The sequence below is a fragment of the Monodon monoceros genome, unplaced genomic scaffold, assembly GCF_005190385.1.
Source record: "Monodon monoceros isolate NGI ecotype Baffin Bay Population unplaced genomic scaffold, NGI_Narwhal_1 Super_Scaffold_7, whole genome shotgun sequence".
In the NCBI taxonomy this organism is placed as follows: Eukaryota; Metazoa; Chordata; class Mammalia; order Artiodactyla; family Monodontidae; genus Monodon; species Monodon monoceros.
The window spans coordinates 14,226,054-14,347,097 of record NW_021703784.1 but is presented as its reverse complement, the minus strand read 5'-3'; the positions used below and the strand labels follow the sequence as shown (position 1 = coordinate 14,347,097).

At 47.9% G+C, this 121,044-nt stretch overlaps 2 protein-coding genes and 1 pseudogene across 4 annotated transcripts; 1 reads left to right on the top strand and 2 right to left on the bottom strand.

Annotated features, from left to right (window-relative positions):
• Window positions 1–23,672: 23,672 nt before the first annotated feature.
• On the bottom strand, window positions 23,673–100,981 carry TMPRSS13 (transmembrane serine protease 13). 2 transcript variants are annotated; one of them, XM_029209465.1, is made up of 13 exons: window positions 100,722–100,981; window positions 45,000–45,234; window positions 43,846–43,950; window positions 40,567–40,689; window positions 39,454–39,583; window positions 37,216–37,308; window positions 33,633–33,676; window positions 32,203–32,365; window positions 31,172–31,347; window positions 27,640–27,738; window positions 26,276–26,418; window positions 25,969–26,121; window positions 23,673–25,270 (listed from the first exon to the last, which is right to left on the bottom strand). In XM_029209465.1, the coding sequence occupies exons 2-13, from the start codon at window positions 45,127–45,129 to the stop codon at window positions 25,253–25,255; spliced, it is 1,377 nt and encodes a 458-aa protein (XP_029065298.1). In that variant the 5' UTR covers window positions 45,130–45,234; window positions 100,722–100,981; the 3' UTR covers window positions 23,673–25,252. The 2 variants fall into 2 exon arrangements, with proteins under 2 accessions (XP_029065298.1, XP_029065297.1); XM_029209464.1 differs by lacking the exon at window positions 100,722–100,981 and adding an exon at window positions 54,215–54,451.
• Window positions 41,755–42,696, bottom strand: LOC114887674 (annotated as a pseudogene).
• Window positions 100,982–101,982: 1,001 nt separating the features above from the next.
• Window positions 101,983–118,478, top strand: IL10RA (interleukin 10 receptor subunit alpha). Of its 2 annotated transcripts, XM_029208100.1 has the most exons (7): window positions 101,983–102,111; window positions 104,196–104,310; window positions 104,915–105,105; window positions 106,182–106,351; window positions 108,106–108,253; window positions 110,267–110,388; window positions 113,451–118,478. In XM_029208100.1, exons 1-7 carry the CDS (start codon window positions 102,045–102,047, stop codon window positions 114,375–114,377), a joined length of 1,740 nt encoding a protein of 579 aa, XP_029063933.1. In that variant the 5' UTR covers window positions 101,983–102,044; the 3' UTR covers window positions 114,378–118,478. The 2 variants fall into 2 exon arrangements, with proteins under 2 accessions (XP_029063933.1, XP_029063932.1); XM_029208099.1 differs by lacking the exon at window positions 101,983–102,111 and having other exon boundaries at window positions 103,695–104,310.
• The last annotated feature ends 2,566 nt before the right edge of the window (window positions 118,479–121,044 follow it).

Genomic DNA, 121,044 nt, shown 5'->3' with positions numbered 1-121,044 from the left:
CCTAAAGCATGAATGGCTGTGTCGTGGGAGCGCGAGCCGGTTCTGGCCGGAGTTGTCATTTTCAGCAAGAGCCAGGGGGGCTGCTGAGGGGCTCGCTGGAACCACAGATTTGCTGCCCAGATCCCCCTCATCAGGGCCCCTCGTCCCGCTCCTGCCGGGTCACAGTACCGCCCCCTCCCCAGTCCACTCCTCAGGTCCAAATTCGAGACGACAAACTTAATGAGAAGATTTAAATCCTAGCTCCGCACCCGCACCTGTGATGTGACCTTGAGCACAGCACTGAAGGGAACACTTGAGCCTCAGTTTCCTTCCATGTGAAACGGCGGTGAGAACCCTGACCCCCGGGAGCTGAGCCCAGCGCTCAGAGCGAGTGCTCCGTAAGCCGGCAGTCGCTGCGAGGGGCAGGGCCTGTAGCAAGGGCCCGAGGCCAGGCACTGGCAGAAACCACGGACACGGCAAGGGCTGGCCACTCGGTTGGTAGCCAGGAAGCCATGCTGCCGGCCATAAGGCTGCCCAGCCTGAGCCAGGAGGGGGATCGACAGGACTGGGGGTGGGGGAGAGGGGGCCGGTTCCTGAGAGAGGCTGTAACTGTCCAAGCCCGAGAGGAGCCTCAGGGACTTCCTTACAGACCCGGAACCCTAGTACGCTGGGTACTGCCAGGAAGAGACCCAGCCCTACCTCAACACCCCAAGCCCTGGCCCTCAGTTTTCTCACTTGTGAAATGAAGGACATGGGCTAGATAATCCAGAGGCCCCTTTCAGCTTGAACCCTAGATTGAATTATTTTAATAAATGGTCCAGTCTCAAAACCCCAAAGCAGGAAGTACACATGGATTCCAGAAGGCTTCGCACGGATGTGGAAGCCATAAATGGCCACTGAGAAAGAGTGGGGAACCCTCGAGAGGACAGGTTGGACTCCATGAGCACAGAACCTTGGACAGAGTGGACGTCTCTCTGGCCCAGTCCCGAAGTTCCTTGGGTGCCTTTGAAAATCACTCGCTAGGCCCATGTCCTTGGGCAAGTAGATTAGTCCCTCGCAGACGCCCTTGAGGGCTGCCTGCCAGCATCTCACTGTGTTGCCTCTTGGAGTTCCTCCCGGTGAGGACACTTCAAACCCAGGTCTGAAAGTCTGTTTGAGAAAGACAGGCCAGGGGTCAGAACTCCAAAGCCGAGTCACCTGTTAATACCAGCCCTTGTCTTACCAGAGAATTCCAAGGTGTTTGGCCAAATCACTCAGATGCCCCTTAGCAGTGAAAGGCCGCAGAGGGGCAGCTGGGGCTACATTCACGTGTGGAAGGACCTTGGCTTGCCCCTCAAATGTCCATCCAGAGGCACAGCTGAGGGAGTTTGGGGTGACACAGCTATGAAGTCACACACAAGTTTGTTCTAGCGGGAGTCCTGGCTCCCTCCTAGGGGAGGAATAAACACATCTAGCCCCTATGAAACATGTGGGCGTCAGTAAAAAAGGTCACCAGCTGCCTCATTCTTGCAACACATTTATTGGCATGAGGAGCTACTGGGCAGTGAGCCCTGGGCCAAGCTCCAGGCTCCACAGTGAAAGGATAGTCACGGTCCCTTACAGCTAATTGGCAAGGCAGAGATTGACCAAATAATCCCATGGAGAAGTGTGTCATTAAAACAGCGTTCAGGGCCCTGAGGATGTAGCGTTTGAGAAGCGAGCCGAAGGGTCAGGAGGTGTTAAGGAGATGAGGTGAAGGAGCCAGGAACGGGAGTGACAGGCAGGGTTGGGAAATGATTCTGACACGGGAACAGAAGCCACATGCGCAAAGGCCCTGAGGCAGAAGGAGCATGGCGTGAAAGGAGCCACAGTGGCTCTGGAGCAGAGGAGACAGGCTGGAGAAGGAAGCAGATGCCAGACCGGGCAGACCTGGTGGTTCCTGGGTGAGTCCAGCTTTTATTCTCCCGACAATGGAAAGCCACTGAAGGGCATTAAGAAAACTACTGCAAGCAAGAATTGGGGAGTTGCTGGCTCCATAGTGTGGGGGACCCTACAGTCAAGAATCAGGAGCTGTCAGGAGAGCAGTGCTCATCTGAAGCTGAGAAATCGGCTTGGATCCCAACTGAAGGGAACCCTGCTTCTCTAGAGGCCAAGGAGCAAAGAGAGAGAGCTGGGGCAGGTGTGCCCAGCCACGGTGGGCATAGGGCGCGAAAGCACAGAAGCCATTTCTAAAACCCTCCCCACTCTCACCCCGCCTCCATGCCCAGAATAAGATCCATGCCAGGACGTAGGGTTTGGAAGGATAGTGTAAGTGTTGGGAGCTTAAGGGGCTTGTGCTGAGCTAAGTATCTTGCAATTGTTCAGCTAAAACTCCATCTGGATAACACTTGCCCCAGTTCCCTTGTACTGTGGCAAAAACAGACCTGCAATAAGTCAGTACCCAGGTCACACAGCTACGGACAGGAAGCAGAGGGCCTGCAGGGAAAATTAAAGGGGCAAGACCAGGAGTCACCCGAGGAGACCCTCGTCCCTCCTAGCAGTTCCTAGTAGAAACAGCAAGCTTTGGGTGCTGTTTCATCCTAGGGTGCAGACTGCAGAAGCAGAGCAGACCTTGCCCACCAATTGCTACCTTGGGTCCATTCGTACTCATTTTACTTTGTAGGGTTTTGAAAGCGTGTTCTCTCCCACCCTCGGCCAAGTGCTAAGCCCCTCGCTGAAAGAGCTCTTCTCACTTCAAAAGCACTCCTTGGTCCTGATCCCTTCCCAACTCAGTTATTCATCCAGAAAAGTGTGTGCCATCCTCATGCCTCTCCCCGCACTGCTTCTGTTCTAGGTACCAGCCTCCCGCTGGTGCCTCTGCCTCAGTCTCCCCACCCCACACTAACTCTTGTTTGGTAATAATTTTCCACAACACAGATGTGATTCAAACCTTCCAAGGCTCCCTATTTGCTACAAGTTAAAATCCAACTTCTTAAAATCCAACATTCAGTCTTTACCACCTGACACCCACCTACCTTTTCTGCTTCTTCTCCGACCCATTCTCTGCCCTGCCTTCCCCATCTCATCACTCTGGTCACCCCAGTCCTTGCAAACGCTGTCCCCCAGCTCAAGAGGGCCACTCACAATTATCCAAATACATTGCTTGCTTTCCCACCCCAAAACTTTTGCTCATATAATCCTCTCTGCTTGAGATATCCTCTCCCTCCCTTCTCTACTTACATGAGTCATACCTACCATGCAAAGTGAAATTCAAATATCACCTTCTTGAAATTAAAGCTGTCTTGTCCACACTGTCATGAACTGCACTGTGTCTCTTCATCTGTGCTTGTACATATCATAGTCTGAATTTTACTGTGTTTAATTGCATGTGTGTGTGGCCCAAGTAGAATGGGAACTCCTTGGGATCAGCCAGGCATCTTACTCCATTTATACGCCCTAGTGTCTTGCATGGTGACTCTCTTATAACTGGTTGAATTTAAGTGGATTGCAGCTCACAAGACTCTGCATGATCCTGCCTCAGCCCACCTCTCCAGGTGCATTTCGAACACTTTCTTCCATGCTCTCTCTCCAGCCAGCAACCTCTCAGCTTAACCAGAGGGTCTTCAGAACTGGTTCCCTGGGCACGGGTGCCCTGGGCCCAGACCACGCCGGCGAGCTGCAGCTGCTTTGTTCTCTCTTCCCAAGATGAAGGGATGAGGAAACCGGTGCTATTGAGGCCCAAGGCAGAGGAGAGAATGGTTCCCAGGCAAGACTGCCTGGAGAGGAGGAGCAGGGAACCCTGACACTGACATTGGGGGTTGAAAAGCAGGACTTCTCTGGCTGTGGGTGGAGCAGTGGGGACTGGCTAGGATGGCAGACGCCACTGGTTCCCTAGACCAGGTCCGTTCTCTTCCTTTGCCCTTCTTCTTTTTCCCCTTAGAATGTAATTTATTATTTGATTTTAGTTAATTCACTTAATTCTTCATTTCCTCATCAATGAACTCTTTTTTTTTTAAATTGGAGGATAGTTGATTTACAATGTTGTGTTAGTTTCAGGGGTATACAAAGTGAATCAGTTATACATATACCTATATCCACTCTTTTTTAGATTCTTTTCCCATACAGGTCATTAGAGAGTATTGAGTAGAGTCCCCTGTGCTATACAGTAGGTCCTTATTAGTTATCTGTTTTATATATAGCAGTGTGTATATGTCAGTCCCAAATTCCTAATTTCTCCCTTCCCCCCCTTCCTTTTCCCTTCTGTCAGAACATTTTTCTAATTCAGCTGCAACGTGTTCAGTTTAAACTACTGATTTTCCAGCAACTAGCGGTGTCCATATGATCCATTTCTGGCCAAGGAGATGGGAACAGAATTATACTCAGGAAGAATTCTAAGAAAGACACAGTAATATGTCCCTTTTGCCCTTTGCCCTTTGCCCTTTTCTTTTTCTCCCTTCTTCTGTTCCTTTTCTTCTTCCTCCTGTCCTTTCTCCCCCTCCCCCTTCTCCTTTTTTTTTTTTTATTGAAGTATAGTTGACTTATAACTAATTTATAACAGCTATGCTGTGTTAGATTCAGGTGTACAGCAAAGTGATTCAGTTATACATATATATATCTGTGCTCTTTTTCAGATTCTTTTCCATTATAGGTTATTACAAAATGTTGAATAAGCTTCCCTGTGCTGTACAGCAGGTCCCTGTTGTTTATGTATTTTATGTACAGTAGTGTGTATCTGTTAAGCCCAAACTCCTAATTTATCTCTCCTCTCCCCTTTCCCCTTTGGCAACTGTAAGTTTGTTTTCTATGTCCTGTCCTTTTTTTTTTTTTTTGTCAGAAACATGGATGGGATGCCTGAAGATGAAACAGCCATGTTGCAACCATGAAGAAAGAAGTCTGCAGCTAAGGATGACAGGGCAGCAAGCTCGAAAGAGCCATCAACAACATCTGAATTACCTCATTTCAGAGTTCTTGTTACATGAGAAAACTCAGCTCCTAGTACATAATTCTTTTTTCCAGGCTGAGAATTTTTTTTTTTAAAGATGAGAACACGGGGATGGGGGGGCAGAAGTTTGTACAGGCCAGGTCACGCCTCCCTCTGTAAGCTCCTGGGCCCGAGCCCCCAAGGAGTGGGGCCGCCGGAGGCTGACAGTGGCTCTTCTTGCTGAGTCTATCGGAGGTGGCACCGGCTGTACCCCCCAGTACATAAATTGACTGTAGTTGGTTTTCTGTCCCAGGCAGCCAACACACCCCTAAGGGATACAAGTGGGGAGAGCAGCCTTTCATCATGAGAAAGCAAAAATTCAGCACAAGCTTTCCTCCCCTAGAAAACCTACACCTGCCACTTACAGCCCCACTGGCACACACTTGACACACACCAGCACATCAGAAACACAAATCCCAGCATCACTCTTTGGGGAGTGCGTCCTGCATCGTCCCTTTCCTTAGCTCTCTTTATCTGGGCCTTGATTTTTGGAAAAGGAAGAAAGCAAAGGCAGTCAGGGCGGGGGAAGTCTGAAATAAAATCTCTCCCTATCTTCCCACAGGAAAACTATGACGTATGTCAGGAAGCAAGGCATGCCAAAGCATGGATGAGATTTGTTTCTAAGTGAAAAATTCACCCCAATCCCAGTAGTCTGGAAAACCAGTTGCTGCCTGATTAACTTAAACTTGTAAGCGTGTAACGTCACCTCAAGGTGCTGATCTCTAATTATAAGCACACTTCTTCCAGAGCCGCTGGTTATCCAAGTTAGAGCACATGACCACTCCGCCCCCCACCCAGCCTTTCCACTCTGCAAATATGCACCCATTTGTCTTTTCCCAGTGAATGCAAATGGGAGAAAACTGAGTGGTGTCGCCCTTTGGAGATAATAACGTTGGAAATTCAATACATAATGGCTCCCAAACAAGACCAGAATAGCTTCGTGTTTCTGTTATCCCTATGCACAGAGAAGCTGACAGCCTGTTAGCATAAGCAGGCATCCGAACTCCCCGCCCCTCCCTGAGTGCCTGGAGCCAGCGTTCATGGAGAGAGACACCTGTTTATCATCATACACTTTCTTCCAACCCACTGGATCCAGGCTCAGAACAGAGGCTGTAGCTGAGTTTGGGGGCCAGGAAGAACTATAGTGACCCAGAAGGCACCTCCATTCAGCCTCTAAACCAGCTTTGCAACTAGACAATAACCCATTAGTCTAGGCACATGTGCTGGGCAAGTAAGGCTGACCTGAATCCACTTATTATTTCTCACATCCCCAACTTCCCCCACCACCACCCCAAAGCCCAAGCTGGAGTTCAGGAAAGAAATAAAAATGGTTTGGGGCTGGCAGACTGTTGAACTTCTGTAGAGAGAAGTCACATGAAGCCTGCAGATTAACTACCATGAGGGGAGGAGCTTCCCTACAGAGCAAAATCGGGTGCCTAGAGACAAACCTGCATTTTTCCCGAGGCGGGCAGGGCAGTAGCCAGAAGCCTGGCATCCTGGGCAGGTCAGCAGACCCCTTGTGGTCATGGAGGCTCTGCCTCTCTCTCTGTTTATGTTGGACTCCTGGGACCATTGACTGTTCTGTCCCTCTCAACCCTCCTGTAATTCATTTGTCTCTTTGATGATGCTGTTCAAGTAATTGCCTCTCAGACCAGAGGCGTATTTGATGTCCACCATTTCAAGCATTATCTCTATTGATTTTCATTTTTCAGGCCTTGTATGGAACCTTAGATGTAACTGGTGGGAGGTGACAGGTATAAAACACTCACCATTCTAGCCACTCACTCTAATTGTAAACATTTCCATAGCCCTTGGCACACAACTCCTTCCCGAGACCTTGTTGAAAAGAGAATCTGCAATCATCTTCCTAAATTTAACTCAGGACTTTCTTTTTCAGAATCAGGAGAAGGGATGCAATGATTTCACCCAGGGAATAGACTAAGTTGTTTACTTTTACATGGTGAGTAATTTGAAGACGGGAGGGGTGTCTGGTTTATGTTTCTAACCCTCTCCCCACTCACCAATATAATTAGTGTACGGTCAGTATTCCCTGAATGCAAATGATAGGAATGATATTGACAGAGAAAACCACTACGCGTCAATAATTAGCCCCTATATCGGCGCTGTGAGGCAGTCTGAAGCTGTGCCTTGTCTGACGGGAAGGAGAAAGGGAGAGATGGGAAGCAGGCTCCCTGAGACGCGGTTTGCCGACACTGGGTGCAGCAGACTCATCTGGAGACTTTTTTTTCCTTTTTGGCTGTGCCTGGCTTCATGCAGGATCTTAGTTCCCTGACCAGGTATCGAACCCGTGCCCCCAGCATTGGGAGCATGGAGTCTTAACCACTGGACCACCAGGGAAGTCCCAGGAGACTATTTTTTAAATTATGGTAAATTGTGTTTCCAAAGATGGCCTCTCCCATCCCACAGGCTCTTCTACAGTGAAACTTCACCACTCTTCCCACTGAGAGGTGGGGTCTATTTTCTCCCCCTTTCAGTCTGGGCTGGCTCTATGTCGTGTTTTGAGCAACACTGTGTAACTTTCTAGACTGGGCCTTAAGAGACCTGCAACTTCTGCCTTAGACATTTGGAATGCCACTTCTTGGAGGCCACCTGCTTTGGAAGAAGTCAGACTCCCCCTGGAGAGAGAGGGAGAGAGAGACAGACAGACCACGTGGACATTCCCAGCCCAGCCGAGCTGAAGGCAGCCCCTTGAGTGATGCTGACCACAAACCACTGAGTGGCGCCTGAATTCCTGCTCCTCGGGTCATGAGTAAATGAAACGGTTGTTGTTTTAAACAGAAAATTTGGTGCATAGACTGTCATGTTGTTTTCAGAAGACCTGAAATGCCAATGATAGTTTAAAAACTGTACGCCTGATGAAGGAAGACAAGTTAATGTTTCATTCGGATCCAGAGGTGCATCAAATTGAAGGACAGCTCCAATCGGCAAACAGGTGTTTCATGATGGTATCCAAGAAGAAATGGTTGGTGATGGACAATTCAGAAATGCTTCCCCAAAATGTGGATGGTTCTTTAAAAAGTTTCAGGTCACACTGAGGCCCAACACGCTGATTCTCAGTCCAGGAAACGTGGGTCTTCCAGGTATTAAAAATAATAAATCTATAAATAAGTATAATAAACAAACAGAAAATTTGGGACCATTTTGTTCCGCAGCCATAGCTGACTGGGCCCCCCGCAGGCCCATGGATCAGACTCTCCAGGGATCGACCTGGGCATCTGTATTTTTACAGGCCCTCCCTGGCACCGAGAAGGAGAATTTGGTCTCCCCCTTATTCCTCCCATGGCCGCTTCATCCATGACCCCAGACTCAGCGGGTCAAAGCTGCAGGAACCCAGGCCAGGGACACAGAGTAAGAGAGATCAAACAGACTCAGAAAGGCAGAGGCTTGAAGAAACAGGGCACAAGAGATTTCTGTTTGTGGAGCTCTGAACTAGACACAGGAGGAGAGTCAAAGGAAACAGAGCTATGGAATATTTGAGCCAGATGAGACCTTAGAGAACATTTTGCAAATTGGGACCCCAAGGTCCAGAGAGGGGAACTGACTGGCTCAAAGTCACAGAGCTTATTAGTGGCCCAGTGGGGACCAGAGCGAGGTCTCCTGAGGACTGGCCTATCCTTCTTCCCTTGCCCCACCCATCTCTCGGGGTTTCTGTGTCCTAACTGAGCAGTTGAGAAAACTCACGCTTTCCTAAATGCATGGAAAATATTTTAAAATATTAACCAAGCTGTGTACTTGAGTGCCTATTATTAATGTCCCAATCCAAGAGAAGGATCAGAATAAGAGGTGGGACTAATCAGGGGCATCTTCCTGGAAGAGTTGGGCTTTGAAGGAGGAGGGTTGGGGGTTGGGATGGGAGAGCAGGCTGAGGCTCAGAGGTTGGAATAAGATGTGAGGGAGGTGCAGGCCATCTACTTGGCAGATTTAGAAGCCCTGCCAGGAAGGCACCGGGGTTTCTAAGTTTCCATCTAGGGCCTGTTTTTCTTGTCTGGTTCCTCCACCAGTGGAGGAGAGATAGGACTGCCTGGCGTGTGCCCAAGTGGGAGGACCTGGACACAGACTTCCTGAGCCCCTACCTAACCCCCCGCTGTGCTGATAAGAAAGCTAACTAGGTCCTGGGAGAGGGAGGGCGAGCCCCAGGAGCTAATTCAGTGAGGCCGTGGGCTTCTGAATTTGCTGTCAGAATTCCATTCTCTGCCCTCCTCTCCCCTGAAAGTCCAGCCCCCCCTTCATCATTAGGGGAGACCTCAGAGACACCACCCAACTGAGTTTCTTTACGGTTTCCCATTCTTTCCTAAGAACTGCTAGGCACGGAGCACACAATTTATATGTTCCCAACTGCCCTTGGCCCAAGATTTTACAAGAGAGAAGGGATTTTGCTTGTAGTAGGAGAGGTCAAGGCCCGAAGAGGGAAGAACTCCCCTGTGATCAGAGTGGGCAAAATGAGCGAGGCTGGTAAATTTACTTCCTTGGTAAATAATTCCTGCTCATTGGAGAGATTCACAACGCCATGCCAAAGAATAGGTTCTTCTGGAAGGCGGTGAGCCGGTCGTAGAATAGACATGGATAATCAGTGATTGGAATCGAGTGCTGTTGGTCTTAAGCTACTTAACTTCTCTGGGCACCAATTTCCTCACCTGTGAAGGCATATTATTGATAGTCTCTATTCCATGGGATTATTATGAGGATTGGTATAGAAAACACGTGTAAAATACCTACCACAGTGCCTGGCAATGACAATTGCTCAACAGACTTTCCTGTACTATCCAAGCCCACTTTGACCAGCCCCAACAGAGAACTGTAACTGACACCTATCACGGACCTACCGTGTGCCAGGCAGGGAACTAGGCACATCCCACTCCTTCTCACGCAACAACCTTGAGTGCCAGGTGTTCCCGATTCCCAGTTTCCTGTGAACTCCACCCTGTAGCAGACCATTGTGACAAAAAGTCCTAGCAGGTGCAGAGATGCAAGACAGCAGCGACTGCAGGGTCAGAGGGACACGCCCCCTGCTCTGACCTGTGGACCTTTGCACGTCGCCAGGAAACTGGGTGCTCCGCGAAGGATGAAAGTGCCAAGTTCTGCTAACCCTGTCCATATCTGGGGGACGCTGATTGATCCAATTTAACTCATCAGGCTGGCTCGGGGAGTGACCAAGAGAACTGAATACCATTCTCTGGTGGGGAGAGGCTTCTGCAGGAGATACAAATGCCAGCAGCCACCTCTGAGCATTTACCACGGGCCTGGCACAGCACTGATGAGTTCATGTACATCCCCTTCTTTTCGGGTGCACGCAGTCGGGAGCGGCAGCTTGCAGTAAGCAGCAGCTGGAAGAGACCTTAGTTCCCTGACCGGGAATTAAACCCTGGTCGCCTGGGTGGAAACCAGGAATCCTAACCGCTAGACCATGGGGGCCAGCGTCTAGGGTCTGAATCCCCAGTCCTTGTCTGCCTTGAGAGGAAAAATCTGACAAGGAGGCGGAAGGTATAGATGAAAGTAAAGTGTTTATTAGAAAAGCAGATTACGTGGGGAAAGACGCATGGGCGAACTCAACGAGACAGTAGCTAGAGTCATGCCTTTGGGAAGTTTAGATCCTTTGTAAGGGGGCAGTCTTCTGGGTCTTTGTTCTTCTCTTGGCCAATCGTCTTGCTTTGACCCCATGGCTAATCTGTCTCAGGGCCCTCCCCTAGGTGCGCAAGAACCCCTCAGCCAAGATGGATTTCAGCGCAAGGGTGTCTGCGGGGGATGGCAAGACTAATTATGGTCTGGCGTCCCCTGTCTTTTTGACCCCACGGAGCCTTTCTGCACATGTGTCGTGTCTCCCTTGCCCCAAGGATGGGAAATAAGTGACCTCTTGATCTTTTAAACAGGGTTTAGTCCGTCTCTGTTCCTGCTATAAAATTGTTCTATGTCTGGCTAGTTACCCTATTCCTGTTGTTTTTATATCAAAGTGCAGATCTCAAAGTGAGGACAGGAGGCTGGTCATAAATATGTTGCCCGGAGCCCACTTGTCTCTTGCCTCAGGAAATATAAACAGGAGGCTGGTAATAAGTGTCCGGCCTGGAGTCCATCTTTTTCCAGCCCCAAGAAGTGTGAACAGGTGGCCAGTTGTAAATGTCTAGCCTGGAGCCCATCTATCTCCTGCCTCACCCTCATTTAATCCACACAACAGCCCTGCGATGCAGATCCTATTTTTGTCTCCATTTCTCAGACAAGGAAACTGAGCCTAAAAGAATAATGCAATTTCCCAAAGTTGCTCAGTTGATCAGTGGCAGAGCCAGGACCCAAATCCAGGTGCAAAGCAAGTACTTGTTTGGGGTTTGTTTGGTGAAGATGCAACCTCGGCTCACAGCTTCCAGGGGTTCTGCACTCCTGGCCCCTTCTTCCCACGAGAAGACCCCGATCCCCAGGGCTCCCATAATGCATGATCCTGTGACACAAGGACACCCTCTCATAGCCACCAGCCACCCCTGACCACTGCCCTGTGTTGGGCTGAGGCCCTGGCACCCACCCCTGCCCTCTCTGCATTCCAGAAGCCATTAGCCAGGGATAGGCAGGAAATTGCTTTCTTTGTCCCAGCAACCTGTTTAGGGGAAGTGCTGGGAAGTTTCTTCCCCGCTGAATAGGCCATCTCCCTCGGTCTCCCATCGTAAACTTCCTGCTTTCTCTGTTGTTGAGATTAGATTTCTGTCTGTGATCAAAGAAGGGTGCCTTGTGGATGCTCTAGCCAGAGACTGGTAAGAAATAGATGTTTGGCTGGAGACACATCTGGCTACTGTCATTATTGTCATCATTTGGTATCTGCTAAGTGCCCCAGAGCACCTGCCCTAGACTCGGGAGTGCTCTGAGAGGACATAGTCAAGAAAGATGGAGTGAGCTTCCTGCTGTCAGGAGGCCTACCTGCAAATCTCCACCTGCAAGTCAAATATCCCAAGCCTGGCGCACACAGGTGTGTTCAGACAAACAGGTCCTCTAGGAGGGGTTCACGGATGTAAGCGAGACTCGAGCCTCACAACCACCAGAAGGGCTTGTTAAAACAGAGTGCTGGGGCTTCCCTGGTGGCGCAGTGGTTGAGAGTCCGCCTGCCGATGCAGGGGACCCGGGTTCTTGCCCCGGTCTGGGAAGATCCCACATGCCGCGGAGCGGCTGGGCCCGTGAGCCGTGGCCGCTGAGCCTGCGCGTCCGGAGCCTGTGCTCCGCAACGGGAGAGGCCACAACAGTGAGCGGCCCGCGTACCGCGAAAAAAAAAAAAAAAAAAAAAGAGTGCTGGGCTCCGCCCCCAGGGGACGGCGCTTTGAGAACCAGCCCACTAATAATGCCTCTACCAATAGCACTGAGATACTCACACGTGTGCTCCAATGCATGTACACGCACAGACATACGTGTTCAGACACAGGTCCTGCCACCTCTTAAGCATCCTCTGGTCCCACTCTCCCCCTCAGTCTTTGGGCTTCAGTATCTCCAGTCTTCTCTGCATTCTTCAAGCCATGGTCCTCCTGCCTCAGGAGGAAAGAGAGGTAGGAGAGCAATAAATTGAGGCAGAAAAGCATAAACGCTCATGTGTGGACCAAGAACGCTGCCTGCTGAATCAGCAAACAGAGGATGTTGCAGTCATCAAGCCATCAGCCACTGCAGCTACCTTGACGGTGCGCCCTGAGGGAACTCAGGATGGAGACAAACAGGCTGCCTGCCACCACACCACCAGCTACTGTAGGGCCCCCAACGGTGTACACTGGAGGGGATTCAGGATGGAAAAGAACAGGATAGCGGCCCTAGATAGTGGAGGTGCATATCAACGGAATGATTTCATTAAGCCAGACTTTGCATCTTCCTATACATAGAAAAGTGCTAAATTCATTAACTTTAGTTATTTGTTTTTTCTTTAATTAACAATAATCTTTTGGTGTTCCAGCTGCCTGGGTTTTTTTTTTTTTTTTTCAAAAACTCCTATATATCCTGGCTCCTTGCTGTCTTCCGGGCTTAAGTCCCCAGCAAGTCTGCGGAATAAAACATAATTCTCAACTTTTAGGTTGTGCTTTTTTTTTTTTTTTTTTTTCAGTCGACAGTGGGAAGTGGCAGTAGATTCTCCTGGCAAGATGGTTCTCACTGAGGCTGGAACAAGAGACAAAAACTTTCTCTGCCTGGAACACACTTTCTCCTACTGAAACTGAGCAAAGGCTTGTGTGTCTGTGGTGCAGAAAGCCGAAATCTGACAGTGGGAGTTTGCATCAAAGTAAGGATTTACTGCACGGCACTGAGCAAGGGAGTGGGAGACAAGCCTCACATCCACTTCCACTTGACCTTTGAGCTAGCGGTTTTTAAAAAGGAGAACAAAAAGACTGAGATTAATCATCGTCTTGTGATATTTCATAATCTTAGTTTCAGGAGTCAGAATGCCTCTGGTTTACAATTCTCTGGCCAGGTGGTCCATGGCTTGGGGGTCTGTTAGCTCAGCTTGCCCTGGAGAAGCAACCTGAGTTTGTTAATGATGATGTCTATAATAGCAATCTTAGTATATTCACATTATGGGCAATGAAACCAAGCAGGATGCTGCGGGGCCCTCCTCAAAAGTCCCTCCGTGTTTCCTGTTTCTTGTTTGTAGAAAAAGGCTTTAGTCTCCTAGGCCTTCCCTGAATTCCAAAGAACAGACTGAAGTATGTCCTAATTAGGGAAGTGAGGGAATGCAGAAACAAAGGAAAAGGAGTCTAGCAAGAAAAGTAATGATGGCTTAAACAACAGTTCATCAATAGAGCAGAGTCCCAGTTCCTCCTCAAGGGATATAGAGAGCAATCTGACACATGTCTTTGAGTTGTTCTGCAGAAACTAAGCCCCCACATGGGTGGAGGATGGTGACTACATGCTGACCACAAGCATGTAGACCCCAGACTGGTTGGAACCAGAGGGTTGATGATTAAGATTCCTTGAATACCACCCTATTACCTCACCTCACCAGCAGCAATCAGAAGAAAGTCCACGAGCTGAAAACCCTCACCCCAAATGTTGCCTTTAAAAACTCTTCCCTGAAAACCATTAGGGAGTTCAGGTCTTTGGAGCATAAGCTGTCATCCTCCTTGCTCGGTGCCCTGCAATAAACACTGTACTCTCCTTCACCACAACCCGGTGTCAGTAGATTGGCTTTGCTGTGCAGTGGGCGAGCAGACCCAGGTTTTGGTTCAGTAACACCAACGGCAATTTTAGTATACTAACTGTGTTATTGACAACAGTAATTTTAGGCTGACTCTGATTACTGTTCAGTTAGCATAGAACTGAGGTCAGAGGGGACAAAAAAAGAATAAAATTTTGGATAGAGAGATGAATCATAAACTCGATATGAAAACTCGGTTTTAGGGGGACTTGGTTTCACTACTCTTTGTCTAGTTAATGTCTACCCACTCCTCAGATCTAGGTTCTAACGGCTCTTTCTCCAGGAAGCCTTCCCTGATTCCCCTACCGCTCCCACCACCATCACTAGACCAGGGCAGAGTCTAATTATAGGTGGTGATAAAATGAAATTATTTTAAGTCAGGAAAGGAAAAAAATTTAACATAAAATTGTCTCTGCTATTTGAGCCACTACCGCCCCCTCTTTAGTATGCATTGTGCATCTGCATTATACATTAACTAGATCCCCTTAGATGACACAGCAATGCCTATTAGCCACAAAAAGAAAAAAAGAAAAGAAATTTCCTCCTCGTGCCAGCGAGGTAACTCCTTAGGAGATAACATTCCTTCCTTAATCCTGTAAGGGGTCACAATGACCAACTGCTCACCTTGCTGGACTGTGTAAACTGTCAGTATATTACTTTGATGTATAATCCTTTGACATATAACCCTTTGTCTAATAGCAATATTGGGGGGTGGGGGGAACAGTTCTCGGAGCTTTTTGAAAGACTGTCTCCCAGGTTATAATCCCCAGATTGGTGCAAATAAAATTTTCCATTTCTTTCTTAGATTGAGTATTGATTAATTTTTCATCAACATTGGTCATATCTTTGTATAATGTTTCTTCACATATTTAAAAAATGTATGTTTGAGTCCGTGAGAGCTGTGATCACGTTGAGTTTCTGAAAGTTCCACCCCTAGCTGTGTGCCTGCTTCACGGCAGATGCTCAGCAATGTTTGTTAAATGAATAAATGAACCCCTCATGCATGTGCACAGCTCACATAGACACACAGGTATTCATGTAAGAACACGTTCATGTGTACTTTTATGTCTGCCTTTAGCATTCTTTGAAGCATGGGGTAACAGACTTAGACACTGTGGAGGTGTAGAAGTTAATTAAACTCTTCTGAAAAACAGTTTAGCATTTTGGATAAATATGTAGACAACCCTACTTACAGGAATTTACCCTTAGGAGATCATTGCTTCAGAATGAAGCATGCACAGAGAAATCTATGGCGTTAACGTTCATAATATCAAAATCTGGAAACTAACTACTCTACTTAAACGTCCACTGACAGATTAAGTAAATCGATACATCTACACAATGGAGTATTCTACAACCATTAAAGATGATAATATCCATCCCCCCGGCGAAGGTGTTTATCTCTTATTGTTGAGGGAAAAGAAATCAAGGTACAAAGTAATCTGTATAATATGATCCCATTCATATAAAATTGTAGACCTCTCTCTATGGATACATAGAGAGAGATCTAGAAAGAGTTTACCCAAGGGCTAATAATATTTACCTCTGGGTGGTGGGATTTAAAGTGATTTTTACTTTCTTCTTTGCAATAGTACCTACTATTGTAATAGTTGTTGAGAGATTAAATGAGATAGTAAAATATGTGATGATGTGGAGAGTTTATGCCTGGCAAATAAATGGTACCCTTTATATTATTTTTATAGTTTTCAGGATTGTTTGGACTTTTTTCAGATGCTTCTGTAGTGAGAGTTAATTGCAAAATTACAGAAACAATCAAGCTTTAAAAAAAAAGACCAGAGTAGAAAGGGGCAGGGAAGGAACACCATGATATAGGTGTGTGTCCTCCACTCCAGCCGCAAGTCCTGCTCCCAGCACTTAATGCAGTCCTTGCACTAGTGAGTGCTTGTCATAATCTGTTGAATTCAACAGAATTTGGGACATCTATTAGTCCAATCAGAAGGATTATCAGAGAAGAGCCTGATGGAGTTCTAATCTCCAGTCCCAACCACAAAGCAGACCCCACACAGACTTCATCTGCAATATTGAAGCTATTGGCCATGCTTCCCCAATCCTGGGCAGAATGATCGAAGTGTTTCTAGCACACACACCTGGGATGCGTCAAGCCGAGGAAGTTAAGAAAATGCAAATTCCCAATCACTCTTCTTTCTCCCACCCACTGAGCTCTTCATTAAACTGCAGTTAAATTAACATCCCTCTTCTTCAACAAGACCCAACATCACCACATAAACCTGACTAGCCTCAGCCCCCTTCACGGGAGAGGTTGTTCACTTTTTCCTCAGAGTGAGCAGTGAAGGCAAGTTCAAGATATGGTTCCAGTAGAATTTCCAGAAAGTGCCTATCCAAAATCAATACCTGTGGATTTCCCTGTTTTTGTCTTGCTGTGTGGTCTAATACAGCAGTCCTCAACGTGTGGTCTGAGGACCCCTTAAGGTGTCTGAGACATTTTTCAGGGGATCAGCAGGGTCAAAACTATTTTCATAATAATGCTATGATGTCATTCGCATTTTTCACTGTGTTGACATTTACCAATGGCACAAAAGCAGTGGTGCGCAAAACTACAGGCTCCTTACCATGAATCAAGGCCACGGCACCAAACTGTGTGTGTAGTCACTGTGTTCTTTGCCAGCACACTCTTGCCAGTTACACTTAAGAACATCTTTGATGAAGTGGTAGAAATGATTAATTATTGAAAAGTATTCATTTTATTTAATCTCAATCCTAAATACATGTCTTTTTAACATTCAGTGTGAAAAAATGGGAAGTATGCACGAACCACTTCTGCTGCATCCCCAAGTACTAAGGTTTTCTTGAGGAAAAGCCTTGTATTGTGTTGGCCAAGAAGTTTGTTTGGGTTTTTCTGTAACAGCTTTTACAGAAAAACCCAAACGAAATTTTTGGCCAACCCAATATTTTTGAGCTGCAAGCTGAACTAGCCACTTTTTTTGTGTGAAATACCATTTTTCCTTGAATGAAGATTAACATACAAATGACTATTCAGACTTGATAGTTGGCAATCATTTTCTCAAAAATGAGCAGAATGAGCTTGTCACAGCAAGGAAAACAACAGACAATATTTGTTGCTAGGGATAGAATTTAAACTCTCAATTGAACATTAGAATTTTGGAAAATTTGCATCCTTCCCATGAGCTTGACTGATTTCCAATCCTTAAATACTTTTCTAAGAGATCAGCGGTAATATTTTTATTTATTTATTTATTTTTGGCTGCGTTGGGTCTTCATTGCTGCACACGGGCTTTCTCTAGTTGTGGCGAGCAGGGGCTGCTCTTCCTTGAGGTGCTCAGGCTTCTCATTGCAGTGGCTTCTCTTGTTGCAGTGCACGGGCTCTAGGCGTGCGGGCTTCAGTAGTTGTGGCACGCGGGCTCGGTAGTTGTGGTTAGCGGGATTGGTTGCTCCGCGGCATGTGGGATCTTCACCGACCAGGGCTTGAACCCGTGTCCCCTGCGTTGGCAGGCAGATTCTTAACCACTGTGCCACCCGGGAAGTCCCGAGATCAGTGGTAATATTAACACATATTATTTTTGATATTGTATAATGAAGTGTGTCAGCATGTGGAAGATGTTCATAACTCAGAATCAATATTTTCCAAATGATGAATGCATGATGTTACAATATTAGGCGTGGGTAAAAAGACCCATTTGGAGTGCAACACAGACCAAGAGATTTTAATGTAACTGAGTGAAAAAGTTCATTGACAGGTTTTAGATTCCACATTGCATCTGACCTTTACGAAACTGCCACTTGTCAAGTTTGAGTATAGTAAGTATCAAAAAACAGTATCCACAATTACCTGAAAAGGCTAATAAACTATGTTTCCACTTTCCAACTCTATATCTGTGTGATATTGAATTTTCTTCATATATTTCAACCAAAACAACATATCACAACAGATCGAACACTGAAACAAAAATGAGAATCCAGCTATTTCATTCAGCCAGACGTTAAAGACAGTTGCAAAAATGTAAAACAATGCCACTCTTCTCCCTTTTTTGTTTAAAAAGTATTATTTCAATAAAAACATTATTTTTGTTAACATTCAGTACTCAGCTACAAATATAATGAAATAGGAACAGGATCTGTATGCTAAAAACTACAAAACCTAGATGAAGGAAATCAAGGAAAATCTAAATAAATGGAGAGACATATCGTGTTCATGGTTTGGAAGACTCAGTAGTTAACATGTTAATTCTCTCCAAATTGATTATAGATTTAATGCAATCCCAATCAAAATTCCAACAGGCTTCTTTATAAATATAAGCAAGCCGGTTCTAAAACCTATATGGAAATGTAAAGAGCTAGAATAACCAAATTAATGTTGAAAAAGAACAAAATTGGAGGATTCACCCTACCCAACTTTAAGACATACTATAAAGCTACAGTAATTTAGACAGGGTGGCATTGGTGAAGGATAGACACGTAGATCAATGGAACAGAATAAAAAGTCTAGAAATATACCTGTACAAATACGCTCAATTGATTTTTGACAAAATGCAAAGGCATTTGGATGGGAAAAGTACAGTCTTTTCAACAAATGGTGCTAGAACAACTGGCCATACATTTGCAAACAAAGAAACAAACAAAAAATGAACCTCAATCTATAACTCAGTGGTATCCAAAAAGTAACTCCAAATGGATCTTAGGTTCAAGTGTAAAACATAAAACAATAAAATTCTTAAGAGAAAATATCAGAAAAATTCTTCTAGAGCTTGGATTTGGCAAAGAGTTCTTAGAACAATCCAAAAAGAAAAAAAAATCGATAAACTGGAATTCACCAATATAAAAACTTTTGCTCTGTAAGGACACAATTAAGAGAACGAAAAGACGAGCCTCATGGGGAGAATATATTTACAAATCACATATTCAACAAAGACTGGTATCCGGAATATATAAAGAACTCTCAAAACTCAACAATAAGAAACAACCCAACAAACAGGCAAAAAATATGAATAGACATTTCACTCAAGAGGCTAGATAGATGGCAAATAACACATAAAAAGATGCTCAACAGCATCAGCCATTAGAGACATGCAAGTTAAAACCACAATGAGACACCACTACACATCTATTAGAGGGGCTACAATAAAAAATCTGACAATACCAAGAACTGGTGAGGATACGGAGCGACTGGAACTCTCATACTGCAGGTGGGAATGCAAAATGGTACAGCCCCTCTGAAAACAGCCTGGTAGTTTCTTATAGAGTTAAACATATGGTAACCATAATCTCACCTACAGTAATTTGTCCTAGAGGAGTGAAAACTGAGGTTCACATGAAAATCTGTACACGATCATTGAACTCTTTGCTTATCTTGATTTCTGCCATGATCTCATCAGGAAAGAATGGCTTTAATCCTAGAGAGAATTTACTGGCCTTTGTACAGTGTTCATAAGAGACAGGCCTGAGTTGCCTGCAAGCAGAAGGGCTTTGGGGGTTGAAGAGAGGGGAGCAGCCTGGGCCTGACCCAGGGAGAGTGGGGTTCCTGAGACTACGGGTACAGAGAGCAGAGAGTGTGCGAGCTACTTCCTTTACCTGTAAAACCCCCTGAGGGTGCCTGTGACGGCTGCAGACTGAGCACCCCGCCTGGAGAGCAGTGGACAGGCTCTCCTGGGGCTGAGCTTCCTGGGGAAGAACATGATGAGAGATGTTTTCCAGCCAGGCTGCAGCAGTTCAAAGTCAGATTTTAATCTACTTTTAAAGAGAAAGATGGCATTTCTTATACTTTAATGACATGGAACAAATTCCTACTGGCTCTACCGATGTTAGCTGGAAAACCCAGGGATAGATGAGATGACCCAGGGTGAACATTTACCCTGAGAAGAGGGTGAGGCTGGTGTCCTGGGGACACCATTTACAGAGCTTGTGGAAGACAGAAGGAACAGCCAGAGGGTCAGGAGGGGAACTGGGAGAGCTTGGTGCCACAGAAGCCGTGGCAACTTCACAAAGTGGGAAGTACTCAATGGTTAAATGCTGCAGTTCCAGTAAGATGAGGACTAAAAATGTTCCATCAGATTTGGCAACATGGCAGTTCACTGACATGATGGGGCAGGAGCCAGATGGCCGTGGATGGAGGAGTCCATGGGGAACAAGGATGTGTGTCCCCTCACAGCCCTGAACTGTCAGCTCCTTTGTCTGAGCAGTCAGATGCCAGTGACAGGAATCCATCCTGGTCCCATCAGTGATGAGAGAGCAGAGTGAGCTCAATTCAGTGCATCTCCATGACTTAGAGAAGCCACCCGTAGGGGACAGCCATCTACCCCAGATGGTAGTGTCATCTCCATGGAAGATCAGCCCATTGCTATGAGACTGAGAGGAAAGTTTATGGAGAGAAATGGCAAATTTCCTAAGCCCTGGAGATGTTTCCAAATTTCCCTCTCCTATCTCACTCATTGGGTGAAGTGATACGGAGGTGAAGGATCTGGCCCTTTTGTTGCCAACTCAACATTTGTTGAGAGGTCCTAATATGCCAGTCACTTTGCCCTGTGTGTATACATGCATCCTCCCACTTAATCCTGCAACAACGTGTGCCCTAGATACACCCATCTCACGTATGAGGGAACAGATTGGCTTGCCACAGAGCCAAACAAGCGGCGGAGCTGGAATTTGTACCTCCAGGTTGCTTTGATTCCAGCTCCAGGACTCTCTCCACTACAACATAGTGTAATTAGGAGGAATTATTCAAAGAAGGCTCCCAGCTCCCTCCTTGTATGAAAAGTGAAGAAATTCTGGGACCTGGGACTTGGACAGAGGAGACAGCTTGTTATATCCACAGGTTTCGCTGGCAAGAACTGAGCTTGAAGGACCAAAGAGCAAGCCATGCTCCTCCCTTCTCAAAGGACTCATCCAATAAAGGCTCCTGCCTGGAGCATCCCAGCTGCTTATCGCCCGAGCACAGCACTCTGTGTTCCCTGGGTAGGCCCATTATAAGACCAGCATGGGGCTTTCTCCCTGGGCTGGGTGGCAGTTTCCAAGGAACAGGAAGCCTGGGCCAGTGCAGAGGAGGTAGGGAATGAGTGGCACGTACCTCTCAGAGTCACCCACCCACATGGAGGAGACATGGAGGTGTCCTGGGGCCATAGTGGGTCATGGCATGGGAGGGTCTCCCAGAAACCATCCACTTGGGGGTGGTGGGGAAGGTGCCAGGGGGCCTCGTCCCATCCACGATGCATTTGTCCCAGGTTCTAAAAGCTGCATGGTCTAAGGCTCTGGTCATGTGACACTCTACGGGATATGCCCATCCTCCTCTGGGGGGTTGTGCCACCTTGCCCCTCCTACAGCACAGGCCTGGTGGAGAACAGAAAGATCCACAGAGCCAGATGGCAGACCCCACGAGGCGGCAGCTAGGAAGCCTCCACCTGCTTTTATAGCAGCTTTTAAAATCAGACAGCCTGGATTCAAAGTCCAGCTCTGCCACTTAGTAGTTGTTAGTTTGGGGGAAGCTTATTCCAGTTCTCTTGGCCTTGTTTCCTCATCTGTAAAATAGAGATAATAACAATGCCTACTTCACGCTCACAGAAGATAATACACATCAGGCGTTCAGCACAGCATCTGGCACATAGCAAACGTTCAGCAAAGGCTAGCTATTACTGTCACCATGCTCAGTGTTATCATTGCGAGGAGCTGTCTCCACGTGCATCTCTCAACGTCCTCCCAACTGCATCAGGACATCGGCTAAGCAATTATGGAAAACAATAGGTCTTGGGAATCTAACCAAACCCCAGAGGCAGCTGGATGGGCAGCAAGGCTGTAACTGGCTCCTTCTCCAAAGAGCCATCATCACCTGTCCCACCCCCAATGCGCTCACTTAACCCTCCCCCTCTCCCCAGGGAAATTCAGCCGTCAACAGAGCTGACAAAGCCAGAGAGTTTGACTGGACCCTGGAGATGCCTGGGACCCAGGGACCATAGGAGAGTGTCACCAGCAACACCTCCCCTCAGTACGCACACCCATCTCCCTGGAGATTCTGGATCAATGTGGGAAATCCCATCACCCACCCTCCATGATTTTTATAGCTTCTATAGATGTCCTGGGCCTAAGGAATATTCTTCTCTTCCCATCTAGATACTGCTTTTTCTCTTACCTCTCCCTGACACACACACCTCTGCAACCCCAGCAAATCCATTTCTGCCCTAGGAAGCCAAGAGAGGAGAGAAAGGGTCTGGCTCCCAAGTAAAAATGAACAGAAATGCCCTAAGCCCTAACTCTCTGCCCCAAGGCCTGGCTTCTGGGATATGACCAGCTTCCTCTTGGGGGGCAGAGATGGCTGGTTATCTTCCAAAAGAGGTGTTTACTCTTGCCTGGGAACTGCCCAGGGACTGACTTTCTTAGTGTCTTTCCCACTTGATCTAGGTGGTGCCATGTGATTTGTTGACACCCATAAAATATGAGTGAAAATGACATGTGTCACTTTGGAGCCAGAGCATTTAAGAAGTGGAAATGCTTTCTTCATCTTTTCTTTCCTCTGTCCACCGGCTGGAAGCAGATGACAAAGTCACTAGGCTGAAAGAATCTGAGCCCCTGAAAAATCATGTGGAAGAAAGCCTCCCATTGGCCAGACACCCTCACTCGACTGTTAGGTAGATGAGAAATAAACTTGGATTGGGTCAAGCCACTGAGATTGTGGGAAATTTGGGGATCTGTGACAGCAGTTGTGTTACCCCTACTGCAAAATATAGTAAGCCTGGCACCTGCCCCCCCTCCCCATGCTTTGTCGTGCAGACAGAGCGAGAAAATAATTGGAGGAAGGATTTCCCCTGGCGTTGACAGGGGAGATTAAACAATCTTGGGGTGTCCAAAGGCCAGGCCCATGGGGGCAGGTCTGGAGAAGTCTGTGCTCATGGCTAGAGGCATGCGTGTGTGTTGAGGGTGCTGGGAATTCATCATGGATCATAATGGGTGAGGTCAATATATTGATATTAAACGGAGGAAAAGTAAGTGCAGAGCAAGAAGGGCTAGATCTTTCAGAAGAGGCCAGTGGGACCGCCCATCCAATTCTCTTGGAAACAGTTGAGTAAGCACCGGGGCTTCTTTGTAAACATGCCTTTTGCTGAGCTGGCAAAGTCAGAGGCAGAGAAAGAGGAAGGAGGGAAACAGAACAGGCACTGGCCTGCTCTTGCCCCACCCCAGCTGCTTGGTGAAGACTCACCTACTCTATTAAGACTCATTTCAAATCTCACCTCATCTATGAAGGCTTCCCTCACCTCTCTAGGTGCAGCTACTGGCTGTGTTCCAAGCGCGGTGTCCACACTGAATCACAGCTTCTATCACACTGGGTCACGACCATGACTTCCTGAGGACCATTGTGGTTTTTGTACCACCTGGGCCTGGCGCAAGTTCCTGGTACAGAGGAGGCACCCATATGGTGGGTGAATGAATAAATAAATGAATGTATGATTAAATGAGCAGAACCCCAAACTGAAGAACCAAGACTAAGAACAAAAACTGAGGATGTCTGGGCACCTGGGTGGACAATCTCAGTTTTCTACCTAGGGTACCGTGAAAACATCCAGTGACACATTTTTCAGGTCACGCAACATTTATTGCTGAAGACCACTGCTAGGGGTGCTGTGGATGTGAATGTTGCCGTCCCCCAAAAAGCCCCAGCTGTGATAACACGTCACCAGCCCCCTCAGACCCTGCCCAGTGAACGCTAGCCAATTCCAGCTGCTCTTCCAGAACAGTGTATCCCCCGAGCAGCCGCCTGCCTGGGCTGGGCTGGGCTGATCTGCTCGGACCCTGCCGATGGGAGTCATAGCACTACCAGACAGGCCCAAAGGTGGTAGGAGAATGGGACTGCGAGAGGATCGGGCGCCCCAGAGAAAAGGATGGGGAAGGTCCAGGACTTCAGCTGGTGCGGGGACTAGACGCACTGATGCCCTGCAGGAGGGGCAACTCGGATCCTTCAGAGAAGCTGCTTGGAGGGCCTGGGGACAGAGCCAGCTTTCTCTCCAAGGCAGTTTTCATGGCAACACTGTGTCTATGAGAAGCTGAAATGGAGAAAGCTGAGAAGAAATTCCAAAGTCCCAGGACAGCCCTGGGTACCAGGGATGCCCATCCACCTCGATTTTCCCAGGCTCCGGGGCCAACAGAGAAGCAGCATGGGTTCCTTCATGCTCCTGCAGCCCTTGGATGCAGCAACAGTTGTGGTTCTCTTTGTGATGGATTTGCCCGCCAGCCCAAGTGAGGATTTGCTTCCCTGAGTATCTCAAAGGGCCCCTTGAGGGAAGGAGCCTTCTGTGGGACTGCAGAGGGGCACAGCTGCCGGGAGTCCCTCTGAGTTCCTGAGGTGATTGACGTTAGCTCTCTTGGCTCCTGGAATTTTTTTTTTTTTTTTATTGGAGGATCGTTGATTTACAATGTTGTGTTAGTTTCAGGTGTACAGCAAAGTAATTCAGTTACACATGTACATATATCCACTCTTTTTTCTTTTAGATTCTTTTGCTCCTGGGATTTGTGGAGAATTTTAAAAATACATCTACTTCTATTTCTTGAATATAAAAATAAAATGAAATGAAATTTGCCTCCAACAGCCTGTGACCAAACGAGGACAGCAAGCCCTGTCCTGAGTTGTCAGCGGGGACAGCCACGACACGGCCCAAGCGGGAGGGCTGAGAGGGGAGAGGCCACGCAGAAGGTCAGCGGGAATATCTTCCCACTAGGGATGGTCCCAGTACGCCATGAAACATATTACTGGCCCCTGACAGCAGTGATGGCTGGGCCACTGGAGGTGGGGGGGCAGCCCATTCTGGACTAGTCTCCAAGTTAGGGTCAGAGAAGCAAGAATTCCTGATGTGACCTTCCAGGCCCTTCCCTGGGCTCCACCTCCTGCATCCATTATGGTCACCCCTGTGGGAACCTCCATGGTGTCCAAACAGTTCTCTTCAGGTGATTTCCAGCCTGGTGTTTGAGAAGAGCTGACAGCGCTCCTGGTTTCTGAAGACCTTGGGAAAGCAGTGACACACACGTGTGCCCATGCACACACACATGTGTATTCACAGAGGTGGCAGACAGTGGAGGTGGCAGTAACGATGGTGTCTGGTGGCCTTTAGCCCAGATGATGGTGCCTATGGCCAGGTCACATTGGCCAGAGTCTTTACAGCAGCCAGTGCCGTGCGGTGGAGCCGGACTCAGGCTTTCTAGAAGCGCGTCTCACTCTGAGGAGAGGGAGAACAGGGTGAGGGTGGGCAGGGTGTGCTTGGAACACAGAAGGCTGAAGGTGGGGGCTCAGAGCCTAAAATTCAGCCCAGCTGTCATCGGGCACTGCCCCTCAGAGAAGAGGGGCAGCCCAGAGGAAAAGATGGGAACAGGACCCGCCCCACTGGACTTCCAGAGAAGCCTTCCCATCCCCACCTGAGCCCTCACCGCCTGGGCAGAGAAGGGAAGGGCTGGCACAGCATCCCTGCCCTACAGCTAGGATGCAGGCCCAGGGAAGGTAGGAGCTGGACCGGGTCCACAGAGGTGGGGGGTAGACCTCCATTTCCTGATGCCCAGTTTCCCGGGAGACCCACCTCCTGCCAATAAGGGGAGGCCTCCTCCTGTCAGTGTGTGGGCTCACGACGCGGCCATCACTGGGCAGAGGCTGGGGCCGGTACCCAGCCTAGACCCACCACTTTCCAACCCTCTGAGCTCTGTTTTGCAGGAGCAAAAGGGGCGGAAGAAGCACAGGCAGCTGGGGTCGGCCCAACATTTGACTCCTGTCCTGTCCTGGTCATTTCCACATTCTGAACACCCCCAAAGGCGAGGGGGCAAGGGGGCCTCGCCGAGACCCTGGGGAAAGGCTAGGCCCTCTTCCAGGCACCCCACCTTTGGGAGTCCCCGCCTGCTGGGTACACACACCCCGCAGGGCTCTCACCTCCATCTTGCTGTATATCCAGTGGAGGACTTCCGTCACTTTGGTGTACACGCCGGGTTTGTTTCTCTGGCCACAGCCAATGCCCCAGCTGGTGACTCCTGCCAGGTACCAGCGGTGGTCCTGCTCGCAGACCAGGGGCCCCCCGCTGTCTCCCTACAGGGGAGGGCACGCGCATCAGCAGGGTGAGAGGGGCAGCCCTTGGGCAGGAGACGGTGGGCACCTGACTCTCCCTCCGACCCCAAAACCTCAGCCTTCCTCCCTTCCCTTGGGGTCCCAGAGCCTGAGCCCCACGTGGGAGCAGCCTCACCTGGCAGGAATCTCTCCCTCCCTGCAGGTCCCCTGCACACATCATCCTCGGGGTGAGGCCGCTGTTGTAGACTAAGTAGTTGTTACACTTCTTGAAGTCGATGAGGTTGACCTGCACCTCCCGGAGGAATGGGGATGTCCTCTCTTCAGTGCAGTGGAGGAGAGAGAAGAAGGGAAGGGAGTGAGACTCCGGGCGGCTTTGTGGCCTTCCAGCTGCCCACCCCACACCCCAGACTGGCAGCCTCCCGGGCGTGGAGGGCACCATTCCCATGGTAGGCCACCCAGGATGTATGGGCACATACACCCTCACACCAGACACAACTCACTACACGTAACAGAGACACACGTACACAGACAAACTCACAGGCCTTTCGGGCTGCCTTACATGCCGCACAGTGCCTTTCTGTATCCAAAGCAACGTCAAATAGATCATTTCTTTCTGGTAACCGCGTGCTCTGAGGAGAGCAGGTGTGATGAATCCATTTACAGAAGGAGAAATTTAGGGCTGAGGAAGGACTTGCCCACGGTCACCCAGCGAGTCAGTCACAGGGCCAAGATCAAAACGAGGCTGCTCCTGGCCAGTCACCGCTCCATCCCACGAGCAGGCCCTGACACCTGTGGCGGCCACAAGCTCACGATGCTCATGGCAAGGCCAGCTGACTGCTGTGCCCTCCTGCCCAGTATACATAATCTTACAGACCGGACACCAGACACGGCCACCCGTGACCATGATGAAGTGAGGGAAAACCAAACCGCTTCCTAGCCTTGTTTCAGCACAGACAAAACACAAGGTAGGTCAAACCACGAAAGGACCAAACAGCCCCCTGTCCCAGCCAGGATGAGCAGCTCCTGCTTCTTCACCAACTACAGCTTTAGACTCAGTCTATTAACTCTTTCTAAATGAGATTATTAAGATATCCACTCACAGGATTATCCCTGCCTCCTACAGGCAACCAATCTAGAGAAATACTTCACTTCTTTGAACCCCCTTCAAAGCACCCGAATCCTATAAGTCCTTTCTGACACCCTCTTGTTGAGACGCCCCACAGTTCTCCCTGGTGTGAGTTCTCCCTCGGTTCAATGAGCAATGAACCCAGGTCTTTCAAAGACAGGGGTTTTCCTTGTGTTCTTGGCCGGGGCATTGTCACAGCAACTGCTTTGATGTATACGCAGGTGTATATACACACACATTCACACCAAGGCCCATGAATCTATATATCCAAACCCTCATCTAGGTAGACCCTCATCTCTATACCCTGACATATCACCCCCACACACTCTACACAGACACATATGTACACACACACACACACACACACACACACACACACACACACACCACACACTCTAGCATCTGCCTCTCACCATCTGTCTCCTCGGTCTTGCCGAAGCCTGTGACCCAGCAGGTCTCATTGAGGCTGAAGGTCTGTCCATGCATGGGGAGGCAGGCAGGGTGGACATGTGCTGTGACAAGACCTCAAGACATCAGTGAAGGGACAAGGCTGGAGGTTTTGGTGGGGGGTGTGTGTGGAGGGACAGGAGTACCAATGTCCCAGGACCTCCTCCTTCCCCCCAGAGTGCTTCTGAATCTTTCAGGGCCTTGAACGGACCAGGCAAGAAACTCAATCACTTTATCTTGCCCTCCAGCCTTCAGGGTGCCGTCAGAGCCCCCAGACATTCTGATTTTTCAGTGGGTGACATGTGGGCAAATGCATATGTCTTGGAAGCTCCCCTGTGCCAAGCTGGTACTAGGTGGCTGAGGGTCTCTCTCTTCAAGAGTGGCTGTCCTGGCTGAGCCTCTTCCACGCCTGTCCCTCAGAGCAAGGAGCAGTGCAGGCTAAATCCCAGGTATTACTACCATGACGTCTCAGGGGTGTGTCCTGCCTGGTCTGGGGAGGGCACCCCTGTTTGGCCAGGGCCTGAGCCTCTCTCTCCTGGGTGAGACAACCTCTCCAAATGGGGAGAGCACATCCCTAGAGGCACAGGCCACGAAACTGCTGCTCCCTTGCTCCCACACTCAGAATCAATGCATCTGTTCATAGGCTCCCTCTGAGGACCAGCGTTCCCGTGTGGACTAGAGCACCGACCAATTCGCAAGAAGAAAAGAGTTGATAGAATGTTTGCAGCGTTCACGATTGTTGTGCTCACTGCAGCTTCCCGTGCCTAAAACAGTGCCTGGCACATAGAAAGTGCTCATAGGAAGGAAGGAAGGAAAGAAGGAAGGAAGGGAGGGAGGGAGGGGAGGAAGGGGAGGGGGGAGGGAGGGATGGAGGGAGGAGAAAGACAGAGGGAGGGAGAATGAATGTAAAATTTTTCTCCTGTAAATTGGGAGTCGAACACATTTCTCTGCTAGAGAGTAAACAAACGAAAAATAAATGAAGGGATGCCATCAATTATTAAGCAAAAACACAAAACTTGACTTCTTAAAATAGTGTGTGCCTATTTTAGAGACATGCAGTCTTAAAAACATGCAACACTATTATATATTCTACTCTTTTTATGGGGTAATTAAATTTATCAGTGAGCCTTCACAAGTTTCCTCAGCTAGTACTGTGACTTCAAAGTGCTCAGCCTACCAGACAGTTTAAGAAACTCTGCCCTACCATATGACCCAGCAATCCCACTACTGGGCATATACCCTGAGAAAACCATAATTCAAAAAGAGTCATGTACCACAATGTTCATTGCAGCTCTATCTACAATAGCCCGGAGATGGAAACAACCTAAGTGCCCATCATCGGATGAATGGATAAAGAAGATGTGGCACATATACACAATGGAATATTACTCAGCCATAAAAAGAAACGAAATTGAGCTATTTGTAATGAGGTGGATAGACCTAGAGTCTGTCATACAGAGTGAAGTAAGTCAGAAAGAAGAAGACAAATACCGTATGCTAACACATATATATGGAATTTAAGAAGAAAAAAAAATGTCATGAAGAACCTAGGGGTAAGACAGGAATAAAGACACAGACCTACTGGAGAACGGACTTGAGGATATGGGGAGGGGGAAGGGTGAGCTGTGACAGGGCGAGAGAGGCATGGACATATACACACTACCAAACGTAAGGTAGATAGCTAGTGGGAAGCAGCCGCATGGCACAGGGATATGGGCTCGGTGCTTTGTGACCGCCTGGAGGGGTGGGGTAGGGAGGGTGGGAGGGAGGGAGACGCAAGAGGGAGGAGATATGGGAACATATGTATATGTATAACTGATTCACTTTGTTATAAAGCAGAAACTAACACACCATTGTAAAGCAATTATACCCCAATAAAGATGTTAAAAAAAAAAAAAAGAAAAAAAGAAACTCCGCCCTGATCTCTAAACCAAAAATCAGCGCACATGGTCTGACCACAGGACTACATAAATCTAAGCTGTGAGTGTCTCAGCCTAGAGGTATTCTTCCTTCCCAGGAGAGTGGGAGGGGGTAGGAGCGGCTATCAGAGTCTAGAGAGGGACTGCTGCAGCCTGAAAAGCATAGGTAGTGCTATAATAGCTTTAATTTAGTTTTACAAATTAATTCTATTTGGAATTCCAAATAATATTCAGGGGGTTTGGGGTGATGGCAGGTAAGATCTGGACGGTTAGCCAAATGAAGTCTGGGTTTTACAAGGCTGGGAAGGCCTGTTCTGATCCTTCAGACTGCCTGCCCGCTTTTATGTGTGCGCGAGGGGCAGGGCAGGGGCAGCACGGCACCCCCATCTCACCGCCCCAGGCTCCACAGACAAGGCTAGGCGGGGCAGGAGAAGGGCTGAGAGGGCTCGCCCGTGGCGGGTGGTGGGCTTGGCTTCTGCTGGGCTCGGCTCTAGGCCAGCTCCACCCAGCCCAGTCCTGCGTTGGGGTTGGGGTTCTCCTCCACACACCGCTGTGATGAGCTAACCGCCGTGACTCAGGACCAACACCGCCTCCGTAATTCACGTGCCGGCAAAGGCCCGCTCACAGGCCCAGAGCACCAGAAAGGCTGGAGTAAGCAGAGAGCCCTCCAAGGCTTCCAGAAGCCTCTGCAGCCTGCCAAGGCTGATTAGGTGCTGAATCTGTGCCACCGCGGCTCCCCGGGGTGCCCCCGACATCACATCACTAGCTTCTAAGTGGCTGCTTGTGTGTGTCATCCGTTTTGTTCTCTTTGCAGTGAAACTGCTGAGCCGCTATGTGGTAGACACACAGTATTTGACGCGTGAACAAATGGCTGGATGAAGTAATGAAGATAAACCCTGATCTCCTGAGAACTTCGGTAGCATTTCCTTCCTGTAGCCCCATTTGGTCCTCAGCTCCACCCTCAGCTCTCACGGCAGTTAGATGTTTGGATGTATAGGTACTTTTCTTGTGTTCGCAACTTTGGTGTTGGCAATTTGCCAGCAGAGAGCAGCATGGGAAGAGCATTGCTTAGGAGCCAGACCCAACTGGACCCAGTCTTGGAGCTGCCACTCATTACTGCATGGCCTCGGGGAACTCTCTCTCTCTAAAGTTCCTCTTCTCAAATGTAAAATGAAGTTAATAATAGTACCTGCTTCACAGGATGGGTTGTGAAGAGTAAATGAAATTGTAGATGTAAAATGCCTACCACAGGGTCTGGTCTCTGTTAAGTGCTCGATATACCAGTGAAACAATTCGATCTGTTTATCTTGATGAAGGCCAGTATCCAAACCCTGGCTCTGTCACCAATTTGCAATGTCAGATGTGTCACTGGGGCAAGTTTGTTTCCAACCTCTGGGTCTCAGTTCCCCTAACTGTAAGACAGAGGTGTTCCACTAAATGATCTCTAAAAATCTTTGACGTCCACCATGCTGAAGCTCTGGACCCTGGGATGGGTCAGTGGATGTTGCTAAGTGTAAAGGCTGGGCCCTAGGGCTGCTGGATGAGCAGGGTGGGGTGTGACAGGCATGGATTCACTCACTGGTCAGAGTCAGGGGCTCGGAGAGCCGCATGAGGGCGATATCATAGTCGTCATCGTCGTCCGAGTAGTTGCTGTTGATAATGATCTGGGCAATGGAGGCTCCCTCGGGCAGCTGGTGCAGGTTGTTGGTGCCCACGTACACCTTCCAGTCCTCCAGGATCTTATTCGGGGTCCTGCTGGAGCCACAGAGAGCATGGGCCAGTCACCACATGGCAGAGCCCTCTGGAGGCAGGAGAATGGATGAAGTGACCTCTGGAGGGAGCTCTCTATCTTAGCCCAGGGATCTAGGACAATCCCCTACTTCCAAACAACCGCTCTGAACTGGCGGTTCTGTACCTTACAATAGAAAACGGGAGGGGATGAGTAAGACTTCTAGGACCACTGGCCCCACTGGCTCCTCTGGATGCCACCAAGGATCAAATAAGGTGGGTGGGACACACCTCAGTGGTAGGTAGTATCCTCAGCAGAAACGGAGCTTTCGACAGGACAAAGTGACCCACTGAAGCCTCACTACTGGGGAAGCCAGCGCCCCTGAGGCCTCGTCTCCGAGCCCTTTGCTGTCCACCAGCTCAAAGGACAGGCCTGGCTGGTGACTGTCAGAAGCTGACCGCACTGCCCTTCCCACAATCCCCATCGCTCAATTCCTGGGACAGCATTCCTGATGTCTTGGGCTCCTCCCCTCTAACTTCCAGTTTCTGGAAGCAGCAACAAGCCCCAACCCTCTTTATTTCACCCTGTTCTTTAGGGCAGGCTCACAATTCCTTCCTTCTACCTGCCTCTCTCTCTCCCTTGGAGCCACCAATAGTATTTTCTCACTCTGTACTGGCTCAGAACAAGCAATCCCAACTCACAGTCCCAGGACCAAATACCAGCGGCAAACCATGGTCCTCACCACACACGAGCTGCCCAGCCCACAGGGGCCAGCCTTACAAACAAAGCCCTCCTCCACAGAGAGAAGTAGTCTGCCCTCAGCCCTTGCTGGCGTCCCCGACCCTTAGCGGTGTCGCATCACTGCCCCCTTGGGCACTTACAAGAAGAAGCAGTGGGCGGCGGTGAGAACCCACTGGGCGTCGATCAGTGTGCCCCCACAAATGTGGGTGTGGGCATACTGCAGACTGACTTGCCAAGGCCACTTGCTCTCTGGGGCCAGCGCCCCTCCCACGATCCGCCCGATCAGGGTCCTCAGTCCACAGTCTGGGGAGAAGTAGAAGAGATAAGCTGGTATGAACTCAGCTTTTCTCAGAGCAGCAACCATGCTCCCAGGCCCAGGGAATCTCAGGCAGCCGCATCCTGAGGGTACCACCCACTCATGGAGGCCGCTTTGCTCACTTAATCTGAAGGAGCACAGCTGCTTCCTGCCAACACAGAGCTCCCACATGGTGGGTTAGCTTTCTGGGATCATCCGGTGGGTAGTTTGGTCCTAGGAAAGATCCTCTTTCCTCCCACTCGTTCATTCTTCCATTAATTCGATAAATGCTTCCTAAATACCTCATGCTTTGGGCACTGTGCCAGGCATTAGGATCACAACGGTGAATTCCAGGGCTGCTGTCAGGACCTCGCGAAAGCAGACCAAGTCTAACATGACCCTGAATTGGTAAGCGCTGTGAGGGGGTCGCTTCAAAACAAAGGAGAAAAGCCCTTCCCATGATGCACAGGTAGGTGGTGCCCACATGTTTCCTCAGTGGGTCATCTCGTGCTGTTGGGGACCCTGCACCCCAGGCGAACATTTCCAAACATGTTCTGGATTAAGTCCTCCCCCCGAAATCATGGACAGAGTTTGTTCACATGTGTGTTCTTTCTTTGAAGAAGGAGAGAGTGAAGAGCCAGCGGTGGTCTGAGGGGGCTCCATCCACAGCACTGTGCCCGCCTGCTCAGGGGAGCACCCCACCTGGTCATCATGAGAACACAGCACTCATGGACCGGTTAACAGTTTGGGCTTTGGGGTCAGACCCAAGGTCCAATACCAGCTCCTTACCTACCAGCGGTCTGACCTTAAGTAAGGCAAAATTTTCAGTCTCTTTTCAGTAAGCGGACAATAATGGCACCTGCCTCATGAGAATTAAATGTAATCACGTTTGTAAAGCCATAGGCGCAGTGCCTTGGCATCCAGTGTGCTCCGTAAATGTTGGCTCTGGATCTAGCTCCACGTCTATTGATAGCAGAGCTTTAAGCTGGCCCTGACGTGCTCTCCCAGTCCTCTGCCCTCTGCCCAGAATCCAGGAGACTTGAACGGTGAGGTTGCTGGGCTAAGCAGAGTCAGGAGAAGGGGAAACGCTACCCTGAGAATGTCCATCCAGGTGCCTTACAGGGACCCTGGCCCTGAAACAGGCCTGCTGCTCCAGCCCCTCTTCCTGGCTTGGACACCCAGGGCTGGCCCTCTCCCTCATAGGGACCCCACTGCTCTGCCCCCTGACTCCCACCCCACACAGGCCACTCTCCAGGAGAAAGGGCATCTTCTTACTGGGACACTGGAGAGTCACATACTGCTGGGAAGGGCATTCAGACCTGCAGCAGGAAACACAAAAGATGAGAAAAGGGCACATTAGCTGGCTCCTCCAGGAAGCCTTCCGTGATTGGTTCCTGCTAAGTCTCATCCCATCCCCTCTGCACAAGAATATGGAGTTTCTTTTCTTTTTTTCTTTTTCTTTTTTTTGTAACATCTTTACTGGAGTATAATTGCTTTACAATGTTGTGTTAGTTTCTGCTGTATAACAAAGTGAATCAGCTATATGTATAGATATATCCCCCATTCCCTCCCTCTTGCGTCTCCCTCCCACACTCCCTATCCCACCCCTCTAGGTGGTCACAAAGCATCGAGCTGATCTCCCTGTGCCATGCAGCTGCTCCCCACTAGCTATCTATTTTACAGTTGGTAGTGTATATATGTCAATGCTACTCTCTCACTTCGTCCCAGCTTTCCCTTCCCCCTTCCCATGTCCTCAAGTCCATTCTCTATGTCTACGTCTTTATTCCTGTCCTGCCCCTAGGTTCATCAGAACCTTTTTTTTTTTTTAGATTCTGTATATATGTGTTAGCATATGGTGTTTTTCGCTTTCTGACTTACTTCACTCTGTATGACAGACTCTAGGTCCATCGACCTCACTACAAATAACTCAATTCTGTTTCTTTTTATGGCTGAGTAATATTCCATTTATATATGTGCCACATCTTCTTTATCCATTCATCTGTCGATGGACATTTAGGTTGCTTCCATGTCCTGGCTATTGTAAATAGTGCTGCAATGAACCTTGTGGTACATGACTCTTTTTGAATTATGGTTTTCTCAGGGTATATGCCCAGTACTGGGATTGCTGGGTCATATGGTAGTTCTGTTTTTAGTTTTTTAAGAAACCTCCATACTGTTCTCCATAGTAGCTGTATCAATTTACATTCCCACCAACAGTGCAAGAGGGTTCCCTTTTCTCACACCCTCTCCAGCATTTATTGTTTGCAGATTTTTTGATGATGGCCATTCTGACCAGTGTGAGGTGATATCTCATTGTGGTTTTGATTTGCGTTTCTCTGGTGATTAGTGATGTTGAGCATCCTTTCATGTGTTTGTTGCCCATCTGTATATCTTCTTTGGAGAAATGTCTATTTAGGTCTTCTGCCCATTTTTGGATTGGGTTGCTTGTTTTTTTGATATTGAGCTGCATGAGCTGCTTGTATATTTTGGAGATTAATCCTTCGTCAGTTCCTTCATTTGCAACTATTTTCTCCCATCTGATGGTTGTCTTTTCATCTTGTTTATGGTTTCTTTTGCTATGCAAAAGCTTTTGTTTCATTAGGTCACATTTGTTTATTTTTGTTTTTATTTCCATTTCTCTAGGAGGTGGGTCAAAAAGGATCTTGCTGTGATTTATGTCATAGAGTGTTCTGCCTATGTTTTCCTCTGAGAGTTTGATAGTGTCCGGCCTTACATTTGGGTCTTTAATCCATTTTAAGTTTATTTTTGTGTATGGTGTTAGGGAGTGTTCTAATTTCATTTATTTACATGTAGCTGTCCAGTTTTCCCAGCACCACTTATTGAAGAGGCTGTCTTTTCTCCATTGTATATTCTTGCCTCCTTTATCAAAGATAAGGTGACCATATGTGCGTGGGTTTATCTCTGGGCTTTCTATCCTGTTCCATTGAGATATATTTCTGTTTTTGTGCCAGTACCATATTGTCTTGATTACTGTAACTTTGTAGTACAGTCTGAAGTCTGGGAGCCTGATTCCTCCAGCTCCATTTTTCTTTCTGAAGATTGCTTTGGCTATTCAGGGTCTTTTGTGTTTCCATACAAATTGTGAAATTTTTTGTTCTAGTTCTGTGAAAAAAAGCCAGTGGTAGTTTGATAGGGATTGCATTGAATCTGTAGATTGCTTTGGGTAGTACAGTCATTTTTCCACAATGTTGATTCTTCCAATCCAAGAACATGGTATATCTCTCCATCTGTTTGTATCATCTTTAATTTCTTTCGTCAGTGTCTTATAGTTTTCTGCATACAGGTCTTTTGTCCTCTTAGGTAGGTTTATTCCTAGGTATTTTATTCTTTTTGTTGCAGTGGTAAATGGGAGTGTTTCCTTAATTTCTCTTTCAGATTTTTCATCATTAGTGTATAGGAATGCAAGAGATCTCTGTGCATTAATTTTGTATCCTGCTACTTTGCCAAATTCATTGATTAGCTCTAGTAGTTTTCTGGTAGCATCTTTAGGATTCTCTCTATATAGTATCATGTCATCTGCAAACAGTGACAGCTTTACTTCTTCTTTTCCAATTCGGATTCCTTTTATTTCTTTTTCTTCTCTGTTGCTGTGGCTAAAACTTCCAAGACTATGTTGAATAAGCGTGATGAGAGTGGGCATCCTTGTCTTGTTCCTGATTTTAGAGGAAATGGTTTCAGGTTTTCCACCATTGAGAATGATGTTGGCTGTGGGTTTGTCATATATGGCCTCTATTATGCTGAGGTAAGTTCGCTCTATGCCTACTTTCTGGAGAGTTTTTATCATAAATGGGTGTTGAATTTTGTCAAAAGCTTTTTCTGCATCTATTGAGATTATCATATGGTTTTTATCTTTCAGTTTGTTAATATGGTGTATCACATTGATTGATTTGCGTATATTGAAGAATCCTTGCGTTCCTGGGATAAACCCCACTTGAAGATGGAGATTCTGACCTTTCTCCCTCCCAGTGGGACAGACCCTTCCAGTGCTTTCTGCAGGAATGGGGATGGCTTAGTGCAAATCACGCCCACTCTTCTCCCAACGTCCGTTTTTCTGTGGCAGATTGCACATATTGGCTAGGTCCATGTCCTTTGAACTCATGACTTCACTGTCCCAGCATCTTTCCCCGGCTAAACAGGTGACCCAACATTCCCCTGACAGTTGCTCAATGTTCAGCCAGCAACGTAGCATGTGAACCACCCAGCACAAAGCAGGCATCCAGGAGGCAGCTCATTGCCTCCCTTCCCTCCCCATGCCTACTTCTCTCACAGCCTAGTTTCTTCTCTCCCCTCCCCAAGGTAAACACTGCTAGCTGGTGGGGCACCCCTCCCACTCCTCCCCTCCACCCAGTGGTGGTGGGAAAGAGCATCTGCAGTGCAAACATGACAGATGGCGAGGCCCAGGGGGATGGCAATGCTCCTCAGATGGGCCTCCCTGCCCCCTAACTACCTGCACCTGGCACTCCCCCTGCTGAAGCTCCCCCACCCCATTCCCCACCCCAGTGATGTTTCCCCCTTTCCACCCCAAGCCCCCTCCCTGCAGCAGCTTTCAGTCCAAACATCAGGCTGACCAGTGGCCCCGAGGTTTATTCATTGTCTCTGGCAACGAGGTGAACTCTTGGGGGCCCCTCTGACCTCGAGGTGCTCTGTGCACCCAGCTTCGACTGCTTTCAAGTCAGGAGGCAGGTAATGAATGACAGCTGTTTCTGAGATGCTCTTGACATTCACGAGGGACTCCTGGAGGTGGGATCCCAGAAAGGCCGAGGGAGAGGGGCTCCCTGACTCAGAGCACTCCTTCACTCCCCTGCTCACAGCTGACAGCCTGGCCCGCCTCACACACCTGTAGATGCTCTCCTGGAAGGTGGAACTATATTTGGAGATTGAGAAACTGCTGTCAAAATTCCTGTTGGTCACGTTGGCTGTCTGGAAAGCACTGCAAGGGAGGAGAGGGAAAAAGAATGAACCTCCTTGAGACAGCGCACACCCATGGTTCCCCAGCCAGCATGAGAGTCCCAAGCGAGCCCTGCTGCAGAGGCCAAAGGCAGTTAAAACCCAACAATCTCAGACCCCACCCACATATTCCACCACTGCCCCCTACAGTAGTTTTTGTTTTTGTTTTTAATGTTGAGCCTTCTTTTAATTTATTTATTTTTATTTTTGGCTGTGTTTGGTCTTCGTCTCTGTGCGAGGGCTTTCTCTAGTTGCGGCAAGCGGGGGCCACTCCTCATTGCGGTGCGTGGCCTCCCTTGTTGCGGAGCACAGTCTCCAGACGCAGAGGCTCAGCAGTTGTGGCTCACGGGCCCAGCTGCTCCGCGGCATGTGGAATCCTCCCAGACCAGGGCTCGAACCCGTGTCCCCTGCATTAGCAGGCAGATTCTCAACCACAGCGCCACCAAGGGAAGCCCCTAACCCAGTGGTTTTGAAAGTGTGGTCCAATCCCAGAGGACAATGTTAGCGCTGCCTGGGAAGTTGTTAGAAATGCAAATTCTTGGGCCCTGTCCCAGGCCTACCAAATCAAGAACTCTGGTTTTCCGTTTTAACAAGCTCTCCAGGTGATTCTGATGCACTCTCGAGTTTGAGAAACACTGACCTAGCCCTTTTCTATCCAGACTGTGATCCATGGACTGACAGCAGCAGTATCACCCCAGACCTGCTGAGCCAGACCCTGCATTTTAAAGATCCTCATGTTATGGGTTTGCGCATTAAATCCTGAGAACCGTTTGGCTTTTAGACCACAACGTGCCTAAGTATCACCCCCAAGTGTTGTTAAGCAGGTTTGAAATCCTAATCCCAGAGATTCTGATTTCAGGGTGCATTTTAACAAGCACCCAGGTGATTCTTCTGTGGGTGATCCATGGACCGCTATCTGCGTGGCCCTTCGGTGTGTTTCTAGAACACGGGACACCCTTGCATGACAGCATGCCTTTGCGGGCGCTGTCCCTCTACCCAGGGGCCTCGTCCATGCTCGGCTGACCTCCAGGCACAGTCAGGCACCCTCTCCGTTGTGTGTGCATAATGCTTCCCACATGTCCTTTCCATTACACATCACACGGTGCTGTGATTATTGGTTGAAGCCTCTCTCACCCACACCATACCAGATTGTCCAAGGGCAGGGTTCTTGTCTGGGTGAATGGCTCAGACATAATAAAAACTCGATGAATGTTCTTTGAATAAATGACACTATCTATTGAAGCCCAAGGGAAGCTCGCATTTGCATAAGGTCACACAACTCGATGATAAACGATGTCCGTTGTCTTCCAACTAGATCACCCAGGTCGTCTTTCACAGATGGGAACTCTGAGGCTGAGGTAGGGGCAGAGAACTGGTTCTAAGTCCTCATCCCCAAGCCCTGGTGTTCTAGGTGGTTTCTACAGAGAGCCCACAGTGAGATCCTAAACAAACCTTTCTCGCTACAACTTCACACACGTTGGTGAACCCCCGAACTACTTGGTTTGAAACCCAGACCGAGAGGAAGAATGGAGGTGACTATGTGGCCTGCCAACCGGGGGCTCCTTCAAGGGGGAAGGTCACAGTAAACCCCACTCCCTACTCCACCCACTGGTACCAGCTTCTTGTTTCAGATCTGTAGAGCCAAAGATGCTAATGACTTTACCTAGCCACGTCTGCCCATCTCGTTCCTCGTTTGACGCATTCTAGCCCAAGCCGCAGCTGCTTTTTTGCTCAAAGTCCACTGAAGGGTTTGCACAGCCTGAGTTGCTGGTTCCCAGATGTGAGGAGAAGACGAGACCTGCCCGAATGCCCACCCACCTCACAGGGCCTCTGCGACCACTGAATGCGAGCGTGGGCACGAGGATGCTTTGATGCAAAAAACCATACAGGAACGTCATCCTGCTGTAGATCTGCAGATAACTACTTTGGCCTCCTGGAAACAGCTTGTCCCCAGACTTGGGCTCCCCAGGCCACTGTCCCTTTGAATAATTCAAGTGTGCTATTAGCTAGTGACCTCAGCCCTGGTCCCCAAGAGTCTTTTTAATATGTGTTTCCATCAATGATCCTGAGATGCCCTTGTGAAGAGTCTGAGGCACCCCTGAAGCTGGGACTCATGGGGGAGGTTTACCTCTTGAAACCCAGCTGCTGGCAGGTCTTCTTCGAGTAGATATCATTCCAGCTGTCACTGCAGATGGGAAGCCACTTATGGGAGGATCCAGAGTAGATTTTAAGCAGAGACTTGTCCCAGTCAAACCTCACTGCAGGGCAAAAAAAGGTCAAGGCAGGTCCTCAGCACCAGGAAGCTCCAAGTTCTTGAGGAATGAATTGAGTAAGGCTCTGAGATGCTCCTGTCCTAAGGCTTCTCACTGAGGCCTTGCAAACAGCCGGGAGCTTGGCCCGGGACGGGATGGTCATCAGCCAGTGCTCAGAGCCCAAGGTGCTCAGTAAGGGCAGAGCCAAGACAAGGGGCTGGGGCGGAGCAGAAAGAGATCTCCATCCGACGGGACCCACAGCCGTCACTGGGAGAAGGGGTGTGCACTGCCAGGAGCTATCACCCCACGAGGGCAGTGACGTGCCCAAATAAGAGAGGGACAAGGGGAGTGATGATCCAACTGAGTGCTCGCTAGACAGGCTCAGTCACAGATGGATGTGGTCATGGGCAAGGACACACATGTACACACAGGTGGGAAGGGCCAGATGTGCACCCACAGACACCCACATTAGGGCTGTACATGGACAACACAAGTAAAAACCAGTGAGGACCAGCGCTCAAAGAGATCATTGTGCTCATGAAAGCCTTCATTTACAAACTGACCTTCATGGAACCATAGAGGTGGCAGGTCAGAGGTCACCTGCTGGGCACATGGACAGAGCTCTGGACCCCACACCTGCCTCCAGCCAGAGCAGCCCTGCTTTGCTCAGTCTGGTAGCTGCGAGCTGTCAGATGGTATCCGAGAACCACTAATCTTGTCCAATCCACTCATTTTCCAAGTTAGGAAACTGAAGCCCAGAGAAGGTAAGTGATTAACCCAAGTCACACAGCACTCAAAGCCAGGTTCCAAACCCCAGCCTATTGTAACTAGAACCCAGATCCTCTGAGTCTCTCTCCATTGCCTCCCATTTGAGCTGATACCCAGTTTGCAGTCCCCAGAGTGCACATGCGCGGGTGTGCACTTGCTCATGCGCACGCGTGCGTGCGCGCGCGCGCGCACACACACACACACACAGCCGGCCTCCTTACCACAGCCCAGCTCGTCGCTCTTCAGCTTACAGTCCACGACCCCATCACAGCGCACAGCATGCTTGGGGCAGCTCTCTACCGGTTCCTTGTACTTGATCCCTATGTGGCCCTGCCAGAAGTAGACTGAAAAAAATGAAGCAGAAGCCAGGTCACTGCCAGCCCCAGAGAGACATGACACTAAGCAGCCCAAGGCCCTGGGTGTTCTGAGACACTGATCTGCAATCCCTCCTGGACTCTGGGTCTCTCATCCCCCTTCTGTATGGAGAGAAAGGCTGCTCAGGAATGCTCCGGAATGCTCCAGAAAGCTTCTGCAAGCAGGGCAGCACTCAAGAGCGGCCACCCAGAGAGGGAGGGAGGGAGGGAGGGAGGTGTGGAGACGGTTACTACTCTGGGAGCTCCCCTGCCCTATGTGCCGGCCAGAGTGGTGGTCAGAAAAAGCCCTTCCTCCACCATCCCAGAGGCCCCTTCTCAGAGCCACTCCGGCATCCCTCCACCTCTGTGCCCTGTGGGTTGTAGCAGAGACACTTCCATCTTCAGTCATACACTTGCAACCACTACCTGTCCTGTCTTCGCAAAGTCTGTCCTCCCAGCCTCAGAAGCTCCTGGATTTTCTTCCTCCTCCCTCTTCTCTAAACAAGGTGTGTCCCCTTGGCTCAGTTCTTGCCCCGTTACTTGTCTTGATGCCTGTAAATGTCTTCCCACTCCGCGAGCAACTCTAGGGGGCTGATTCCTAAACGTACAAGTTGTGCTGAAAAGCCGACAGCTTTACAAACCATATGTGAAAATCAGCTTCATGACTTCTTCTAAGACCCATCTCTTTCCAAACTAGGAACCGTCATCCCTCCTGCCCGGAAACACCTCCCCTTGGATGCCTAAGAAACCCCGGTTCTGACTCCTCACCCTGCCTCTTGTCTGCAACCTGTTCCTCAGCCCTCACATATCCCACTGGTCCCACTATGCTCTCCGTCACCCCGGGTGCAGGTCAGCCTTGTGTGACTGCTCCTTCCAAGTCCAGACACCAATTCCCTCCTAACCTCTTGGACTTCCCCCTCCTCTCTGTGCCCTGGTCCTTCCCTCTCCCACGTCCTGGGCACTGAGGCTCCTGGGATCACTTTGATGTGTAGCAGAGAGAGCTCTCAGGGGGCGGGGGCTCTAGTCCTGACCCCGCTGCACAGCTGCTCAGTGACCACTTCCCTGGGAATTCCGGAGGTCAGGGGGCTTCAGGGAATGCTGTGAAATCATGCTGAGCACCTGCCCTCAGTTGCCATCTCCCCCCTCCATGGGTTATTTCCTACTGGAGCAGATGTCCCGTGTGGGGAAGGGAGGCAGCCGGGTGGGGCACCCCAGCGGGAGGTTCACATGCATGCCACGTGGCGGCAGGTTCTGTGTTGACGCCTTCACATGCATTGTCAGGCAGGCGGGGAAACTGAGGCTCGGGAAGTTAATTAACTTGATGAAGCCACACAGCTGGTAAGTGGCAGAGCCGAGATGCTTCAGCAGGTCTGTCTGGTCCTAAAGCCATACTCCTTGTTTGTTTTTTTTTTTACTTTTATTTGTATTTATTTTTTGCGGCATTTATTCCCGGGCCATACGTTTTTGTTTCTTCAGTTTCTTCTGAGATATCTTCTTCTTCTGGACAACCTCCTCTTCTGGTTTAGGAACAATCTGTTCTTTTTCAGTAAGGATCATCTCAGTGTGGCAGGGAGAGCTCACGTATGGGTTGATCCGACCATGAGCTCTCTAAGTTCTGTGCTGCATCTTGGGGGCTTTGCTCACCTGGATGTGCTCAATGCCCAGAGAATCTACATCTAAGCCCTTAAGTTCAGCGTTACTCTCTGCACTTTTGAGCATGTGCAGTGAAAATTCAGCACTCCTTCTGGGCCACCGACCCTGCGTCCAGCCCCACTGTTTGGCCTGGGCACACCTACCAGCTCCACCATTGTAACGACGGAATGGCACACGCTGCCTCTTTAAAGTGACATCCTTCAGATACTTGGTGGCTTTTCGGATATGCATACCCTTAATGGCCTGGACAGTTTCACAAGTGTTCTTAAAGTGAACACGAAGATTTGAACCTCTTGACTTGCATGATTTTGTGGGGTTTTCTGGGTCAAGTGAAGAGCGAACCATTTTTAGAGGTCACCTCAAGCCACTTACCAGAAAAGGAAACATAAAGTCATACTTTTAACCAGCGTGCAACTTCTTCCCACGCAATCCTCTCCCTCAAACAGACCTGCCCTTCGCCACCCGTGCTGCCTCTTTAACAGAATCCTTACCCCTCAGCCTGGCATTTAAAGCTCTCTACAATGTGGCCCAGCCACGTGCAACCAAACGACAGCCCTCAGGTTCCCAAATGAATATTCTGTCTGGTTAAGTGGGTCCCTTCCCTCTCCCCATGCCAACTTGCCCATCTGCCCCCCACATTTCCTGCAGCTCCTCATCCTGCTCAGATGCCCTGCCCAAGACGCAACCCCCCCCCATCTTCTAGGTCCTCATCTGGCCCTATGGCCTTTAGGAGCTGTCCCCTGCCACCTCAGCCCATACAGCTGCCCTCTCTTGCTGATGGTCACACTCAAATGCACTTGGTCTTAATCATTTCCACCTACGTCCCCCAGGAGACAGTACTCTCCCTGAGGACAGGGTGGTGTGATGTGTGATCCCCTTTGCTCCCTCCTAAGGTTTCCCACTGTGCTGGGCTCAGAGTGGACTCCCTGGCAGGGAGTCCAGGGACATGTCCTGAGTATCTTTCCCAAAGGAGGGCGAGGAATTGAGGGAGCCTGGACCCCTGAACACTTTATCCCATTGATTAAAAATGCCTGGGGACTTCTCCTAATCAATGTTTTTGTTTGTTTTTTAAATAACTAACTTTTTTAGAGTGGGATTTTGTGCCAGGCATTATGCCAGTAGCTCATTTATTCCTTATAACCCAGTGAAATCTTTAGGAAATTTTACTGAGCACATAATAAGTTGAATGAATGAATTTAATCCCATTTGAAGAAACAGAAACTGAGCTCAGACTGGTTAACTACTTGCCCAAGTAAGTAACACAGATGGGACCAAAGCCAGGTTCCTCTGACTTCCCACCCTCTCAATCCAGCTATCTCCAAGGGGCCTGGAGGTGCCATGGTCCAAGGCCATTTGCAGGAGTGTCCCTTTGTGGACATGGCAGCCGGTGAGTGTGTGTTCCCCGCTCGTCTCCCTGCTGCGTGTCCCCATCCCTGAACCCCACTGCACCCCGCAGTGACCAGAGCCCAGCCCTGCTCCCTCTGTTAAACTCACAGAGAACGACGAGTGACACCACGAGGGCAATGAGGAAGAAGATACATCCGATGAGCAGCAGCTGCCTCAGGCCCTCCTGCCTGGTGAACTTGGGCAAGTGGACACCTGGGAACAGGCCAGAAGTAGGGAGGGTGAGGCTGTTGGAGGGGAGCCTGGCACAATGGATGAGGGAGAAGGAAAGAAAGCTGGCCCACCCAGAATATGGCACCGCCCCTGCCTGAAACCAAGCTCCCTTTTACTCAGCATCTACTGTGGGCCAGCTAGGCATTTGCGTGTGTTATCTCATTTAATTCTGACAGCAACTGTGTGTGCTGGGTATCATTACGCCCATTTTATAGATGGGGAAACTGAGGTTCATGGATGTTAAATAACTTGCTCAAGCTTACTTGGCTAGTGAGTGGCAGAGTAGGGATTCAAATGAAATGTGTCTGATCCCAAAGGTCTCCACACCAAAGTGCCTCACCGGTCCTGCAAAGGGCAAGACTGGGCCCCAAATCTGGGATGCTCCTCCAGTCCTGTTTATATTGCAGTGCTGGGGCAGGAGGACAGGAGGAGGGCAAAGTTGGGATGGGCAGAAAGGCTGCTTCCCTAAGGGCAGAGCCAGTCCCTGAGGACCATTTGACGTCTCTGTCTCCCTATTAGCTGAATCCTATAAGCCAGATTGGGAAGTTGGGGGTGGGGCATGCCTGCCTGATCAGAATCTCTCTCTTTGCCCCTCTACCCACAGATGAGCCCACGATCATGACTGTACTCCAGTGCAGACCCCAGCTTCCCTGGTAGACCCCCAGGGCAGCCCAAGGAAAGAACCCTGGTTTCTAACCAGGAGCCCTGGCTCTCAAAATCTGCACCTTGACCCAGACTGAGCAGCCTCCAAAGTTCCATCTGCTTTGTCGGTCCTGGTTTCTTATCCTCTACCCCATTTGCTGCAATTTCCCACTGCCTTGGGTTGGCATGTCATGGGTCCTTTCTGCCCCCTCCTCCCCAGGTCCCCCACTGCCCACCGGGACCATCCCCCCTCCTTCCCAGTCATCGTTATTCAAGAGCTAGAGGAGGAGCAGAGAGTGACAACTTGGAGATTCCCCCCCACTGCACCCCACTCCGCCCTTGGACTGCTTCCCTGTTCCTCTTGCCTTCCCTGCAGGAGCCCCCCTTACCTGGGCTCTCCCTGGTGGCCCTGGCAGCTGGTGTGGACCTGGCAGGAGATGCCTCGACAGGTACGGCCCTCACTGGTGTGGCTCTAACAAGGTATACTCTCGCTGGAGACGATGTCATGGAGGCTGACATGGCAGACGATGACCCGCCGGGTGATGACCTGGAAGGTGATACCCGGGCTGGGCATGCACAGGCCAGCGGTGCCCGGGCTGGAGGCGTCCTTGCCGGGGAGGCATCCTGAAAGCAGAGTGAAAGCCATCCCTCAGGCTGCTTCCCACTGCCAACCCACCCAGCTGTCAGCCCTGCTGGGCCAGGAGATAGATGCCCTGGAGCGGGCGGCTAGGGGGTGAACAGACCTCCCAGACAGGGAAGAGAATGTCCAGGGATGGATGAAAGCTCAAAGAGCCTGTGGTACCCTACTCCCTGCAGTCTCTCCCCATCACAGGGACCTGCGGAGGTGGGCAGAGGGCTGTGGGTCATCTGCCTGGGGTATGGGGGCACCTGCTTTGGCTACACATGTCTAGGGACCCTCAGAAAAGAGGTTGCTGGACCGGATCCTCGCTCTGAGGGGGAAGTAACCACCCTTTCTACCCTCTTCACGCCCCTGCATCCCGCCCTTCTGTGTATGTGTGTTATATTATAAAACATCATTCTTACAATGAGCTGTCATCAAAAAGTGTGAAAGCACTACCTAAGGAAAACCCTGACCTGCCTTGTACCCCACTGTTCTCAGTAACACAGGCAGTCACACACACGCGTGCGCGCGCGCGCGCGCGCGCGCACACACACACCCCCCGATGCGTCAGGGAAAAAGGAGAGGCAAGATGAAGGGGAAGGAGGTGACCAAGGTCCTTAACCTTCCTCAGCTGTAGGTGGCGTGATTTTTTCATTTAGATTTAGCAGTTTAATCTGTAGTTACAGAGGACTTATTCCCTGAGCGCTCTATGTATTTACTCACTTGATCTGGAGAACAACCCTGTGAGGTAGGAACTCTTATTATCCCCATTTTGCATCAGGGGAAACAGAGGCAGAGAGATTCAGTAACTTGATCAAACTCTCAGAGTTAGAGTGGCAGAGACAGGATTTGAGCCCAGAAAGTTGGGCTGTGGAGGCCACACTCAACCACCGGGCTTTGCTGCCTCTCTCAGGAGGGATGTGTGAGATAATGCAGTAGTGGCCAGAGCAGGCAACCAGTGAACACCAGTACTGCTCCTTCCTGGAGAGCCCGAGCCTTTGCGTGCACTGAATCTGGGATTGGGAGCTGGTGGGCAGCCAGGGCTGATGGAAAGTCCTTAAGCAGCCTCTACTGGTGGCCCAGCCCTGGTCTGCAGGAACCCCAGTCCCTGTCACCAGATTAGGCATCCTCTCTCCTCCCTCTGCCCTCCCTCACACCATTTCTGCTTTCTAAGCAGAACAGCAGGGGGAGCTGGAAACTGACCTGGCCACATCTGCCCCTCACTATCATTTCTGCTGAACACTGACTGGACACCCAGGAGGGCAGCCGGGGAGCAGCAGGAATGGTGGGGGAAGGGACCTGTGCTCAGGGACCCTGCGCTCTGGGCACAGTCGGCAGGGCTGTGTGGAAGAGACGGGCTCTGGACCTTGGGCACCTCTATTTCTTCCCTCACCTACCACTGTGCTTAAAAGCATTGGACATTAGTAAGCAGCTCGGTTAATAAAAAGTCCTCTTCATTAGAACGTCCGGCTCAAGTGAACACCATCAAACCTGCCAGGCAGGGTGGGGTTTTTTGTTTTTTTTAACTCCATCTTCTAAGAGTCAGAGGTAATCGATCTGGTCACTTCTCCATTTTTCCGGAGGCTGTGGGATGAATTCAAGGAGGGTTGTTGAGTCCCTGACCACACTCAGCTTGCCAGAGGCAGGGACCAGGAGTGACTATCCCAGGGAGTTACTGGGGTTAATTGATGAACATGGGTAAATACACATGAGTCCAGATGCACCAGCCAGCAGAGCAGGGACACACTCGTGTGTGTTTAGGGATATGAAGGGCAGCTGAACCAGAGCTCAGATTTCCCTCTCACCCCTGTTGTCTAGAGACTAGATTTCCACAAAACGAAGACCCGTTAGCCCCTGGCAGCCTCAAGGGGAACAGGACTGGGGTTGCAGCATGGAGAGGGGGTGAGGATATGCTGAAATGTACAATGCATCGGTTCACAGCACTGGCTTTGGAGTCAGGCAGACCTGGGTCCCAATCCTAGTTCTAGAAGTATGACCTTAGACAAGGCACTTAACTTTCCTTTTTCTTTCTCTTAATCTGTAGAACAGGACTAATACTCCTGAGGATTCAATGAGATAAAATAGGAAATCTCTTGCCCGTGCCTGGCACACAGTGGCTGGGCAGGAAACGGTCATTCCTCTCCCCCCTTTGCACTGGCACACCCAATGCCCACCGTGCTAAGATTTAACAGCCCTGAGGCTTGGCCAAAGGTGCCTCTAAAGGCTAAAAGGTGGTGTGAGCTCATCTTGGGAGAAAAGAGGATGCTCAACGAAGGCCAGACTAAGGTCCTTCAACAAGAGGAACAAGCCCAGGCTGTGTAGAGCCCTGTGCTTCCTTCCCACAAGTGGTGGCCCCAGCCTCGGCACCTGAGCGAGACCTTGGCATTGTGGCACCTCAGCTGGCATGCCAGGCCTCCCTCCCTGTTATGCTCACAATGTACATCGTCCCTCACCTCAGGGGAAATTCCCATAACTCAATCCAATAAATATAAATTGATTATATAATTGATATAATTGATTATATAATTAAATATGATTGATTATAGCTCCCAATGTATGGTACTTGAGGGTTTATAATACACCTGCACATCTCTGGCCTCCTGAGGTCATCACTCCATCCCTGAGAGGTTGATATGTTTAGAAGCACATTTTACAGGTGAGGAATCCAAGCCTCAGAGCTCAGATTGCCCAGAATCACATAGTCAGGAACCTGGCCCAAGCCCAGCTGCATCTGAGTCTCCTGTCTTCTTGAGTCAGGAGCAAGAGGCTCCTGGCCCAGTCTTTTCTCTGAACCCTGTGCATGGGATGCTCATTCTGCATCTGTGACGTGGCTTGAGAATCGGGCCCGGGACCTTGCAGGGCTGGGAGTGCCACGGGGAGCCTGGGGGTGGAGCCGAGGCTTCCTGCAGGGATCTTGGTCTTTCCAGTAGGAAACAGGGAACTGAAAGTTTCCAGTGGGAAGCAGGGTTGGGCCCGGTGGCCTGCCAGGACAAGCCTGGTCGTCAGAAGCAGTGGCATCACAGCCCTCCAGTACTCTCAAAGCCAGCTGGCGACTGGGCAAGAGACTTAACCTCTTCACATCTCGGTTTCCTTACCTGTGCGGTGAGCCGGTCACCTTGCTTCATAGCATCGCAGTGATAGGTGATGTATATATAGTAAGACTTGGTGACTGTTAGCTGTGATGGTGGGTGGGTGTTTGTCTATTTGCTTGTTTGCTAAAGACACTGGGCTTGAAATAGAAAAATCTGTGTTCAAATTTGACTACATCCATTCCTAACTGGCTTGGGCAAGTACATTAACCCTTCAGAATCTGTCTCCCCACAGATAAAATGGGAATGATCTTACCTTCTTCCTCCAGATTGACAAGGAATAAATATGAAAGAGGCTGGTTTATAAATGCATATCACCGTAATAATAGGAACAGCCCACTAGGCATTTTACCTGATCCCATTTCAACCTCATAACAGCTCTTTGTGGTTGGTATTATTAACTCCATTTTATAGATTTTGAAACTGAGCTCCAAGGTGGTTAGAACATGCCCAAATTTACATCTCAGGTAAGTGACGGGGCTTGGATTCTATCCAGGCCTACTCAGAGCAAGTTGAGTCTGGCCCAAAATTATCACGAATGCCCACAGTAACTTCCTGCATTTCTTCAGGGCTTACAATTTGCAAAGAGCTTTTACACCCATTATTCCACTTGATTTCTCACAATGCTCCTAGTTAGCAAGCTGGACAGGAGTTATCATCCCCAGTTTCTACACGAGGAAACTGGGGTTCAGAGGGACACAAGAGCATGCCTAAAACCCCAAAAAGGATTAGTGGCCCTGGGACTCTTATCACAAACTTCTGACCTCCCTGGCAAGAGCTCAGGCCCTCCACCTGAGCGGGACCCCATGACCAGCTAGGGTCCTGTCACCCCATCAGCAGGGCCTGAACGAGAGAGAGGGCTGAGAGGTCCACAGGTGGTGGAGGCCCAGAGGAAGATGGGTGGGGAGACCTGGGGGAGGATGGAGGGAACAGGGAGCAGGCAGGCATAGCAGGAAGCCGGGGGCAGCCAGGGAGGCAGGGAGACCTCCTGAGCCTTGCGGGTCCCTCTCCCCAATGCTGGCTCCACCCACAGGTAGGTCCCAACGCGCCCATCCACGGCCTTGGCCGGCAGGAAGTGGGGAGGAGAGCCACCTGGGTCCCTCTTCTCTGAGTCTAGAGGGAGGTGGGACGTGTAAAATGGAACTAACCTGGGGCTCGGTACCCAAGGAGCCAGGTGGAGGGGGTGAGTAGTCTCCAGCCAGACTCTTTCAAACTGTTACCTCTGGGCCTCAGCGGTCCAGCACAAAGTCTTCCCAAGGTTGGGCAGAGTGGGGTGTGGGGATGGAGGGGAAGCTGGCGGGGAGGGGAGAAAGGGTGATACCCAAGAAGGGGCGGGAGGCCCTGGAGGCCCTGGCCTCAGGAGAACGAGCACTGTGGTGTAGGACAGGGTGGGAGACAGGTGGAGAGTTTCTGGCCCCACAGAGCCGGACAAGAGAAGGGCCCTAGTCCCCAAAGTGCCAGATAGAGCTGCCCACGTAGAGAGCTGCAAGGGACAGCAGGACGGAAGCGCAGCGCCAAGACCAGAGGAACACAGCCTCCAGAGTGAGGCCATCTACTCCATCTTCCTGACTCCAAACCATCACACTTCCAGGACGCTGCTGGGAAGAGTTCTCATGTTCTAGGACTACCCGAACAGGAGATTCCACAGCCCTCCTTCTTTACCCGTTTCACAGCCTTCCACCCCACCCTCCTGGAAGTTCTTCCTGACGTCTAACCTACTAGAGCAGGAACTCATTTCCCTTCCTTAATTCTTGGAGATCAACTGCTGAGACTCCAGCATCCCTCCTGGAGGCCTGACCTCTCCCTCAGAGCAGATGTCTTGAGCAGGTGGGGAACAGGCAGGGGAGGAGAATTCTTGCCCAAGGTCCTGAGATACAAGGGACAGAGCCCGGACCAGAACCGGCCTGACTCCTAGCCTTGGCCAGTGAGCAGCAGACCCAGGATTGGAAATCAGGTGACCAAGGCCAGACTCTCCACAACCTGCCTGCAGACCAGAGGCTCCTCGGTCTTCATGGGGACAGGGGGACAGGGGGACAGGGCAGAGCGTGGGTGACTCTGGCCATTTCCCTGGCCTAACATTGCCAGTCATTCTCTGCCTCTCTGCCCCCGCCACCCCTGGCATGGTCTCTGGGGTTACCCCCTGGGCTAATACAGCCATGAACCCTCACTGTGTCATGGACCAGGCCTATACCCCAGGCTGTCACTGATGCCACCTGCCTGTGTCTCTGCAGCTCCCGGGGACCCCTACTCAAAACTCATCCAGTCCCCTCAAGACACTCTGCGGCAGGAGGCAGCGGGCAGGGCAGGGCCCACAGGAAGCCAGCAGCCGATGAGCCGGGGAGAGGCCTGGAAACAGCAGTGCCTGGACTTTCCGGGACAGGAGCTGATAAGGATCATTATTCGCATTTTATACACAAGGAAGGAGAGGCCCAAAATATTTGTGTGCTTTGCTCAAAGTCGCTCAGGTACGTCTTAGAGCAGAAGAGGGACTAAAAGCCGAGTCCCATTGCAGCCGGTCCACTGCCCTCTATACCACAGTTTCCGGGGTAGATTCCCCAGCCCATGGCACCTGGGCCAGTGTTACGGTTTCCTGCGGCAGCTCTGCCCTGGGCCCTTACCTGGTGGGGGATGGGAGTAAGTTAACAAGCCCCCAAGTGGGTCCTACCCTTGGCCTCTCTGGGTCTCCTGCAGGCCTAGCCAGCAGGGCCAGAGAGGAGGGAGCTTCTGCTGTGCTGAGTGATGTCACAGTCACCTCCTGGATCGCTTCACCTCAGTGGTTATGTGGCTCCCGCCATGGACTGTGCCCTGGGCTTTCTGTAGAGACTGTTATTTACCCACAGACGGCAGCCTGATCTCTGGCCCAGATGCACTGTGGGTCACTCAGAGCACCCGGCATTACTGGGAGAAGAACCCTATAATAAAGTCTCACGCTAGGTTTAAGAATGTCCACCTGCAGTGACCTGAACACGTTTTCATGTCTCTCGGGGCCCCCTCAAGTCCAGCACGAGCTGACTGGGCTTCCCTCCTCAGTTCCGGGCCACACTCAGGCTGGGCATACCACAGGCTAGAAGCATCTTGAAAACCCTCTAGTACAGCCCATTTTCCTACTGATGAGGCGATTAAGGCCCAGAAAGGCAATGTGATTTGTCTAAGATCACACAGCCAGCTGGGGGCAGTGCCAAGACCAGAACTCAGATCTTCTGACTGCCGTCCTCAGGCTGCTGCACACCTCCATGCTCTCCCACTGCCTGCCCCTTACCAAGCTCCAACAAGGAAGGACCCCTTGCTAGATTTAGGCCCCGGTGGCAGCATCTCTCTCCCAGTGACCCTGAGAATCAAGGATGTTCAAAGGGTGGCACCCCAGGCCGGCACCCCAGTATTCCAGGCTACGCAGGATGAGGTGCTCCCCAATCCCCACCAGAAGCACAAGCGGTACCAAGAAAGATCAGGAGCCCCCTTTCACAGAACTTAAAAAGCCTCCTTGCCTGTTGGGAGCCTGGGGAAGCCCTGGACCATGGCAGGGGAGCCTGAACTCCCTCCAGTGTGGACTGGACTGGATAGGAGTGGTTCATGCTTCTTTCCATCCTCACTGCCCAGCCCAGGCTTCATTACACCTCCAGGTACACAGGGTTCCGTCCTACCCTCCCCGCTCCCTGGACCCAGAGAAACCGCGCAGATACAGGCCCCCTCAGACCCCACAGGCAGATTTCCCAGCACCTCCTGCCACCCAGCCACCAGCATGCCCCACATACATGCAACGTTAACCTCAGGGACCCCAGTCGGCCTGGAATCAAACTGGGCTCCAGACTAATCAAACTGGGCTCGGGCCAGAGCCCCGAGGCCCCCCTCACCCCAGGCACAGGTGGCTCCAGGGAGCCCTGCTTCTGCTCCTAACCAGCTCCATGACCTTAAGGATAGTCACATTCCTTTCTGGGTCCAACCAAGGAAAAGGCTGAACAATCATCTATTTTCAACCAAGTTTCTACAGAGCATTAGAAGTTCCGTGGAGATGCCTTGGAGGCCAGCTTGTAGGTAAAGAGCTTCGAGTCCTTTACCCCACTTCAAACAGAGCAGATTAACTTTTCAGTTTTATGCAGTGGGTTCCACATAAGATTTCATTTGAACAAAAGAGGCTGCTACTACAAAGAACTTGAAAATTGCAGGCCTGATTGGATGCTAAAGCTCCTTCTAGTTTGTGATGCCTCTTATACACATGAAAAAATGTTGGGGATCCCTATTAGACTAGAATCAAAATACCTTCCTGCTCATTCATTCATTCATTCATTCATCAAATAGCTTAAAGAACATTGAGTACCCCCTGTTGCCAAACAAATAACGTTTGGTTGCCCAGGACCTTGGTGCCTCAGTTTCTCCCCATGCCCCCTCTCTGCCAAGGCTGGGGTGGTAACAGGGCTGCTACATAATGGGGGCCCCATGGACAGTCCTGGGTATTGCTTCCCTATCAGAGGAGCCAGACGCCGCCTGGCATCGCCAAGGCCTCCACTTGGCTGACAAAGCCCTGGGTTCCCTGTGCTGGCATCCCTCCCTGCCTGGCTGGACACTGTCCACCCCCATTGCTGCCATACCGAGAGGAAGCTGTTTTGCCAAAGCAGGACACTTAAGCCAAGTGGCTACTGTTACATCAGTCAGCATTCCCACCCAGCCCCCAGCCTAGAGCCCCGTACACACACTCCCACACATTTCATGCTCACATTTGCCAGGTCACAGGGACAACACAGGGGGAGGCAGGGTGGGCTGGGCCCAGTGTAAGGCTGCTCGGCACCAGTGCCAACATGGAACACAGAGGTTTCAGGTGAGGGCTGCATACCTGCAGGGACAAAGGGCAGGTGCCAGGAATCCTGGGGGTGCCTGCACTTTGGGGTCTAGGGGATAGCAGAGCGACCTGAGCCTACTGGTCTGCCATCTTGGGAACCTGCCCAGCCCCCTCTAAAGATGGTGCCTCATCCTGGACCAGCCCTGGGGCCTCCAGCCATTCTCAAGTGCACAGCATCTGTGGTCTTGGGCTGACTGAAAACCTGCTCCACTTTAAGAAGACCCAGGGCTTCCCTGGTGGTGCAGTGGTTGAGAGTCCACCTGCCGATGCAGGGGACACGGATTCGTGCCCCGGTCCGGGAAGATCCCACGTGCCGCAGAGCGGCTGGGCCCGTGAGCCATGGCTGCTGAGCCTGCGCGTCCGGAGCCTGTGCTCCGCAACGGGAGAGGCCACAACAGTGAGAGGCCCGCGTACCGCAAAAAAAAAACCTTTGGAAACCTTCACATGTATATGACTGGCTTTCCCACAGAGGACACTTAGCTGCTCTCTACCAAAAAACGGAAGAGGAAAGTAATCTTAGTTGTAGCAGAAGGAATCATGGTTAGACATAAGGAAGCACTTTCCAAGCATGAAGATTATTAAGCCTGAAAATAATGACCAAGAGAAGTTTAAAATCCCCTTGAAGATCTTCAACACCACCTTTTCTAAGATGGTTTATGAGTCTAGTGGGAGGGTTACCCCAAGATAACCTTGAAGCCCCGTTAGAATGCTAAGCTTCCATGATTCTCAAACCAGCAAAGTTGTCCCAACAGCACATACGTCCTGGCTGGGGTACTCAGGGGCCACAGAGCGGGAGCCCAGGATTCAGCCACACAGCCCTGGGGTGCTTCCTGACCAGACCCCAGATCCCATCAGCTTCTCCTCCCATGGGGCCCCTTTTAGGAACCATGATAAAAGGAGGCTGCATGATCGTGATCCCCAGTAGCTTCAAACTGGAAAAGGCACATTCAGTTTCCCCTGAAACCGAGGCACACTGCTGCTGCCCCACCTAGCTTCCAGCCCCATCCCTGTTTCCTCAGTGCCAGGAGGTTCTGGCCCAAGCTCCACAGATGCACTCACCAGGTGGCTGTCTCTTTCCATGGTCTCCAGAGGGGTGAAGCCTCCAGGCTCAGCTGATGTTGACGGGAAGATCCATGTTTGGCTTCCCAGGCAGGTAAGGAAAAGGGGGCTGGAGGGCTGAGGGCCAGCCCTCACCAGATGGGCGGGGAAGCCAGTTGGGACATGTGAGGTAATCCTGTGTATGAACAACAGGGCAGGACTAGCCAGACCTGTCCCTCGCCCCTCCTCCAAGGCCATCCTAGTTACTCAGCAAATACCATATACTGGGAAGATAAAGCTACCTTTATTCCCAAAGCTGTCCCCACAGAGTCAGCTGTGGGGAAACCAGGGGTTCCAGACCACCTTTTTTCAAAGGGGGAATCTGGGGAGAAATGGCCCAGGCCTTGGGAGGACAATCTTAGCCATGCCAACCTGGGCCCCTAAAACAGGTGCTTCTGAGCCCTCTGAGGTACGACCCTGTCCCCATAAGGATCGTCCAAGATCAGGGACCAGCGCCTACCCAGGACAGGACAGAGTGAAACTTCATCTCCAAGGACCACATGCCCAAATCCCAAATCAGGGCACGTAGTCTGGCAAAAGGAATTTTTTTCCTGAACTTTGCTTATTTCCACAACAACTCTCAACAAGGAAATTCAAATCAAATGGCTTCTAATTATGCACATAATGAATTGCCTCTATTGAAAATAATAAAATGTTATGAAACAACACATCAAAACCAATGAAAATAAAACATACATATATTGGAATGGAAACCATCCCAAGAAATACTATGCTGACTCATGATTCCCTACCTCTGCCCCAGCCTGTCGAAAGAAATAGTCTAAAGAAACAGAGGAAGCGCTGCTGCGAAGGGAGAGTTAGCACCTCCACGCCCAGCAGAACGGCTGAGGACAGCAGAATGTAAGCTTTGGGAAGAACTTTCCAGCCTCTGAGTATTTGGGGGCATAGAGATCATAGAACTGCAGACCCTTAGAGAGGGAAGGAAGCTCAGAGTTCACCTAGTGATTCAATCTCCTCATTTTACAGATGGAGAAACAGAGAGCCAAGTAGCTGAGGAAACTTCACAAGTCACATCTAACAAACAACAGCGGCAGCAATAATAATAAGGTGCTGGGTGTCCTATGAAATGCTTTACATACAGCAATGCATTTAATTCCTACAGCGATCCTATGCGTCCATCCTTCACTCATCCATTCAACAAGTATTTATTGAGTGCTTATGTCCCTGGCACTGTTCAAAGTACTAGGGACACAGTGAACAAACTCAGCAAAGACCCCCACCCTATGGCAGTAGCATTCGGGTGGGTTGGGGCAAACAAAACGAATTTTAAAAACAGATGTATATGTATAACTGATCCACTTTGTTATAAAGCGGAAACTAACACACCATTGTAAAGCAATTATACCCCAATAAAGATGTTAAAAAAAAAAACAAAAAACAGGTAGACAACAATGGTGACCACCGATGGATGATACAAGTGTAGCAGAAAGTGGAAGGTGCCATAGAGAAAAACAAAGCAGAGAAGAGGATCCAGAGGGCTGGGCAGGCAGAGTTACAATTTGAAACAGGAAGGTCAGGGAGGGGATCACTGACTTGACATTTAAGCAAAGACAAAGGAAGTGACTACTATTCTCTGCATTTACATACAAGAAAACAGGAATTTCTAGCTCGGAGTGGAAACTGCTGGCTCCAAAGGTGTCTTGAAGGAAATGGAATCCAGAGGCAGAAGGATGGTGGGCCCAGGCAGAGACCCTAGGGTTCTCCAATCTTGGGTTATTTGGGGTGTCACTGCCCTGGCTCTCCAAGAGAACTCAGCTTCAGGCCCCATACCGCCCCTCCTCCCGCCACCAGCCTGCCAGGGCAGAGGGACCCCTCCCACGTGGTCATCCAGTCCCTAGGAGACACCGAATTGTGTCCTCAGCACCTCCTCTTCCCTCTTTCCTAGGGAGGCACCCACCCCCCCTCAGGCCACCGGGGACTCTGAGGCTGGAGGCTGACATTGGGCCTTTCCTTCCATAGACCAGACCTGAGGAGCCCCACTCTGTCTCCCAGGCAGACCACTGGCCTCCCAGGGTCACCCTTAGCTTCATTCCCTGAAGGTCCCCCCGTCCTCTGGTAAGAGCTCAGGATTGGGGCTCTGGGCCCGTGGCAGGGGGCGGGGTGGGAAACCCCACCTCGGAGGTAAATGCCAACAATGTGAACTTGGAGGTCTTTAGATTCACCCTCTGGAAGACCATGATGACACAGCCACCCAGAGAATGTGTCTGGCACTGGGGAGGCTCTGAAGAGACGTGGGTTGTATTTCTTGCTCTGTTCCTTGGGTCCATCAGAGGCACAAGTCGTCCCAGGGTTCTTGCTGACCAAACCAGCTGACCCACGTGGAAATGCCCATCAGCCGTCCGTTCAGTTCAATCAGCATTGACAGCTCAGCACCAGGCCCCGCCGTAGCTGTTGGAGGTGAAGGGTGGGGTGAACATGCAATATCCCGTGTTGGGGCTCGGAGACGGGGCCAGGGGACACTGAGGCATGAAGTTCTTTGCTGGTAGTTTTCCTGTTTCCAGAGGGGAAGGTCCTGGGGTGGCACAAGGCCTGGACTCTTCCCCCAACAGAGCTGGCCTTAGTAACCACCTACCCCGGCTTCTGCACCCGGCTCCAGCCTTGCTCTGCCTCTTCCTGTCTCCTTGGAAGGAAGGAGACCCCGTCCGTGCCATCCCTGCATCCCTCTGACTACCCCCTTTCCTTTGCCTCCCCGCCCTCCTCCCTCCAGAGACCTGATCACGACGACTTTCCACCCAGAGGGGAGCAGTGCACTGGGCCCAGGTGTTCATCTGCTCTACCTTTTACCTCCCCTTCAGGGGGGACTCCAGGCTTTTAGTAGCCTGGTCCGTTCCCACCTCTGGGTCATTTCATTTAGGGTGGAGGGAGTTTTACAGAAAATATATCATCCATGCAAACAAGTACATGCCTCAAGGCAGCCCCAAGAGAGTGAGGAGTGACAGAAACCTCACTACTATTTTGAGACTAAACTCCTAGCGCTCTGCTTTCATGGCCGCTCCAGCTGCCACTACCCAGCACCTTGCAAGCTCTTTCCTGGGGCTACAGACCGGGAAACAGGGCTCTTGGCCATTCTAGTCCCACCTGGTTGTCAACAGTCCTGGTTCGTGAGTCCTCCTTCATCAGCCCTACTTGTGAATTTCCTCCCCGCTCCCTCCGCGAAAGCTCTAAGTACCATCCCTCCTGTGTAGCCCACTTCTGAGATTCTCCATCACTCAGAGCTCAACAGAGGGACTTCCCTCCAGGTCTAAGGGAAGCTGGGACACACAGACCACATACTTAGAGGCCAGGCAGAGAGGACACAACAAGCCCACCCTCAAGGGAATAAGTCACCAGGAGAGACCCCCTGGGCCAGGACACCTGCCCCACCCCAGAGCCTGGACTCTTCCCCCAGCCCCTGCTCTCCCCACCCCAGCGCTCTTCCCTGAGCCCAGACCAGCAAGGCTACTGGCTGGGACCCACACCAGGTGCTTGGTTAAGGGTGCTCCCGGATATTATAAAGGGAGGCTGGATAGGGTGGCAGTATTTTTTTTTTTCAAACCCGGAGGAAACAGCTCATGAGCCTAAACGGAGCCCCTCAGCCAGCCTAAGGAAGGCTGGCAGGGGACTCTGCTGGTGGGGCAACTCTGAGGCTCCCCACATCCAGCAGATATGGGGCCTCTTGGCTGAGTAATAGGGACAGGGGAGGGAGGAAGGCCAGCCACACCCAGAAAAGAAAGCTGGGCAGAAAGCCTGAGCTTGGCCAAAGGACCACCTGATGACCCCCCAGCAGGTCAGGGCCTCAGAAAGTCTAGAACCCTCAACCCAGGAGCCAACGTTCCCCTTAGTCATGGAATTTGCTGCCCCATTTGTCTTGTTCAGGACCAACAGGAGGCAGAGAGGGACCAAGCCCTGTTCTTCTCCCCGTAACTATGATAGTTCTGGTTGCATCACCCCAAATCCGTGATTAGATGGGATAAACTACGTAGAAAGCCTCTGGCAGAACCCCAGACACCCTCTGGCACACTCTGGCCACCAGCCCCTTAAACAGTGGGCCATGGGCTGTGAGGAGGGCTGGCCCCGCCCTCCAGGGTGTCCTGGGCCAGGGCAGCCGAGTCCTCTCAGGTGGACCATCTGTGACCCGCCTACCTGGAAGTCACCCAGCTGTGCCCAGATTGGAGTGGAAAATACCACCATCTGGAGACAGTTCTGACTGTTTAGGTGCCACCTGTTTCCAAAGAAGCGTTTGACGCAGTTGCTCTTCCTCGTGATTCGCCCACACCCGTTTTTCTGTATTACCAGTTCCCCTCCCTGCAGAAGTCAAACCCCACTTCAGCATGACAGCCCCTCTCACACTTGAGGGAACAGTTTGCTGACTCTCTGAGTCGGCACTCTGCCCACCTGAACGCACCCAGTTCCTTCACTTGCTCCTGGTGTGGGGTGATGTCAAGTCCTCTTCCCTCCATGGATTTCTCCAAAAGCAGGCCCACGGGCACTATGGCCCCCCTGAAGTGTGGTCCCAGAGCCACTGTCCCCACAGCAATATTTACAGGCTCCTCCTTGAGATAAAACCAACCAGTGGTTCACCAGAACCACCAACTGGGCTGCTGCTAATTTTTCCACAGGACTGAAGCAGCTGCCCAGAGACCAGTGGTGCTGAAAGACAGGTGGGGATTAAGTCCTGCAGAGGCAAACATGGGTCACCTGCACACAGCCACAGCCACATTCAAGTACTCACAGAGTGAGGACAAATGAGACACTGCTGTGACCACGAGACTCCCACATTCAGACAGGAGCATCTCTACTCCCCTCTGATCCATCTGAGAAGGCTTTCTGGAGGAGGAGGTGGGACTCCAGAAGGTGTGAGAGACAGGCAGTAAGACAGCCTGGCACTCTGGGGCTGCCAAGGAGAGTGTGAGAGTCCTCAAAGGAACGTTCAGAGCAGGAAGTGTTGAGTGGTTTGTACAACAGACTTTGAGATCTGTCATGGAATCAGAGCTCTTCAGGCACTCCCTCTGTGTCCTTGGGCAAGTTACTCCCCATCTCAGAATCTCAGTTTCCTTAAAAGGGGATAATGGTTCCTCTCAAATAGAGTATTTATGTCCATTCACTGAAATCATTTGTATAAAACATTTGGCGCAAGGTCTGATACATACTACCCACCAATAAGTAGTAGCCATTGTGAGATGATATAATTTCAAAATTTGGTTGAACAACAGGTAGTGCTCTGAGCAGGTATGGAGAGGGCTAAGACGTATGCTTTGAATTCAAAGCCCGGAGAAAATGGTCCTTTGCTGACAGTTTGGTGGAGAAAGCCCTGGGCTAAGACTCGAGACTGGGCTTTTATTGCTTCTCTGTTATTGCTGAGCAACTTCTCAGGGACACCAGGGCTCAGCTTCCTCATCTCTAAAAAGTGAGGTCCCTTTCAGCTCTGGAGAACCTAATCTCTAAGTAGAGAGACTGGACACAAGAGAAGAGAGTCAGTGAAGGTGACCAGGCAGTCTGGAGATCCTTGCACAAGAGCTGAGGAACAGAGAATCTGACAGAAAGAAATAGAATTACAGTCTGAGAAAGAATAAAACATTGCCAAAGGTTTTGCCCAGGAAGACAGAACAGAAGGGGGGTCAGAACCCAGAGAAAAAGCAAAAACAGGTGCAATGTGCAGTAAATAAGAATTATGAGGAGAAACTACATATTTTTTCATGGTTAAATATAAAAAGAACACCAGGAAATAATAACTCACATTTGCAAAGCACTTGCACGAATATTATTTCACTTTGTCCTCAGAACACAATTGCATTTTGCAACAGGGAGCAAAGAGTCAAATAAATACACTTTCCCCTGTCAACAGCTTATGAAGGATGGAGCTAATGCTCAAATCCACATTCTCTGCTTCCACGTGGATCTACGTTCTTACTATGACAGTGTCTGTTGTAATAAACGGGTATAACGGATCCTCATATTTTTAAATTTTCCAAACGATCAATACACTGTTTTGATAATAAACAGTATAGAATGTTAAATATGTACATCATTGTTAGAACCTTTATCTACATTCTTTACAGTTCAGGGTATTTTAAAAGGAACACTTCCTTTGGATGTAACTCTTTCCCTATAGCTTCACTTCTGCAGCTGCTGCCCATGTGCTTTTATCAGAGCAGACGATAAACGTGAAGGTCACCAAAGGTGAATCCCTGCAGGTCCCCGGATTAATCATTCTGTGTTTTGCCAACTGTCACCAAAAGATAGACATTTATATTGTTTGCTCAGTGAAAGGGAAATGTTATGCATTTTGAGATTTTGGCTTTTAGAATATGGATTATTTTTTAAAAGATACAAAGTTATACAGACTTTAGATAACACGAGAAACTTTAGATTTTTTTTGTTTTGGTAGTATAGTTGATTTACAATGCTGTGTTAGTTTCTGGTGTACGGCAAAGTGATTCAGTTATATATATATATAGTTTTTCAGATTCTTTTCCATTATAGTTTATAACAAGATATTGAATATAGTTCCCTGTGCTATACAGTAGGTCCTTGTTGCTTCTCTATTATATACAGTAGTTTGTATCTGCTAATCCCAAACTCCTAATTTATCCCTCCCTCCCTTTCCCCTTTGGTAACCATAAGTTTGTTTTCTACGTCCGTGAGTCTGAGCATGCAACTACATTATTCCATTTCTCCAACAGGTCATTCAGAATTTGGAAAGAGAACATGAGCCTTTCTGCTTTTTTGGCCCTCAAAAGACTTCTCAGTTTAGAACAAACTAATCTAAAGGAATATGATTTTTTTTTTCTCTATGCACATGGATATTAAGACATTGAATAATCACATTTGTAAAGCACTTTCTCTTCATCTCCTCTAGCCCTTAGGACAGCCCTCCAAAGCAGACAGGACAGGTGATCTCAGGAAAGCCCAGAGAGGCTCCAGGTCCCAAGGCTGGTGGCTTGGCTGGGTCCAGCTGCAGCCGAAATGTCTCCAAGTCTGTGCATTTCACATTAATGGTACACCCCAAACAGGGGCCCTTAATAATTATGATCAACATAAAATTCATGAAGACAAATGCTTCCCTTGAAACTATCTTTATATCCAACCTAGAGCACTGCTTAGGGACAATGCACCTTGACCCAGGTCCAGCCCTGGCTTAGCTCCTTCCCAGAAGTGGAAACTTGGCCAAATCACTTCACTTTAGTCCTCTCAACTGTGATCCAGCAAAGGTAAGATCTGCTCTGCCTGTCCCTTAGGGATCAAATGATATTGTGAGATGGCTCTTGGGAAACGCTGACGTACTCTAAGGATATAGGATGTTATTACTATCAGCTTAAAACTCTGTGTAAACAGATCTCCCTACAGTATGTCTTCCCTCAATGCTTTTGACTGGTAAGATGTGCCTTTTTGTAACACATCAGAATTCAGTTCAGCCTTCCAAGTTTTATAAGTTTATATTGGGTTTATTTTTTCAGCTTTAGTTTTCCCACACTGAGGGGTCCTGATGTTTCTAGCAGTTTCTGATGGAGACCCTTAATCACAGAAGCACTGAATGGAGGCTGTTACACAGAGCAGGACAAGGTTTCCAGCTGATGTTGCCCTGAAAACATCTAGATTCCATCGGCCTTTTGGGCTGAGACTACCCTTTGGACCACGACTACCCTTTGGACCACTCACTGGTAGGCTGTATCCAAAACTGTTTGTAGCACCGTTTAGATCCCTTTCTTGAGTCAAGACAGAAGGCTCAGGGCCCACGACCTTAAAGCTAGTGCATGGATCATTTTGCTGAGATATGTTCCCTTTCACTTACCAAATCAAAGCCCACTCACTCAGTCCCTGAAATCTTGCTTGATTTTTATACATCTGTAAACAATTATTTGCTGTGCGCCTATCGTATACCAGGTACTGCTCAGGCCACTAAAACATAGCAGGGGCAGCCCAGCATCACGCCTGTCGTTATGAAGCTTACCCTTCCGTGAGAGCCTCACTCTCCTCCATCCTCATCCTCCCCACCCTGGGACTTTGCTACCAGAAAAAGAATAGCTAATATGTATTGCACCCTCTTTGTGGACAGTGTCTTAGTTAATTGCCACATCAAACTTATAAATAGATATTTTATACCCATTTTACAGATGAAGAAGCAATCAAGGCTCAAAAAGGATAAGTCATTTGCCCCAAGACCACAAAGCTAGTAAGTGCTGGAAATGGGTTTGAAAACAGCTCTGTTGGACTTCTGAAACTGCTTCTAATGCTACTCTATGCCTCTCTATACAGTCTCCCAACTCACCATCGACTTCAGACATAGAAATATGAATGGTCATTCTGTCTTCCAGAGAATTCATGAAGATTTAAATAAGGTCTGTCCACTCCAAGATTCTTAGAGGATGTTACTTAATTCTTTGTATAGAGAAGTTTCCAATTTTCTCTATGGTTGGTTTTCCATTCTAGGCTAGCTGCTTATCTATATGGCAATATAACATAATGGTTAAGAATGTAAACTAGACTATGGTTTAAAAAAAAAAAAACACCCTAGGGTGAAATTTTGGTCACATTAGTTACAAGTTTACTATCTGAATCTCAGTTTCTCCAGCTGCAAAAGAGAAAATAATACCTATCTGATGGGTTACAATACCCCATTAAATGAGATAAAACGGTAATGTATGTTACCATACAACTTTCTTCTTAATCACAATTTTTTCAATAGTCTTGGATATTGGAACTTTTACCATATTTAGAAAATCTAAAACAAACATTGAAAAATAGCTTCTCTCTAGTTGGATTAAGATGTGTGTGATGGGAAAAACTCAGTGTTCCTCCTATATTTCTCCATTACTACCTTACCCACAACACCCTGACACCAGACGGTGGGTTTTTTTCCCCACACCAAGCAATTCTGTGACACCAGATGAATGTCCTACAATTTAACTCAATTCTGTCACATCCCACGAGACTGCCTCCCAACTTCAGAGGCCACTGCAAGTAGTAGGAGCCCAGCTTACCTACCAGTTTTGTCCAACTTAACTACAAATTGGAGATTCTCATGACCTCCACCCCCTTGGATTCAATTATTTGCTAGAACAGCTCGCAGAACTCAGGGAAGCACTTACACTTACCACTTTATTAAAAGATATGATAAAGGACACAGCTGAACAGCTAGATGAAGAGATACATAGGTGAGGTCTGGGAGGGTAGGAGCTTCTGTCTCTGTAGAGTCCTACGCCTCCCAGTATATGGATGTGTTCACCAACCTGGAAGCTCCCTGAGGCCCACACTATTGGGATTTTATGGAGGCTTCCTCATGTAGCCATGATCAATGATCAACCCCATTTCCAGCCCCTCTGCCCTCATTAGGGCATGGGGGCTGTGAGGCTGAAAATTCCAAGCTTCTCATCATGGCTTGGTCTTTCTGGTGACCAGCCCCCAACCAAGAGCCATTCAAGAGCCCACCCAGGGGTGCCTCATTAGAACAAAAGACACTCCTATCACCCAGGAAATTAAAAGAGTTTTAGGAACCCTGTGTCAAGAACCAGGATCAAAGACTAAATATTAAAACCAAAAATTCTCCTAGCATCCTGTTTACAAGGGTTTCAGGAGCCCTGTGACAGGAACTGTGGGGAACAGAGACCAATACATAAATTTCTTCTCATTTCACAATATATTTTTTAAATTTATTTTTTAATTTATTTATTTTTGGCTGTGTTGGGTCTTCGTTTCTGTGCGAGGGCTTTTCTCCAGTTGTGGCAAGCGGGGGCCACTCTTCATTGCGGTGTGCGGGCCTCTCACTATCGCGGCCTCTCTTCTTGCGGAGCACAGGCTCCAGACGCGCAGGCTCAGTAGTTATGGCTCACGGGCTTAGTTGCTCCGCGGCATGTGGGATCTTCCCAGACCAGGGCTCGAACCCGTGTCCCCTGCATTGGCAGGCAGATTCTCAACCATTGCGCCAGCAGGGAAGCCCCACAATATATTTTATTGAATTTGGACAGGATTACTTTTACCTGAATTAATTGCCAACATTAAAAACCCCAAAGAAGTCTGCTTCCCCTTCCAAGATTGCACAATACTTTGCCCATAATATACACTCAATAAGTATTCACCAATTGACTGATATAATTCTTTTGCATCTCCTCACAATGTGTAGCACAAATCTGAGCAATCAGTTAGTCAGTCATCAAGTCTTTATTGAGTCTGTACTATGTGCCTATCAGGAGTTGCTTAATAACTAAATTGCTTCCACTGATCTCCCCATCATGAAGAAAAATTACTGTGAATAGGCTACACCTCATGGTGTTATGTGAGGGTGAACAGAGCTGGTGTGTGTACAGCCATGGCACAGACCAAGTGCTCAGTGGATGTTCGCAATCAGACTCACAGAAGGTCCAGCCTGGAAGAGCCTCAGGGATCCTCTTTTCTGAATCATTCTTTTAAATTTCTGATTGCAGGGTAAACCTCTGACATCTTATGGCAGAGCTTTGAGAGGCCAGGATTCTAAAGACCCACTTCCTGCCTTTGGCCTTTCCACCCAGGCCTGTGCCCAGACCTCAGAGTCTGAAGGCTGCCCAAGGCTTCTTTGGCTCAACACCAAACCACAGACCCTCCTATACTAAGTTCAGTGCTTCAAGGCTAAATACAAGGCCAACCAGCCAGCCATCCTCAGCTCCAGCTGGAACCACCACGGCCCCACCTGCTCTGGGTTCCAGTTTTGGGGTGAGGAGCGAGGAAGACCAGAGAGCCCTCCTGTGTCACCACTGTCCCCTTTTCTTCTCAGTGCTGGGTGCCCTGGCTTTCCACTCACCCTGAGCACCTGGAAGAGCCGGTTCTCCCTGCCTTCACTGGGCCAAGGCTGGTGTGATGCAATGTGGCCCAAACCATCAGGCCCAAGTTCAGTATAATCATCCATATGTGTGGATGACACACAGAGGGGCTAACGAGGGTTAATTACCCCGGGCGGGGTGACAGAGCCAGTGACTAAGAGAATGCTTTGCTCTAGCTTCAGAGAGCTGCAGAGAAAATTCCAGCAGTCCCACCTGGGCCTGGACCCTGTGTGGCCCTCCAGGACACCCTTCCCATTAGGTTTCTCATGGCTTCCAGGGGGGCTCCATGGGGATGGAATCCCAGAGGTAGGCAGGGCATGTGCACAGATGGAACGCCTGCATCAACTGTGCATGTGCAGAACGGAGCAGCCCACGGGGCATGTGCTACCTGATCTGTCTCCCCTAAAAGCCAGGAAGTGGTCAGAAGGAGAAGATGCATTCATTCATCCCACAAAAAATAAAAATTAACAGCTTTATTGAGATAGAATTCACATCCCATATAATTTGCCCACTTACAGGGTACCGAGTTATGCAACCATCACCACAATGAGTTTTAGAACACTCATCACCCCAAAAAGATACACCCCACCCATTAGCAGTCACTCTCCATTAGTGACTGCTCTGGGGTCAGGGGAGGTAAGCTGGGGAGCTTACCTCCCCCAGCCCCATAGGCAACCACTGATCTACTTTCTGTCTCAATAGATTTGTCTGTTCCGGACATTTCATATAAATGGAATCATACAGCATGTGATCTTCTCTGACTGGCTTCTTTCATTCATCATAACATTTTCAAGGTTCATTCATGTTATAACTTGTATCAATACTTCATTCTTTTTATTGTGGAATAATATTCCATTGCATGGTTATCTCATACTTAATTTATCCATTCATCAGTTGATGGGCATTTGGGTTATTTCTACGTTTTGGCTATTATGAATAATGCTGCTACAAACATTTATATACAAGTTTTTGTGTGGATATATGTTTACAGTTCTCTTGGGTATATACCTAAGATTGGAATTGGTGGGTCATATGGTAACTCTGTGTTTAACATTTTTTTTTAAATATTTATTTATTTATTTGGCTGCACCAGGTCTTTGTTGCGGCATGTGAGATGCTTAGTTGTGGCACACGGGATCTTGCAATTGCAGCATACAGGCCCTTAGTTGTGGCATGTGGGATCTAGTTCCCTGTCCAGGGATCGAACCCAGGCCCCCGGCATCGGGAGCACAGAGTCTTAACCACTGGACCACCAGGGAAGTCCCTGTGTTTAACATTTTAAGGAACTTTTTCACAAATAATTTTGAGAGCTTCCTATGTGCCAGGCCTGGGCTGGGTGCTAGGGATTCTGGACAAATCTGGTGAAAAAAATCTGAATAAATTCTAGTGAAGAAAACAGATGAGGTTCTGTCCTCATGGAGCTCGAATTCTAAAAAGGAAGACAGGCTGTAGGCAAGAAAAAGTAAATAAGCACAACCATTTCACATAGCAACGGAAAGAAAACTGATGAAATGGAGCAGAATGAGGGAGTGGCTTTGGATGGTACAGTCAGGGAAGGCCCTGGATAATGAAAAAGAGTCAATCAGGCAGTGCTCTAGGTAGAAGGAAGAGCTCAGAGGAAAAGAGAGCAGCATCGTGGGAGCAGAACGAGCAGGGAAAAGAGTGGTCCTAGGGTCCTGTAGGCCACAGGCAGGGATGATCTAAATTTTATTCCAAGAACAATGAAAAGCCATTGTGTTCTTTCAAGTAAGTGGTGGAAGTGGCGGGGTGGGGGGTGGGGGGAGTGTAGAGGCATGATCTGATTTTTTTTTTTTTTTTTTTTGCGGTACGCGGGCCTCTCACTGTTGTGGCCTCTCGCGTTGCAGAGCACAGGCTCCGGAAGCGCAGGCTCAGCGGCCATGGCTCACGGGCCCAGCCGCTCCGCGGCATGTGGGATCTTCCTGGACCGGGGCACGAACCCGGGTCCCCTGCATCGGCAGGTGGACCCTCAACCACTGCGCCACCAGGGAAGCCCCTGAATTTTTTTTTTTAATCAGATTTTGTGAAGTGTAATTTATGTACAATAAACTTCACCTTTCTAAAGTATGAAGTTTGATGAGCTTTGAAAAATATCACAGTTGCATAGCTACTACCGTGCTCAAAATAGACAATGTTTCCATCTCCCCAAGTTTCTCTTATACCTTTTCTCAGTCCATCCTCTGTCCACACTCCCTGTCCCCGACAACCACAGATTCATTTTTTGTGCCTTTTTAGAATGTCATATAAATGTGATCATAAATACGCACTCCTTGGCGTGTGGCTTCCTTCAGTCCGCATAACGTTTTTGAGATTAATCTATATCGGCAAATAGGAATTGTCTGTTCCTTTTTTCTTGCTAGTGGTATTCCATTATATGTATATGCCACAATTGGTTTGTCCCTTTACTAGTTGATTGACATTTGGATTATTCCCAGTTTGGGGCTATCATGAATGAAGCTTCTATCAATATTCATGCACATCTTTGTATGGACATGTTTTCATTTCCCTTGAGTATAAACACCTAGGAGTGGAATTGCTGGGTTATATGGTAAGTTTTAACCTTATAAGAAAAACTAAACTGTTTCCCAAAGTGGTTGTACCATTTTTGCACCCCCACTAGCAACATATGAGAGCTCCAGTTGCCCTGCATCCTCACCCACACTTGCTATTGTCAGTCTTTTAAAATTTCAGCTGTTCTGGTGAGTGTATAGTAGTATTTCAATGTGGTTTCAATGTGCATTTCTCTGATATCTAATGACGTTGAGCATTCTTTCTTGTGCTTATTGACCATTTCCATACCTTCTTTACTGAGTGTTTATTCAAATATTTTTGGCCCCTCCCCTTTTTATCTAATTGTTTGTCTCTTTATTATTGAGCTATAAGAGCTCTCCATATATTCTGAATATGTTTTACACACTCTGGATATATGTTTTCATATATTTTCTCCAGTCTGTAGTTTATCTTTTTATTTTCTTAACAGTGTCTTTTAAAGAGAAGTTTTTATTTTTGATGAAATTCAGCATATCAATTTTTCCCTTTATAGTTTGTGTTTCTCATATGACTTATCTAAAAGTCATTTCCTGGGGAATTGCCTGATGGTCCAGTGGTTAGGACTTGGTGCTTTCACTGCCAGGCCCAGGTTCGATCCCTCGTTGGGGAACTAAGATCCCACAAGCCTCAGTGCAGCCAAAAAAAAATTTTTTTTTAAATTAAAAACAAAAGTCATTTCCTAACCCAGGGAATTTTTCTCCTATTTTTCTCTAGAATTTTTATAGCTTTAGCTTTTACATTTAGATCTATAATCTATTTCAAGTTAATGTTTGTGTATGATGTGAGGTAAAGGTCAAGGTCCATTTTTTTTCATTTTGGACATCCAATTATTCCAGTACTGATTATTGAAAAGACTATCTTTTCCCTATTGAATTACCTTAACACCTTTGCCCAAAACTCAACTGACCATATATTTGTTGGTCTATTTCTGTAGCCACAGAGCACATTAGTGTCTGAAGCAGGGAGCTATGTACCAGCCTCTGACTCCAAAATAGGAATGAAATTAAGGCCTCCAGGCAGCCACATGGCCCCCGGGCTGGGTGATCCCTAGGACCCAACTGGGAGGAGGCACACACTGGAAATGGTCTCTACTGCGAAGAGGGAGAGGAGGAGAACTCCCGGGGCATAGGGCCTGGCTCTGGCCCCAGCGGAGGGGACATCTGAACCTAGAGGTCTCTTTCAGCTTCTCTGGTGAGAACTGAGAGAGGCTGGGGAAGGGGAAGGCCAAGAAAGAGGAAGGACAGAGGAGGGGATATCATTGGACCATTGATATCATTGGACCACTGATCAGAGGACCATTGATTGGTCCAGGCCTAGTGGGCAAAGCTGGGTAGAATCAGTGTCAGGAACCCAGGTATCAGAGGTAGAAAGACCAAGAGAGCAGCAAAGGGAGAAGGAGAAGAGGGAAAAGAAAGGAACCTGTTGTTGTCAGCAGGAACAACAGTGGCCACACGGGCCAGCACTTGAGCTTAGGGATAAATTAACGAATGGGTTCAGGTATAACACTCACCGCAAAAGAGGATCAGACCACCAGAAAGGACTCTAGATTCTCAGAGCAATGGTTCCCCATCCTGGCCTCACACCAGCATCACTGATACCCGGCCCTCACTCCAACCAACGCTCTGGAAGAGAAGCTGGGCATTGGTATTTTTGAGGTGCTTCCTCAGTAATTCTAACGAGCAGCTGGGGCTGAGAAGCCCCTGTTCTCATCCAACTCCTTCATCTCACAGAGGAGGAAACTGAGGCAGAGTTGGGCAGTGGCTTGAACTAGGATAAATGACCATCCTGGTTTGCCCAGGACTCAGGGGGTTCCTGGGATGTGGAGCTTTCAGTTCTAAAACCAGAACAGTTCCAGAACATGAGACTTTCAATGCCCAAACTGGGAAAGTCCCAGGTAAACCAGGACAAGTTGATCATCCTAACTAAAACATTTATCTCCCTATTCTCGGTAGCTCTTTCCACTTAAAATGATAGATTAGATGATCAGTGAATCCTGGACAAGCAACTGGGCATCTTGCTGTTTGATCAAACCCCTAACGTGGTAGAGCTTTTGTTTCTAGCTGCCCTTCAGGACATGACCTCCCCCAAACCCAAATACAAAACAGTCAGTCCATTAGCCTCTGAGAGGACGGAAGTCAGGCGATCTCAGTAGAAGCCACATCTAGCTTTGCTCGGACATGTTACCGTGCTGGCTTCCTGCCTCTGTGGGGTGACAGAGGGACTCCTTTCCCGGCTAAATTCTCCTAGAACAAGCTCTCATGTCACCACATACCTCTCCTCTGCAGCTTATCACAGTAGTAATTCTATATTTGTGTGATAATTTGATTGACATCTGTCAAGATTTTAAATTCAGTGAGGACAGGGGCCTTGTCTGTTTCAGCTCATTATTGTATCTCAGCACTTAGCACAGTATCCGGCACATAGTAGGTGCTCAACAAATGAATACATGTAGGCACGCATGAATGAATGAATAATGAATATCATTACCTATAATTGTGCCCAGGGAGTAACACTGCCTTACATCCTTCTATCACTGGGAGATTTCAAACCAGTAGGGCCTAAGGGTTAAGTTCTTGCCTAGGGGGTTTCATACTGTGACGATAAATGTAATTTATTGATCATCCTCTGAAGTATAGAGGTACAGGATGATAATGAGGGGAGTGATGGCCTCGCTGAGAGGCCTCTCTTTGCCACCTGCTTCCTGAGACATGGCTGCTTCTGAAGCAGAACTTCTGATTACCCTCAAGTCCAATCCACACACCTCCCTGTCTCAGTAACCGTTGACATCTCTATTAGTATCTGTGACATTCAGGGCTTGCCAGGCAGGGCCTCTGTCACATTCCTAGTACCTCGATACAGACGGCCCATGGATTTATCATCACCACCACCACCATCATCACCATATCTTTATTGAACATCCCTATGTTCTAGTCACTGTGCTGAATGCTGGGAAAGCAGTGGCTGGGGTGGGAGTTGGTAAGATAATAACGATAGACGAGACATAATTCCTGACCTAGCATGTTTTACCATTCAGCTGGATGGAGAGATATGTTCTTAGAAAAAGCTTATCAGATTCTAGGACAGTTTGCAATAAATGTCAGAGACATAGTACTGTCGTGAAGTGGTGCCCAATGTCAAAGGAGGGAGAGTACTAGATAGAACCGTGGGCAGGGCTGGGCTGGGGCGCTCTCCACTGTGTCATTCACATCCCCCATTTTCCATGTTCAGATACCAGTCTTTGGCCCTCACTCCCACCCTCCACTCCACTGCCCAAACTCAGAAGGAAACAGGACAGGGGTATCTTTGTGGAAATGCTTGCCATGTCCCTCCGGTCCAGGCACTCATTAGAATGTCAGATGAATGTCAGATGAATGAATGAGTCAAGAAGGGCACCCCCAGCTGCACCCTCACCTCAGATATAACAGGCGATACAGCCCTCCTGGGTCTCACCCCACTGAACCTAGTGACGAACACCCCACTGTTGAAGTCATCCTGGTGAGTCATTTCCTGGGAAGTGGCCTGGAGAACCACCTCCCGCTTTGCTGGCTTAGCCGCCCAGGACATGCTTGGCTTAGGGCGCCACCTGCTGACACTCCTAGGAAAGGCTCTCCAGGTCACCACGTCCTTCCCCACCTGGGCCAGCCTCAGAGTCCTCCAGGCTGGTAACCCAGGAAACCAGAACCCCAAGGTCCAAGTTCTCCAAAAGAGCAGAATCAACCCTCTTCCAAGACCCTTACTATAATCCTCCTGTGAGGCTTTGGTCTTGAGCATCCTTTTAAGGGAAAATGTCACCTGTGTATCAGCTACTTATATGTCCCTAAAGCATTCAGCTGTCTGGAGTTATTACCCTCTGCTTCCAAGCCCATACAAGTGGGGATCCGGGGTCACTCCCCACACCTCCAAGGATTATGGAGGGGGACTTACGTTTCCCAGAGTTACCTTTAGATCTGCATTCTTTCTTCTGCTGACGTTGGAACCCTTGCTTGCTGCTCTAGGCTTTACATCCTATTCACGTGCTGCCCTTTTTCTGCACCAGGTACCCCACCAGGCAACACCCCTGTTGCTTTGTTCCCCAAAGGGCCAACTACCAAAGGCTGTGCATGCAGCACACTTTACAGAAGGTGTAGAGTCGGAAGGGGGTGTTCAAGCAGGGAGGTGCCTTGTCAAATAACTCAACACTGGGCAAGAGATGGGGGGAGGGAGGCTAAGGTTGGCATGATGCCATTACAGATCTAACCTTATTGTGGGAATAGAGGCGCCAAGACAGCTCAGATCAGTTCTGCATGGACAGAGAGATAATGGTCCTATCCTCATGAAGCTTACATCCTAGTGGAGCGAGATGGGCAATAAACAATTGGACTAGTAAATAACTAGGTGACCTCTGTAGTAATAAGAGTTATAAAGAAAACAAAGTGATAGGGAGTGGCTAGTAGAAAAGAAGGAAGGCACTTGCATAAAATGATGTCAGGGATGACTTCTCCAAGAAGGTGAGAGGTGAACCAGGACGTGCATGGTGAGAAGGAGACAGAGCAAGGGGGAGGAGAAAGGTGAACAGTCAGGAAGAGAGGCGGAAAGGAGTCAGAGTATTGGCCTTTCACCTTTGGGGTGAAGGGTCAAGAAAAGACCTCCCCAAAGCAAGGTAACCCATGTGATCTTCAAGGACAGGAATTTCAATGTACACTTTCAAAACTGTGTGTGCATGGAGGGGTACAGTGTGGCCACTCATTTTCAGTAAATCGATCATACTCATGAATTGTTTTGCAAGGGAGTTTTTACTTTTGTTTCTGTTTTGGTTTTGGTGGAAGTTAAGGAAAGAAGTGAGATTGTCACCCATGGAGAAGAACAGAAAACATGTATCTAGAAACAGAAACTCACAGATAAAGGCAAGCATGAGCTCACAGGTCCCCCTGCGAATTCCTCTTCAGCAGGGTTTCAGACCACAGCCAGTCTGGGACTAGGGGCTCAAACTCATCTTAGCTAGATCCCAAGGGGCAGAGAGAGAATTCCCAATGTTTATTGCATACTTGCACTCTACTTCCAATATCTCATTTTAGCCTTGCCCCTAGGTACCACTGTTATTTCCACATGATAGATGAGGACACTAAGGTAAGAGAGGTTCAGTAACTTGCTGAAAATTACTTAACTCATAAGTGGAAGACGTAGAATTTGAATTCGAGTCTGACTCTAACCCTGTGCCCTGGATCAGACTCTACAATGTGAATACAATGAATTTTTTAATGAACGTTTCTCCTTCCCTCTCACCCCCACACTCAGACACCCATAGACACAAGCAATTCCTCGCTCTTTTGACTCGCCCATAGTACCTGGTCTGTTGAAATGTGAAAGAGACCTCGACTACACAGAGCAGTGGTTCTCAACCAGGGACATTTGGCCACGTCTGGAGACGTTTTGGTTGTTGGTGTTGGTGGTGGTGGTGACATGCATCGAGTGGGTGGAGGCCAGAATGCTGCTAAACATCCTACGATGCATGGGACCCACAACAAAGAATTATTCAGACCAAAATGTCCCTCGTGCTGAGGTTGAGAAACTCTGATGTGGAAGATGTCATCGAGGAAAGCTACTAGCTGGCCAACTTAACATTACTTTGATGACTTAACCTCAGTCAGGGAGCTGTTGCTCAGCTAGCAGCACCCAGAACCTAGGTTTTGTGAATTCTCCAAGATGATAAGGTCCTGAAGAAATGATTCACCTCAAGCCAAAAAAAGCATAAGAACTGGAGCTTTCAAATTTTTGAAGCAGATGGACCCCCAAAACCAAAACAAGCAAGAACCCTCCCCGCTCTTCATAGATGCTATTGCAATACACTCTAGAAAAAACGAAGGGGGAAAGTGAAAGGAAACCTCAAGTCCGTTCAAAGTCCTGGGGTATCTGAGCTCCTTCCCCAGCAGTCAGGGGAGGAAGAACCCTGGGTACCACTTGTCCAGGGCTGCTGCACTGCCACCTGAGAACAGATACCAGAAGAAGTCTTTCTAGAAAGATCAAGATCTGGCGATAGTCTGAGATCCACAGGGACAAAGCCAAAGGGAAAGAGCCCAGGAATGAGGCCAAATACCACCCATGTGAGTGAGGCCAGTGAATTCTCCAAAGCTACGCTCATTAATTTACCACAAAGAAACCTAAGGGTCACACAGTCTAGAATGTTCTCATTAGCATAGAAATAACTTCTTCCCAGAAGCAGACCCTCAGAAAACCAACTGCTCGTTCAGTTTGGAGGGAATCCCCACAGAGGAATGAACTTAATAGTTTCCTCTGAAAGTGCTTTTCTCACCCGAGGACTGTCCAAGCTATACTCTTCCAGAAAGATTCTAGTCCTGAATGCAGATGACCTTCAAGTTCTCAGTTCCAGGGAGACCTGGGTTCCCCTGCCGACCTACTTCCTCACCCACATGTCTTCTTCCCAAGGGCACATTGTCGAGGTTGTGGTGAGTCTTTCTTAGCCGGAAGCCAACAAGTCTCCTGATTTGACCTGGGATGTGTTGATTTTCTAGGTTAGCTCTCAAGAAGCTCTCTTGTTTCCCTTGTTCACCAATGCTAGTTCGCGGTGGTGGTGGGGGGTGGGGCCCCGTCCCCTGTGCTGCGGCTCTGTGCTGGCTCCCCTGTCACTTCCTACACTGTAAGAGTTCCCTGAGTATGTACATTGCCTCCCGACCCCTAGTCTGTGGTTGGCAAGGCAGGTTCAACAGCACAAACTCTCGATGTGGACAAAGTCGAGACTGAGTCCCAGCTGCAGCCCACGCTGGCTGTGTGACCCTGGACGATGGCTTTAACCTCGCCAAGGCTCAGTCCTCCCTTCTGTTAGTCAGGGCTACAAACGGCAATGGTGTCTTGAGGACTAAATGAGGGGATGTGGATGAAGTGCCTTGCACAGTGCCTGGCAATGGTGAGCACTTGGGAAACGTCAGCAATCATGGTAGCTGTCACCTTGCACGGGGCCTAGCAACAAGGGCGGTGGCGTCTCCCACCACGCCTCCTGCCTGACCTGTGCCCAGCACGTGTTTGTGACTTGGGGTATCGGCGCGGAACTCCTTGTTCACTACTCATTTCACGTACACATGACTGTCCGATCAGTGTGGATTAGAGATTCTGTAAGGGCAGAGAAGAAAGCATTGCGGCGAGGTGGAGCCCAGAGCCTGGATGTCAATCCTGCCTCTGGATCACCCCGGCAGGTTACTTACCCTTTCAGCTTATTCATCGGAAAAGTGAGGAGATGGCAACATACGCCTACCTTCTAGACCAGCGCTATCCAACAGAAATATAACATGAGCCACAAATGCAAACCACAGAGATGCGATTTTTAAATATTTAGCACCTATATTATAAAGAGTAAAAAGAAACAGACAAAACTGATCTTAATGTATTTTACTTAACCCAAGATATCCACAAGATTGTCACTTCAACGTGTAATCAATGAAAAAATTTAAGGGGTTGTTTTATCGTCTTTTTTTTTAATATTAAGTCTTTGAAATCCAGCATGTATTTACTATACACAGCACATCTCAATTCAGACTAACCAGGTTTCAGATACCCAGTGGCCACATGTAGGGAGTAGCTGCCATACTGGACAGTGCAGGCTTAAGAAGTAATAAAAATTGAATGAGTTGATGGAAAGAAATCAGTTGGTCCCAAGTAAGTGCAGGGTAAATGTTGGTGTTATTACTTCACCACTTGAAAGAGACAGACACGGGTGTGGGTGGGGCTCTGAATAATTTTGTGTCAAAGTCTTTTTTGAATGCTCATCTTCTTATAAACATAATATACAGTAGAGGATAGAGGCTAAGCACATAGCTTCTGAAGTCAAACTGCCTGGGTTAGATCCCACCCATGCCACTTACTAGCTGTGCAGCCTTGGGACAATTACTTAACGTCTCTGTACCTCAATTTACTCATCTGTACAAGGGGGCTAAAAATAGGACCTCCACCATGGGGTAGTTGTGAGGATGAAATGAGTTCATTCATGTAAGCGCTTAGAAGAGTGTCTGCCATCTGATATCATAAGAGTAGGTATTATTGTTCCATGTTTGTTAAAGAAAATCCGAAGATACAGAAAGTTTGGAAGAAAATTAATCAATTAACCCCAGAGTCTTTTCTACCCAAAACAACCACAGATGATATTTTTCTGCTGTGGTTTCTCAATAAAACATGGGGCCCCACCTAGTTCCTCTCTTGATGTTATAAAGTGCCTCTCCCATCCTTCCCTTATCCTCCACTCCACCCCCCTTGTCTGCCTTTGAAGTCTCTGGCCCCAGAAGCCAAGCGAAGGTCAAAGAACATTCCTGAGAACATGAAGAAAAGGCGAAAAAATATACTTATGCTTCGAGGCAACACTTCTCTGGTCTGTTGTCCAGTGACAGTCTGATCAGTAATTGACATGACATCTTGCTTCCACCAAATGTCAATTGAGATGGGACTGTTGATTTGGTCATATCATAGCACAGGGCAGCTCTGTGTGTCTGAGATGTGACACCCACCTGGGACAAGCTCAGGGTCTTCTCTCAGTCATGCTGGACAGTCCCAGGGCACCTTGGTGACCCAAATTTGAACAGACAATGTCTGTCCCTGATTAAAACCCCTCCTGCCAGGCCTGCAGCTCCAACTGTGGACACTTCTTTCTAAGGCAAATGGTTCTCAAACTTGAGGGTGTGCTTATGATAATTACCTACTGAAATGGTTACAATGCAGATTTGACTGGGTTGACTCTGGAAGTCTGATTTAATAGCTGTGGGGATACCCAGGAATCTGCATGCGGTGGGGGATTCTGATGCCTGTGGTCTGCAGCCCACTCTTTGAGAAGTCCTATTCATGTAAGGGGGGTAATTCTCTTTGCAGCCCACTGGTATCTACAGACACAGAGACCAAGCTAGAGACAGTGATGGTGAGAGCGAGTGAGTGAGGGAGAAAGGGGGAGGGAGGGAGCCCTCCCCGAGTCTCTGACCCACAGTCCTCTCCTTGGAAGTTCAGTGTCAGGCTTCGACCGGAGCACAGACAGCACCCCTCACCGTTTTTAAAAACGGTGTGACTCACATATCACATTCCAATGATAATGGAAAGAAATATCATGTCTGGAGTCAAATCTTAACTTTGCACCTTAGCTGTGTGACTTCAGGCAAGTGTCTTTCCTCTTTGAGCAATTTACTCATCTGTAAATAGGGATAATGAAGCCAACCTCTCGGGATGGCTTTGGCTATTAAATTAGATACTGTATGTGAACCAACAGAGCAGAACCTCCTACATAGTAGAGGCTCATTTTAGTTATTTGACAACTATTTATTGGATACCAGTATGTGCCAGGCTCCATGCTAGCTTTGGAGGCACAAAGATGCATCAGAGGAGCTGCCTTTTTATAAGGTGTCCTCCAGGTGCTGGACAAGGCAGGCAAGGTCTCCACTATGAGACAGAAGAAAAACCAGAGAGGCAGGGTGGCTTCCCAGAAATTTGAGTACCTTCCCTTCCCCAGATGATAATTTGCTACCCATTCAGAAGTTGGGGAATGGCCCACTGAGACCCAGTCATCCCCACACTGGGATTGGCCGTGGAAAGGACATGTTTATAACCTTCAGCTGACCGTCCCAAGGAAAGCTAACTTTCGGCAAAACTCAAATCCGCTAAGTGAGCTAGGGAGTGAGGCTTGGTCAGCGTGTAAAACTCCTGCCTCAGTGCACATCAAAGACCTTTCATATATTTATGCCCTAATAATCCCAGTTCTTGACATTTCCTCTAAGGAAATGATCTTAAAACGAGAAAACCTTTACACACAAAAATGATATGTCAAAAGCTGTTTTTAAAAAAAAGGTCCATGCCCTTTAATCTAGTAATTTCGCTTCCAGAAATCTTCTCTAAGGAAATAATAACAGAGTCACACAAAGACTGTGATGTGTACACGTTGTTCCTTGCAGTGTTTTAAGTAAAATTTTTTAGTCTAACATCAAACAAGAGAGGAATTGCCTAGGTAGGAAATAATAGTCAAAACATTAAACCACCAGTACAAATAAGGATTCTGAAGGCCCTACCATGCCAGGTGTTAACCTTCTAGCTGCCAGACTGTGAAAAGCTTGGGGAGGGGTGTCCAGGGCAGCCTGGAAGGGAAGACAGGGCATTGTACCACTGGCTATCCTCCTACTTACTAGGCTAAAAATTCAAATTAGATTCAGAGGAGAATCATGCAGTCGTTAAAAATGATTGTGGTTACATGTATATACATTTGTCAAGACTCACCAAATTATACACTTAAGGTCTGTAGATCTTACCGTATGTAATTATATCACAATTTTTTAAATTATTGTGAAATAGAGTAGTGGTTAAAAGGCTGTATTCTGACCTCAAATGGATCTGGGTTGGACATACCAGCTCCACCAGTTCCCTTTCTAAGCTTCAACTACCTATCTGTAAAGTGAGGATAATGATAGTTTTTACATCATAATATTGTTGTGAGATTAAGTGAGATAATTAATGAAAAAAATTAACACAATGCTCAACACTTAGTAACTGCTCAGTAAATGTTAGCAATAATTTTATAATATGAAAAAGTATATATGATATATATCATAACACATATGACATACATATGTATCATATACATCATAGACATATAATCATATACATACATATCACATGTATATCATATATACATATATACCCATGATATAATAAGAAATATGAAAACCAAATACAAAATTGTATCCACAATATGATTAAAGCCATATATGTTTTTACATGTTTAACCTTTGCATTAAACAGAGACAGGGATGGAGTGATGTCACCAAAATGATGACATAGGACATTCCCGATTTCACCCCCTCACACAAGAAGAACAACAAACAACTATTCATGGACAAGACACCACTGTGAAAATCCTCGAACACGGAGGTGAGGCTGAAGCACACCCCGTACCACAGAGACCAAGACTGATCACATCAGGAGGCTAAGAGGAGCAACCACACGCTGACCACATTGCCCCTCCCCTAGGCTGGCGCAGCACCACATGGAGAGGTCTCCCCTGAGCCTATGGTTCCTCCAGAGGCAAAAGAGAGCCCAGGCTGGACATCCAGCTTCCCCATTGTTGTGGCTCACTTGTTGGGAATCCCACTCTTGTCTTGCCTCAGGGGGATCGCAGGGGAATCTGTGGAGCTTGACCACTGGGAATCAGATTGTGAGGGAGAAGGGAGGAGGGCTTGTAGGGACCAGCGTTTGGATTTTAGCAGGCCAAGTTCCTACTAGCACCACCTAAGTGGTAGTCTCAACCAGGAGCTTTACTCACCTGCAGAGCCAAGACAGTGGTGCAGTCTGACCAGGGAACTCGGCAGGGTGCAAGTCTGCCTGATTTGGGACCTCAAACAAAAACTTTGTCAGCCCTGGAGCCTGGTCTGCCCCTCCACCCAGGCAAGGGAGCTAACTCATAGCCCTACCTACTGCTGAATATAGCCTCCAACCCTGCTAGCCAGGAATCCTCACCAGAGCTCCTGGGAATCTCAGTAGCCCACCCCGCAGCCCCGATTACAGTGGCACTTGACGAGAACCCAGCCAGTGGCTCTGAGCCTGCAGGGCCAACTCAGTGACCATGTCTGTCCAGGGAGCTAAGCATGCAGGTCTGTCTGATTTGATCACCCAGCAAAGAGCCCTGACAGCCCTGGGGCCTGTTCTGCAGCCCCAGCTGGCAGAGAAACTAATTTATAGCTCTGCCCAAAGCTGAATACAGCCCTTGGCCTGACCCGAACAAGAAACCTATCATCTCTAGTTGCAGAACGATCTTGCAACTCTGGTTACAGCAAGACTTGAGCAAAGAGCCTGGTCAGTGGTCCTCCCCATCTGTATGGCTATGATGGTGGCCCATCAGGCCAGAGAACTTTGACCCCTAAATAATAGCCTTGAGGGACCTACCCCAACAGGGAAGCTAACTTATAGTCCCACCCACTGCTGAATACAGCCTTCAGCCCATCCAACCAGGGAACCTAACCAGAGCACACAGGATGCTGTGTAGCCCATCCTACAACCCTCCTTCCAGTGGCATTTGAACAGAGAGCATATCCCATAGCTTTTCCTGTCTACAGAGCAAAACCAGTGCACCCATCTGCCTGGGAAGTCAGTGCACAGTCTTACCTAATTTATGTCCCCAAAACAAGCTATGCAGGCCTTGGGTCCGTTCTGCTGCCCCCCACCCCCGCCCAGCGCAGGGAAGCTAATTCATAGCCCCATCTACTGCTGCGTATAGTACCCAGTACCAACAGTCTAGGAAGACTGACCAGAGAACTCAGACAACCACAGAACCTATGCTACAGCCTTGCATGTGCAGGGAACAAAGCCAGCAGTCCTATCTAACTGCTCTCAGCCAATGGCAGCCCCCCAACCTCAAAGCTTGGGCAGTGGCCTCATCCAAAAATAGACCCTGATAGTAAGCCCCACCTATCCGAGGATGTTACCACCTGACACATCTAGAACTCCAACCTGAGAAGCCTAGTGAAGAACCGTCTCTGCCAAAGTGAACCTGTAAAGTCTGGAAAAGAAGACGGCTTTCTCAAATGTACAGATACAAATGTAAGGAATCAAGGATCATGAAAATCAAGTACACATGACACTACCAAAGGAAACTAATAAAGCTCCAATAACTGACCCTAAGGAAATGGAGATCTATGAACTGTCAGACAAAGAATTCAGAATAATCCTCTTAAAGAAGTTTAGAAACTACAAGAACACACAGATAGACGTGTAAATGAAATTAGCAAAACAATACATGAACAGAATGAGAAGTTGGAAAAATGTTTTTCATGCAAATGGTAACAACACAAAACAAAACAAGAGTAGGGGTAGCTATACTTATATCAGACAAAATAGACTTTATTTTTTTTAACTTTTTATTTTATATTGGAGTATAGTTGATTAACAATGTTGTATTAGTTTAAGGTGTACAGCAAAGTGATTCAGTTGTCCATATACGTGTATCTATACTTTTTCAAATTCTTTTCCCATTTAGGTTGCCACATAATATTGAGCAGAGTTCCCAGTGCTATACAGTAAGTCCTTGTTGATTATCCATTTTAAATATAGCATTGTGTACATGTCAACCCCAAACTCCCTAACTATCCCTTCCCCCCACCCTTCCCCACCAGTAACCATAAGTTTGTCCTCTAAGTCTGAGTCTGTTTCTGTTTTGTAAATAAGTTCGTTTGTATATTTATTTTTAGATTCCACATGTAAGTGATATCATACAATATTTCTCTTTCTCTATCTGACTTACTTCACTCAGTATGACAATCTCTAGGTCCATCCATGTTGCTGCAAATGGCATTATTTCATTATTTTTAATGGCTGAGTAATATTCCATTGTATATATGTGCCCCCCACCTTCTTTATCCGTTCCACTTTTGATGGACATTTAGGTCGCTTCCCACGTCTTGGCTATTGTAAACAGTGTTGCAATGCAATGAACATTGGAGTGCATGTATCCTTTCAGACCATGTTTTTCTATGGATATATGCCTAGGAGTGGGATTGCTGGATCATATGGTAGCTCTATTTTTAGTTTTTTAAGGAACCTCCATACTGTTCTCCATAGTGGCTGTACCAATTTACATTCCCGCCAACGGTGTAGGAGGGTTCCCTTCTCTCCACACCCTCTTCAGCATTTACTGTTTGTGGATTTTTTGATGATAGCCATTTTGACTGGTGTGAGGTGATATCTCATTGTAGTTTTGATTTGCATTTCTCTAATAATTAGTGATGTTGAACATTTTTTCATGTGCCTCGGCCATCTGTATGTCTTCTTTGGAGAAATGTCTATTTAGGTCTTCTGCCCATTTTTTGATTGGGTTGCTGGTTTTGATGATATTAAGCTGCATGAGCTATTTGTAAATTTCAGATAAAATAGACTTTAAACTAAAAATGGTAAAAGGAGACAAAGAAAGCCATTATATAATGATAAAGGGGTCAACTCATCAAGAAGATATAACAATTATAAATATTTATGCACCAAACATCAGAGCACCCAACCACAATGGTATGAAACTAGAAATCAATAACAGGAGAGTTAGTAACTAGAGTTAAAAACTGGAAAGTTCAAAAATATATGGAAATTAAACAAAACTCTCCTGAACAACCAATGGATGAAAGAAGAAATTAAAGGAGAAATAGAAAAATATCTTGAGACAAATGAAAATGGAAACACAACATGCCAAAATTTATGTGATACAGCAAAAACAGTTCTATGAAGGAAGTTTATAGTTATAAATGCATACACTGAGAAAATGGAAAGATCCCATATAAATGACTTAATTTTACACCTCAAGGAAGTAGAAAAAGAAAAAATTAACCCCAAAATTAGCAAAAGGAAGGAAATAATAAAGATTAGAGCAGAAAGCGAAATAGAGAATGGGAAAACAGTAGAAAAGATTAACAAAGTTGAGAATTCATTCTTTGAAAAGACAAACAAAATTGACAAAACTTCAGCTAGACTAACCAAGGGAGAAAGAGAGAGGACCCAAATCAACAAAACTATTAATGAAAGAGGAGACATTACAACTGATACCACAGAAGTACAAAGGATCAAATTAGGCTACTATCAACAGTTATATACCAACAAACTAGACAACCTAGAAGAAATGGATAAATTCTTGGAAACATACAACTACCAAGACTGAATCATGAAGAAATAGAAAATCTGGACAGACCAATTACTAGTGAGGAGATTGAATCAGTAAACAAATATCTCCCAACAAAGAAAAGCCTAAATCCAGATGCTTCATTGGTGAATTTTACCAAACATTTAAGTCAGAATTAATGCCAACTCTTCTTAAACTCTTCCAAAAACTCAAAGAGGAGTTGGGTTAACCCAAACTCATTTGATGAAGGCAGCCAAAAACCAAAGCCAGACAAGGACACTAAAAGAAAAGAAAACTATAGGCCAATATCCCTGATGAATATAAATGCAAAAATTCTCAATAAAATACTAGCAAACAAATTCAGCAGCACATTAAAGAGATCATTCACCATAATCAAGTGGGATTTATCCCTGGTATGCAAGGATAGTTCAACATACGCAAATCAATAAATGTGATATATTATATTAATAGAATAAAATAAAAATCATATGATCATCTCAATAGATGCAGAAAAAGTATTCAGTGAAATTCAACATCTGTTCGTGATAAAAACTGTCAACAAATTAGACATGGGAGGAACATACCTCACCATAAATAAGGGTCATATATGATAAGCCCACAGCTAACATCAAACTCAATGTTAAAAGTTTGAAAGCTTTTCCTCTAAGATCAGAAATAAGGGTGCCCACTCTCACCACTCCTATTCAACATAGTATTGGAAGTCCTAGCCAGAGCAGTCAGGCAAGAAAAAGAAATAAACAACAATTCCAATCAGAATTGGAAAGGAAGAAGTAAAATTGTCTCTATTTGCATATGACATGATTTTATATATAGAAAATCCTAGACTACACACACACACACACACACACACACACACACACACACACAGCTGTTAGATCTAATCAGTGAATTCACTAAGTTGCAGGACACAAAACTAACATACAAAAATCAGTAGTGTTTCTATACACTATCAAGAAATTATGTGACAAAGAAATAAAGAAAACAATCCCATTTACGACAGCATCAAAAACAACAGAATATTTAGGAATAAATTTAACCAAGGAGATGAAAATTTTCTACACTGAAAACTATGAGACATTGATGAAAGAAATCAAAGAAGACACAAATAAATGGAAAGATATCCTGTGTTCATGGATTGGAGAAATTAATATCGATAAAATGTCTATAATATTCAAAGCCACCTACAGATTCAATGTAATTCCTATCAAGATACCAATGGCATTTTTTATGGAAATAGAAAAATCAATCTTAAAATTTATATGAAACCACAAAAGACCCTGAATAGCCAAAGCATTCTTTTATGAGAAGAAGTGGGAGGTATCACATTTCCTGATTTCAAGCTATATTATAAAGCTATAGTAATCAAAACAGTATGGCTGTGTCATAAAAACAGACACACTGACCAGTGGAGCAGAGCTAAGAGGCCAGAAATAAACCCATGAATATATGGTCAACTAATATTTGACAAGAAAGCCAAGAATACTCAATGAAGAAAAGACAGTCTCTTCAATAAATGGTGCTAGGAAAACTGGATGTTCACATGTAAAAAAATAAAGCTAGATCTGTATCTTACACCACTCAGAAAAACGAACTAAAATTGGATTGCAGACTTAAATGTAAGACCTGAAATCATAAAACTCCTAGAAGAAAACAGAGGGAAAAAATCTATTTGAAATGGGTCTTGACAACTTTTTTTTTTGATATGACACCAAAAGCAAAGGCATCAAAATAAAAAATAGACAAATAGGGCTACATCAAACTAAAAAGCTTCTACACAGCCAAAGAAACAATCAACAAAATGAAAATGCAACTTACAGAATGGGAGAAAATATTTCAAATCACACATCTGATAAGGGGTTAATATCCAAAGTACATAAATAACATACAACTCATTAGCAGGAAAACAAATAATCCAATTTAAAAATGGGCAAAGGGCCTGAATAGACATTCTCCCAAAGAAGATATTCAAATGGCCAAAGGTACATTAAAAAGGGGCTCAACATCACTAACCATTAGGGAAATGCAAATCAAAACCACAATGAGGTATCACCTCAAACCTATCAGAATGGCTATAATAAAAAAACATAAGAGGGACTTCCCTGGTGGTGCAGTGGTTAAGAATCCGCCTGCCAATGCAGGGAACACCGGTTCGATCCCTAGTCCGGGAAGATCCCACATGCTGCGGAGCAACTGAACCCGTGCGTCACAAATACTGAGCCTGTGCTCTAGAGTCCACGAGCCACAACTACTGAGCCCGCATGCTGCAACTACTGAAGCCCGCATGTCTAGAGCCCATGCTCCACAACAAGAGAAGCCACCGCAATGAGAAGCCCATGCACCACAATGAAGAGCAGCCCCCACTCACCCCAACTAGAGAAAGCCTGCACATCGCGATGAAGACCCAACACAGCCAAAAAAATAAAATAAAATAAATAAATTAATTAATTAAAAAATAAATTAAAAAAACAATAAATGATGTGTAATCTAATGAAAAAATATGAGATTTCCATCAATAAATTTCCTATTAAAAAAAACGTAAGAGACAAATACTGGCAAGGATGTGGAGTAAAGGGAACCCTTGTGCATTGTTGGTGGGATTGTAAACTGGTACAGCCACTATGGAAAACACTATGGAGGTCCCTCATACCATCTGATCCAGTAATTCCACTTCTGGGTATATATTTGAAGAAAACAAAATCATTATGTTGAAGAGATATCTGCACCCCCATGTTCACTGCAGCATTATTTATAATATGTAAAAATGAAAATAACCTAAATATCCATCAACAATGAATGAATAGAGAAATTGTGGTGTATATATATGCAGTGAATACTATTCAGCCATAAAAAAAAAAAAAGAAAGTCCTGCCATTTGTAACAACATGCATGGGCCTAGAGGGCATCATGCTAAGTGAAAAAGTCAGACAGAGGAAGAGAAAGGCTGTATGATCTCATTTAAATGTGAAATCTAAAAAGACAAAACAACCAAGTTCATAGAAAAAGAGATCATATTTGTGGTTACCAGAGGCAAGAGGGTGGGGGTGGAGGAATTGAATGAAGGTGGTCAAAAGGTACCAACTTCCAGTTACAAGATAAATGAGTACTAGGGATGAGATGTACAACATGATGACTGCTGTTAACACTGCTGTAGGGTATATCTGAGAGCTGCTAAGAGAGCAGACCCTAAAAGTTCTCATCACAAGGAAAAAAATTTTTTTCTTTTTTGTATCTGTGTGAGATGGTTGATGTTAACTAAACTTATTGTGCTAACCACATTGCAATACATGCAAGTCATTGTGCTACACACCTTAAATATATACAATGCTGTATGTCAATTATATCCCAATAAAACTGAACAAGAAAATAAAAACATTTAGAAAAACAAAGTGAAAAATATGTCATGGGACTATGGGTGATTTATTTTTCCTTCTTTGTAAACTTTTCTGTACTTCCGAATTTTCTTTAATAAATATGAACTGCTTTGTAGAAGAAAAACATTTCTAATTTTAAATATGAGATAATTTCAAATCCCATTGTTTGGGAATATGAATGCTTCAAAATGTTATGGTTTGTTAGCCCTACCTGTCCTTAGGGTACTTGGAAAGGGATGAACTTTCAAAATGGGAGAGTCAAGGAGCCAGCTATAAGGAACCAGGGAATACAAAATCTAGGGAATGGGGCAGGCAGATGAAGCTGACACTAGACACAAGAATTCTGAATAAAAGATGAGTGTCTGAGTGAATGAGCAGAATTCTTAAGAAGCTCAACAAACCCCAATCAGGGTATATTCCAAGAAAACCATGCCTAGGTACATCATAATAAAACTGCTGATGACAAACAGAAAATCTTGAAAAGAATCCAGAAAAAAAAAAAAGACACATAATCTTAAAAGGAAGAAGAATAAGACTAATGGCTGTTAAAAAGGAACGAAACTGGGTAATTTGTAGATACATGGTTGAATCCAGAGACTGTCATACAGAGTGAAGTAAGTCAGAAAGAGAAAAACAAATATCGTATATTAACGCATATATGTGGAACCTAGAAAAATGGTACAGATGAACTGGTTTGCAAGGCAGAAATAGAGACACAGATGTAGAGAACAATCATATGGACACCAAGGGGGAAAGCGGCGGTGGGGGGGGGTGGTGACAGGTGGCGGTGGGACGAATTGGGAGATTGGGATTGACATGTATACACTGATGTGTATAAAATAGATAACTATTAAGAACCTGCTGTATAAAAAATAAATAATTAAAATTTAATTAAAAAAAAGACTTTTTGTTATAAGTGGAAATGTACCCCTCCCCACAAATTTATATGTTAAAGTGCTAACCTCCAGTACCTCAGAATACGATGGTCTTTAAAGAGGTAATTAAGTTAAAATGAGATCACTGGGGTGGGCCCTAATCCAAAATGACTGGTGTCCTTATAAGAAGAGGAGATTTGAACACAAACATTTACAGAGGAAAGACCATGTGAAGGTACAGGGAGAAGACAGCCATCAGCAATCCAAAGAAAGAGGCCTCAGAAGAAACCAACCCTGCTGACATCTTTTTTTTTTAATGTTTTAATTTTATTGGGTAGAGTTTATTTACAATGTTGTGTTAGTTTCAGGTGTACGGCAAAGTGATTCACTTATACATATACATACATTCATTCTTTTGTAGATTCTTTACTCATCCAGGTTATCACAGAATATTGAATAGCGTTCCCTGTGTTATACAGTAGGTCCTTGATGGTTATCTATCTTATATATAGCAGCGTGTGTTCATAGCAAGCTCCTGATTTATCCACCCCCCCCCCCATGTTTCCCCTTTGGTAACCATAAGTTTGTTTTCAATATCTGTAAGTCTGTTTTGTAAATAAGTTCATTTGTACCTTTTTAAAATAATTAGAGTCCACATATGAGTGATATCATATATTTGTCTTTCTCTGACTTACTTCACTTAGTATGATAATCTCTAGGTCCATCCATGTTGCTGCAAATGGCATTATTTCATTATTTTTTATGGCTAAGTAATATTCCATTGTATATATGTACCACATCTTCTTTACCCGTTCCTCTGTCAATGGATATTTAGGTTGCTTCCATGTCTTGGCTATTGTAAATAGTGCTGCAATAAACATTGGGGTGCATGTATCCTTTTGGATTATGGTTTTCTCTGGATGTATGCCAGGAGTGGGATTGCTGGGTCATACAGTAGTTCTATTTTAAGTTTTTTAAGGAGCCTCCATACTGTTCTCCATAGGGGATGTACTAATTTACAAACCCACCAACAGTGTAGGAGGGTTCACTTTTCTCCACAACCTCTCCAGCATTTACTGTTTGTAGACTTTTTGATGATGGCCATTCTGACTGGTGTGAGGTGATACCTCACTGGAGTTTTGATTTGCATTTCTCTGATAATTAGTGATGTTGAGCATCTTTTCATATGCTTCTTGGCCGTCTCCATGTCTTCTTTGGAGGAATGCCTATTTAGGTCTTCTGCCCATTTTTTGATTGGGTTGTTTGTTTTTTTGACATAGAGCTGCATGAGCTGTTTGTATATTTTGGAGATTAATCCCTTGTCGGTCACATCATTTGCAAGTATTTTCCCCCATTTTGTGGAACCCTGCTGACATCTTGATCTTGGACTTCTTGCCTCCAGAACTGTGAGAAATAAATTTCTGTTGTTTAAGAGTTATTTTGTTATGGCAGCCCTACAAAACTAATACACTTTTTAACAGAAACAAGAGAAACCAGAAGACCAGGGAATGATATTTTTAAGGTGCTGACAGAAAATAACTGTCAACCTAGAATTCTATAATCAGCAAAAATGTCCTTCAAAAATGAAAGTGAGAACTTTCGCTTCTGGACAAGATACAGTAACAGGGACCATTTTACCTTCCCACCTGAAACAACCACTGCCCACCCCCATGGAAAAAACATACGTAATATTGGTTTTCAGGATCTTGAAATTCAGGCAACAAAAGACAAGAACCCTGAAAGCCCTAAGATTGCCCCAACATGTTGCCTTGAGAGAGTTTCCAGGCCATAGCACAGGGAGGGGGAACTCGGGTAGAGCCTATGCAGCTGGGGTTCATAGGATGGAATACCAGGGAGGAGAGAGCTACACTCAGAGAGAACATCAAAGATCTGAAGGAGGTTCCCTTCAAGTATTCAGCAGAGTACTGATTAGTGTGTCCAAAAAAAGAAACTACCAGAGGCCATGCAAAGAACCATCTGAAAGAATAAGAGTGAACTGTACCTGATGCTCACACAGAACTGGAAACAGTACCTGTCCCCACTAACCAGACTGGAGAAACTAATAATCCACAGGGCAATGGGTACAGTTCTCAGGGTTAGTCTTGCCTCAACAGAGGAGAAAAATTGCCAGACTCACCTAAGAAATCACGAAAGCAAGACACAAAAGGATAAAACTTTTGCTAAGTAAACTTAATTGCATCCCAGAACACAACTCAATAATAATTATAGGAATACAAAAATATCCAGCACCCAACAATATAAAATTCACAATGGCTGGCACACAACCAAAGATTATAAGCCATGCAAAGAAACAGGAAAACATGACCCATAATGATGAAACAATCAATCAATTGAAACAATCCAGAATTGACACAGATGCCAGAATTGGTAGAGAAAGACATTAAGACAATTATTATAGCTGTATTTCATAGGTTCAAAAAGTTAAGTAGAGACCAAGATACTTTTATTTTTAAAAATCTCAATTCTAACTTCTAGAGATGAAAACTACAATATCATAAATGAAGAATACACTGAATGGGATTAACAGCAGATTAGACACTGTAGAATAAAAGATCAGTGAACGTGAAGGCATAGCAATAGAAACTACCCAAAATGAAACACAGAGGAAAAAATAGCCACAGAAGAAAAGAAAAGAAAAGAATATCAGTGAGCTGTAGGCCAGCTTCAAATGGCCTAAGATTAGACTCCCTGAAAAATTCCTGAAGGAGATGAGAGAAGGGGTAAACAAAAATATTTGAAGAAATGCTAGCAAAATTTTCCAAATTTAATGAAAATTATAAACCTACAGGTCTAAGAAATCAACCAACCAAACAAACAAACAAAAAATCTGAGCACAAGAAACATGTAGAAAACTACACCAAGGCACATTATAATCAAATTTCTCAGTACGAATGTTAAAGAGAAAATCTTAAATGCAGTCAAAGAAGGACATGTTACATACAAAGGAAAGATTAAGATAAGGATATGTCACATCAGAACCAATGTAAACAAGAAGACTATGGAGCAACATCTTTAAAGAACTGACAGGAGGGCTTCCCTGGTGGCGCAGTGGTTGAGAGTTCGCCTGCCGATGCAGGGGACACGGGTTCATGCCGCGGTCCGGGCAGATCCCACGTGCCGCGGAGCGGCTGGGCCCGTGAGCCATGGCCGCTAAGCCTGCACGTCCGGAGCCTGTGCTCCGCAACAGGAGAGGCCACAACAGTGAGAGGCCTGCGTACCGCAAAAAAAAAAAAAAGAACTGACAGGAAAAAACAATCCATCTAGAATTCTATGCCCAAAAAAATATCTCTCAAAAATAAAGCTACAATAAAGATATTTTCAGTTATACAAAAGCTGAAAGAATTTTCACCCCACACCATTTCCCCCTATTATTAATATGAGAACATTTGATTACAATTAATGAACCAATGTTGATACATTTTCATTAACTAAAATTCATACGTTATTCATATTTCCTTAGTTTTTACTTGATGTCCTTTTTCTGTTCCAGGATCCCATCCAGGGTACTACATTATATTGGTTGCCATATCACATTACATTTAGTCATCATGTCTCCTTAAGCTCCTCTTAGCTGGGACAGTTTCTCAGAGCTTTCTTGTTTTTGATGACCTTGACAGTTTTGAGGAGTACTGGTCTGATATTTTGTAGAATGCCTCTCTGTTGGAATTTGTTTGATGTTTTCCTCACGGCTATACTGGAATTACAGGCTCTGGAGAAGAAGACCACAGAGGCAAAGTACTATTCTCATCACATCATATCAAGGGCAGGTACTGTCAACATGACTTTGATATCATTGTTGATGTTGACCTTGATCACCTGTCTGAGTTAGTGATTGTCAGGTTTCGCCACCTCTTTTCCCCCTCTTTCCATACTGTCCTCTGAAAGAAAGTCACCATGCACAGCCCACACTTAAGGAGTAAGCAGTGATGCTCATTGAGGGTCGAGTACTTACATAAATGATTTGAAATTCTTCTACATGGGAGATTTGTCTCTTTTCCTAGTTGGGATTTTCCATATTTTGCTCAGAGCTTATCACTGTTATCAGCCAGAGGGTTATCCAGTACAAACTATTCCACCATTACCTGAACTAGACCTTCCCACATCTAACATCTGTTGGACATTTATGCACCATGCACTGTACCAAACATCTTTTATGTATTTAATTTCATTGAATCCTTGCAATAACCGTATACAATAAATACTATTATTCTCATTTCATTGATAAAGAAACTGAGACTCAGAGTTACTCTACCTGTGAACCCCATGGTATTCCTGGCTATGCCTTGCACACCATACCCTAAAAATTGGAGTGAATTTCCATAGACTGTTTGTCCACCCAGATTTTGTGCTGCTTGGTTGACCCTGCTCTGAATCCTCTCCTTCACACATTTCTCAGCCTGTGTCTGAGGCTGTCTATCCTCCCTTCCCTGCTGGGCCTGGCTGTGTAGTAACTAGGTGGGCTTCTCCGCCTGCCCCAAAGCCTACCCCAGAATCCAGGTCCACGGCTTCCCATGGGTGCCTGAACTCTCAGGCACAGGACAGCCCCAGGGCATGAGGGGTCACAGCCTCACACCTCTGCTCACATGGAAAATGCCTTCTCGCCAAAGGACAAAAAACAACTCCTCATGCCTATGGAGACCTGAGCGATCTAGAAGACTGTTTCACACTCTGAACAAAATCCCCCACCCAGATGTTCAAAGGTGAGAGAGCAGGGAGGGAATTGAAGACTCAAAAGCCACTATGGTTGGAAAAGAAACCTAACAAGACAGCTTCTGGGCAGTTAACCCACCTGCACCCACAACAGCCCTTAGAGGAGGAATCATGGGTATCAATGAGGCTCAGCCAATTTTAGAGAGTTCAACCACTCAATGCTCAAGGTTTTGCTCTTCCTCACCCCACCCTAAACCTCATCTTGGGCACCACAATGGAGTAAAAACAGGATGCGGGGGCAGAATATCATTTGATATTCACAGAAGCCCTGGAAGGATGACAAGGGACTTATATTTTCACTTTACCATAGAAAGGAGGCTTAAAGATGTAAAGTGATTTGCCAAACTCAGTAGAGTTAGCAAGTTGTCTGACCCCGTCTTGGCCTATTCACACAGATGGTCTGATGGAAAAGACTAGGGCCAGTGTCATTACCAAAACATCAAGTTGAGGCACCTAGTAATACTGGCCAATAAACAAAGATGTAGATGAAAATTGTTGGCCAAAAGAGTACTCCGCAAAGTTGGGGGTGACGCACAAGCCTGGAATGACTAGTGTTTATCAAAGAGGGTTCTCTGGGGACAGTGTCGAATATTCTGCAGAAGGAGGGAAGAGGAGGCAGGAAGAAGGCCAGATGGGTCCACACTCCCAGAACATTCATCTGACTGCCATCTCCTGGAGCACTATGCCTGGCGTGGGGCCCCTGTGCAGAAACCACTTGGTGGCATCTACCCCGGAAACCCATTTGGATCAAGCACTGCAGGCAGCAGAACTGGATCTGGAGTCCCAGGAGAGGAAACAATCAACCTCAGTGTTCTGCTCCCAGCCAGACAGGTCTCTGAGGGTTGCCAGCACTTGGCCTACTGCCTAGCACACAGTGGGGCCATATTAAAAGTTGGTTGACTTAAGTGCTCCTGAAAGAGACTGAAGTACAGAGAGGTGAAGTCATTCTCCCAAGACCACACAGCAGTAAGTAGTAGAAATGAGATTCAATGCAGGTCAACAGGTTATTCAGCATTCAAGCCCTCATGCTTTCCCCTCCACCCTATAGTCTCTTGCCTCAAGGTCCAGAAGAATGTCACTTTCTTGTCTTCATCTCTGTAACTCCCGACACAATGTCTGCCACACGGTAGGCTCTTATGAATTTTTTGTTGATCAAAGCTTAGAGGTCTGCCCTTAACACTGAGCTCAGGCGGTTTCCTTGCTAAACCACATGGCACACTGGGCAGGAAGTGAGAGGATGAGGCCTGAGGGAGGAACGGGGAGAAAGGGTTCTAGGATACCAGGCAGGGGCCACGAGTTAGGATTGGTCTAAAGGATGGGGAGAAGGCACAACAGATTGACCCCCGCACACAGTGCCTGAAACCCACACCCCTCTCCCCGTGCGCCCCACCCCAAGCCCTCCACATCCTGCCGGTGCTGGTCATGCCCTGGTCCTGCCATCTGTTCCCTCTGCCTGCAACACTCTTCCCTCCCCTCTTAACCTGGTGACCCCAACTCGTCCCTTAGATTTCAACTCAAGCAGCACCTCCTCATAGAAGTTCTCTTGGGCCTTTGTCACCAGGTCAGGTCCCAATTATGGACTCTCACAGCACTTACCACAGTCGCAATTTTGCATATTATATGCATGATTATTTGATCAACGCCCATCTCCACTTCTAAACCGTAAGGCTATGAGAAGGCTCTGCTTCGCTCACCATGTCTTCCAGTGTCCTGCAGTGTCCGGTATTGAGTAAATGCTCAATAAGTATACGTTCAATCAAGGTATGATTGAATGAATACAGAAATGAATGTTGAAACTGGTCACTGTGGTAAGATGAAAATGGCTCTCCAGAAGCTATCCATGTCCTAATCCCTGGAACCTATGAATGGTCCCTCCTATGGAAACAGGGTCTTTGCAGATGTGATTAAATTAAGGATCATCAAACTGAGTCCTACATGGACTTCCCTGGCGGTCCAGTGGTTAAGACTATGCGTTTCCACTGCAGGGGGCACAGGTTCAATCCCTGGTCAAGGAACTAAGATCCCACATGCTGCACGGTACAGCCAAAAAATAAAATAAAATGATAAGATAAAATAAAATAAAACTATTCCTTTAAAAAAAATGAGTCCTACATGTAATCACATTTAGGTTCCTGAGAAATTCTTGTAATTAAAGAGACAGGGAGATTTGACACATACACCTCACCCTGGCTGCCTTGGGCTCTGGGTCTCTCACAGGGGGACGTGGTTGTACCCAAACACCTGCCAACAGGCCTCAACCTAGTTCTTTGCCTGGCAACCTCCCAACTGACCTACAGCTGGAACGTCCCATCTGCTTCTTTTTGTCTGTGGCTGGTGGGATTAAGGGTGAAGAGGAAAGTGGTGATGTAGGGTCAGACAGGCCTGGACTGGACCATTTGCTGAGTAACCTTGGGAAAATCATATAACCTCTCAGTTTCCTCCTCTGTAAAATGAGAAAAGAATACTTCCGATAGGATCAGATGAAGTAATGACAGCGCATTAGGCAGCACAAAAATAAATGCTAGGTTTCCTTTTCCCCTCGCTTTCAAACTAAGCATCCTCCAAGGCAAACACAGTGTCTTTTTCACTTTTGTCCCCGGCGCTAATCACAGTGGCTGACACAGAGCAAGTACTCAATGAATATTAGCAGATTCAAGCTGTTGACCCAAGAGGGAGAAGGGCCGTGAGGAAGATGTGGCAATAATGGACTTTGTTATCGAAGTGGGACCTCAGAGGAGCTGAGTTACTGACTTACGCTTTAGTATGTAACGACCAGAGTTGGTGTGGGGAGGAACGTTAGATGGAGAGGGGGAAAGAATTGAGTCCTGAGCTCAAGAACACATGTAATGGAAAGAGGCTCCTACTCCAGGAGCCAGAAGAAGTAGCTCATTGTATGGTTGCACAGGGAGCATCTCCTGAGAACAATGGATGGGCAAGTATCCAGTACTCACGTGGAAAGCCTTCTGTTAATTTATAAATGTGGACACAGGTAGTGACCACTTACAAAACTTTCCTGAACCCCAGAGCATTTATTCACTTCAGCTTTCTGAAATTATGCTTAGAATTTCCACAATTGGTAACATTAAACATGAGTCACCTCTTTGGAGCTTCCTACCATACATCAAAGTGTTGATAAATGGTATATATTTCTGAACACTTATTACTTCATCAAAGAATTTTTATGTGTTAAAAAAAAATGTGTTTACCAAACCGAAGTTCTAAGAAGTGTAAAGGAACCTCACCATATTCAAGGACTCTAAAAAGCTGCAGAAGAAATGCTCATTTTTCTCTCATGGGTCCTGAGAATTTTCCACTTGGGTTCCTTTGGTGTCCTGGGAGGAGGGGCTGAGGGGGGAGAGAAGGGCAGGTTCGTGCAGGCAGAAAGGAAGGGCTACTGGCCACCAGAAAGACCAGCAGGACTTCCTGTCATCAGTCACCCAACTGCTGGCTTGTGAAAAAGAGTTTGGAACAAGGTGAGAAGGACAACTCACTTGCTCTTATGTCCCAAAAGGTCAGATGGCCACAGAATGAATCTGGGGGTGAGGTGTGAACTTGTCTATCTAACTGAGCTCCTCCTCTCTGACTTTCATTTTCCTATAAATGATAAGAATTTGAACTGCACCCTCGGACTGTAGAACTTCCCTCTTCCATGCTCCCCTCCCACGCACCCATCCACTGGGAACATATGCACACTTTCTACGCACTATGCCCAGCTGACCTCCAATGATCATATCTTGTATTTGTCATTAATTCTGTGAAAGAGGAAAGGCCTTATTTCCAGTATGTCCTGGGGAATGTGCTGGAAGAGAAGCAGGGGTACAGATGAATTGTCCGCCACGTAAGGATTCCAGGATTCCAAGGGGCAACAAGATCTCTTGGAGCCATGAGGGGACGGGGAGAACAGGCTTTGGGTTATGACCTGGTCAAGATATGTTTGGCCTGGCAGTGACCAGAAAGGAGATCCAATCCATAAGAAAATTACCAGCAGTACTAATACCCTACATGTGTATTACACCTTAGAGTTTACAAGACACCTTACATCTAAGCTGGTCCTTAGACGTTATTTATTACAGGTTTAAATCCCTTGAAAGTACATGCTCCTGATCAGGCCAGCGTATGACTAATTTTTGTATCCCACAGGACCTAGTCAAGGGTACTTAACAAACGTTTGCTTACATTAATCCTCTCGACAACCCCAATAGGCTGTAAGAAGAGGTATCGTCTTTATATTATAGGTATGAGACCTGGGGAATTTGTGACCTGCCCAAAGTCACAGATGACAACTGACAAACTGGGGCTTAAACCCCATTTTTAGGTCTTCCCACCCCGCACTCCTACTGCTACCAGAGGTACAGTGGAATGGATATCTTTAAATTCTTGAAACTGAAAAACTGCATTTCAAGGGTTACAAGCAATTTCTATATCACAGAGTAGTAATTAGGATTTGTCTTTAGGTGGGAGCCTCCCTCTGTCCTGGGTGAACCTTCTTAGTCATGTCAATAGAAAGTAAGCATATGCCCATAGTTTTGGGCAAAGGCCCAGACGTCAGTAGTGGACCCAAGACAGGTCCCTCAGACCGAGGTCTAGAGGTTTTGTTTGGCAATGTCAACTGAGTATCTCCTTAGCAGATCCGTGGCCCGGAGAAGTTAGAAAAATAGGCTGAATTTAGGCTGTCCCATCCCACACCTGAAAATCACTGTTCTTTGTTGTGGCTTTGCTCATAGAAGACCAGGAGCCCAGACACGCACAGGAGAAGCAGGCAAACCTGGTCTCTTCCCCTCCGTGGAGGAACGGCTGTGCAGGGCCCTGGATTATGCTTGACATGCCACTGTCTGGGCCATACAGATGCTGTCCCACCTGTGCTGTTATCTGAGGCTAAGGCAGACTTAAGGAAATACACCAGCAACTAGCCCTTTGTGGGCCATTGGAGCCACACTATACCTTGGGGTGGGGCTAGGAATTTCCCTTGAAGGATATTGATGCTCTTCCTGTGAATCATCTTAAAGCGAGAAATAAGAAGAAGAAGTAGTGGGCTTTGAGCAGGGAAAGGAAGGCCTCTCCCTTCTCTGGAGGCAAGAAAGTTGTTCAGAGAGGCCTGGAGATTTCCAAAGGTGGGAGGCTAACTGGTTTCTTCCTGCCACAATGACTGCCAAGAGCTTAAGGAAATTTTCAGAAGGGGACCAAACTGGTGGGAGCTCCGAGTGGCTACTTCTTAAAGTGGTTGAAAACTATCTCTTTGGTACTTCTGCTATTTGCAAGCCTCCAACAGCAAGTCAAAATGTGATAGGCCCTGTGTCCACACTTGAAGTGAGCAGCTGCAGCCCAGCACCATGAGACCCTAGGAGGTGAGGTGTGAGATTGCCAGGAGAGCCCTGGGCATGGGAGACTTCCCTGGAGAACCCCACAAGTTCTCTGGGAATGGAAGCCCAAGAGCAGATGAGCTTCTTCCCTTCGTAGGATAGGAGCTCAGACTGCTGTTAAGTTTACAATGAAAGAGAAATGACACCCCTAAAAACTGGAGAAGTCAAAGTCATCTGGACTACAGAAGGAAAACACAGCTGTTTCTTGAAGGGAATGGGATATTTTTGTCAGCGTTCTTAATCTCTCGTACCCAGGTTCATGAGAGCAACGGCAATGGACTAGGTGCTCACCCTTCCTGATAAGATGATTGGAGGCGAAGAGGAGTCCAAGTGTGGTCAAAGGCCCCAGTTGTCCTGGGGTGGGGTGGGGTTCAGCACAACATACAGCCTGGAGAAAGGATGAGTGAATGCAGACAAGGGGAAAGGGCACTGGCCCCCTCTAGTTAGTATGAGGCCTTTCTGCTGAATATTTCTACTAGCCACACCCCCTCTTATTTGGGAAGCCTTTATCAGTTGTCAGAACACTTCTGTATCTGGCCTTGCAACAGCCCAGGAAGGTTACAATTCTTCCAATCCTGTCATTAGCTAATAGAGGTAAAGGGACTGGTGCAAGGGCACACACCTGGCAGTGGCCAAGCTAGGGTGAGAAATGGGTCTCCTGTTTCTGAGGCCCACAGGTTGCTCCCAGCAGCTTTGTGGATCTTGGCCACTGGCCAAGAATGATATCCCGAGTAGGCTGCAGGCTTGAGATGGCCCTTGGCCCCAGCTCTGCTGATTCAAGAGAATTAGCAGGGGAGGTCCCTCACCTGGGAGACCAGTATTTCTTCCTCTTTTTTCTTTGCTAGGGGGCACAAAACATGACACGTGATTCACATGGTCTTCATAGTTCCACAGTTTGGAACTATTTGTTGGGGCCTGTCAGGCAAAGAGTTGAACTTCAATCAGATCAGGGTTTTGATTCTGCTCCTAACTAGCTGAGTCACCTTAGCTAATTACCTCTGTACTCTGGGTTTCCTCTTCTATTTAAAATGCAAATCTGCCATGTCTCTCTCCTGCCCAAAACCCTTTAGGGAGGCCTATTACCCACCCAACTAAAATTCAAGCAACTCTCCATTCAAGTCTGAGCCACCATCTGAACAGAAGAGAGAGGGACATTCAGAAGGGGGTTCTGTCCCTGGTGAGCTCTTTTATTCTCATCCAGGAGAGAGCCAGGCAGACGGTGAATGGTTGTGAACGTTAATTAGTTTCTGTAACCAATAGCAAGAAGGCTCCTTCTGGGGCTGGGCTGGCCCTTGATGGCCTCTTCCCCTCACATCTGTCATTCTCCTCGACCCAGTGACTACCAAGTATCCCCAGGCAGCTTCCTTTTCTCTGATTTCTTCTCGGGGTTGGTTCCATTGAGGTCTCTCTCCCTGTTATGTTTAGCTCTGACACAGTGATCACAAGGCCTGGAACTTCCCTCATCACTAGTCCAGGGACAGAAACTGCAAGCCGTGTTTGTTACCACACTCGAGCTGGACTTCCTGCCGCTCAGATGCCCACCCTACCCCACAGTGGTGCCCATTCAGAAGCATCAAACTGAAGACCAAGATGAAGTAGAGCGAAAATGGGACAACGGAACCATCCAAAGCCCAAAACTTGTCCTAAAATTTTCCCAGTGTGGCCATGGGAGCAAGGCTCTGCCCACATGTTCTCTGGGGCTCCTCACCTTCCCTCTTCCCACCATACTCAGCCCTGAGCTGTTCCTCCTCCCCGACCCACACCCTCCTCTCTTTCTCTCTCTCAACTCAGTAGACACTTGTCTTTTCCAAGAACCCTTCCAAGATTGGGAAGGGCATTTTTTATATGGTCGCAAAAGCATGAGCTCTGGAGTCAAACAGACCTGGACTGTAATCTTAGCTCTGCCACTAAGTGGCTGAGTGATGCAAACAAGTGATGTTGTCCCTGACTTCACTTCCCCGTCTGTAAAGCATTAATAATTATGTCAATCTAGCAGGGGTAGTAATAAGGATTAAATGAGACAATGTTTGCACATTAATCAGGGTAGTTAACATTAGCTGCTATAACAAAAATTCCAAAATCTCGGTGGCTACATACAAGAAGAGTGTGCTCCACACTCAAGTCACAGGCTGATGTAGATTGGGTGTCTTTCCTGCATAGCTCCCCTCCAAGAGGTGATTCAGGGACCCAAGCTCCTTCCAACCCCTTGGAGTCTCCTTGGAGTCCCCACTAGGCCCCCTCCACTGGCTGACAGAATAGCAATGACAGAGTTAGAGGCCAGGCCAGGAAGTGGCACCCATCAATTCAACTTTACATTGGTTAAAACTCCGTCACATATTCCACCTAATTGCAAAGCAAGCTAGGAAATGTAGTTGTCATGTGTGCCCAGGAAGAGGAAATGGAATTGCTAACCATCTAGCCAGTCTCTGATACAACATATTAAGTATTTAGCAGAATGACTGATACGTAGTAAGAGCTCAATAAGCAAAGGATACTATTATAATTACTTTCTATTATCTGTCCCAATACTGGTATGAATACCAGAAATCACTGAACCTTACTTAGGTGGACTTTTCACAACACTGAGATTGAATAACTGAATACAAACCAAAATAAACACTGAATTTCTTAAAAGAAAAAGATACAGTAATCATATGTCTGACATAACTTCTGTTCTAGGTGCTTTCTTTGAGGCACCAGGATACACTGGAATAGTCTACATTCAAATGCTGACTCTGCCCTGAGCAAAACATTAACCTATGTCAGTCACAGTGGTTTCCTCTTCTTAAAATAGGAATGCTAATTTACTCACTTTACAGGATTCTTTAAAAAATGCCATATTCCCTCATATCTAAGCATATACTTCCCTCTGTCTGGAACACCCTCCTTGTCCCCTCTTCACCCAGCTACCTCCTACTGATTCCTCAGGTCTCAGCTTAGATGTCACCTCCTCCAGGAAACCTTCCTTATCCCTGACCCCAGTTGTGGTAGAGTGTCTGTCTCCTGTGTCCCCATGTGAGCCTGTATTTTCCTTCCCAAAGTACTTACCACAGCATATTAAAAATCTCTGTTCACTTTCTGTCTCTAGCTGAGTGTTCATTTCTTGTGGAAAGGGACCTTGTCTTCATCACCATTTTTTCCTCAGCCTCAACAATGTGCAGGCACATAATATCCCCAGGTTCATAATGATATGCATTAAATGTATGTCATATGAATGAATTAAGAAATCCTGATCCTTCTGCAAAATGGTGAGGGGGTATAGACTTGTAAACTCTTACAACTCAACACAAAACTAAAAGTAAAGACAAGTTCAGAAAGACACAGCACAGCATACTCCTTGTAAAGGTCAACGGGAACTAAGAAGTCATTTCAGACAGCAGCCACACCCTTGGGTCATGCCTGGGTACTTCTGAGCAATTGGCTAACTTTTAATCTCTCAGTTGAGCAACAGAGGGTGCAAAAAAATGTCCTCACACATTAAAAACCCTGGGACTCTTCCTCCAGGCTGATGTAAGAGTGTGGCAACAAGAGCTGTCCACTTAGGGTAGCCCTGACTGACCACGTGTCCTGCTGGGCTTGCATATACCACTCTTCACTATCCATGTGGCCAGTGCATCCCTGACCTTCACCGACCACCATCCAAAAATGAGGTCCTGGGCTTCCCTGGTGGCTCAGTGGTTAAGAATCCGCCTGCCAATGCAAGGGACACGGGTTTGAGCCCTGGTCTGGGAAGATCCCACATGCCACGGAGCAACTAAGCCCGTGTGCCACAACTACTGAGCCTGCGCTCTAGAGCCCACGAGCCACAACTACTGAAGCCCACGTGCCTAGAGCCCGTGCTCCGCAACAAGAGAAGCCACAGCAATGAGAAGCCCGTGCACCGCAGCGAAGAGTAGCCCCCGCTCGATGCAACTAGAGAAAGCCCGTGCGCAGCGACGAAAACCCAATGCAGCCAAAAATAAATAAATTAAATAAATAAATTTTTTTAAAAATGAGGTCTTTCTCCCAAGGTAGATCTTCAGATACAGGATGGGACTTCCATCCCACCCCCCGCCCCCCATACACACACATAGTCTGAAGCACATGCCACAACCCAACAACAGTGAAGTGGACAGTTTGTCTCCCATGCCCAGATAGATACCTTCCGTGCACCTGGAGTGAAGCGTCAGATGAGCCAATTGACAGAGGTATGAGTGACTGATGACGTTTACCCAGTTCTTCCGAAGCACTATTACCCAGCGGGAAAAAAAAAAAAAAATGTGGTGCTCCAAGGACAATGGTGCTTCAAGGACAAAGGACGACCCTGCCTGAAAAAGTGTCAGCGTTACACCCCCTACCGGACTCTTAATCGCCCTCCCCACCATGTTGCAATGGTTAGGAAATTTCTGAGCCCACCTGGGAAACGGGACCTGTCCCAAATAAGGAAAGGCATATGCCCTGTCCCGCTCCCACCCTATAGAAGGAAGCTATATGTGCCTCGACCAATCAGTAAACGAAATTTTCACCTCGGGCCATTCCTTTGTTTTCTGGTTATAAAAACTGATCAATAGCACAAGTTCTGGCTCGACTCTCCCAGACTACTAGGAGGTCGACCCGCTGTTCTGGCGGCGACCCTTCCCTCTAATAACTTCTATATTCTTTACATTCTGCCTTGTGTCTGGAAATTCTTTTCCAACTCCCGTTCGGACCACGACAAAAAACCTCTAAACATGAGATTTCAGGCAGGCGAGGGAAACCAAAAAAGGCTGGAAGACGTCGTCGGCACCCCTTCCAAAATATTAAGCAGGTAGAGGACTGCCTATTTTACTGTTGGTTTAGCTCAGCCCTACATCAAGGTACATGGCAGCTCCGAGGCTCCCACACGTGTCCTCTCACACATCCCCTGAGCACCTGAGACAATCTCCTTCCCAACTCTGAGCAGCTGCGGATCCCAACCCTACTCTTCCGTAAAATTTGCTCTAACACCCTCACCCCACCTTCCGCACCCACAGGGACAAGGCTGTCCCTCGCCACCTGCACCGCAACAGACACACACACACACAGACACACACACACACACACACACACACACACACACAGACACACACACACCCTCCAGGCTACCCAGACCGCTTTCACCCTATTACACCGAGGGCCCCGGGAGGCGAGGAGGGTGAGAGTTGCCCAGAGCCCGGCCCCCGCCCCGGGACAGCATGCACAAGCCCTGCCCCTGCTTCCCCTCCACCTGCCTGGGCTGACCGCGCTCCGCAGCCGCTCTGGCTCCCTGACGCCGCGGCTCGGGCTCCCTGACGCCGCGGTTCGGGGGCGGGGCGTCTCGAGGCCCCGCCCCTATGACGTCAGCCTAGCGGGGCGAGGCCTGGCAGGCGGTCGGAGGCTTCAGTCTCAGTCCCGCAGAGCGGCGACTGGAGGCAAGCATCCCGGCTCTGGCTTCTGCTCCCGCTCCGGAGGATGCGGCTCGACCAGGATGCTGCCGCGCCTGATAGTGCAGCTTGCGGCCCTCCTCAGCCTGCTCCTCGGCTTTCGCACGCACGGTAAGGATCGGGGTCTAGCCCTGACCTCTCCGCGCCCACCCCGCTCCCTCTCCTACCGGTCGTCACTCCTACATTAAAGTTCTGAGTCCCACGGAGAATCACGTCTGGTTGGCCCTCTACGGAGAGGGGCACCCATTATCTCCCCACTCCCCGATCTCCCTCATTCTGGCAAGCCTGGGTCTCAGGCTCACCCGCTGTGGACGTGGAAGAGACTGAGATTGACTAGGGGAGGGGGAAGTATGGATAGAGAAGTTAAATAACCCCCCCCCCCCACGAAGTCACCGTCCACCCGCCTCCCTGTGAGTCATAAATTTACCCCTGGCTTTTTTGTTGTTCTAGTTCAAATGAAGAGACTGCTGGTCCCTCGGGGGAATTACTTTGATCTCAGTCTGACTCTACCTTCCCTTAGCTCTCCGATTAATCTATTTCTGCCCCGTGCCATGTCACCCTATCTCAGCACTTTTCCCCCACTATTACCTGTCACCCCCATCGGATCATCCCTTCTCCTTCTTTAGCCCCCAGTGCTCTCCCACTGCCACCTGCCTCCCTCCTCCCTACTGCTACTCCTTAGCTCTCCTAACCCAGCCAGAAATCCTGGAAAGTTTCTGCAATTGAAAAGAATAAACCCTGAAGGGAGAAAATGAAAGGGCCGGGAGCCGGAGGGACCAGGAGCGGAGGCAGGGAGAGCAGGGACTGAAACTGCTTCTACATGACGCCAGAATACGAAGTAAAACATGCAGTCACCATTCACATGATAGAGAGCTGAGCTGGGGATGTGCAGCCCAAACACCACAATGACCCACTGTGTTTTTCACTTTCCGTATACTGTTTTGAAATCGAGACACAGACTTGAGGATCAAAGACAGTATAAGAAAGAAAGCAAGGGACCGGGACAGATGTGCTTTCTAAGTGAGGATGACAGTCAGAAAAAAGAAGCATTATTAGAGAGATGATGAGAAGTTGGAGAACAAGGGAAGCCTGGGAGTCGCTGTCAGATGGAGAGACATTAAGGGATTGAGGAGGAGAGAAGAGGAGCTGAATGTGGGTATTGGCCTTGACGTACTTCATTGCATTCGATCGGCAAGACTCTTAAAGTAGGTGTATTTATCACATTCTTACAAATGAGAGAACAAGTTCAGGGAGGTTAAATGATTTGTCTGAGTCACACTAGCAAGTGCTAGTTTGAGGCTCTTGAAGTTAGTTTCCCATGGTGAGAGGTGCAGCTGGCTGTGAGGGGAACACAGGAGGTGGAGAGAGGCACTGGTACTTAGCATATATCACCTTGGAGCCAGGGGTGCCAGCTCTTTGTGGAAACGTCCTCAGCCCAGTCTAGACCCAGGGCTGCCTGTCCTACTCAGCCTAAGGCTGCAGTAAAGCCCTCCTAGAAGTGGGGGGATGGGACAAGCACTCAGCTTGGGGCTCTGTGAAGAGAAACAGGTAGATGCCAACTAGCAGGATATCTGTGTACCCAAAGAACTCCAGAGAGGGGGGCCTTGGGCTAGAGCCAGGGCTGGGACCAGGGTGGGGACCAGGTGTGGGGATGGAGAGCAGGCCTTGGGGTGGGGCTGGAGCAGGGACAGGGATTGGGCAGAGCCAGGGGCCGGCTCATCAGAGAGCTCATTGTGGGCACATCTTAGCCCTCAGCCCCTGCTTGCTTGCCTGGGATGCATCACACCCACCGTGGCTCTTCTCAACCAGCACTTCTGCTTCTGATCACCTACAGCACAGGACAGCGATTTAAGGACACTATACTAGCTCTGGGATCAGACACATCTGGATTCAAAGGCCCACTCTACCGCTTACTACCCCATTGACCTTGGGCAAGTCACTTAACCTCTCTGAACCTTCATTTCTTCTCTGGCAAAATTGGGGTTATAAATGCCTACCTTGTAGGATTACTGTGATAATTAAATGAGACAATATATGTAAAGTACTTAGCTGAGTGCTCAGCTCAAGGTAAAGCGCTCAGTAAATGGGAGCTGTTAGAATGCCTGCCACCATCACCACCATCATCTCCTCCCTGGCAGGGAGGTGGAGGGGACCTCTGCTAGCTCTGGTACTGACACTGTTCTCCCTGCGGACAGAACTGCCCAGACCTTCATCTGCATGGTTTGAAGCAGAATTTTTCTACCACGTCCTCCACTGGACTCCCATCCCGAATCAGTCTGAAAGTACCTACTATGAAGTGGAGCTCCTGCGGTAAGCAAAAGGGAGGATGGAGAAAGGAGGGAGGTGAGTGAGGGAGTGGGTGAGTCCATCCCCTTCTACCCACCCTGACATGGGAAGATACCTGCCTTGTTACTGAAGTGACACCAGGAAGGACCCTGGCACATATCCATCAGTTGACAAGTACTGATCAAGTCTCATATGGGTGTAGGGTGCTGGAAGCTCGGGGGGAGAAAGCCAAGGTATTGCCTTTATCCTCAAGATTTTTCCATGTTATTGGAAAAACAGGAAAAGCATCCATAAGCCAGTTGGAGAACAAGGAAGCCCTAAGGACTACAGATCTGGTTGGGAGAAAGGCGGAATTGGGCTGTGTTGCAGGGAGTGGCAAGTCTTCCTGGATAAGTTGGCGTTTGAGCTACTCGTATTCCAATCTAAGAGTCTTCTAGAGCACAGAGAAATTGGTACAGAGTCCCAGAACCAAGGGAGATCCCCTTGCAACTAGATGCCTCGGACTAAAGGGAATACCCTGAGGGCTATACCGTCATGAGAGCTCTCCCCTGGCCTCTTGCTTCCCTCCTAAAGGAGTTAGGTTTGAGCACAAGTTCCTCTCCCAATGCCTACCCCGCTATCTCCCCAGGTATGGAGTAGAGCCCATCTACTGGAACCCCATCCGCAGCTGTAGCCAGACCTTGGTGCTGTCCTGTGATCTCACCATGCAGACCCTGGACCTGTATCATAGCAATGGTTACCGAGCCAGAGTCCGGGCAGTGGACGGAGGCCAGCACTCAAACTGGACCTCTCCCAACACCCGCTTCTCTGTGGATGAAGGTGCTTTTCCTCCCCGGGACCTAAAACATGGCTTTCAGGGTCCTTTCCGGCTGGAAGCTCTAGTCTAGAACTTTTCTTTCCGTTCCCATAGCTCGCCTCATCTGCCTGGCTTCCTGGCTGGGGATTTAGTTGCCCAAACAAGCCTGAGTCAGGACTTTGGAGAAGGTTTAGATGAAAATAGCCAAGTTATTCAAGATTTAAAAGGGAACTGGAGTTGTTTATCCTACAGAAGAGAAGTCTGGGGGTGAGTTGGGGCAGCTGAGTCACGAGGGTCAGGTTGGTGTACTTGTAGGGTTCTGGGAGGGGAAGCAAATCCATAAGCACTCAGCATAGGGCAGCAAGCTGGAGGCAGAATTTCGATCAGGTCCTCCTCCCTTTAAGAATGAATTCCTCGGGGTCAGGGTGTGAGGCTTTGAAGCAGGGAGGTGCTATTGAAGCAAAGTTGGGAGTTTCTCTCTGCAGAGAGAAGAGAAAAGAATAAGCCCCAAATGTGATGGGATTCTTTCCTTCTGCAGATTGGGACTGACTGTGCTCTATGTGTGTGGCAAGGCTGCTCTGCAGAATTCAGAATGATGCTCTTGGAGGTCATTGTCTCCCAAATGCCTGCCCACAGGCCGGTACTCCACTGGCTGCAGAAACATCACTGAAGAGTGTGTTTAAAATAGCCATTTCCTGGGCTTCCCTGGTGGCGCAGTGTTTGAGAGTCCGCCTGCCGATGCAGGGGACACGGGTTCGTGCCCCGGTGCGGGAAGATCCCACATGCCGCGGAGTGGCTGTGCTCCGCAGCGGGAGAGGCCACAATAGTGAGAGGCCCACATACCGCAAAAAAATAAAAAATAAAAAAAATAGACGTTTCCAGGGCCCAGCTTCCAAAATTCAGATTCACTGTGTCTTGAGTGGGTCTGGGCATCTGCATTTTTAACATGCTCCCCAGGATATCCTTATGTTCTGCCAGGTTGAGAAACCTGTAGCCCAGGTTTTAGGGTGGGTAAAGCTTGACCCTGGGGGCCAGGTATGGATGGGGTGCCCAGGCCCTCCCCAGCCTGCAGGCCTCATGGTTTTGTCTCCCGACTCAGTGACTCTGACAGTTGCCGGCGTGAAGCTAGAGATGCACGATGGCATCATCTTTGGGGTGATCCAGCTCCCCAGGCCCAAGATGGCCCCTGCAGGCGACACATATGAAAGCATCTTCCACAACTTCCGGGAGTATGAGATTGAGGTTCGCAAGATACCAGGACAATATAAGGTATGGGATTCCCCAAGGCCAGGCTTCCCTGTCACCTGGGCCGGAAGTGACTTGTGTACCCCTGGGGAAGTTTTCCAGCAGAGTCGAGAGAGCTTGTGGGGCAAGTGGGGGGAGCCAAGATGGCCTGAGCCCTCAAACCTGTGCTTCTGCCAGGTGGCAGGGAAGACAGTGCCCACTAGGTGTCAGGCAGCGCAGGAGATGTTATAACTATTGCTTCCAACCCCCTTGCAGGTGGGGATTTTATTCCATGTTATAGATGGCAAAGTGAAGCTCTCAGAGGCTATGAAAATGCCCAAGCACACTCCCATAAATGGGGGATCTGGAATCTGCAAAATCCATCCTCTTTCCTTTCAACCACAATTGATTCTAGCCTCTTCTGGGATGGTCCTCAGTATCTATAAAATACTTCCTTTTTGCTTCTTTTTTTTTTTAACATCTTTACTGGAGTATAACTGCTTTACAATGTTGTGTTAGTTTCTGCTGTATAACAAAGTGAATCAGCTATACATATACGTATATCCCCATATCCCCTCCCTCTTGCGTCTCCCTCCCACCCTCCCTATCCCTCCCCTCTAGGTGGTCACAAAGCACCCAGCTTATCTCCCCGTGCTATGCGGCTGCTCCCCACTAGCTATCTATTTTACATTTGGTAGTGCTTATATGTCAATGCTACTCTCTTACTTCGTCCCAGCTTACCCTTCCCCCTCCCCGTGTCCTCAAGTCCCTTCTCTACGTCTGTGTCTTTATTCCTGTCCTGCCCCTAGGTTCTTCAGAACCATTTTTTTTTTTAGATTCCACATGTATGTGTTAGCATACGGTATTTGTTTTTCTCTTTCTGACTTACTTCACTCTGTATGACAGACTCTAGGTCCATCCACCTCACTACAAATAACTCATTTCGTTTCTTTTTATTGCTGAGTAATATTCCATTGTATATATGTGCCACATCTTCTTTATCCATTCATCTGTCGATGGACACTTAGGTTGCTTCCATGTCCTGGCTATTGTGAATAGAGCTGCAATGAACATTGTGGTACATGACTCTTTTTGAATTATGGTTTTCTCAGGGTATATGCCCAGTAGTGGGATTGCTGGGTCATATGGTAGTTCTATTTTTAGTGTTTTAAGGAACCTCCATACTGTTCTCCATAGTGGCTGTGTCAACTTACATTCCCACCAACAGTGTAAGAGGTTTCCCTTTTCTCCACACCCTCTCCAGCATTTATTGTTTGTAGATTTTTTGATGATGGCCATTGTGACCTGTGTGAGGTGATACCTCACTGTGGTTTTGATTTGCATTTCTCTAATGATGAATGATGTTGAGCATTCTTTCATGTGTTTGTTGGCAGTCTGTATATCTTCTTTGGAAATGTCTACTTAGGTCTTCTGCCCATTTTTGGATTGGGTTGTTTGTTTTTTGATATTGAGCTGCATGAGCTGCTTGTATATTTTGGAGATTAATCCTTTGTCAGTTGCTTCATTTGCAAATATTTTCTCCCATTCTGAGGGTTGTCTTTTCGACTTGTTTATGGCTTCCTTTGCTCCTTTTCGTTTTTAATACAAACTAAATTATGGTAATCACAGAGATCTTGGGCTGCCTCGATAATGCAGGGTTTTTTATCTTAGAAAAAGACCACTAAAGGGGGTTGGCCTTCAGTGCTTTAGAGCATCTCTAAAGGCCCCTTCGGCTCTCAGCTTGCATGTGGCATGGAACAAGGATATCGTGTTTACTGCTCTGATTGTTTTCGTTTCAGTCCCATGACAAGATAAAACATGAAAACTTTAACCTCCCAGTCCCGAGAGGGGTGGGAGAGTTCTGTGTCAGGGTGAAACCATCTGTCAGCTCCCGAGTGAACAAGGAGGTCTGGTCCAAGGAGGAGTGCATCGTGCTCACCCCGCAGTGTGAGTTGGTCAGGGCTGCTGTCTGGGCAGAAGGGAGGCAGGAAGGGCCTCTCACGTCTGAAAAGCATTCCACTGAGGGCTGCCGATGTGGGGCACTGTGCTAGGTGCCCCCCAACTGCGACACAGCTCTCCATCCTCACACAGCTCTATGAAAGAGCTCCTATTGTCCCCATTTTAGAGATGCAGAAACTGAGGCTCAGTACCTATAAGCAACTTCCAGGGTGTGGCCACAAAGCCAGGTCTCCCAATTCTGCGGGTGCTTCCACTGGAGCCCAGCTGCACTCCCAGGAGCCCTTCTGCAGCTCTCCTCAGCCAGCTGTGGTGGTTCCTGTTTGTTACATTCCTCTGCTGTCTTTTCTTAGAGCTGGGGGCACCAAGGGCTTCTCCGACCTTCCCCTCCTCCCCCTCAGAGGAAAGCAGAACTGAGCTGACTCCTCCCCACAGCTGCAAAAGTCAGCAAATACTGTGCCAGGCTCTCAGCCCAGTGCTGGAAAGGGGAGGCAGGGAAGGGAATATGGCACGTGAAGGCTGTGGTTCTGCCCACAAGGATCTTACAGTCTGGCTGGGAAGACAGGGTGTGCCCAGAGCAGGCTGTAACTAGCTACTCAGGACAACATATGTCAAGTGCCCAGCGAATCATGCCAACTGTCAGTGCGCTAGGAGTGCCCAGTCCAGTGTGGGCAGCGTCCAGCAATGACCAGAGGGACTCCTTACTTTTCTGCAGTACATTTCAGTTTATGGCAGACACGCACAAACTCATTGTCATTTCAGCCTCACTCTGCCTCACTGAAGCAGAGGAAGGCACCATCTGTGTGCCAGGCGGCCTTAAGAGCTTTTCAACATCCACTCACTGATATAGAAGTAGTTTTGTATACAGGTCTAGGTTCAAATCTCAGCGTCGTCACTTATGACATATATGACCTTGGGCAACTTGCTTAACCCCTCTGGGCCTCAGGATGCTAACCTATAAAAATAGGGACGATAATAGTATTCACCTCCTAAGGTGGTTATAAGAATCAGGTGACACTGTACAGTAGTCCCCCCCCTTATCTGAAGGGAATACGTTCCAACACCCCCAGTGGATGCCTTGAAAGCATGTATATATACTATGTTTTTTCTCTATACATACATACGTATGACAAAGTTTAGTTTATAAATTAAGCAAAAATTTAAGAGAATGCCCAAATTGACAACATCACTACTCTTGCACTTTGGGGCCATTATTGAGTAAAATAAGGGTTACTTGAACAAAAGCACGGGATGCCACAACAGTCCATCTGATAACTGAGGCAGCCACTAAGTGACTCACGGGTGGGATCTGCTGGACAGAGGGATGATTCATGTCCCGGGCCAGACAGAGTGGAGCAGTGTGAGATTTCATCATGCTACTCAGAACGGCACACGATTTAACTGATGCATTGTTTATTTCTGGAAATCTTCCATTTAATGTTTTTGGACCACAGTTGAACACAGGTAACTGAAACCACGAAAAGGAAAACCACAGATAAGGGGGGACTATTATAAAGGGCTTGGTTCGTGGTAAGTGCTGTGTGCTTCACAACCATCTATGAGGTAGGCACTATTATTTTGCCCATTTCGTAGATGGTAAAACTAAGGCTCAGACAGGCTAATTTGTCCACAGCCTCACAGCTAGTAAGTGGTAGAGCTGGGATTTGAACCCAGGTCTGGCTGCTCCCAAAGCCTCCCTTCTTACCTGCTGTACCATCCTGCCCCACCGCCATGTATGCCTTCATGTGAGTTTTGTGCAGAGGGCTGGAGGCCATGTGTCTAGTGAGGGAATCCTTCAGGGCAGAGGTTGGAGGGCCAGGCAGGGACTCCCAAGAATCCTGGCATGGCCTCCAGAGTTGTGGCAGAGGTAACCTGGGGGGGATGTGGGGGGAGGTCACTCGGCCCCTCACCGAGAGGCTCCTGAGAGGGGCCATGGGATCCTCGGGGACTGCCCCTCCATATCCCATGGCACCAGGCTATAAACCCATCTCTCTGGGCCCACAGATTTCACCGTGACCAACCTCAGCATCTTCTTCACCTTTGTCCTGCTGCTCTGTGGAGCCCTGGCCTTCTTCCTGGCCCTCCAGCTGTATGTGCAGCGCCGGGGGAAGCTGCCCACCGTCCTGGTGAGTCTCACGGGGAGGCCACTGCCCCATCCTTCCCGGCCCCACCAGGACTCCGGGAGGCAGGGAGAACCCTCCCAGGCAGGCCGTGTACCCTCAGCCCTGACATGGGGGTGGAGGGAAGGCTTGAATGCCAAGCCCAGCACGGAGAATGTTGCCTTATAGTGGCCCAGATAAGACACAGTAATCCCAACCCGCCATGCGCCATTTTGTTACTATTTGCCAATAATTGGCCACAAACCAGCCCCTGTGCATTAGTACCTCGGAGTCAGGTAGTTATAGCCTCACTTTACAACTGAGGAAACTGAGGCGTAGAGAGATTGTTACATGCAGAGGGTCCCACAGCCAGGAAGAGTCAGGGCCGGAGCCCAGCCTTTCCCATCCCTAGAGGCTGGCGATGGGTGCTCTGGAACAGGCAGACAAAGGGCTGCTGTCAGTGTGGGAGAGAGCAGAGCGGAGAGGTGATGCTGAGAGGCGAGCATCTCCGGACCTTCCCACAGCCTATCCTCTTGCTACACAGTGCTGACAAACACCTCATTTGTAGTCAGCCGGCCTCCAAAGTTCAGCTTGCCACATTGAGCAGCATTTCCAGACCACAGCCCGTCTCTGGCCTGGGATTCAGACTGGACCAAAGGTGGTCCCCACAGCTGACATTACTGTGATGGTCAAGGGCTCAGCTGTAAGGGTGGGCTTCTTCAGGGAGACCGGGGCCCAGGGAAGCTCACAGCTGGAAGGGGACCCTCCACAAGGATCCCAGGATCTCTAGGAAAAATAAGGAGAGAGACAGAGGCCCTCTGAAATTATTTTGAGTAAGAACTCTGGGATGGGGATGGAGGGGAGAGAAGAGGGGTGGGGCTGCCTGGTGAGTGCACCAAGGAACCTGCCCTCAGGGATGGGTAACTAGACAGCAGAGTGGTAGGAAAGGACCACTGGATGGGAGAGTCTTAGTTGGGCTTGGGAAAAGGCATCTAGTAAGAGAGAGGTAGCTACTGCGTTACAGTTACCAAGCAAATACAACGTGCAAAAGCTGAGTAATGTGGCCACTGGTCCCAAGGGGCTTGATTACGTCTGGTGGGGCAGCCAACAAATCAACTGTTAAGTTTAATGCAAACCAGTGAAATGGACATAGATGCAAAAATGCCAAAGGAGATGACAAGCAACCTCTGTTTTTTTTGTTCTTTCTGAACATTTGGATCACAGAATTGACTTGTCCTCATGAGTTTTTTCGTCCTCAAGATAAGTACAGCCCAGTTTCCTTCCTCTAACGATCACAGCCATTACTAACTTTATAAATAACTGAGAGAGCACAAAGCACCTTCACATGCACTTGCTTGTTCTCATTCATTAGCTGCTTTGATCTGATCTTCAATGATTATCAAAGTAAAGCATTGTTAAACAAGTGGGGATTACAAATCAGGACAGTTGAGTACCAATTCCAGATTTATTTGTTCTTTGCTGCTGTGTGACACTGGGCAAGTCATTTAACTTCTCTGAGGTTCAGTTTTCTCCTCTAGGAAATAGAGATAATAATACTTCTTTAGAGAATTATTAGAGAGTAAAACTCAATTCACCAAGTGTTTATTGAGTGCTTTCTCTGTACCAGGCACTGTTCTAAGTATTTTACATGCATGAACCACAACTTGAGAAGGCAATACTGTCATTACTTCCATTTTGCATAGGAGGAACTAAAGCACAGAGAGGATAAATGATTTGGCCAAGGTGACACAGCTGATAAGAGGCAGACCTGGGATTTGAACCCGTGAAATCTGGCTCCAGAATACACATCCTTAGTCACCAAGCCACATGATATCAATAGGGATCCAACCAATAAGAGTTGCATTAGAGTCATCACATACAAAAGGAACAAGGGCAGATGTGCAACAGCGAGTCAGTAAGTCAGTCAACAAACCTTTGGAGTGCCTACTATGTGCCAGCTCAGTTTAATCTCTGGGAACAGAGTGGCCCATAAGAACAGACGACTCCTGCCCTCAAGGAGTTTCTATTCTGTTGGGGTTGGGGACTGTGTGTGTGTGTGTGTGTGTGTGTGTGTGTGTGCATGTGGGGGCACAGAAAACAAAAAAATAACTCCAGGAACTAAGTGCTAGGAAAAAATAAACTGGGTTAATGGGAAGAGAATGTCTGGAGCACTGCTCTAGCAAGGGTGATTGGGAAAGTCTCTCTGAGGAGATGACATCTGAATTGAGACCTGAACGATAAGGAGGATACAGCCATACAAAGTGCTAGGAGAAGAGTATTCCAACAAGGAGTAGCCTGTGCAAAGGCCCTGAGACAGCACTGTCCAGAGCAAAAGGAACACCAGTGCGGCTGGGGCACAAGAGCAAGGGGGAGAGAGGTTAAGTGACTTCCCTGAGCCTCTGGGCAATTAATGGGGAGCGAGGCCCCCTCAGCTGCTAGCTCTGTTTGTTTCACTGCCCCACGCTGCAGCAAGGCTGTGTTTATGTGAGTCACTCAGGGAGTGAAGAAATTAACTCGGTGTCTCACATCCAGCGTTATAAGAGCTGAAATGAATAACATGGGATAGGATAGGACAGGACAATACAATAGATCACAGTGCACAGGTAGTAACGATAAGTATTATTTTGTGAAACTGGTTTCAATCATATATGAGTTATATATTTATGGGCTATTTATATACAGGTTATTGTGTAACATATTTCTTACTTGGAGTCACAGTGGAAGAAAGTCTGAAACACATTTCTAGATCTCAGTGGGTCCAGCCTGCTTTCGGGTTTGAAAAGCACTGCTGATGGAGCCTCCTGAGAATGTTCACCTTTCCCTGCAGCCTCCCATTCTGCCTGTCATTCTGTCTGAACTCCAAGAATACAGGCTTCTTAGGTATCTGGCCTGAGTCAAACTGAGAATTGCATGAGGAGGAAAACTCAATTCTGAACCAAAACCAAAAGGACAAGTGGCAGTGTACTCCAGGCTCTGCAGGACCCCTCTGTTGGAGCAGTACTTCCTGAACCCCTGGCCTCCCCTGGCCACACTGGGGCGGGTTCCTGCGGGTGACCCTCCCACCCCTCACTCTACCCTCTCCTCCCCAGGTCTTCAAGAAGCCCAGTCCCTTCAGCCTCATCAGCCAGCTTTCCTGCCCAGAGACCCAAGACACCATTCATCCCCTCGATGAGCAGGCCTTCCCCAAGGTGTCCCCAGAGCTGAGGAACTCGGAGCTGCACGGCAGCACGGACAGTGGCTTCAGCAGTGCCAAGCCATCCCTGCAGACTGACGAGCCCCAGTTCCACCTCCCTGCCCCCCACCCCCAGGCTGGGGGTACTTTGGGAAAGGGGGCGCCCCGGTTGCCGGAGGACAGCTGCAGTAGCGGCGGCAGCAAAAGTACAGACAGCGGGATCTGCTTGCAGGAGCCCAGCCTGAGTCCTGGCACGGAGCCCAGCTGGGAGCCGCAGGCGGGGAGCGACAGCCAGGACCAGCTTGACAGTGGCATTGGCCTGGTCCAGAACCCTGAGGGGCAGCCTGAGGATGTTCAGGGTGGCTCAGCTTTGGGCCATGTGAGTCCCCTGGGACCGGAGGTGGCTGCGGGAGAAGACCCAGCTGCAGGGGCCTTCCAGGGCTACCTGAAGCAGACCCGGTGCCCGGAGGAGAGGGCAGCCGAGGCAGGCGGCCTGGAAGAAGAGTCCTCCTCAACAGATGGCCTTGGCCCCAAATTCAGGACATGCGTGGATGCTGAGGTGGACTGGCCTCTACCAGCCCTGGCCAAGGGCTATTTGAAACAGGACCCCCCAGAAATGACTCTCACTCCCTCAGGGGCCCCAGCTGGACAGTGGAACCCACCAACTGAGGATTGGTCACTCCTGGGCTTGACCCGCTGTGGTGACCTTGGAGCATCCGACTGGAGCTTTGCCCACGACCTTGCCCCTCTGGACTGTGTGGCAGCCCCAGGCGGTCTCCTGGGCAGCTTTGACTCAGACCTGGTCGCCCTGCCACTGATCTCCAGCCTGCACTCAAGTGAGTGACTCAGGCCAGAGGGCTGCTTTTGGTTTCCGCTGCACCCTGCCTGGACCCAGAGGGGCGCCAGGGGATGAAAGTGAAGCACGAGGCCAGTCTGGGCACTTTTCTGCAAGCGTAGTGAGGCCAGCGCCAGGCCTGGTAAGAGTCCAGGGCAGGAGGACACTAAACTAGCACAGGGTACATATGTGGCATTGGCCTCCTCTGCAGACGGGGCCCTGCAGACTCTGGCAGAACTGAGAAGGGCAGGGCAGAGATCTCCTTGGGACGCTTCCCATATTGTAAAGGACTACTTGCTCAGGGGAATCATGGGGCCTTTTGGAGTTGTGGTGAGGCCACCAGGCTGAAGTCAGCTCAGAGAGCCAGGCCGCCCTGCCGAGGCCAGCCATGTGTCAGGGCCTCCAGCAGGATAGAGGGCTGAGAGGATAGAAGCTTCAGGGCCTCGCTGCAGGGGCCATTTCTAGGAGGTAAAAGAGGGAGCAGGGGTCAAAGGGAGCTGAGATGCAGACGGGGTCTTCTGGCTCAGAATCCAGTGCTCTGGGGATGGCTTGTGTCCATCTGCAGACAGCACCCTCTTTCAAGCAAATAGAGCAGCATCCCCCTGGGGCACTTGGAGTGGCCAAGCCATGCACTACCCTCACCCTGCTGCCCACACCATCTTGCTGACAGTACCAGCGAAACCATGGGTGTTTGTACTGGTCAAAACTCAGGCCTTCAGGTGGCCTCTAGGCTTGGACGCCACCTTATCTGCCCAAGAGGGTCAGGGTTAGGACCTGCACTGTGTTTGCTGCTGACATCCAGCTATAGGACAGGACACTGGGGTAGGGTCTCTGTTCAATGATCAGCTGTGCGACCTTGGGCCAGCCACTTCTCAGAGGGCCTCAGTTATCCCATCTGTGACGTAAAGAATCTCTAGGGGACCCTTCTAGATGGATGGATGATAGCCAAGCTGGCTTCTGGGGTAACATCTCCAACCCCAACTGACCCTGGGTAGGGAGGAAGCCATGCCTTCACAGAGCTGGCTTCTTTCCCATGCCGCAGGCTAACTGATGTAGCAAGAGTGCATGGCATTGTGCTGAGAGAACAACCAGACCCTGGGCCCAGAGAGGGGGCAGGTGTGGGCCCTGCTTCCCCACAGTCAGTTTAGAATCTGTCTGCAAAGCCCGTTTACAATCCGTGGGCAGGGAACCTGGGAGGGGTGATAGGCCTGGGGCGTGCCCACCGCCCAAGTCATCCTCGGCCCTGTGTTCTCCGTGGCATTCTGGGAATAGACATCAGGCCCAGGGAATCCAGCCAGAGCCCCTTCCACTCTGCCAGGAAGCTCGTAGGCGCCAGTCCGATAATAACTCCCTCTAGAAACAGGCTTGAAGGAGGGGTTTCTCAGCATTTCCTTGGAAGGTTTATTTATTTATTTTGTTCATTTATTTATTGAAAAGGCAGCAAGATACAGGGAAAGAGTTCTGGGTATTTTGATAGCCTAGGAGTTCTCATTCTGATTTCACTGTTTCTAGCCGTGTGTCCTTGAGAAAGCCACTTTTCCTCATCTATGAAACCAGAAAACGTTGTCTGACTTGTTTCATTCATAAGGGTGTGAGGTTCCACTGAGGACGAGGATGTGAATGTGCCTTGAACACAGGCTCTGTAAATGAGTGACATGTGTTCTTTCTTCCAATAAATTGTCAGAACCACAGGAATCTTGGGAAACCAATCAGATTTCTGATGACACAGTGGCTGATAGAGGCATCAAGTTGTTGACGATCGAGAATGATGAGTAGATGTGCGATGTCACTTTAAGCTACCAAGACTGAGGACTTAGGCTCAAATCAGGTCCAAGTCGTCATGTTAACGTTTATTTTCTGTGACCTTGGGCAAGTTTCTTACTAAGTTCCAGTTTCTTCATCTATAAAATGGGAATAATCATTCCTCATGGGGATGTCAGGAGGTTTAAATGAGATCACACATGAAGAGTTACATTTAAAGCTGTATAGGGAAATGGACAGTTTTTCTTGGAAACAGGTGAAAATGAAAGAGATCATGAAAAATGTATGTTATGTAACGAAATTGCTGAAAGAGTACGTGAGGAAAGATAATGAATGCAACGTAAGGTATAGAGCATGTAGTGTAATGAAAGGTAATGAAAATGAGTGTAAATGAGAGTATGCAGAGGGTTCTTCAAGAAGACTGAAAAGGAAACAGTGGGACAGAAAACACTATCTTTTGGATGTGAATTCTGACAACTTGAAAGGAGACCCGACAGCCCCTCCCTTCCAGGCAGACAGCAGACCAGGCATTCCTGGAGCCCCGCCAGCTGTTCCCCCCAACGTGGAAGTGTGTCCCAGCAGTGCTTCTCGTAAGTGCAGAAGCCATCTGCATTCAATTCTAAAAGCAGCCTCCCCCTTCCACAAAAAGCCACGTGTGGGTTTCAGGCTCTCCCCGAGCTCAGCCCAGCCGGTGCAGCAGACCCAGGGCTTGGGGCCTGAGTTTGGGGTACACTTTGCTCTTTGTCGCAGCCTGGATCCTCCAGGAGGTGGTCGGGGACACCACATCTCTGTTCCCCTGTGTCATCTCTGATGATGCCTCTCCCCTTTTACTCTGAGAAAATAACCAGTTCTGGGGAAGCATTGATCCTGTCATCTTCAGAGAACTTGACTAATCTTATACCTTTGGGACCTGCTCAGACTTTTGCCCCGAAGGCCTCCTTGTCAAATTGGTGTATGGGGTTGGTCACTTCCTCCTGGAAATGAGTGTTGGAGATGGCGTCTGCCCAAGGGAAAGGCCTCTGGGGCAGGTTGGATGAAGCCTGGCTGAGACATGAATAGGAAGTTTCAGAGAGTAAGAGGAATCCCTCTCAAGGAACTGAGGCCAGTTTGGATGGAAGAGAGGAAGCATGGAGTAGTTCAAAGGAGAGAGTGGAGTCCAAGCACGTGAGCTCTTGCAGCAGGCTTCCCTTATGTGGAAGGAGTAGGAGTTTGTGCCGGGTCTCCTCCTCTTTTAAGCTGCTTTCTGACCACCCAGCACGGCCAGGGCCATGGGATAAACTGAGAGAGTTCTTCCAAACAGCAGTGAGACACTGCCAGGCTTCTTGGGAATTTGGAATGAAGTCTCCAAGAGATGACCCCGTTTGTTCCTACACTGAGAAACCTCCTTCGAGGGCTTTTCTAAGCTGAAGGATGGGTGATTCTGCATTTCTATGAGCTAATGGAACTTCCTCTTAGTAAGGAGATGGGAAGTGGGCATTCTACTGAACTCTGTTTTCCCGAGTTTGTAAATAGCCATAGTCAAAGAGTCTGCCTCGTCTTTCCCCAAAGATCTCCATCCCTCCCCACCCCACTCCCACTGCACACACGGTCACAGGACACACACCACCCCTGAGATGGTCCCACCCACTGCACTGAATGGAGCCCACAGGGCAGTGCAGGTGGAGGGTCGCTGAGTCCCGCCCACGAACGGCAAAGAAGGGGGTCTTGCTGTGCCCACCTGGGACAGCACACTGGTAACCATGTGAGGTAGTTCTAGCAGTTAAGGCTGATTTTATCAAACCCCAGTCTAGAGGACACTAGGTACTAGAAGGCATGACTCATCTATTTCCTGTAGTGCTCATGGGTTTGGGGGTTTCTTTTAAAGCAAATCCACAATTAAAAATTTTTTATTAATCATTTATGATCACCTTTGTTGATGAGCCACCACACCTCAATATCAGCTTGATCTTAACTTCATTTTCACTCCCGTAAACATTCAAAACGGGTGCTGGGGCCCAGTAAACACTGACAAGGGTGGGGTGAGGTGAAATCTGTGTTTTAGAAAGATAACCCTGGTCAGTACACAACAGGGTCAATACACCCTGGCATGAGTCAGAAGGAACCAGGCAGAATGCAGGGTGAACTGCTGGAGGCATTCCTTGTCGGCATTTCATTTCTTCAAGAAACACATTATTAAGCATGTACTATGTGCCCAACATGGCACTCGGCCCTGGGTCCAGAGTGGTGAACAAAAGATGTGCAGCTTCATGGAGGGCACCTCTGCTTATGAAGATAATCACCAAGCTACTCAACAGACTAACAAACACATTACTATAATCAGTGATAGGTGCCATCATGGAAGCTAATGTCCACACACGAGATGGAGGCAAGCAGCAGAGAAACTGAACAGGAGGTTGTATTAGTCAGCTCAGGCTGCTATAACAAAACACCGTGCTTCAACAACACCACAGTTATTTCTCACTGTTCTGGAGGCCAGGATGTCCAAGACCAAGGTGTTGGCAGGTTCATTTCTTGGTGAGGGCTCTCTTCCTGACTTGCAGATGAGGCTAAAGATTCATGATGGCCCCTTCTCCTTCTCCTTCCATAGTGGGATGGGATGGGGGTAGGGGTGGTAGAGAGCTCTGGTTTCTCTCCCTCTTCTTGTAAGGATACTTTTTCCACTGTGAGGGATCCTCTCTCACAACCTCATCTAACCCTAATCACAAAGGCCCCACCTCCTAATACCAGCACATTAGGGGTTAGGGCTTCAACATATGAATGGGGGGACCACAAACATTCGGTCCACGACAGAGGCTTAAACAATAATCCAATTAAATGAGCAGGGACAGTGGGAAGAGAGGAAGTGACAGATTCAAAAGACAATTTGAAGGGAGAATTGGCAAGACTTGATGACAACCTGGAGTGAGAGAAACAGGAATCAGAGGTACTAATCATACTTCAGTGTGGATGATGAGAAAAGTGAAATATGGCCGTGGAAGGGAGACATGGGCATGGGGGAAAGGGGGAGATGGTGAGTTCTGGAGCTGATATGACGGGTCAGCCAAGGAGACGATCCTCCAGCAGTTGGCAAGGCAGGCCTGGCACTGGGTGAGGGCTCAGAGCTGAGGATTCCGATATGAAAGCGTTTGTGCTATGACCCACTTAGGTCAAGTTCTCATTCAAAGGTATGGAGAAGACCACCAAGCTCCTCTGCAGCCAATATACAGTTAAAATACTCACCTCATGATCGCCCAACTAGAGGAAAAGCAGGCTGCCATTCCTCTGCTCTTAGCCATGCCTATGCTGGGCACCTGTCTTGCAGACCCCACTGTCATTGGTGCCATGTTGTTCCTTGGACAATCACAGCCCATCACAAGGGTGCAGCTGAGGGTTTTTAGTAAATCAGCTGATCTGTAGGGCTGGTTAGCTCTGGAGTAGGCACAGGGAGGGGTGCTGGTGAAGATTGGTACATGACGAGCAAAGGTCTGGGTGTGGGTGCCACACCTGTATACCTCTACCTGCACAAGGAAGGAGGGGCTGGTGGAGGTTAAGTCCTCATGATGGCCCTGGAGAGAACAGAAACATTCTTCATGCAAATCCTAGGCACCCCTCTACCTATCCCCCAGGGCGCTCAAATCACCTGGGGGTACTTGTCTTCCTAAGCTTTTCCTCAAGGCCCAGAATTTCTAAGGCTAGTTCCCAGGGACCTGCTTAATAAACAAGTTCCAGGTGATCAAGTTGCAGGTGATTCCCATATACATTAAAGTCTGAGAGTCACTGCTTTCGAGAATAACTTGATGATTTGCTGCTTGTTCTATTAAACTCAACCCTTCTCTCCTCACTGCTCCTAGATGGTACCACCCAGTCCATACCTTTAAATGCCATCTGGATGCTGGTGACTTCCAAATGCCCAAGCAGGACTTCTCCCTAACTCTGCTGCCTCCTGAGCAGCTCCATTTAGATGTCTAGCACGCATCTCAAAAATATGTCTGCAGCAGAACTCTTGACTCCCTCACACACTCATTCCTCCCCCAGTCTTCCCCTCCTGAGTAAATGGCACCATCATTTACCCAGTTGTTCATAACAAAAAACCAGGAGTCATCCCTTCACAACCCACATCTGATCCATCAGGTAGGTCCCATCAGCTCCACCTTCCAAATAGATGGTGAACCCAACCACTTGTCACCACCCCCACATGATCATCCTGGTCAAATCCATTATCATGTCTCACCTGGACCACTGTTCATCCCCTTCCTGCCCCTCTATTTCCACTCCGGCTCCGTTAGTGTAATCCAGCATGATCTGTACAGTATACTTACTCTAGTGCAGTAGCCAACGTGATCTTTATAACATATGACTCAGGTCATGTTATTCCCCTGCTGGAAGCCCTCTCCTTTGCTCTTGGTCCAAATGGGTGGTAAAATCCAGATGAGCTGGTATCTGCCCACTCTCTCGACACACCTGCTGCAGCCTCCCCCTGCCCACTCTGCTTCAAGCTAATTTCCATCTCAGGTCATTTGCCCTTGTTCCTCCCAGGTCTTATCCTGCATTCCCTCCTCATTTAATTCACATGTCTCCTCAAATGGAGACTCTTTGAAGAAGTCTCTCCTCACCACCCTCCCCAAGTATCCGCCCCATCTCTACTTCATCCCTCTATCCCCAGCTTATTTCCTTCAGAGCACTTATCATTATCTGAAGTGACATGATCGATTTATGTGTTTATTTGCTCATAGTCTGTCTCTCCCAATAAAATATAAGATCTGTAAAGACAGGGACTTTATCTCTTTTGTTCACTCCTACATCCCCCAACTTCAGTTTGTATTTGTTGAAGGAATGAATGAGCAAGTAAATAAATGAACACAGACTTACAATATAAGGCTGTAAGTGCTGTCTTAGCCTAGACTGCCCCATCCAGAAGCAGAGCCTGATTCAAGGA

What these genes read in the sequence shown, in the direction of transcription:
- TMPRSS13 (XM_029209464.1), bottom strand. Translation starts at nt 54,451, where the DNA reads ATGGCCTTGGAGGAGGGGCGAGGGACAGGTCTGGCTAGTCCTGCCCTG. An exon ending in TGGAAAGAGACAGCCACCTG is followed by an intron (nt 45,235 to 54,214) that starts GTGAGTGCATCT and finishes CTCTGCTTTCAG; the next exon opens with GATGCCTCCCCGGCAAGGAC. An exon ending in CAGCAGCTGGGTTTCAAGAG is followed by an intron (nt 37,309 to 39,453) that starts GTAAACCTCCCC and finishes CCTCCCTTGCAG; the next exon opens with TGCTTTCCAGACAGCCAACG.
- IL10RA (XM_029208099.1), top strand. Translation starts at nt 104,084, where the DNA reads ATGGGAGCTGTTAGAATGCCTGCCACCATCACCACCATCATCTCCTCC. An exon ending in TATGAAGTGGAGCTCCTGCG is followed by an intron (nt 104,311 to 104,914) that starts GTAAGCAAAAGG and finishes CTATCTCCCCAG; the next exon opens with GTATGGAGTAGAGCCCATCT. An exon ending in GGAAGCTGCCCACCGTCCTG is followed by an intron (nt 110,389 to 113,450) that starts GTGAGTCTCACG and finishes TCTCCTCCCCAG; the next exon opens with GTCTTCAAGAAGCCCAGTCC.